Here is a 144,179-nt window from a genome sequence, read left to right as displayed (position 1 = left end):
CCTCCTCAGCCTATACCCATGTGCCAGTGTCACTACTGTGTCATTATATAGCGCTGGGTGTTATTATACTGATGCAGATACCACTGATCCTATAACCAGCCCTCCTCTGGCTATACACATGTGCCAGTGTCACTACTGTGTCATTATATAGTGCTGGGTGTTATTATACTGATGCAGATACCACTGATCCTATAACCAGCCCTCCTCTGGCTATACCCATGTGCCAGTGTCACTACTGTGTCATTATATAGTGCTGGGTGTTATTATACTAATGCAGTTACCACTGATCCTATAACCAGCCCTCCTCTGGCTATACCCATGTACCAGTGTCACTACTGTGTCATTATATAGTGCTGGGTGTTATTATACTGATGCAGATACCACTGATCCTATAACCAGCCCTTGTCTGGCTATACCCATGTGCCAGTGTCAGTACTGTGTCATTATATAGTGCTGGGTGTTATTATACTGATGCAGATACCACTGATCCTATAACCAGCCCTTGTCTGGCTATACCCATGTGCCAGTGTCACTACTGTGTTATTATATAGAGCTGGGTGTTATTATACTGATGCAGATACCACTGATCCTATAACCAGCCCTCCTCTGGCTATACCCATGTGCCAGTGTCACTACTGTGTCATTATATAGTGCTGGGTGTTATTATACTGATGCAGATACCACTGATCCTATAACCAGCCCTCCTCTGGCTATACCCATGTGCCAGTGTCACTACTGTGTCATTATATAGTGCTGGGTGTTATTATACTGATGCAGATACCACTGATCCTATAACCAGCCCTCCTCTGGCTATACCCATGTGCCAGTGTCACTACTGTGTCATTATATAGTGCTGGGTGTTATTATACTGATGCAGATACCACTGATCCTATAACCAGCCCTCCTCTGGCTATACCCATGTGCCAGTGTCACTACTGTGTCATTATATAGCGCTGGGTGTTATTATACTGATGCAGATACCACTGATCCTATAACCAGCCCTCCTCTGGCTATACCCATGTGCCAGTGTCACTACTGTGTCATTATATAGTGCTGGGTGTTATTATACTGATGCAGATACCACTGATCCTATAACCAGCCCTCCTCTGGCTATACCCATGTGCCAGTGTCACTACTGTGTCATTATATAGCGCTGGGTGTTATTATACTGATGCAGATACCACTGACCCTATAACCAACCCTCCTCTGGCTATACCCATGTGCCAGTGTCACTACTGTGTCATTATATAGTGCTGGGTGTTATTATACTGATGCAGATACCACTGATCCTATAACCAGCCCTCCTCTGGCTATACCCATGTGCCAGTGTCACTACTGTGTCATTATATAGCGCTGGGTGTTATTATACTGATGCAGATACCACTGATACTATAACCAACCCTCCTCTGGCTATACCCATGTGCCAGTGTCACTACTGTGTCATTATATATTGCTGGGTGTTATTATACTGATGCAGATACCACTAATCCTATAACCAGCCCTCCTCTGGCTATACCCATGTGCCAGTGTCACTACTGTGTCATTATATAGTGCTGGGTGTTATTATACTGATGCAGATACCACTGATACTATAACCAACCCTCCTCTAGCTATACCCATGAGCCAGTGTCACTGCTGTGTCATTATATAGTGCTGGGTGTTATTATACTGATGCAGATACCACTGATACTATAACCAACCCTCCTCTAGCTATACCCATGAGCCAGTGTCACTACTGTGTCATTATATAGTGCTGGGTGTTATTATACTGATGCAGATTCCACTGATCCTATAACCAGCCCTCCTCTGGCTATACCCATGTGCCAGTGTCACTACTGTGTTATTATATAGAGCTGGGTGTTATTATACTGATGCAGATACCACTGACCCTATAACCAGCCCTCCTCTGGCTATAACCATGTGCCAGTGTCACTACTGTGTCATTATATAGCGCTGGGTGTTATTATACTGATGCAGATACCACTGATCCTATAACCAGCCCTCCTCTGGCTATACCCATGTGCCACTGTCACTACTGTGTCATTATATAGTGCTGGGTGTTATTATACTGATGCAGATACCACTGATCCTATAACCAGCCCTCCTCTGGCTATACCTATGTGCCAGTGTCACTACTGTGTCATTATATAATGCTGGGTGTTATTATACTGATGCAGATACCACTGATCCTATAACCAGCCCTCCTCTGGCTATACCCATGTGCCAGTGTCACTACTGTGTCATTATATAGTGCTGGGTGTTATTATACTGATGCAGATACCACTGATTCTATAACCAGCCCTCCTCTGGCTATACCCATGTGCCAGTGTCACTACTGTGTCATTATATAGCGCTGGGTGTTATTATACTGATGCAGATACCACTGATCCTATAACCAGCCCTCCTCTGGCTATACCCATGTGCCAGTGTCACTACTGTGTCATTATATAGTGCTTGGTGTTATTATACTGATGCAGATACCACTGACCCTATAACCAGCCCTCCTCTGGCTATACCCATGAGCCAGTGTCACTACTGTGTCATTATATAGTGCTGGGTGTTATTATGCTGATGCAGATACCACTGATCCTATAACCAGCCCTCCTCTGGCTATACCCATGTGCTAGTGTCACTACTGTGTCATTATATAGAGCTGGATGTTATTATACTGATGCAAATACCACTGTCCCTATAACCAGCCCTCCTCTGGCTATACCCATGTGCCAGTGTCACTACTGTCTTTATATAGTGCTGAATGTTATTATACTGATGCAGATACCACTGATCCTATAACCAGCCCTCCTCTGGCTATACCCATGTGCCAGTGTCACTACTGTGTCATTATATAGCGCTGGGTGTTATAATACAGATGCAGATACCACTGATCCTATAACCAGCCCTTCTCTGGCTATACCCATGTGCCAGTGTCACTACTGTGTCATTATATAGTGCTGGGTGTTATTATACTGATGCAGATACCACTGACCCTATAACCAGCCCTCCTCTGGCTATACCCATGAGCCAGTGTCACTACTGTGTCATTATATAGTGCTGGGTGTTATTATACTGATGCAGATACCACTGATCCTATAACCAGCCCTCCTCTGGCTATACCCATGTGCCAGTGTCACTACTGTGTCATTATATAGAGCTGGGTGTTATTATACTGATGCAGATACCACTGATCCTATAACCAGCCCTCCTCTGGCTATACCCACGAGCCAGTGTCATTACTGTGTCATTATATAGTGCTGGGTGTTATTATACTGATGCAGATACCACTGATCCTATAACCAGCCCTCCTCTGGCTATACCCATGTGCCAGTGTCACTACTGTATCACTATATAGCGCTGGGTGTTATTATACTGATGCAGATACCACTGATCCTATAACCAGCCCTCCTCTGGCTATACCCATGTGCCAGTGTCACTACTGTGTCATTACATAGTGCTGGGTGTTATTATACTGATGCAGATACCACTGATCCTATAACCAGCCCTCCTCTGGCTATACACATGTGCCAGTGTCACTACTGTGTTATTATATAGCGCTGGGTGTTATTATACTGATGCAGATACCACTGATCCTATAACCAGCCCTCCTCTGGCTATACCCATGTGCCAGTGTCACTACTGTGTCATTACATAGTGCTGGGTGTTATTATACTGATGCAGATACCACTGATCCTATAACCGGCCCTCCTCTGGCTATACCCATGTGCTAGTGTCACTACTGTGTCATTATATAGAGCTGGATGTTATTATACTGATGCAAATACCACTGTCCCTATAACCAGCCCTCCTCTGGCTATACCCATGTGCCAGTGTCACTACTGTCTTTATATAGTGCTGAATGTTATTATACTGATGCAGATACCACTGATTCTATAACCAGCCCTCCTCTGGCTATACCCATGTGCCAGTGTCACTACTGTGTCATTATATAGCGCTGGGTGTTATAATACAGATGCAGATACCACTGATCCTATAACCAGCCCTTCTCTGGCTATACCCATGTGCCAGTGTCACTACTGTGTCATTATATAGTGCTGGGTGTTATTATACTGATGCAGATACCACTGACCTTATAACCAGCCCTCCTCTGGCTATACCCATGAGCCAGTGTCACTACTGTGTCATTATATAGTGCTGGGTGTTATTATACTGATGCAGATACCACTGATCCTATAACCAGCCCTCCTCTGGCTATACCCATGTGCCAGTGTCACTACTGTGTCATTATATAGAGCTGGGTGTTATTATACTGATGCAGATACCACTGATCCTATAACCAGCCCTCCTCTGGCTATACCCACGAGCCAGTGTCATTACTGTGTCATTATATAGTGCTGGGTGTTATTATACTGATGCAGATACCACTGATCCTATAACCAGCCCTCCTCTGGCTATACCCATGTGCCAGTGTCACTACTGTGTCATTATATAGTGCTGGGTGTTATTATACTGATGCAGATACCACTGACCCTATAACCAGCCCTCCTCTGGCTATACCCATGTGCCAGTGTCACTACTGTGTCATTATATAGTGCTGGGTGTTATTATAATGATGCAGATACCACTGATCCTATAACCAGCCCTCCTCTGGCTATACCCATGTGCCACTGTAACTACTGTGTCATTATATAGCGCTGGGTTTTATTATACTGATGCAGATACCACTGATCCTATAACCAGCCCTTGTCTGGCTATACGCATGTGCCAGTGTCACTACTGTGTCATTACATAGTGCTGGGTGTTATTATACTGATGCAGATACCACTGATTCTATAACCAGCCCTCCTCTGGCTATACCCATGTGCCAGTGTCACTACTGTGTCATTACATAGTGCTGGGTGTTATTATACTGATGCAGATACCACTGATCCTATAACCAGCCCTCCTCTGGCTATACACATGTGCCAGTGTCACTACTGTGTTATTATATAGCGCTGGGTGTTATTATACTGATGCAGATACCACTGATCCTATAACCAGCCCTCCTCTGGCTATACCCATGTGCCAGTGTCACTACTGTGTCATTACATAGTGCTGGGTGTTATTATACTGATGCAGATACCACTGATCCTATAACCGGCCCTCCTCTGGCTATACCCATGTGCTAGTGTCACTACTGTGTCATTATATAGTGCTGGGTGTTATTATACTGATGCAGATACCACTGTCCCTATAACCAGCCCTCCTCTGGCTATACCCATGTGCCAGTGTCACTACTGTCTTTATATAGTGCTGAATGTTATTATACTGATGCAGATACCACTGATTCTATAACCAGCCCTCCTCTGGCTATACCCATGTGCCAGTGTCACTACTGTGTCATTATATAGCGCTGGGTGTTATAATACAGATGCAGATACCACTGATCCTATAACCAGCCCTTCTCTGGCTATACCCATGTGCCAGTGTCACTACTGTGTCATTATATAGTGCTGGGTGTTATTATACTGATGCAGATACCACTGACCCTATAACCAGCCCTCCTCTGGCTATACCCATGAGCCAGTGTCACTACTGTGTCATTATATAGTGCTGGGTGTTATTATACTGATGCAGATACCACTGATCCTATAACCAGCCCTCCTCTGGCTATACCCATGTGCCAGTGTCACTACTGTGTCATTATATAGAGCTGGGTGTTATTATACTGATGCAGATACCACTGATCCTATAACCAGCCCTCCTCTGGCTATACCCACGAGCCAGTGTCATTACTGTGTCATTATATAGTGCTGGGTGTTATTATACTGATGCAGATACCACTGATCCTATAACCAGCCCTCCTCTGGCTATACCCATGTGCCAGTGTCACTACTGTGTCATTATATAGTGCTGGGTGTTATTATACTGATGCAGATACCACTGACCCTATAACCAGCCCTCCTCTGGCTATACCCATGTGCCAGTGTCACTACTGTGTCATTATATAGTGCTGGGTGTTATTATACTGATGCAGATACCACTGATCCTATAACCAGCCCTCCTCTGGCTATACCCATGTGCCACTGTAACTACTGTGTCATTATATAGCGCTGGGTTTTATTATACTGATGCAGATACCACTGATCCTATAACCAGCCCTTGTCTGGCTATACGCATGTGCCAGTGTCACTACTGTGTCATTACATAGTGCTGGGTGTTATTATACTGATGCAGATACCACTGATTCTATAACCAGCCCTCCTCTGGCTATACCCATGTGCCAGTGTCACTACTGTGTCATTACATAGTGCTGGGTGTTATTATACTGATGCAGATACCACTGATCCTATAACCAGCCCTCCTCTGGCTATACACATGTGCCAGTGTCACTACTGTGTTATTATATAGCGCTGGGTGTTATTATACTGATGCAGATACCACTGATCCTATAACCAGCCCTCCTCTGGCTATACCCATGTGCCAGTGTCACTACTGTGTCATTACATAGTGCTGGGTGTTATTATACTGATGCAGATACCACTGATCCTATAACCGGCCCTCCTCTGGCTATACCCATGTGCTAGTGTCACTACTGTGTCATTATATAGTGCTGGGTGTTATTATACTGATGCAGATACCACTGTCCCTATAACCAGCCCTCCTCTGGCTATACCCATGTGCCAGTGTCACTACTGTCTTTATATAGTGCTGAATGTTATTATACTGATGCAGATACCACTGATTCTATAACCAGCCCTCCTCTGGCTATACCCATGTGCCAGTGTCACTACTGTGTCATTATATAGCGCTGGGTGTTATAATACAGATGCAGATACCACTGATCCTATAACCAGCCCTTCTCTGGCTATACCCATGTGCCAGTGTCACTACTGTGTCATTATATAGTGCTGGGTGTTATTATACTGATGCAGATACCACTGACCCTATAACCAGCCCTCCTCTGGCTATACCCATGAGCCAGTGTCACTACTGTGTCATTATATAGTGCTGGGTGTTATTATACTGATGCAGATACCACTGATCCTATAACCAGCCCTCCTCTGGCTATACCCATGTGCCAGTGTCACTACTGTGTCATTATATAGAGCTGGGTGTTATTATACTGATGCAGATACCACTGATTCTATAACCAGCCCTCCTCTGGCTATACCCACGAGCCAGTGTCATTACTGTGTCATTATATAGTGCTGGGTGTTATTATACTAATGCAGTTACCACTGATTCTATAACCAGTCCTCCCCTGGTTATACCCATGTGCCAGTGTCACTACTGTGTCATTATATAGTGCTGTGTGTTATTATACTGATGCCGATACCACTGATCCTATATCCAGCCCTCCTCTGGCTATACCCACGATCCAGTGTAATTACTGTGTCATTATATAGTGCTGGGTGTTATTATACTGATACAGATACCACTGATCCTATATCCAGCCCTCCTCTGGCTATACCCATGAGCCAGTGTCATTACTGTGTCATTATATAGTGCTGGGTGTTATTTTACTGATACAGATACCACTGATCCTATAACCAGCCCTGCTCTGGCTATACCCATGTGCCAGTGTCACTACTGTGTTATTATATAGCGCTGGGTGTTATTATACTGATGCAGATACCACTAATCCTATAACCAGCCCTCCTCTGGCTATACCCATGTGCCAGTGTCACTACTGTGTCATTATATAATGCTGGGTGTTATTATACTGATGCAGATACCACTGATCCTATAACCAGCCCTCCTCTTTACCCATGAGCCAGTGTCACTACTGTGTCATTATATAGTGCTGCGTGTTATTATACTGATGCAGATACCACTAATCCTATAACCAGCCCACCTCTGGCTATACCCATGTGCCAGTGTCACTACTGTGTCATTATATAGTACTGGGTGTTATTATACTGATGCAGATACCACTGACCCTATAACCAGCCCTCCTCTGGCTATACCCCTGTGCCAGTGTTACTACTGTGTCATTATATAGCGCTGACTGTTATTATAGTGATGCAGATACCACTGACCCCATAACCAGCCTTCCTCTGGCTATACCCATGTGCCAGTGTCACTACTGTGTCATTATATAGTGCTGGGTGTAGGGTTGCCACCCATTCCTTAAAATACAGAACACTTATAAGTTACACATGCTGCAGGGTATGCAGGGAGGAATATGAATAGTGTTGTCCAGAAACACAATACATGTTCCTCCCTGCACACACTGCAGCATGTGTAACTCATAAGTGTCCAGGGAAACATGGTTGAGGTGGCAACCGTAGCTGGGTGTTACTGATGCAGATACCACTGATCCTATAACCACCCCTCCTCAGGCTATACCCACGTGCCAGCGTCACTACTGTGTCATTATATAGTGCTGGGTGTTATTATACTGAGGCAGATACCACTGATCCTATAACCAGCCCTCTTCTGGCTATACCCATGTGCCAGTGTCACTACTGTGTCATTATATAGCGCTGGGTGTTATTATACTGATGCAGATACCACTGACTCTATAACCAGCCCTCCTCTGGCTATACACATGTGCCAGTGTCACTACTGTGTCATTATATAGTGCTGGGTGTTATTATACTGATGCAGATACCACTGATCCTATAACCAGCCCTCCTCTGGCTATACCCATGTGCCAGTGTCACTACTGTGTCATTATATAGCGCTGGGTGTTATTATACTGATGCAGATACCACTGATCCTATAACCAGCCCTCCTCTGGCTATACGCATGTGCCAGTGTCACTACTGTGTCATTATATAGTGCTGGGTGTTATTATATTGATGCAAATACCACTGACCCTATAACCAGCCCGCCTCTGGCTATACCCATGTGCCAGTGTCACTACTGTGTCATTATATAGTGCTGGGTGTTATTATACTGATACAGATACCACTGATCCTATAACCAGCCCTCCTCTGGCTATACCCATGTGCCAGTGTCACTACTGTGTCATTATATACTGCTGGGTGTAATTATACTGATGCAGATACCACTGACCCTATAACCAGCCCTCCTCTGGCTATACCCATGTGCCAGTGTCACTACTGTGTCATTATATAGTGCTGGGTGTTATTATACTGATGCAGATACCACTGATCCTATAACCAGCCCTCCTCTGGCTATACCCATGTGCCAGTGTCACTACTGTGTCATTATATAGTGCTGGGTGTTATTATACTGATGCAGATACCACTGATCCTATAACCATCCCTCCTCTGGCTATACCCATGTGCCAGTGTCACTACTGTGTCATTAAATAGTGCTGGGTGTTATTATACTGATGCAGATACCACTGACCCGATAACCAGCCCTCCTCTGGCTATACCCATGTGCCAGTGTCACTACTGTGTCATTATATAGTGCTGGGTGTTATTATACTGATGCAGATACCACTGATCCTATAACCAGCCCTCCTCTGGCTATACCCATGTGCCAGTGTCACTACTGTGTTATTATATAGTGCTGGGTGTTACTGATGCAGATACCACTGACCCTATAACCAGCCCTCCTCTGGCTATACCCATGTGCCAGTGTCACTACTGTGTCATTATATAGTGCTGGGTGTTATTATACTGATGCAGATACCACTGATCCTATAACCAGCCCTCCTCTGGCTATACCCATGTGCCAGTGTCACTACTGTGTCATTATATAGTGCTGGGTGTTATTATACTGATGAAGATACCACTGATCCTATAACCAGCCCTCCTCTGGCTATACCCATGAGCCAGTGTCACTACTGTGTTATTATATAGTGCTGGGTGTTATTATACTGATGCAGATACCACTGATCCTATAACCAGCCTTCCTCTGGCTATACCCATGTGCCAGTGTCACTACTGTGCCATTATATAGCGCTGGGTGTTATTATACTGATGCAGATACCACTGACTCTATAACCAGCCCTCCTCTGGCTATACCCATGAGCCAGTGTCACTACTGTGTCATTATATAGTGCTGGGTGTTATTATACTGATGCAGATACCACTGATCCTATAACCAGCCCTTGTCTGGCTATACCTATGTGCCAGTGTCACTACTGTGTCATTATATAGTGCTGGGTGTTATTATACTGATGCAGATACCACTGACCCTATAACCAGCCCTCCTCTGGCTATACCCATGTGCCAGTGTCACTACTGTGTCATTATATAGTGCTGGGTGTTATTATACTGATGCAGATACCACTGATCCTATAACCAGCCCTCCTCTGGCTATACCCATGTGCCAGTGTCACTACTGTGTCATTATATAGTGCTGGGTGTTATTATACTGATGCAGATACCACTGACCCTATAACCAGCCCTTGTCTAGCTATACGCATGTGCCAGTGTCACTACTGTGTTATTATATAGTGCTGGGTGTTATTATACTGATGCAGATACCACTGATCCTATAACCATCCCTCCTCTGGCTATACCCATGTGCCAGTGTCACTACTGTGTCATTACATAGTGCTGGGTGTTATTATACTGATGCAGATACCACTGACCCGATAACCAGCCCTCCTCTGGCTATACCCATGTGCCAGTGTCACTACTGTGTCATTATATAGTGCTGGGTGTTATTATACTGATGCAGATACCACTGATCCTATAACCAGCCCTCCTCTGGCTATACCCATGAGCCAGTGTCACTACTGTGTTATTATATAGTGCTGGGTGTTACTGATGCAGATACCACTGACCCTATAACCAGCCCTCCTCTGGCTATACCCATGTGCCAGTGTCACTACTGTGTCATTATATAGTGCTGGGTGTTATTATACTGATGCAGATACCACTGATCCTATAACCAGCCCTCCTCTGGCTATACCCATGTGCCAGTGTCACTACTGTGTCATTATATAGTGCTGGGTGTTATTATACTGATGCAGATACCACTGATCCTATAACCAGCCCTCCTCTGGCTATACCCATGAGCCAGTGTCACTACTGTGTTATTATATAGTGCTGGGTGTTATTATACTGATGCAGATACCACTGATCCTATATCCAGCCCTCCTCTGGCTATACCCACGAGCCAGTGTCATTAGTGTTTCATTATATAGTGCTGGGTGTTATACTGATGCAGATACCACTGATCCTATAACCAGCCCTCCTCTGGCTATACCCATGTGCCAGTGTCACTACTGTGTCATTATATAGTGCTGGGTGTTATTATACTGATGCAGATACCACTGATCCAATAACCAGCCCTCCTCTGGCTATACGCATGGGCCAGTGTCACTACTGTGTCATTACATAGTGCTGGGTGTTATTATACTGATGCAGATACCACTGCTCCTATAACCAGCCCTTGTCTGGCTATACCCATGTGCCAGTGTCATTACTGTGTCATTATATAGCGCTGGGTGTTATTATACTGATGCAGATACCACTGACCCTATAACCAGCCCTCCTCTGGCTATACCCATGAGCCAGTGTCACTACTGTGTCCTTATATAGTGCTGGGTGTTATTATACTGATGCAGATACCACTGACCCTATAACCAGCCCTCCTCTGGCTATACCCATGTGCCAGTGTCACTACTGTGTCATTATATAGTGCTGGGTGTTATTATACTGATGCAGATACTACTGATCCTATAACCAGCCCTTGTCTGGCTATACCCATGTGCCAGTGTCACTACTGTGTCATTATATAGTGCTGGGTGTTATTATACTGTTGCAGATACCACTGATCCTATAACCAGCCCTCCTCTGGCTATACCCATGAGCCAGTGTCACTACTGTGTCATTATATAGTGCTGGGTGTTATTATACTGATGCAGATACCACTGATCCTATAACCAGCCCTTGTCTGTCTATGCCCATGTGCCAGTGTCACTATTGTGTCATTATATAGCCCTGGGTGTTATTATACTGATGCAGATACCACTGACCCTATAACCAGTCTTCCTCTGGCTATTCCCATGTACAGGGCCGCCATCAGGGGGGGACAGGGGTGACTCCTGTCAGGGGCCCAATGGGCCAGGGGGGCCCCATGAGGCAAGAACTAAAAAAAAAAAAAAATACATTTTGGCAGCCACCAGTGGGAACTACAGCAGAGTGCTAATTGAGCATGGAAAATGTTATTACAAGGAGTAAAGTATTAGCATTTGAGAGGATTTCTGAGTGTGCACTAAACCACTATGCACAGTGTGAGACAGACTTGCCACTTTATTTGTACAGTGTGTGCCTGAGTCAGACTGCAGATAACTTTCATTTGCAGAGGAGGTAGGACTTACTTAGCAAATGTTTTTTTATTTCTTTGTGCAATTTCGGATTGTAACTTCAGTGTGGTAGTAGTTGTATGGTATTATACTGATGAAGATACCACTGATCCTATATCCAGCCCTCCTCTGGCTATACCCACGAGCCAGTGTCATTAGTGTTTCATTATATAGTGCTGGGTGTTATTATACTGATGCAGATACCACTGATCCTATAACCAGCCCTTGTCTGGCTCTACCCATGTGCCAGTGTCACTACTGTGTCATTATATAGTGCTGGGTGTTATTATACTGATGCAGATACCACTGACCCTATAACCAGCCCTCCTATAGCTACACCCATGTACCAGTGTCACTACTGTGTCCTTATATAGTGCTGGGTGTTATTATACTGATGAAGATACCACTGACCCTATAACCAGGCCTCCTCTGGCTATACCCATGTGCCAGTGTCACTACTGTGTCATTATATAGTGCTTGGTGTTATTATACTGATGCAGATACCACTGACCCTATAACCAGCCCTCCTCTGGCTATACCCATGAGCCAGTGTCACTACTGTGTCATTATATAGTGCTGGGTGTTATTATACTGATGCAGATACCACTGATCCTATAACCAGCCCTCCTCTGGCTATACCCATGTGCCAGTGTCACTACTGTGTCATTATATAGTGCTGGGTGTTATTATACAGATGCAGATACCACTGACCCTATAACCAGCCCTCCTCTGGCTATACCCATGTGCCACTGTCACTACTGTGTCATTATATAGTGCTGGGTGTTATTATACTGATGCAGATACCACTGATCCTATAACCAGCCCTCCTCTGGCTATACCCATGTGCCAGTGTCACTACTGTGTCATTATATAGCGCTGGGTGTTATTATACTGATGCAGATACCACTGATCCTATAACCAGCCCTCCTCTGGCTATACCCATGTGCCAGTGTCACTACTGTGTCATTATATAGTGCTTGGTGTTATTATACTGATGCAGATACCACTGACCCTATAACCAGCCCTCCTCTGGCTATACCCATGAGCCAGTGTCACTACTGTGTCATTATATAGTGCTGGGTGTTATTATGCTGATGCAGATACCACTGATCCTATAACCAGCCCTCCTCTGGCTATACCCATGTGCTAGTGTCACTACTGTGTCATTATATAGAGCTGGATGTTATTATACTGATGCAAATACCACTGTCCCTATAACCAGCCCTCCTCTGGCTATACCCATGTGCCAGTGTCACTACTGTCTTTATATAGTGCTGAATGTTATTATACTGATGCAGATACCACTGATCCTATAACCAGCCCTCCTCTGGCTATACCCATGTGCCAGTGTCACTACTGTGTCATTATATAGCGCTGGGTGTTATAATACAGATGCAGATACCACTGATCCTATAACCAGCCCTCCTCTGGCTATACCCATGTGCCAGTGTCACTACTGTGTCATTATATAGTGCTGGGTGTTATTATACTGATGCAGATACCACTGACCCTATAACCAGCCCTCCTCTGGCTATACCCATGAGCCAGTGTCACTACTGTGTCATTATATAGTGCTGGGTGTTATTATACTGATGCAGATACCACTGATCCTATAACCAGCCCTCCTCTGGCTATACCCATGTGCCAGTGTCACTACTGTGTCATTATATAGAGCTGGGTGTTATTATACTGATGCAGATACCACTGATCCTATAACCAGCCCTCCTCTGGCTATACCCACGAGCCAGTGTCATTACTGTGTCATTATATAGTGCTGGGTGTTATTATACTGATGCAGATACCACTGATCCTATAACCAGCCCTCCTCTGGCTATACCCATGTGCCAGTGTCACTACTGTATCACTATATAGCGCTGGGTGTTATTATACTGATGCAGATACCACTGATCCTATAACCAGCCCTCCTCTGGCTATACCCATGTGCCAGTGTCACTACTGTGTCATTACATAGTGCTGGGTGTTATTATACTGATGCAGATACCACTGATCCTATAACCAGCCCTCCTCTGGCTATACACATGTGCCAGTGTCACTACTGTGTTATTATATAGCGCTGGGTGTTATTATACTGATGCAGATACCACTGATCCTATAACCAGCCCTCCTCTGGCTATACCCATGTGCCAGTGTCACTACTGTGTCATTACATAGTGCTGGGTGTTATTATACTGATGCAGATACCACTGATCCTATAACCGGCCCTCCTCTGGCTATACCCATGTGCTAGTGTCACTACTGTGTCATTATATAGAGCTGGATGTTATTATACTGATGCAAATACCACTGTCCCTATAACCAGCCCTCCTCTGGCTATACCCATGTGCCAGTGTCACTACTGTCTTTATATAGTGCTGAATGTTATTATACTGATGCAGATACCACTGATTCTATAACCAGCCCTCCTCTGGCTATACCCATGTGCCAGTGTCACTACTGTGTCATTATATAGCGCTGGGTGTTATAATACAGATGCAGATACCACTGATCCTATAACCAGCCCTTCTCTGGCTATACCCATGTGCCAGTGTCACTACTGTGTCATTATATAGTGCTGGGTGTTATTATACTGATGCAGATACCACTGACCCTATAACCAGCCCTCCTCTGGCTATACCCATGAGCCAGTGTCACTACTGTGTCATTATATAGTGCTGGGTGTTATTATACTGATGCAGATACCACTGATCCTATAACCAGCCCTCCTCTGGCTATACCCATGTGCCAGTGTCACTACTGTGTCATTATATAGAGCTGGGTGTTATTATACTGATGCAGATACCACTGATCCTATAACCAGCCCTCCTCTGGCTATACCCACGAGCCAGTGTCATTACTGTGTCATTATATAGTGCTGGGTGTTATTATACTGATGCAGATACCACTGATCCTATAACCAGCCCTCCTCTGGCTATACCCATGTGCCAGTGTCACTACTGTGTCATTATATAGTGCTGGGTGTTATTATACTGATGCAGATACCACTGACCCTATAACCAGCCCTCCTCTGGCTATACCCATGTGCCAGTGTCACTACTGTGTCATTATATAGTGCTGGGTGTTATTATACTGATGCAGATACCACTGATCCTATAACCAGCCCTCCTCTGGCTATACCCATGTGCCACTGTAACTACTGTGTCATTATATAGCGCTGGGTTTTATTATACTGATGCAGATACCACTGATCCTATAACCAGCCCTTGTCTGGCTATACGCATGTGCCAGTGTCACTACTGTGTCATTACATAGTGCTGGGTGTTATTATACTGATGCAGATACCACTGATTCTATAACCAGCCCTCCTCTGGCTATACCCATGTGCCAGTGTCACTACTGTGTCATTACATAGTGCTGGGTGTTATTATACTGATGCAGATACCACTGATCCTATAACCAGCCCTCCTCTGGCTATACCCATGTGCCAGTGTCACTACTGTGTCATTACATAGTGCTGGGTGTTATTATACTGATGCAGATACCACTGACCATATATCCAGCCCTTGTCTGGCTATACCCATGTGCCAGTGTCACTACTGTGTTATTATATAGCGCTGGGTGTTATTATACTGATGCAGATACCACTGATCCTATAACCAGCCCTCCTCTGGCTATACCCATGTGCCAGTGTCACTACTGTGTCATTACATAGTGCTGGGTGTTATTATACTGATGCAGATACCACTGATCCTATAACCGGCCCTCCTCTGGCTATACCCATGTGCTAGTGTCACTACTGTGTCATTATATAGTGCTGGGTGTTATTATACTGATGCAGATACCACTGTCCCTATAACCAGCCCTCCTCTGGCTATACCCATGTGCCAGTGTCACTACTGTCTTTATATAGTGCTGAATGTTATTATACTGATGCAGATACCACTGATTCTATAACCAGCCCTCCTCTGGCTATACCCATGTGCCAGTGTCACTACTGTGTCATTATATAGCGCTGGGTGTTATAATACAGATGCAGATACCACTGATCCTATAACCAGCCCTTCTCTGGCTATACCCATGTGCCAGTGTCACTACTGTGTCATTATATAGTGCTGGGTGTTATTATACTGATGCAGATACCACTGACCCTATAACCAGCCCTCCTCTGGCTATACCCATGAGCCAGTGTCACTACTGTGTCATTATATAGTGCTGGGTGTTATTATACTGATGCAGATACCACTGATCCTATAACCAGCCCTCCTCTGGCTATACCCATGTGCCAGTGTCACTACTGTGTCATTATATAGAGCTGGGTGTTATTATACTGATGCAGATACCACTGATCCTATAACCAGCCCTCCTCTGGCTATACCCACGAGCCAGTGTCATTACTGTGTCATTATATAGTGCTGGGTGTTATTATACTGATGCAGATACCACTGATCCTATAACCAGCCCTCCTCTGGCTATACCCATGTGCCAGTGTCACTACTGTGTCATTATATAGTGCTGGGTGTTATTATACTGATGCAGATACCACTGACCCTATAACCAGCCCTCCTCTGGCTATACCCATGTGCCAGTGTCACTACTGTGTCATTATATAGTGCTGGGTGTTATTATACTGATGCAGATACCACTGATCCTATAACCAGCCCTCCTCTGGCTATACCCATGTGCCACTGTAACTACTGTGTCATTATATAGCGCTGGGTTTTATTATACTGATGCAGATACCACTGATCCTATAACCAGCCCTTGTCTGGCTATACGCATGTGCCAGTGTCACTACTGTGTCATTACATAGTGCTGGGTGTTATTATACTGATGCAGATACCACTGATTCTATAACCAGCCCTCCTCTGGCTATACCCATGTGCCAGTGTCACTACTGTGTCATTACATAGTGCTGGGTGTTATTATACTGATGCAGATACCACTGATCCTATAACCAGCCCTCCTCTGGCTATACACATGTGCCAGTGTCACTACTGTGTTATTATATAGCGCTGGGTGTTATTATACTGATGCAGATACCACTGATCCTATAACCAGCCCTCCTCTGGCTATACCCATGTGCCAGTGTCACTACTGTGTCATTACATAGTGCTGGGTGTTATTATACTGATGCAGATACCACTGATCCTATAACCGGCCCTCCTCTGGCTATACCCATGTGCCAGTGTCACTACTGTGTCATTATATAGTGCTGGGTGTTATTATACTGATGCAGATACCACTGTCCCTATAACCAGCCCTCCTCTGGCTATACCCATGTGCCAGTGTCACTACTGTCTTTATATAGTGCTGAATGTTATTATACTGATGCAGATACCACTGATACTATAACCAGCCCTCCTCTGGCTATACCCATGTGCCAGTGTCACTACTGTGTCATTATATAGCGCTGGGTGTTATAATACAGATGCAGATACCACTGATCCTATAACCAGCCCTTCTCTGGCTATACCCATGTGCCAGTGTCACTACTGTGTCATTATATAGTGCTGGGTGTTATTATACTGATGCAGATACCACTGACCCTATAACCAGCCCTCCTCTGGCTATACCCATGAGCCAGTGTCACTACTGTGTCATTATATAGTGCTGGGTGTTATTATACTGATGCAGATACCACTGATCCTATAACCAGCCCTCCTCTGGCTATACCCATGTGCCAGTGTCACTACTGTGTCATTATATAGAGCTGGGTGTTATTATACTGATGCAGATACCACTGATCCTATAACCAGCCCTCCTCTGGCTATACCCACGAGCCAGTGTCATTACTGTGTCATTATATAGTGCTGGGTGTTATTATACTAATGCAGTTACCACTGATTCTATAACCAGTCCTCCCCTGGTTATACCCATGTGCCAGTGTCACTACTGTGTCATTATATAGTGCTGTGTGTTATTATACTGATGCCGATACCACTGATCCTATATCCAGCCCTCCTCTGGCTATACCCACGATCCAGTGTAATTACTGTGTCATTATATAGTGCTGGGTGTTATTATACTGATACAGATACCACTGATCCTATATCCAGCCCTCCTCTGGCTATACCCATGAGCCAGTGTCATTACTGTGTCATTATATAGTGCTGGGTGTTATTTTACTGATACAGATACCACTGATCCTATAACCAGCCCTGCTCTGGCTATACCCATGTGCCAGTGTCACTACTGTGTTATTATATAGCGCTGGGTGTTATTATACTGATGCAGATACCACTAATCCTATAACCAGCCCTCCTCTGGCTATACCCATGTGCCAGTGTCACTACTGTGTCATTATATAATGCTGGGTGTTATTATACTGATGCAGATACCACTGATCCTATAACCAGCCCTCCTCTTTACCCATGAGCCAGTGTCACTACTGTGTCATTATATAGTGCTGCGTGTTATTATACTGATGCAGATACCACTAATCCTATAACCAGCCCACCTCTGGCTATACCCATGTGCCAGTGTCACTACTGTGTCATTATATAGTACTGGGTGTTATTATACTGATGCAGATACCACTGACCCTAGAACCAGCCCTCCTCTGGCTATACCCCTGTGCCAGTGTTACTACTGTGTCATTATATAGCGCTGACTGTTATTATAGTGATGCAGATACCACTGACCCCATAACCAGCCTTCCTCTGGCTATACCCATGTGCCAGTGTCACTACTGTGTCATTATATAGTGCTGGGTGTAGGGTTGCCACCCATTCCTTAAAATACAGAACACTTATAAGTTACACATGCTGCAGGGTATGCAGGGAGGAATATGAATAGTGTTGTCCAGAAACACAATACATGTTCCTCCCTGCACACACTGCAGCATGTGTAACTCATAAGTGTCCAGGGAAACATGGTTGAGGTGGCAACCGTAGCTGGGTGTTACTGATGCAGATACCACTGATCCTATAACCACCCCTCCTCAGGCTATACCCACGTGCCAGTGTCACTACTGTGTCATTATATAGTGCTGGGTGTTATTATACTGAGGCAGATACCACTGATCCTATAACCAGCCCTCTTCTGGCTATACCCATGTGCCAGTGTCACTACTGTGTCATTATATAGCGCTGGGTGTTATTATACTGATGCAGATACCACTGACTCTATAACCAGCCCTCCTCTGGCTATACACATGTGCCAGTGTCACTACTGTGTCATTATATAGTGCTGGGTGTTATTATACTGATGCAGATACCACTGATCCTATAACCAGCCCTCCTCTGGCTATACCCATGTGCCAGTGTCACTACTGTGTCATTATATAGCGCTGGGTGTTATTATACTGATGCAGATACCACTGATCCTATAACCAGCCCTCCTCTGGCTATACGCATGTGCCAGTGTCACTACTGTGTCATTATATAGTGCTGGGTGTTATTATATTGATGCAAATACCACTGACCCTATAACCAGCCCGCCTCTGGCTATACCCATGTGCCAGTGTCACTACTGTGTCATTATATAGTGCTGGGTGTTATTATACTGATGCAGATACCACTGATCCTATAACCAGCCCTCCTCTGGCTATACCCATGTGCCAGTGTCACTACTGTGTCATTATATACTGCTGGGTGTAATTATACTGATGCAGATACCACTGACCCTATAACCAGCCCTCCTCTGGCTATACCCATGTGCCAGTGTCACTACTGTGTCATTATATAGTGCTGGGTGTTATTATACTGATGCAGATACCACTGATCCTATAACCAGCCCTCCTCTGGCTATACCCATGTGCCAGTGTCACTACTGTGTCATTATATAGTGCTGGGTGTTATTATACTGATGCAGATACCACTGATCCTATAACCATCCCTCCTCTGGCTATACCCATGTGCCAGTGTCACTACTGTGTCATTACATAGTGCTGGGTGTTATTATACTGATGCAGATACCACTGACCCGATAACCAGCCCTCCTCTGGCTATACCCATGTGCCAGTGTCACTACTGTGTCATTATATAGTGCTGGGTGTTATTATACTGATGCAGATACCACTGATCCTATAACCAGCCCTCCTCTGGCTATACCCATGTGCCAGTGTCACTACTGTGTTATTATATAGTGCTGGGTGTTACTGATGCAGATACCACTGACCCTATAACCAGCCCTCCTCTGGCTATACCCATGTGCCAGTGTCACTACTGTGTCATTATATAGTGCTGGGTGTTATTATACTGATGCAGATACCACTGATCCTATAACCAGCCCTCCTCTGGCTATACCCATGTGCCAGTGTCACTACTGTGTCATTATATAGTGCTGGGTGTTATTATACTGATGAAGATACCACTGATCCTATAACCAGCCCTCCTCTGGCTATACCCATGAGCCAGTGTCACTACTGTGTTATTATATAGTGCTGGGTGTTATTATACTGATGCAGATACCACTGATCCTATAACCAGCCTTCCTCTGGCTATACCCATGTGCCAGTGTCACTACTGTGCCATTATATAGCGCTGGGTGTTATTATACTGATGCAGATACCACTGACTCTATAACCAGCCCTCCTCTGGCTATACCCATGAGCCAGTGTCACTACTGTGTCATTATATAGTGCTGGGTGTTATTATACTGATGCAGATACCACTGATCCTATAACCAGCCCTTGTCTGGCTATACCTATGTGCCAGTGTCACTACTGTGTCATTATATAGTGCTGGGTGTTATTATACTGATGCAGATACCACTGACCCTATAACCAGCCCTCCTCTGGCTATACCCATGTGCCAGTGTCACTACTGTGTCATTATATAGTGCTGGGTGTTATTATACTGATGCAGATACCACTGATCCTATAACCAGCCCTCCTCTGGCTATACCCATGTGCCAGTGTCACTACTGTGTCATTATATAGTGCTGGGTGTTATTATACTGATGCAGATACCACTGACCCTATAACCAGCCCTTGTCTAGCTATACGCATGTGCCAGTGTCACTACTGTGTTATTATATAGTGCTGGGTGTTATTATACTGATGCAGATACCACTGATCCTATAACCATCCCTCCTCTGGCTATACCCATGTGCCAGTGTCACTACTGTGTCATTACATAGTGCTGGGTGTTATTATACTGATGCAGATACCACTGACCCGATAACCAGCCCTCCTCTGGCTATACCCATGTGCCAGTGTCACTACTGTGTCATTATATAGTGCTGGGTGTTATTATACTGATGCAGATACCACTGATCCTATAACCAGCCCTCCTCTGGCTATACCCATGAGCCAGTGTCACTACTGTGTTATTATATAGTGCTGGGTGTTACTGATGCAGATACCACTGACCCTATAACCAGCCCTCCTCTGGCTATACCCATGTGCCAGTGTCACTACTGTGTCATTATATAGTGCTGGGTGTTATTATACTGATGCAGATACCACTGATCCTATAACCAGCCCTCCTCTGGCTATACCCATGTGCCAGTGTCACTACTGTGTCATTATATAGTGCTGGGTGTTATTATACTGATGCAGATACCACTGATCCTATAACCAGCCCTCCTCTGGCTATACCCATGAGCCAGTGTCACTACTGTGTTATTATATAGTGCTGGGTGTTATTATACTGATGCAGATACCACTGATCCTATATCCAGCCCTCCTCTGGCTATACCCACGAGCCAGTGTCATTAGTGTTTCATTATATAGTGCTGGGTGTTATACTGATGCAGATACCACTGATCCTATAACCAGCCCTCCTCTGGCTATACCCATGTGCCAGTGTCACTACTGTGTCATTATATAGTGCTGGGTGTTATTATACTGATGCAGATACCACTGATCCAATAACCAGCCCTCCTCTGGCTATACGCATGGGCCAGTGTCACTACTGTGTCATTACATAGTGCTGGGTGTTATTATACTGATGCAGATACCACTGCTCCTATAACCAGCCCTTGTCTGGCTATACCCATGTGCCAGTGTCATTACTGTGTCATTATATAGCGCTGGGTGTTATTATACTGATGCAGATACCACTGACCCTATAACCAGCCCTCCTCTGGCTATACCCATGAGCCAGTGTCACTACTGTGTCCTTATATAGTGCTGGGTGTTATTATACTGATGCAGATACCACTGACCCTATAACCAGCCCTCCTCTGGCTATACCCATGTGCCAGTGTCACTACTGTGTCATTATATAGTGCTGGGTGTTATTATACTGATGCAGATACTACTGATCCTATAACCAGCCCTTGTCTGGCTATACCCATGTGCCAGTGTCACTACTGTGTCATTATATAGTGCTGGGTGTTATTATACTGTTGCAGATACCACTGATCCTATAACCAGCCCTCCTCTGGCTATACCCATGAGCCAGTGTCACTACTGTGTCATTATATAGTGCTGGGTGTTATTATACTGATGCAGATACCACTGATCCTATAACCAGCCCTTGTCTGTCTATGCCCATGTGCCAGTGTCACTATTGTGTCATTATATAGCCCTGGGTGTTATTATACTGATGCAGATACCACTGACCCTATAACCAGTCTTCCTCTGGCTATTCCCATGTACAGGGCCGCCATCAGGGGGGGACAGGGGTGACTCCTGTCAGGGGCCCAATGGGCCAGGGGGGCCCCATGAGGCAAGAACTAAAAAAAAAAAAAAATACATTTTGGCAGCCACCAGTGGGAACTACAGCAGAGTGCTAATTGAGCATGGAAAATGTTATTACAAGGAGTAAAGTATTAGCATTTGAGAGGATTTCTGAGTGTGCACTAAACCACTATGCACAGTGTGAGACAGACTTGCCACTTTATTTGTACAGTGTGTGCCTGAGTCAGACTGCAGATAACTTTCATTTGCAGAGGAGGTAGGACTTACTTAGCAAATGTTTTTTTATTTCTTTGTGCAATTTCGGATTGTAACTTCAGTGTGGTAGTAGTTGTATGGTATTATACTGATGAAGATACCACTGATCCTATATCCAGCCCTCCTCTGGCTATACCCACGAGCCAGTGTCATTAGTGTTTCATTATATAGTGCTGGGTGTTATTATACTGATGCAGATACCACTGATCCTATAACCAGCCCTTGTCTGGCTCTACCCATGTGCCAGTGTCACTACTGTGTCATTATATAGTGCTGGGTGTTATTATACTGATGCAGATACCACTGACCCTATAACCAGCCCTCCTATAGCTACACCCATGTACCAGTGTCACTACTGTGTCCTTATATAGTGCTGGGTGTTATTATACTGATGCAGATACCACTGACCCTATAACCAGCCCTCCTCTGGCTATACCCATGTGCCAGTGTCACTACTGTGTCATTATATAGTTCTGGGTGTTATTATACTGATGCAGATACCACTGATCCTATAACCAGCCCTCCTCTAGCTACACCCATGTACCAGTGTCACTACTGTGTCATTATATAGCGCTGGGTCTTATGCTGATGCAGATACCACTGACCCTATAACCAGCCCTCCTCTAGCTACACCCATGTGCCAGTGTCACTACTGTGTCATTATATAGCGCTAGGTGTTATTATACTGATGCAGATACCTCTGATCCTATAACCAGCCCTCCTCTGGCTATATCCATGTGCCAGTGTCACTACTGTGTCATTATATAGTGCTGGGTGTTATTATACTGAGGCAGATACCACTGGTGCTATAACCAGCCCTCCTCTGGCTATACCCATGTGCCAGTGTCACTACTGTGTCATTATATAGTGCTGGGTGTTATTATACTGATGCAGATACCACTGACCCTATAACCAGTCCTCCTCTGGCTATGCCTATGTACAGGGCCGCCATCAGGGGGGGACATGGGTGACTCCCGTCAGGGGCCCAATGGGCCAGGGGGGGCCCATGAGGCAAGAACTAAAAAAAAAAATTACATTTTGGCAGCCACCAGTGGGAACTACAGCAGAGTGCTAATTGAGCATGGGAAATGTTATTACAAGGAGTAAAGTATTAGCATTTGAGAGGATTTCTGAGTGTGCACTAAACTACTATGCACAGAGTGAGACAGACTTGGCACTTTGTTTATACAGTGTGTGCCTGAGTCAGACTGCAGATAACTTTCATTTGCAGAGGAGGTAGGACTTACTTAGCAAATGTTTTTTATTTCTTTGTGCAATTTCGGATTATAACTTCAGTGTGGTAGTAGTTGTTTGGTGGGGCTAGGGGTCCATAAAAACCCTTTTTTTTAGCAGCAGTGTATTTATGATTATTTGACAATGCTGTAGAAATTCTATATTTAAAACCATGCAGAAATGTTTCCTCCTCAATACACAAATGGTAGGTGCTAGGGATGAACCGAAATTTCGGCCGCAGAAACATTTCGGCCGAAAATTGCATTTTTGGCTATTTCGGTTTTCTTTTTTTTTTTTTGCCTGTTATTTTCGGTAAAATTATTGTGTAGCATGTTTCAAATTTGATTCTAGCCTAAAGCTGCTGTTTAACCCCTTAACGGCCGAGCACGTACAGGGTACGTCCTCTAAAAAAATACCCTTAATGACCAAAGACGTACCCTGCACGTTCTCGGTCTGGAAAGCAGCTGGAAGTCCTGCTCGCTTCCAGCTGCTTTCCGGTTATTGCAGTGATGCCTCGATATCGAGGCATCCTGCAATAACCTTTAGTAGCCATCCGATGCAGAGAGGGCCACTCTGTGGCCCTCTCTGCACCGGACATCTATGGATTTCAGCGTTGGTGGGTGGGAACCTGTGTGGGAGGTGGGTGGCGGCCATCGATGGCCCAGGTGATGTGGAGGGGGCGGGATCGTGGGCGGGGATGCCCGGGGGCGTGCACGGACGTGCGCACGTGCACGGGGAGGTGGGGGCGGGCATGTGCATGGGAAGGGAGCGGGTGGGAACCGCTACACTACAGAGAATTTTAACTGATTAGTAGGGGGGAAATCTTAATAAAAACAACAAAATAAGTCATCAGGGGGTGCTGGGTTGCTCTGTGGAGGGAGGGAAGCTACACTACAGAAAAAAAAACGGAAAAAAAAAAAATAGAAACCATTTTTTTCTGCAAACTGGGTACTGGCAGACAGCTGCCAGTACCCAAGATGGCCCCCAATAAGGCAGAGTTGGGAGGGTTAGAGAGCTGTTTGGGGTATCAGGGAGGTTGGGGGCTATGGGGGATTCTATAAAGCAGCATATGTAAATATGCCAAAAAACAAACAAACAAAGATACCTTTTAATTTAGTACTAGCAGACTTTCTGCCAGTACTTTAGATGGCGGGGACAATTGTGGGGTGGGGGAGGGAAGGAAGCTGTTTGGGAGGGATCAGGGGGTGGGATGTGTCAGGTGGGAGGCTGATCTCTACTCTAAAGCTAAAATTAACCCTGCAAGCTCCCTACAAACTACCTAATTAACCCCTTCACTGCTAGCCATAATACATGTGTGATGTGCATCGGCATTTAGTGGCCTTCTAATTAACAAAAAGCAACGCCAAAGCCATATATGTCTGCTATTTCTGAACAAAGGGGATCCCAGAGAAGCATTTACAACTATTTGTGCCATAATTGCACAAGCTGTTTGTAAATAATTTCAGTGAGAAACCTAAAATTGTGAAAAAATTAAAGTTTTTTTTAATTTGATCGCATTTGGCTGTGAAATGATGGCATGAAATATACCAAAATGGGCCTAGATCAATACTTTGGGTTGTCTACTACACTACACTAAAGCTAAAATTAACCCTAAAAGTTCCCTACATGCTCCCTAATTAACCCCTCCATTGCTGGGCATAATACACGTGTGGTCCGCATTGGCATTTAGCAGCCTTCTAATTACCATAAAGCAAAGCCATATATCTCTGCTATTTATGAACAAAGGGGATCCAAGAGAAGCATTTACAACCATTTATTCCTTAATTGCATAAATTGTTTGTAAATAATTTCAGTGAGAAACCTAAAGTTTGTAAAAAAAATGTGAAAAAGTGAACAATTTTTTTTATTTGATCGCATTTGGCTGTGAAATGGTGGCATGAAATATACCAAAATGGGCCTAGATCAATACTTTGGGATGTCTTCTAAAAAAAAAATATATACATGTCAAGGGATATTCAGGGATTCCTGAAAGATATTAGTGTTCCAATGTAACTAGCGCTAATTTTGAAAAAAAAGTGGTTTGGAAATAGCAAAGTGCTACTTGTATTTATGGCCCTATAGCTTGCAAAAAAAGCAAAGAACATGTAAACATTGGGTATTTCTAAACTCAGGACATAATTTAGAAACTATTTAGCATGGGTGATTTTTGGTGGTTGTAGATGTGTAACAGATTTTGGGGGTCAAAGTTAGAAAAAGTGTGATTTTTTTAATTTTTTCCTCATATTTTATATTTTTTTTTTATAGTAAATTATAAGATATGATGAATATAATGGTATCTTTTGAAAGTCCATTTAATGGCGAGAAAAATGGTATATAATATGTGTGGGTACAGTAAATGAGTAAGAGGAAAATTACAGCTAAACACAAACACCGCAAAAATGTAAAAATAGCCTTGGTCCCAAACGGACAGAAAATGGAAAAGTGCTGTGGTCATTAAGGGGTTAAGTTAATTACTTGACTTACTGTTTTGCATATAATTAGTTTTCTAGGACTGTACTTTATTTGGATAATTGGTAAAAAAAATAATGTTAAATCTAATTCTGTTACATAGAACTAAATGAAGAATAATACAGTATATTGATATTTAATTTTGTTTTAAGTAGGGATGCACTAAAATTTTGGTCGCAGATACATTTTGGCCGAAAATGGCATTATCATTTTTTGCCTGTTTTTTTTTTCTTGGTAAAATTATTGTATAGAATATTATTGTTTTAAGATATTTTTGTCCAATTTTAGTGTGTTACTTGCAATAAAAGTGTGGGCTTTTTTTTATTGGCTTGAAGGTTTTCATTAATTAGTCTTATTATGCAAAAAAAAAAAAAAATTTCAAAAAAGACATTTTCGATATCGGTTTCGGTTTTCGGCCAAGTGCATCCTGGATTTTTGGGTTTGGTTTCGGTCCAGAATTTCCATTTCGGTGCATCACTAGTAGGTGCCCTTTTGGCAGATATGCATTTTTTTATTTTATTTATATATATATATATATATATATATACTGTATATATATATATATATATATATATATATATATATATATATATATATATATATATATATATAAATTACATTCCAGTTCACTGCCCCTTTATGCAAGGACTTTCCAGATGCAAGGAGGCATTTTATCTAAGATTTTTACATCTGCATAAAATGTTATACTCTCAGACTAAGATTGCTCAGTGTTTGAAATGAGACAGGTTAACTTAAAATTGTTCAGTTTACACTACAGCTGACTTAATTTTGAAATACATACCAATGAGCCTAAATCCTGCATTTAACCAGATCTAATGGTATGAGTACCACAGCTTATGGTTCCACCAAGACTATATAGAGTACAGCATTTTCAAAATCCATAAGTACAGCTGACAGATGGGAACATTTGTACACTATATTTGAAGTGGTGCTCTTGGTTGTGGAAAATGGGGAAAAAAACAAACAAACATATGTCAACCTTTTAAAAGTACTTTTCTTCATCTAGCCATCTACCCAGATCATTAATGTACAATTTTGAATTCACAAAATTATTTTTGTTTGCACATTTACAAATATGATTCTTTAAAAAGTGATCTCTTAATTTCTGCAATTTTTTTATCATGCATGTCACACAATGTTGATTTTGGGGATGCAAGGTGCATAAATGTTTCCTCCTGTGAGTGTTTATGTGGGTGTCTGTGTTTATGTCTTTGTGCTTTGGTTTGTGTCTCTATGAATGTGTATGTATTTTTTTCTGTGGGTCTCTCTGTGAGGGTGGGTGTGTATGTCTTTGTGCATTTTCTGTGGATGTCTGAGGGTGTGTGCATATGCCTTTGAGCTTTTTCTATGGCTGTCTCTGTGAGGGTGTGTGTATGCTTGTCTTTGTATATTTTCTCTGGATGCCTCTGTGAGGGTGGGTGTGTATGTCTGTGTTTTCTGTGGATGTCTCTGTGAGGGTGTGTGTGTGTGTGTATGTATGTATGTATGTCTGTGTTTTCTGTGGATGTCTCTGTGAGGGTGTGTGTTTTCTGTGGGTGTCTCTGTGAGGGTGTGTGTATGTCTTTGTGTGTTTTCTGTGGATGTCTCAGTGAGGGTGTGTGTATGTATGTCTTTCTGTGTTTTATGTGGTTGTCTCTCTGTGTGCTTATGTCTTTGTATGTTTTCTGTGGTTGTCTCTCTGTGTGTGTATGTCTTTGTGTGTTTTCTGAGGCTGTCTCTGTCGGTGTTTCCTTGGGTGTATGTGCTAGTTTGAGTTTGTGTGTGTGTCCATTGTCTGTTCCTTTTTAGGACATTTTGGCCTTACTACTGATTATTCACATCTTTCTACAGACTTTGAGACTAACAAGACCTTTCCGGAAGTCACCAATCCACCATTTAACCTTTAAATTATTGTTTAGGCAGTTCAGGGCCTTTCCTTTCAGCCACTGCATGCTGTTGTCATCATTTAGTTGGCATCTTCCTTTACAAAAAGATAATCAGAACTCCATATTTTGTTTTCTAAATCTCCTTTTTTTTTTTTTTTTTTTTTTTTTACAAAACTGTAGTTTACCTCATTACTTGTCAGGTCAATGTAAACAAGTGCTGAGTGTCTGTTTGGGTGTCTGTGTCTGAGTGTGTTTCTTTGTGTGTCTGCTAGAGTGTCTATATGTGAATCCTTATGTGTGAATGTGTGTGTGTTTCAGTGTATGAGTTTGTCTGTGTGTATGTTACTACATTTACAACATTTACAACATTTCCAAGTTTAAATAGACACTTAAGAATAAAGTGCATATACGTTTTAGTCACTTGGTCAAAAATTGCACATGTCAAAGGGGGGGGGGGGGCTGATCAATGGTTAAGTCAGGGGCCCCAAAATTTCTAGTGGCGACCCTGCCCATGTACCAGTGTCACTACTGTGTCATTATGTAGTGCTTGGTGTTATTATACTGATGCAGATACCACTGATCCTATAACCAGCCCTCCTCTGGCTATACTCGTGTGCCAGTGTCACTACTGTGTCATTATATAGCGCTGGGTGTTATTATACTGATGCAGATACCACTGACCCTATAACCAGCCCTTGTCTGGCTATACCCATGTGCCAGTGTCACTACTGTGTCATTATATAGTGCTGGGTGTTATTATACTGATGCAGATACCACTGACCCTATAACCAGCCCTCCTCTGGCTATACTCGTGTGCCAGTGTCACTACTGTGTCATTATATAGCGCTGGGTGTTATTATACTGATGCAGATACCACTGACCCTATAACCAGCCCTCCTCTGGCTATACTCATGTGCCAGTGTCACTACTGTGTCATTATATAGTGCTGGGTGTTATTATACTGATGCAGATACCACTGACCCTATAACCACCCTTGTCTGGCTATACCCATGAGCCAGTGTCACTACTGTGTCATTATATAGTGCTGAGTGTTATTATACTGATGCAGATACCACTGATCCTATAACCAGCCCTCCTCTGGCTATACGCATGTGCCAGTGTCACTACTGTGTCATTATATAGTGCTGGGTGTTATTATACTGATGCAGATACCACTGATCCTATAACCACCCTTGTCTGGCTATACCCATGAGCCAGTGTCACTACTGTGTCTTTGTATAGAGCTGGGTGTTATTATAATGATGCAGATACCACTGACCCTATAACCAGCCCTCCTCTGGCTATACCCATGTGCCAGTGTCACTACTGTGTCATTATTGTGTCATTATTTTATAGTGATTGGTGTTATTATAATTATGCAGATACCACTGATCCTATAACCAGCCCTCCTCTGGCTATACCCATGTGCCAGTGTCACTACTGTGTCATTATATAGTGCTGAGTGTTATTATACTGATGCAGATACCACTGATCCTATAACCAGCCCTCCTCTGGCTATACTCATGTGCCAGTGTCACTACTGTGTCATTATATAGCGCTGGGTGTTATTATACTGATGCAGATACCACTGACCCTATAACCAGCCCTCCTCTGGCTATACTCATGTGCCAGTGTCACTACTGTGTCATTATATAGCGCTGGGTGTTATTATACTGATGCAGATACCACTGACCCTATAACCAGCCCTCCTCTGGCTATACTCATGTGCCAGTGTCACTACTGTGTCATTATATAGTGCTGGGTGTTATTATACTGATGCAGATACCACTGATCCTATAACCAGCCCTCCTCTGGCTATACGCATGTGCCAGTGTCACTACTGTGTCATTATATAGTGCTGGGTGTTATTATACTGATGCAGATACCACTGATCCTATAACCACCCTTGTCTGGCTATACCCATGAGCCAGTGTCACTACTGTGTCTTTGTATAGAGCTGGGTGTTATTATAATGATGCAGATACCACTGACCCTATAACCAGCCCTCCTCTGGCTATACCCATGTGCCAGTGTCACTACTGTGTCATTATTGTGTCATTATTTTATAGTGATTGGTGTTATTATAATTATGCAGATACCACTGATCCTATAACCAGCCCTCCTCTGGCTATACCCATGTGCCAGTGTCACTACTGTGTCATTATATAGTGCTGGGTGTTATTATACTGATGCAGATACCACTGATCCTATAACCAGCCCTCCTCTGGCTATACCCATGTGCCAGTGTTATTACTGTGTCATTATATAGTGCTGGGTGTTATTATACTGATGCAGATACCACTGATCCTATAACCAGCCCTTGTCTGGCTATACCCATGTGCCAGTGTCACTACTGTGTCATTATATAGTACTGGGTGTTATTATACTGATGCAGATACCACTGACCCTATATCCAGCCCTTGTCTGGCTATACGCATGTGTCAGTGTCACTACTGTGTCATTATATAGTGCTGGGTGTTATTATACTGATGCAGATACCACTGACCCTACAGGGAGTGCAGAATTATTAGGCAAATGAGTATTTTGACCACATCATCCTCTTTATGCATGTTGTCTTACTCCAAGCTGTATAGGCTCGAAAGCCTACTACCAATTAAGCATATTAGGTGATGTGTATCTCTGTAATGAGAAGGGGTGTGGTCTAATGACATCAACACCCTATATCAGGTGTGCATAATTATTAGGCAACTTCCTTTCCTTTGGCAAAATGGGTCAAAAGAAGGACTTGACAGGCTCAGAAAAGTAAAAAATAGTGAGATATCTTGCAGCACTCTTAAAATTGCAAAGCTTCTGAAGCGTGATCATCGAACAATCAAGCGTTTCATTCAAAATAGTCAACAGGGTCGCAAGAAGCGTGTGGAAAAACCAAGGCGCAAAATAACTGCCCATGAACTGAGAAAAGTCAAGCGTGCAGCTGCCAAGATGCCACTTGCCACCAGTTTGGCCATATTTCAGAGCTGCAACATCACTGGAGTGCCCAAAAGCACAAGGTGTACAATACTCAGAGACATGGCCAAGGTAAGAAAGGCTGAAAGATGACCACCACTGAACAAGACACACAAGCTGAAACGTCAAGACTGGGCCAAGAAATATCTCAAGACTGATTTTTCTAAGGTTTTATGGACTGATGAAATGAGAGTGAGTCTTGATGGGCCAGATGGATGGGCCCGTGGCTGGATTGGTAAAGGGCAGAGAGCTCCAGTCCGACTCAGACGCCAGCAAGGTGGAGGTGGAGTACTGGTTTGGGCTGGTATCATCAAAGATGAGCTTGTGGGGCCTTTTCGGGTTGAGGATGGAGTCAAGCTCAACTCCCAGTCCTACTGCCAGTTTCTGGAAGACACCTTCTTCAAGCAGTGGTACAGGAAGAAGTCTGCATCCTTCAAGAAAAACATGATTTTCATGCAGGACAATGCTCCATCACACGCGTCCAAGTACTCCACAGCGTGGCTGGCAAGAAAGGGTATAAAAGAAGAAAATCTAATGACATGGCCTCCTTGTTCACCTGATCTGAACCCCATTGAGAACCTGTGGTCCATCATCAAATGTGAGATTTACATGGAGGGAAAACAGTACACCTCTCTGAACAGTGTCTGGGAGGCTGTGGTTGCTGCTGCACGCAATGTTGATGGTGAACAGATCAAAACACTGACAGAATCCATGGATGGCAGGCTTTTGAGTGTCCTTGCAAAGAAAGGTGGCTATATTGGTCACTGATTTGTTTTTGTTTTGTTTTTGAATGTCAGAAATGTATATTTGTGAATGTTGAGATGTTATATTGGTTTCACTGGTAAAAATAAATAATTGAAATGGGTATATATTTGTTTTTTGTTAAGTTGCCTAATAATTATGCACAATAATAGTCACCTGCACACACAGATATGCCCCTAAAATAGCTATAACTAAAAACAAACTAAAAACTACTTCCAAAACTATTTAGCTTTGATATTAATGAGTTTTTTGGGTTCATTGAGAACATGGTTGTTGTTCAATAATAAAATTAATCCTCAAAAATACAACTTGCCTAATAATTCTGCACTCCCTGTATATCCAGCTCTTGTCTGGCTATACGCATGTGTCAGTGTCACTACTGTGTCTTTGTATAGAGCTGGGTGCTATTATATAGATGCAGATACACATCCAGTATTTCACTCAGGCTTTATTTATTCCATAACTTATCACCCAATATCGCTAGCAATCTCTTGACAAGCCACTAACTTTATTCACACTACATATTTTTTTTTTTTATTCCTATTATTTAATCAGAAAGAAAAGATAAACTAAGGTTGTGGCGGACACTGCAAGGGTTAGTCACGGACACCAGTGACCGTGTATGGACACCTTGCCTATCCGTGCACACCACCAGCAAAACTATTATAACTCGCGCAGCTGAAGGCACAGATGATGGTTAGCATTTATTAGCAATAAAGTTTGTTATGTACATTGTTTTTTATTTTTAGACATAATGCTATTGCACACTTAATAGACTACAGCATAGTGTAAATATAACTTTTATATGCATTAGGAAACAAAAAAAATTGTGTGAATCACTTTATTGCTATATTCGCTTTATTGCGGTGGTCTGGAACCAAGCCCGCAATATCTCTGAGGTACGCCTGTACCTTTTATTATTTATTGTGTCTACCTTTCATGTAATTTTAATAAAAAAAATCCTAAAACTTGAAAGAACACATTTAAGGCTTCACAAGCCTAACCTTGTCACATATCTGTCCCCGATTTGCAGTTTATTGTTTCTTGAAGTAAAATAATTACGATTTTGTTAACACAATGACAGAGGCATGCCTGTTTTCTCAAGGCTGAAGTCTGGATTGGCTCCTGCAAATAAGAAAAGCCAGGGGTGGAGTTTGACTATTGAAAAACAGTTGCAGCAAAGACAGTGTCAATCTGTTCTAATAATGTTCCAACTGTGCCGATACGTTAATCTATTGGAATACTGCGGGAAAATGTTGTAATACAAGAGACTCTACTGTATATGTACTTCATAATTGTTTCTCACATTTCTTCTCTGGTCCTTTTACTAATAAACATTTTTATGCCCCCCTGTGCAAAGCTGATTTTGAGCTATTTTACTGCTTTTATTTAAACACTATTGTGTCATTATCCAGTAAGTGACCCACACAAATGATTTATTGTTTTTTTGCAGCAGCAGGATTTAGAATATACAATTATTAAAGGTACTAGTCCTAAAGCCCGTTAACACGGGCCGTGTTGTGTTATATTTAAAATCTCTCTCTCTCTCTCTCTCTCTCTCTCTCTCTCTCTCTCTCTCTCTCTCTCTCTCTCTCTCTCTCTCTCTCTCTCTCTCTCTCCTCTCTCCTCTCTCCTCTCTCCTCTCTCCTCTCTCCTCTCTCCTCTCTCCTCTCTCCTCTCTCCTCTCTCCTCTCTCCTCTCTCCTCTCTCCTCTCTCCTCTCTCCTCTCTCCTCTCTCCTCTCTCCTCTCTTCTCTCTTCTCTCCTCTCTCTCTTCTGTGTTTCAGCTGAGCTGCCGGGTCCTCGCGCGCCTCTGTGTTTCAGCTGAGCTGCCGGGTCCTCGCGCTGCTGCCGGGTCCTCGCGGCAAGAGTTTGTCTGAACTGCGCATGACGGCTTCAGACAAACTCTTGTCTTTTATTATATAGGATATTTTATTGCATATGAGACAGCTGCAACCACATTTTAACAAATATGTATCCTTTTGTTATTGCTTTAGTAAATAACTGAAAATAGCCAGGTAACCAGTGCTGCTACTGTGTTCAACATATTACAATTATTATCAAGGGCATTTAAAGTTGCATGAGGGGTCCATATTGTGCTAGAGTATAAATTCAAGCTCTTTTTTTGTTGTTGCCTGGTGATAGCTGTAACCATTGTGATCACCTGACAAAAATATACAGACAAAATTAAAAAAATAAAATAAAATGTCCACTATAAAACAAACTTTATTGTGTCTCTAAATACATTTTTTAATTATTATTATAAATGTCTAAAGCTATTATTAGTAGTCAAATATTAAACTTTTTATTTTAAGAGGACTTGGCACTTTTCAAGACCCCTACCGTTTGACAGAGCAGATGGTTCTCTTTCAAATGAGGGGGTATTGATCATCTGTGGGATTTGAATAACCTCTCCCTTGCAGCTCCCCTGCCAGCTATAGTGGCTCCGCCCCTTTGTGACATCACCACACACTTGTGGCAGTGTCACCCACACTCCCATTGATGGCATGGGAGTGCCACCCACAATCTCCGGCCTGTAGTTTGGGGGATTGCTGAAAACAACTTCTGATCTGCGATCCCCCTTCATGATGAGGATGCCTCATCATGTGCGCACAGGCCGTGATGGGCATAACAAGGGATCCTCGTCATGTGCATCGAACCGGCTAGGAGTGCAGTATGGTGACAGGATATTTATAATTTGTACAAAAATAAATCTTCTGTATTTTACCTGTTGTATCAGCATATCTCTGATATATTATAGCTTAGAATCAAATAGATATTTAAAGAAATATATAAATGAAGTAATATAACACTTCTCATTAGCACACACCAGGTTTCCATTCTTTACATCATATAGTGAGGAAGTTTTACTCGAGGAAGTTTTACTCAGCACCACTATTAAGTGATTTTTATTTTAGACTTCCGTCCCTGGTACAACATCTCCCTTGTTTCCTTCCGCCTGTATTACTCAGATCCTAATGTACAAGCTGCTGATGAGATTTATATAAAGTGTGTGAGTTAACGAAGGGGGTAAAAGTAAACAGTACTAAATATAGAATGGAATTATCAGATATACCTGAAACTTTCATGATTCAGCTAGAGCAGCAATTTTAAACAACTTTCTAATTTACTCATATTATCAATTTGTTCTCTTGATATCTTTATTTGAAAAAGCAGGAATGTAAACTTAGGAGCCTTCCCATTTTTGGTTCAACACCCTGGGTAGCATTTACTGATTGGTGGCGTGTTTTTCTAGTGCGTGTTTTTTTTATATCCCTTAATTATAGTCAAATGTAGTACTGAGGAACAGAATAAAGGACTACACGTTTGAAGGGACAGTAAAGTAAAAAACTTTCATGATTTGTTTTGTTCTTTTGGTATCATTTGTTGAACAGCATCATTAGGTATGCTCAGGAGCACCAATGCTATGAAAGAAAAAATGTGGGTTTCATGTTCCTTCATCCTTTGTCCCGACACAAATAACCCTAACAATGTCCTGACTTCAATACCACCCTATCACCCAATGGACCAATGCAACACAACCTCCACATTGCAAACACCCTGTCGTGCTTTATCCCCACAATGCTCAGAGTCTGCTGTTATTGATCCCCCATCAGCAACCTCTTTTACATAATTCCGTACCCATCCCAAATACCTCTACTAAATCTAAACCCCAGATGTCCATCCCATAAGTGCCCCTTTATGTGATGACATCACTATCACAAATACCTCCACTAAATCTAACTCCCACAGATGTTCACCCTATAAGTGCCCCTTTATGTGATGCCATCACCATCACAAATACCTCCACAAAATCTAAACCCCCAGCTGTCCACCCCATAAGTGCCCCTTTATGTGATTCCATCACAAATACCTCCACTAAATCTAAACCCCCAGATGTCCATCCCATAAGTGCCCCTTTATGTGATTCCATCACCATCACAAATACCTCCACAAAATCTAAACCCCCAGCTGTCCACCCCATAAGTGCCCCTTTATGTGATTCCATCACAAATACCTCCACTAAATCTAAACCCCCAGATGTCCACCCCATAAGTGTCCCTTTATGTGATTCTGTCACCATCACAAATACCTCCACTAAATCTAAACCCCCAGATGTCCATCCCATAAGTGCCCCTTTTTGTGATTCCATCACCATCACAAATACCTCCACTAAATCTAAACCCCCAGATGTCCATCCCATAAGTGCCCCTTTTTGTGATTCTATCACTAATACCTCCACTAAATCTAAACCCCTAGATGTCCATCCCATAAGTGCCCCTTTATGTGATACTATCACAAATACCTCCACTAAATCTAAACCCCCAGATGTCCACCCCATAAGTGCCCCTTTATGTGATACTATCACAAATACCTCCACTAAATCTAAACCCCCAGATGTCCACCCCATAAGTGCCCCTTTATGTGATTCCATCACCATCACAAATACCTCCACTAAATCTAAACCCTCAGCCATTTGCCCACTAATAAACCCATTCCTTCACAATCCTATCACTGATTAAAAACATCTCCTCCTTAAATATACTGCACACTACAAATAATTTGAAAAATTCCTTAAATATAGAATTATTATTTTTTTACATGAAGTAAAGTAGAAGATTCTTCAGCATTTGTCATCTGTTGATTGGCAGCAAAATGTCCTCTTTTTCCTGATCACCACTTAGTTCTAGATCTTTTGTGGTGTTCCCTCCTATAGAAGATACAATCCTGAGACTGACACAGCAGCAGATTAACCTTTATTTGCTTGTACAGAGGTCTCTATGAAGGTTAAAGGGTTTATAACCTGGGTACCTTTGCAGACCACTCAACCATCCTATATAGAGGTCTGTCTGCTTTTTTTAGCCCACGTTGTCTCTTGCCAGGCTAAATATCCTATGTTTTAGGGGCTTCCCAACTCTTTAGAGGTGTATGTCCTTACTCCACTCAGTTCTGCAAGACCACACCCACAACACACCCCAACCCTCTTATCCTGGCATCCGGGGTATTTTGAGAGGTATACAACCATGGTTAGAAGCTCAGTGGCTATCTTTCATAGACTCTGGTCACTAGTATTTAGTGTAATACAAATATTGATCTTCCAATGTCCTTTTTTGCATAGAATTACAGATTGCAAGCCAGCCTCTTTATTAAAGGCCCATTTTATGCAAATCAATTTATAGTATGCACATAAAAGAGGAGCAATTAAACATAGTGGTTTTTATGCTAAGGGATGTAAAGTAAAAGGTATTTACCTATAAACTGAAAGTCATACAGTAGTATTAGTAGCATCCTTCCTGCTAATGCTTATTGGCGGAAAACTACCCGCTGCTAATGCTTGGTGGCTGATACTTCATTTCTACACATGCTCATTGGCTAAAAAAATACTCCATAACAATGTTCATTGGTTGAGAAAAACCAATGAGCATTGACAATAAATATTTAGCTACTTTTTAGTCAAATTATGTAGTCAAATTAGTCCTTATAAAAACTCAATCAAAAACTTAGTTTATTTTCTTATCTCCAAATAATAGTGGTGGTGCATAATGATTACAATAAATATTTAAAAAAAAGAGGAGATAAAAGGAAGATATTAATATAACTTTCTTTTGTTGAAGAGCATTTTGCATAAATGTTTTGTAGATGATCCATTTATACAGCATCTGGGAATGTTTTTGTAACAATGTATAGTTTTGCTTATTTTTTTAATAACATTGTGCTGAGTTTCAGTCTCCTAACCATGCCCCACAGTGTCAGATGTATATTCAGGTCTACAGACTCCTGCTGGCTCCTGTTTATGTTAGCTGTCTTTTCATATGCAGGGAAGGGGGGGGGGGTGGCTGCTCTTCTTGTTTTCTCAGCCCTTTGCACTGGGTGTCCCAGCCTAACCTCATCGACAGAGCTAAACTGGGAGCTTCTAAGTAAGTTTTTAAAGGGTTTTATACTGGATATTTAGATCAGTATCTGCGCATATTATTCTTTATAGTAGTGTCTATTACATGCAGTTATATGAAAATTGATGTATACTGTCCCTTTAAAGGGACACTGAACCCAAATTTTTTCTTCCGTGATTCAGATAGGGCATGCACTTTTAAGTAACTTTCTAATTTACTCCTATTATCAATTTGTCTTCATTCTCTTGCTATCTTTATTTGAAAAATAATGCATCTAAGCTTTTTTTTTTTTTTTTTTTTTTTTTTTTTTTTTTTTTTGGTTCAGACCTCTGAACAGCACTTTTTTATTAGTGAATGAATTTATCCACCAATCAGCAAGAACAACCCACGTTGTTCACCAAAAATGGGCCGGCATTTAAACTTACATTCTTGCATTTCAAATAAAGATACAAAGAGAATGAATAAAATGTAATAATAGGAGTAAATTAGAAAGTTGCTTAAAATGTCATACTCTATCTGAATCACGAAAGAAAAAATTTGGGTTCAGTGTCCCTTTAAGTTTAGAGATAAGATTAGATTGTTAGTTTTACTTCAACAGAATGTTTTGTCTTTTTTAACATTATTAGTCCTATAACAACTTGTCGGTATCTTCCTTTGAAATATCATCAATGTGTCTCTAACTCGGTTTGCACCCTGAGGGCGGTGAGTGAGAACGCCATGTTCTCACTTGTCTTTAAATCTGCATAAGTAGGTGAGATCCTTATTCATACTCTGCCAGATTGTACGATTCTAATACAAACAAACGACGTCTTCTAATTCATACATAGGTAAAACACATAGCTAAAGCAGCACTCAGGATCCGGAAGCATTGCAGTTCCTGAATAGAACACAAGTATTGAACCAATGAGAAGCGGGAGCTGCAGGACACCACTAATGCTTGTAGCTCAGGAGCAGGACTTTATCTGTAAAGTCAAAATTAAACTTTTTATGATCCAGACAGAGCGTGCAGTTTTATCCCCTTAAAGGTACAGTCTAGGCCAAAAAAAACTTTCATGATTCAGATAGGGCATATCATTTTAAACAATTTTCCAATTTACTTTTATCACCAATTTTGCTTTGTTCTCTTGGTATTCTTAGTTGAAAGCTTAACCTAGGAGGTTCATATGCTAATTTCTTAGACCTTGAAGGCCACCTCTTTTCAGATTGCATTTTAACAGTTTTTCACCACTAGAGGGTGTTAGTTCATGTATTTCATATAGATAACACTGTGCTCGTGCACGTGAAGTTATCTGGGAGCAGGCACTGATTGGCTAGACTGCAAATCTGTCAAAAGAACTGAAATAAAGGGGCAGTTTGCAAAGGCTTAGATACAAGATAATCACAGAGGTTAAACGTATATTATTATAACTGTGTTGGTTATGCAAAACTGGGGAATGGGTAATAAAGGGATTATCTATCTTTTAAAACAATAAAAATTCTGGTGTAGACTGTCCCTTTAAAGGGACACTGAACCCAATTTTTTCTTTTGTGATTCAGATAGAGCGTGCAACTTGCAACTTTAAGCAACTTTCTAATTTACTCCTATTATCAATTTTTCTTCATTCTCTTGCAATCTTTATTTGAAAAAGAAGGCATCTAAGCTTTTTTTGGTTCAGTACTCTGGATAGTACTTGTTTATTGGTGGATGAATTTATCCACCAATCAACAAGGACAACCCAGGTTGTTCACCAAAAATGGGCAAGCATCTAATCTTACATTCTTTCATTTCAAATAAAGATAGCAAGAGAATGAAGAAAATTTGATAATAGGAGTAAATTAGAAAGTTGCTTAAAATTGCATGCTCTATCTGAATCACCAAAGAAAAAAATTTGTGTTCAGTGTCCCTTTAAGTGCAATTGATGACACAATGTATTTAGCATGGATGACGACCATGTGTTGTCATCTGCAGGGGGTTGCTTTCTGAGCATGCTAAGTATTATTACTACCTACCTGCTACTGTCTGCAGCCTATCAATGTCCTGGTTTTATGAGTCACACCCATGACCTGCCAGACACGCCTACAGTATGTTTGTGACTCCACCCACACATAGCTAGTGATCCTTTTTAACCTTTATCTGGTGAGCTAATAACAAGAGGCTTGTGTGTGTAACCACCAATCAACAGCTAGCTCTCTGTAGTGCATTGCTGTTCCAGGATCTACCATGTTGTTCAACAAAGGATACTGAGAGAATGCAATCAGTTTGATAATACAAGTAAAATGGAAGTATCTGAAAAGTTTATTTTTGACTTTCATGTGTCTTGAATACTAAGTTGTGTTAAAGGAACACGGAAATAAAACTTTCATGGTTCAATCAGAACATGCAAGAACAAATTCTCTAGCAAATCAGTGCAGTTAATTTTTGCTCTTTTATGCCCCTTTAATTACTGCTACCTACTACACACACACTGTCTATCTACCTTAATCCCTTTAAAAAAACATTTAAGTCAAACAAACTTTAATTATTCGGATAGTTACAGTTATAACATTTTTTTTTCCAATTTACTTCTATTGCCAAATCTACATATTTCTATTGGTCTGTTCACTATGAGAGCATACTGAAGTAGGCTCAGGAGCATGGCAGTGTCTTGTGCACTATATGGCAGCAGAGTTTGCAACAATGTTTATTGTAGCAATGTATACATATAAAGCTCAAAACACGTGCACGCTCCTGAGAGTTTTAAAACTGCACATTCCTTCGGAATCATGACAATTTAAAGGGACAGTCTAGTGAAAATTAAACTTTCATGATTCAGATAGGGCATGTCATTCCAATTTACTTTTATCATTACATTTGCTTTGCTCTCAGTATTCTTTGTTGAAAGCTAAACCTAGGTAGGCTCATATGCTAATGTCTAAGCCCTTGAAGGCCACCTCTTATCTGAATGCATTTGACAGTTTTGCACAGCTAGCCAGTACTAGTTTATGTGTGCCATATAGATAACATTGTGCTCACTCGAGGGGGCACTGACTGGCTAAAATGCAAGTCTGTCAAAGGAACTGAGATAAGGGGGGCAATCTGCAGAGGATTAGATACAAGGTAATCACAGAGGTAAAAAGTGTATTAATATAACTGAGATAAGGAGCAGTCTGCAGAGGCTTAGATACAAGGTAATCACAGAGGTAAAAAGTGTATTAATATAACTGAGATAAGGAGCAGTCTGCAGAGGCTTAGATACAAGGTAATCACAGAGGTAAAAAGTGTATTAATATAACTGTGATAAGGAGCAATCTGTAGAGGATTAGATACAAGGTAATCACAGATGTAAAAAGTGTATTAATATAACTGAGATAAGGCGCAGTCTGCAGAGGCTTAGATACAAGGTAATTACAGAGGTAAAAAGTATATTAATATAGCTGAGATAAGGAGCAGTCTGCAGAGGCTTAGATACAAGGTAATTACAGAGGTAAAAAGTGTATTAATATAACTGAGATAAGGAGCAGTCTGCAGAGGCTTAGATACAAGGTAATTACAGAGGTAAAAAGTGTATTAATATAACTGTGTTGATTATGAAAATATGGGGAGCGAGTAACAAAGGGATTATCTATATTTTTAAACAATAACAATTCTGTAGCAGACTGTCCCTTTAAAGGACATGGTACTCAAATATTGTGTCACTTGACAGTGATGCAGCATATCTGCAAAAAGCTGGCTACAAAAAATATCACATGAACATCTCTTTGTAAAAAAGGAAGTTGTTTTACCTCAAAATTTCCTCAGTAGCCACACCCCATTCTAAAACACTTTAAACAGCCAATCAGGATGCTTGTTCTAGGACAGTGCATCTGGCAAAAATCACAGTGAAGCAAAGTGCACTAATGAAGCGGATTGGCAGCTCTTTTTGTACTCTTGTGAGGTGAAGACATTTTGATGTCAAACAACTTCCCTTTTTACATAGAGATGCTCATGTGATATTTTCTTGGCAGCTTTTTAGAGATATGCTGCATCACTTTCAAGTGATTTACCATATAATATGGAAGTCAGAACTAATTAGATTCCACCCCCCATAAAAAAAAACAAAAAAAAACTTATAGGAGTATTTAAAGGGATAGGAACGTCAAAATTAAACTTGCATGATTCAGAAATAGCATACAATATTAAGACACTTTTAAATTCACTTCTATTTTCAAATTTGCTTTGTTCTCTTGGTATCCGTTGTTGAAAAATAATATGCACATATCCTACACTAGTGGGACATAGCTGCTGATTGGTGCCTGCACACATTTGTCTCTTGTGACTGGCTGACCAGAAGTGATCAGCTAGCCCCCAGTAGTCTATTGCTCTAGCCCCCAGTAGTCTATTGCTCTAGCCCCCAGTAGTCTATTGCTCTAGCCCCCAGTAGTCTATTGCTCTAGCCCCAGTAGTCTATTGCTCTAGCCCTCAGTAGTCTATTGCTCTAGCCCTCAGTAGTCTATTGCTCTAGCCCCCAGTAGTCTATTGCTCTAGCCCCCAGTAGTCTATTGCACTAGCCCCCAGTAGTCTATTGCACTAGCCCCCAGTAGTCTATTGCTCTAGCCCCCAGTAGTCTATTGCTCTAGCCCCCAGTAGTCTATTGCACTAGCCCCCAGTAGTCTATTGCACTAGCCCCCAGTAGTCTATTGCACTAGCCCCCAGTAGTCTATTGCTCTAGCCCCCAGTAGTCTATTGCTCTAGCCCCCAGTAGTCTATTGCACTAGCCCCCAGTAGTCTATTGCACTAGCCCCCAGTAGTCTATTGCTCTAGCCCCCAGTAGTCTATTGCACTAGCCCCCAGTAGTCTATTGCTCTAGCCCCCAGTAGTCTATTGCTTTAGCCCCCAGTAGTCTATTGCTCTAGCCCCCAGTAGTCTATTGCTCTAGCCCCCAGTAGTCTATTGCTCTAGCCCCCAGTAGTCTATTGCTCTAGCCCTCAGTAGTCTATTGCTCTAGCCCCCAGTAGTCTATTGCTCTAGCCCCCAGTAGTCTATTGCTCTAGCCCCCAGTAGTCTATTGCTCTAGCCCCCAGTAGTCTATTGCTCTAGCCCCCAGTAGTCTATTGCTCTAGCCCCCAGTAGTCTATTGCTCTAGCCCCCAGTAGTCTATTGCTTTAGCCCCAGTAGTCTATTGCTCTAGCCCCCAGTAGTCTATTGCTCTAGCCCTCAGTAGTCTATTGCTCTAGCCCCCAGTAGTCTATTGCTCTAGCCCCCAGTAGTCTATTGCTCTAGCCCCAGTAGTCTATTGCTCTAGCCCCCAGTAATCTATTGCTCTTGCCCCCAGTAATCTATTGCTCTAGCCACCAGTAGTCTATTGCTCTTGCCCCCAGTAATCTATTGCTCTAGCCCCCAGTAGTCTATTGTTCTAGCCCCCAGTAGTCTATTGATCTAGCCCCCAGTAGTCTATTGCTTTAGCCCCAGTAGTCTATTGCTCTAGCCCCCAGTAGTCTATTGCTCTAGCCCCCAGTAGTCTATTGCTCTAGCCCCCAGTAGTCTATTGCTCTAGCCCCCAGTAGTCTATTGCTCTAGCCCCCAGTAGTCTATTGCTCTAGCCCCCAGTAGTCTATTGCTCTTGCCCCCAGTAATCTATTGCTCTAGCCACCAGTAGTCTATTGCTCTAGCCCCCAATAGTCTATTGATCTAGCCCCCAGTAGTCTATTGCTCTAGCCCCCAGTAGTCTATTGCTCTAGCCCCCAGTAGTCTATTGCTCTAGCCCCCAGTAGTCTATTGCTCTAGCCCCCAGTAGTCTATTGCTCTAGCCCCCAGTAGTCTATTGCTCTAGCCCCCAGTAGTCTATTGATCTAGCCCCCAGTAGTCTATTGCTCTAGCCCCCAGTAGTCTATTGCTCTAGCCCTCAGTAGTCTATTGCTCTAGCCCCCAGTAGTCTATTGCTCTAGCCCCCAGTAGTCTATTGCTCTAGCCCCCAGTAGTCTATTGCTCTAGCCCTCAGTAGTCTATTGCTCTAGCCCCCAGTAGTCTATTGCTCTAGCCCCCAGTAGTCTATTGCTCTAGCCCTCAGTAGTCTATTGCTCTAGCCCCCAGTAGTCTATTGCTCTAGCCCCCAGTAGTCTATTGCTCTAGCCCCCAGTAGTCTATTGCTCTAGCCCTCAGTAGTCTATTGCTCTAGCCCCCAGTAGTCTATTGCTCTAGCCCCCAGTAGTCTATTGATCTAGCCCCCAGTAGTCTATTGATCTAGCCCCCAGTAGTCTATTGCTCTAGCCCCCAGTAGTCTATTGCTCTAGCCCCCAGTAGTCTATTGCTCTAGCCCTCAGTAGTCTATTGCTCTAGCCCTCAGTAGTCTATTGCTCTAGCCCCCAGTAGTCTATTGCTCTAGCCCTCAGTAGTCTATTGCTCTAGCCCCCAGTAGTCTATTGCTCTAGCCCCCAGTAGTCTATTGATCTAGCCCCCAGTAGTCTATTGATCTAGCCCCCAGTAGTCTATTGCTCTAGCCCCCAGTAGTCTATTGCTCTAGCCCCCAGTAGTCTATTGCACTAGCCCCCAGTAGTCTATTGCTCTAGCCCCCAGTAGTCTATTGCTCTAGCCCTCAGTAGTCTATTGCTCTAGCCCCCAGTAGTCTATTGCTCTAGCCCCCAGTAGTCTATTGCTCTAGCCCCCAGTAGTCTATTGCTCTAGCCCCCAGTAGTCTATTGCTCTAGCCCTCAGTAGTCTATTGCTCTAGCCCCCAGTAGTCTATTGCTCTAGCCCCCAGTAGTCTATTGATCTAGCCCCCAGTAGTCTATTGCTCTAGCCCCCAGTAGTCTATTGCTCTAGCCCTCAGTAGTCTATTGCTCTAGCCCCCAGTAGTCTATTGCTCTAGCCCTCAGTAGTCTATTGCTCTAGCCCCCAGTAGTCTATTGCTCTAGCCCCCAGTAGTCTATTGCTCTAGCCCCCAGTAGTCTATTGCTCTAGCCCCCAGTAGTCTATTGCTCTAGCCCCCAGTAGTCTATTGCTCTAGCCCCCAGTAGTCTATTGCTCTAGCCCCCAGTAGTCTATTGCTCTAGCCCCCAGTAGTCTATTGCTCTAGCCCCCAGTAGTCTATTGCTCTAGCCCCAGTAGTCTATTGCTCTAGCCCCCAGTAGTCTATTGCTCTAGCCCCAGTAGTCTATTGCTCTAGCCCCCAGTAGTCTATTGCTCTAGCCCCAGTAGTCTATTGCTCTAGCCCTCAGTAGTCTATTATTCTATAGAAAAGAAAAAAAAAAGCCCTGTAATTACAAAATATGTACTGTCCTTTTACATATACACCCTGCTAATTTCTGATACCTGCTCCCTTTCTGTCAAGTCTTTGCTGCCTCTGATCTGATTTCTCGGTGTATCCTTGTGCTTGAGAACCTCTGCTGTATCTTGTGCCTGCTGCTTTTTCTCTTTCCTACATCCCATACCTCTAACCATATTCTGCATCTTCACCTCTCCCTATGTTATACCAGGCAGCTAATTCAGGCAAACTAACTCAGTTCTACAGTTTCTACTGAATAAACTATATAGAAAATGGTGAAGGTTTCTACTGAATAAACTATACAGAAAATGGTGAAGGTTTCTACTGAATAAACTATAGGAAATGGTGAAGGTTTCTACTGAATAAACTATAGGAAATGGTGAAGGTTTCTACTGAATAAACTATATAGAAAATGGTGAAGGTTTCTACTGAATAAACTATATAGAAAATGGTGAAGGTTTCTACTGAATAAACTATATAGAAAATGGTGAAGGTTTCTACTGAAAAAACTATATAGAAAATGGTGAAGGTTTCTACTGAATAAACTACATAGACAATAGTGAAGGTTTTTAGTGAATTGTGGTCATAGTCTTCTATCAGATACAACTACTGAATCTCCCCTCTTCCTGTTCTCATGCTTTGTGCTGTATCACTCAGTTTCTCCTGCCTATTAACTCTCTGCTGTCTCTTTCCTTACTACTCTCTGCTGTCTCTTTCCTTCCTACTCTCTCTGTTGTCTCTTTCCTTCCAACTCTCTCTGCTGTCTCCTTCCTTCCTACTCTCTCTGCTGTCTCTTTCCTACTCTCTCTGCTGTCTCCTTCCTACTCTCTCTGTTGTCTCTTTCCTTCCTACTCTCTCTGCTGTCTCTTTCCTACTCAATCTGTTGTCTCTTTCCTACTCAATCTGTTGTCTCTTTCCTACTCTCTCTGTTGTCTCTTTCCTTCCTACTCTCTCTGCTGTCTTTTTCCTACTCTCTCTGCTGTCTCTTTCCTACTCTCTCTGCTGTCTCTTTCCTTCCTACTCTCTCTGTTGTCTCATTCTCTCTGCTTTCTCTTTCCTACTCTCTCTGCTGTCTCATTCCTACTCTCTCTGCTGTCTCATTCCTACTCTCTCTGCTGTCTCATTCCTACTCTCTCTGCTGTCTCATAACTTCTCTCTCTGCTGTCTCTTTCCTTCCTACTCTCTCTGCTGTCTCTTTCCTTCCTACTCTCTCTGCTATCTCTTTCATTTCTATCTCTGCTGTCTCTTTGCTACTCTCTCTGCTGTCTCTTTCCTTCCTACTCTCTCTGCTGTCTCTTTCCTTCTTACTCTTTCTGCTGTTTCTTTTCTTCTCTCTGCTGTCTCCTTCCTGCTGTCTCATTCCTACTCTCTTTGCTGTCTCATTCCTTCCTAATCTCTTTGCTGTCTCATTCCTACTCTCTGCGGTCTCTTTCCTTCCTACTATCTCTGCTTTCTCTTTCCTTTGTACTCTCTCTGCTGTCTCATTCCTACTTGCTCTGGTCTCTCTCTGCTACATTCTCTGCTGTCTCTTTACTTCCTATTCTCTCTGCTGTCTAATTCCAACTCTCTCTCTCTTTACTACTCTCTCTGCTGTCTCATTCCACTCTCTCTGCTGTCTCCTTCCTACTCTCTCTGCTGTCTCTTTCCTACTCTCTCTGCTGTCTCTTTCCTACTCTCTCTGCTGTCTCTTTCCTTCCTACTCTTAGCTGTCTCTTTCCTTCCTACTCTCAGCTGTCTCTTGCTGTCACCTGGTTTGGCTGTACAACTGTGTCCCACCTGCCTCTCTCACATCTTTTAAAATCTGCTGTCACTTATTGCTGCCATCTAAATTAAGTCACTTTCTAATGCCACTCTCCTTAGCTTTCTCTCTCTCTCTGCCACTCCCAGCCTCTCAATTTAACCAGATCTAAACTGTCTCTACAGTACAGGCACACCCCTCCAGTCTATCCCTACTCTCCAATCCTAGCTGTCTCTCTCTCTCCCCACCCATCTCTGGGCCGTCTCTTCCTGTCTGTGATTCAGAACCTCCCTCCCATAGTCACTTCCCACCCCACCCTCACTCTCTGAGACAGCAAACCACAGCTTCTCAGTTCAATCTTTTATTTCGAAAAATTCTTAACTTTACTAATTTGGGGACAAAACGAAAAAAAATAAAACTTTTTTTTTGTGGTAGAAAATCACTCATTTTGGGCAAAACATGGCAGATGATCAGACTCAAGTGGAGCTATTTGTAAAGGTAAGATTCAATCAGACAAATATATAGTTATTCATTTGTTTTTGTCAACTTATTGTGTAATTTGTAACATTGTTTTATGTTTGCATTGTGCACCATATAGTTATGTATACATTGTGTGTTTATATATATTTATATAACTGCTTATATATTAAAAAACTATTTTGGATGTGTGACCTCACCTGCAGGTGGAATTGTAAAATAGATCCACTAGTCTCAACTGCTGACATGCTTATAGTTTATATTTCTTATGTTGTATTTAATATGCATTGTTTTATATCATTCTTCAAAAAGTATTCAAATAATGAATTTAGATTATTAATAATAATATTACATTTTTAGCTTGAAAATTTGTTTTGTACTAACAATGAATGATACAGTTCCTTTGGGGGTTTTCTAACATAATGTTATAATGCATGGAAGAAAAAATATTATTGAAAGAGGATTTTCTAGTACAAGCAGAGACTTGTGTGCTTATTTCTGACTACCTTTTATCCCATTAATATACTTGATTACACATAATGGATACTTCTCTGTTAAGGTAGACCATGTTTAATGAAAGGTATAAAAAAAAAAAAAATATATATATATATATATATATATATATATATATTTATTAAAGGGACATTCAACACTAAATAATTGCTACATAGAATGATGCATTCAAAGAAAAGATTAGTCTGAGAAGAACATGTAGATGTGTTTTTATAAAGTTTCATTAGCTGTTTATTGACAAAATAAGTGTAACGTTTTAGTGTCTATAAAACAATGGGAGCTGCCATGTTGTAACTTAGGTTACCTTCTCTGCTGTGGCCAATTAGGGACAGTTATAAATAGGTTACTAGAGTGTGCAGCCAATGGCTGTGTGGAATATGTGTTCTGTACTTTGATTTCCAACAGGGACTGAAAAGTACACAATTGTCAGAATGGAATTACAGGAAAAGGGGACAAAATTAATAATGAAAGTATATTGCAGAAGATGTGTGTGTGTGTGTATATATATATATATATATATATATATATATATATATATATATATATATATGTTATCATTTTATATTACCATCTTAAAGTATATAATGTCCCTTTTAAGGGTAAATGCAAAAGGGTGAAATATTAAATTAAACTTCCATGCATGAACCAGCAATATACGCATGTATCTACCAATAGCCAATCATGTACTGCTGAGGCCCTTTTGAAAATGTTGGTGCAACTTGTGCAGCCCTTGGGAGTAATTCTGTAAAACCCATCAGTTTAACATCTATTTTCATGTTTCAGCAACTCCCTTCCTTCTATTAGGGTTTGACTTCCATCAATTGCCTAAAATTATTTTTGACTTAGCTTGTGCTTTATTCTACATAGATTTATATTCAAACACATTTGTCTAATTTCCATAAGTTGTGTTTTCTGGCTACTGAGTAAAATTTGTGAACACCAGTTATACATTACAAATTATTTTTTAGGGCTTAGTGTGTTTTCAATTTCAAAATGAGTCAGGTTAATTTTATTGAAATGGCTATCATTTTGGAGAAATAAATAATAAAATGTGTGTGTATATGTGTATATATATATATATATTCTGACTGCTTTGAGAATGAATCAAAATGTTTCACCTTGTTAAATTGACTAGTTTGGGGGGGGGGGGTAAGGTTGGGTTTTTTTTTTTTTTTTGTTTGACTGGTGTTTAATCTGCTGATGCATGAAAATGCAAAGTTGTATGCAAAACATTTTTTTGTGTGTGTGGTTTATGTAAGAAAAGGTTTTCTGTAGAGGATGAAAAAGAATGTTCTATGTATAAAATTATTTAATCTGTCAACAGTGCCTGGAGTATTTTAGGTAATGATTACACCAACTTTTCTGGAGTCACCCGGGTCTTTCTTGATGTGGGGGGAGGGAGCAGGGGTGAAAGGGAACAGAGACATTTAATTAAAGGGACAGTCAACCATAGAATTGTTATTGTTTTAAAAGATAGATAATCCCTTTATTACCCATTCCCCAGTTCTGCATAACCAACACAGTTCTATTAATGCACTTTTTACCTCTGTGATTACCATGTATCTAGGAACCTTCTTCCAGCCCCCTGATCACATGACTGTGACTGTTTATTATCTATTGTCTTGCAGTTAGCATTGTTTTGTGCTAAATCTTAAATAACCCCTGTGCCTGAACACAGTGTTATCTATATGGCCCACGTGTACTTTCTGTCTCTTTGTGTTGAAAACAGATTTAAAAAGCATGTGATAAGAGGCAGCCCTCAAAGGCTTAGAAATTAGCATATGAGGCTACCTAGGTTTAGTTTAAACTAAGAATACCAATAAAAAAAAAGCTAATTTGATGATAAAAGTAAATTGGAAAGTCAATTAAAATTAAACGTCCTATCTGAATAATGAAAGTTTAATTTATACTTGACTGTCCCTTTAAATACAGTTAGGAAAGGATGGATCAGACTGGCTCACCATTTAGTAAATAATCCAGCAATATGTTCTTAAACAAGCATCAATGTTATAAAAATATAACAAAAAAATTATAAAATTTTGTGTTCATTGGTCATAGATTATATATGAATAATACATTAAAAAAAATACAGATACCTCCTCTTGCTGACAGCTATGTTTATTTAAACATGCACAAGTAAAATTAGAATATTTTTAGGGGACAATAATATGAAGAATTGATTTTATTTTTTGCAAAGCATAATCATCTCTTTGCAATTTTTTATCAGGTTTTGCTTTTTAATGACCAATTTCTATCATTTGTTTTTCTAAGGGTTGAGTAGAAGATGGGTCAATTGCGTACTTTACATTATTTTAAAGGGGGAATCTGTAGCATTAAATTAGCCATAGGGAAAACTTTCCCCTGCTCCATTTCTCACAAATCATAGGATCTACAGTTCCTAAAATGTTATTTGTGACTATGTATTACATATGTCTATATAACAACACCCCTGTCTGAATTTTAAAGGGGCAGTCTACTACAAAATTGTTATTGTTTAAAAATATAGATAATACCCATTCCCCAGCTTTGCACAACCAACATCGTTATATTAATATACTTTATAACCTTTTAAATATCTAAATGTCTGCCTGTTTCTCAGCCCCTGCAGGCCGCCTCTTATTTATGGGCATTTTGATGTCTTTTAACAGCAAGACACTGCTAGTTCATGTGTGCATTATTAGATAACATTTTGCTGACTCCCATGGAGTTATTTATGAGTCAGAACTGATTAGCTTAAATGCAAGTCTGTCAAAAGAACTGAAACAAGGTAATCACAAAGGTAAAAAGTATATTTATATAGCTGTGTTGGTTATGCAAAACTGGGAAATGGGTAATAAAAGGATTATCTGTCTTTTTAAACAATACACATTTTGGAGTAGACTGTCCCCTATATAGATGCAACTGAAGCAATTTTTATAATGAAGTGTGTGTGTATGTATATAATATGTATAATGTATAATATATATATATATATATATAATATATTTTGTGTTTTTTTTTTGTTGTTTAAAAAGAAAGATAATCCCTTTATTACACATTCCTCAGTTTTGCACAACCAACAGTTATAATAATACACATTTTTACCTCTGTGATTACCTTGTATCTAAGAGCTTCTGCTGACTGCCCCCTTATTTCAGTTCTTTTGACAAGCTTGCATTTTAGCCAATCAGTGCTCACTCCTAGGTCACTTCACGTGCATGAGCTCAATGTTATCTATATAAAACACATGAACTAATGCCCTCTAGTGGTCAATATGCATTCAGCTTAGAGACGGTCTTCAAGGTCTAAGAAATTAGCATATGAACCTCCTAGGTTTAGCTTTCAACTAAGAATAACAAGAGAACAAAGCAAAATTGGTGTTAAAAGTAAATTGGGAAGTTGTTTAAAATGACATGCCCTATTTAAATCATGAGTTTTTTTTTTTTTTTTTTTGTTTTGTTTTTTTGTTTTTTAACTTGACTGTCCCTTTTAAAATAATAATCAAAAGCAAATGATGTGCTGCAACTTACAGTGTAAGTTTACTAAGTATCAATACCTGTTTTTATTTTAAAATAGAGCATAATACTAGCAAAATTACGTGTTCTAATTCCTTAGAGCATATCATTTTAAGCCTATTGACTGTACACTATGTATGTGTGTGTTTGTTTATTTATTTTTTTTAATCCCTGCATAGCGGTTAAACACAGAAGTGCTGCTCTGGACCAGTTGTGCACTGGTGCTCCAGAGCAGAAAACGTAGCTGATTCAGACATCAGCTGTGTTTTTCCCCACTCAGGAGCAGCAGTGCTCAGCGGGTCCTGAGCGGCACTTCTACTATGTGTTTAACCCGGGTTGGGGGGTTAAACGCACAGTAGTGTAGGGTCGACAGTCTCACGATTAGATCCTGCTATGAATTAGAGCATGCAATTTTTTTATATGATATAGGTATTTTATATATAAAATGTATGTTGGATTATAGGAATTAATATTACAAGAATGAGGAAGGGAGGGCTTGGGCTAAGGAAGATAACATAGGCGTAATGGTCAAGGAAGGAAGATGGGGGTTGAAGGGAAGGAGTATGTTTCTAGCAGGATAAAATGATTGTACGTCATACTGAATGACTTGCTTATAGAGTTCCATTTAACAGCTGTTAAATACTGTACTCAAAAGATTAAAGGGACATTAACCTCACAATTTTTATTTCATGATTTAGACAGAACATTCAATTTTACAATTTACTTAATTATTCATTTCGCTTCATTCTCTTGGTATCCTTTGTTGAAGGAGCAGCAATGTACTAGTGTGAGCTAGCTATCGATCGATAACTACACACATGTTTTTTGTCAATTGCTCACCATATGTGGCCTTTTAGGCTCCTGCAGTGCATTACTGCCTGGCTAATTCCTTTGCAGGGGTTAAAGGGATATAAAGTGCACAATAGTTTATTTGTAATACTATTATACAATTAGCTTATTTCTCATGGTATACACTACATGGCATTCTTGCAAATATAACATTGTTATTCTTGCCATATAGTTCTCCTGTGCCTACCTAATTTTCAACAAAGGTATCAAGAGAACAAAGTTCATTTTTAAAAGTGCACGCTCTATATTATACATACACACTATATATAATAAGACATTAAAGTCTGATTTGTATTTTACGGCTGCAAGGCCTAGAAAGGATCCAGCCGCCCTAAGCTCAATGTTAAATGTGGCTCAATTTTAAATTTGTTAGGAAGAGCATAGATGCATTGAAATGATTGAGGATTCCAATTTAAATATGAAAATCTCTATTAATAGTGATTTCTTTGTGTTTCAGCGTAAACACTTCTAGCATCCTAATCCCACACGTAAAGAGAGAGCAGTGAGAACAAATCCTCATGTGTCTGTATGTTTGTCTTGTTTTCTTTTCTTGTCAGACCTGAGAACTTGCTTGATCGACCCAGAGTCTGTCATTGAGCTACAGATTTATCTGGGGAGGGGTGGGCTGGTCCCATTTGATGCTACGCCCCTGTGTACCACTTTACACCACTTTTGGTCTGGTTGCCCCTCTCCCATAATGACAGGTTAGCACCCTGTGTGGGGAAACAGCACTTAGTGGTATTAGAGGAGTTTGATTTTAACTGGCTATGTGGCTGACAAAGGGGCTATAGGGCGAGGGGCCTCATCTGATGTGGGTATGTGGCTCATATAGACTGCAAGGCCAGGGGTCTGATCTGATGTGAGCATGTGGATGACAGGGGCAGCAGTGCTAGATGTCTGATGTAGGTGACAGAGGGGCTGCAGGGCTATGGGTATGTGAGTGATGGGCTGCAGAGCTAAGGATCTGATTTGTTGTGAGTATGTGGGTGACAGAGGGGCTGCAGAGCTAAGGATCTGATGTGATCTGAATATTTGACTGACTGCAGGGCTGGGGTCTGATGGGACATGAGTATGTGGCTGACAGAGGGGCTGCATGGCAGGGAGGGGTCCAATGTGACATTTGTGGCTGACAGAGAGGCTGCAGGGCCAGGGGTCTGATGTGAGTATGTAGCTTATAGAGGGGCAGTAGGACCAGGGTTTTGATGTGATCTGAGTATGTGGTTGACGAGGGGCTGCAGGACCATGGGTCTGATATGACATGTGGCTGACCAAGGGGCTGCAGGGCTAGGGGTCTCATCTTATGTCAGTATAAGGGTTGAATGGCCTTGGTGTTCCAGTTTAAGGTTTGTACGGAGTTAATAGAAGACTATAGAGTGAGGGGTGTTATTTGATGTCATGTCTGACAGAGGGGTTGCAGGACCTGGGGGGTCTAATCTTGAGATCTTATTTGGGTAGCTGACAGAGGGGCTGCAGAGGTAGGGGTCTAATATTCGTCTGTCACAAAGGGGCTGCTCTGCCAGGAGTCTTATTTGAGTTCTCATGTGGGTGTCTGACAAAGGGCAGCAGGGTTGAACTGGACTGTCTGATGCTGTGATCTGAGCAATTGACTGAGCGGAGCTGCAGGTTCTTGATTTACACTTCATGATTTTATCATTTACTGCACAACAGACCTTTTAGTACTAGGTGGACATAGACATTTCATGTAACCGGCAGTAAGACGTTTAACACATTTGCTGCTGACCTTAAATTTCATTGAAGGCATATTGCTTGCAGACTGGTTAATTATAAACTTCCTATGTTGTCCCCCCCCAGTTTCAAATAAAAGACTCACACTACCAACTACTAATTTATATACTATCAGCACAGCTTACATTACATTAGTTAATTACATTTTGTATTCCAGGCTGACAAATACGCATGGTTATCACATGATTTACATATTGTGGGCTTAATTAATTTGCAGCTTTTTGGGCTATGTGGAGCAGGTGCATAAGTGATCTGGCTGCCACATATATAAGAAGCAGGAACCGCTTCTTTTTCCTCTTCACGACTTAAGAAGTGGCGAGAAAAATCACCCAGACACTCGCTAGTCCGGATTGATTGACATGCCCTGCTCTAGCGCAATTTGTTGCGCCGGAGTAGTATTGTACAAGAATCTTCTTGTGCAATGTAAAATTTTGCAGTGCAATGCGACATTGCAAGTGACGATTGCAGGAGGACAGGTTAACTACTTGTGACCCACTTCACCTGCCTGCCTGATAAATTTTGCCCTATGTTGTTTTCCTGCACCCACGTGGTTATTTGGAGATATATATATATATATATATATATATATATATATATATAGACAAGCGCACAAGAAGGCACTCCTAGTGAAGATCGTCTATGACGGTATAATTCAATGCATGAGATATACAAATGAATACGCACGTGCTCAACCTCATCAGATCAATGCTGCCTGCCTGCAACTGTCACAGTTGCAGGCAGCATTGATCTGATTCAGTGGGGAGGGACTGGAATCCGGATCTACCGAGGGCCACTAACACAAGCCCCTATCTCCATCTGGGAGACTAGTCCTGGTTCCAACAGGCCAAAGAGGAACAGGTTTAAAGCAGGAAGAAAATAAGAGGAGACCACAAACAGACACCAGCTCTAAATGAGTGTCTGATCTATACCTCATATTGGATGAGGTTATACCACGTGAGTGTGCATGTGTATATCTCTTGCATTGAATTATACTGTCGTAGACGATCTTCACTAGGAGTGCCTTCTTGTGCGCTTGTCCACTCTATTCTTTCAGCACACTTTGGGGAGAATCTTCTTTTCGGAGAGGAAATCCCACATTTGACGAAGCAGCCGAGAGTGCAGGCATTTGGGGAACGCTGTTAATATTGGACAATACTGCGGACAGCCCTTCTACACTCCATATATGCTGAACTAGTTTGGATACCTAAGTATATGAGTAATATATGTACACCTACATAAGTGTGTGTATATGTGTGTATATATATATATATATATATATATATATATATATATATATATATATTTTTTTTTTTTTACCTGTAGTAGCATAATTTTGATATTTACACTGTGATCGGGTTCCACTCTAAGTATCAGCAACATACCCCTAAGCGCAGATTTACTCCTCTTCTTTTTTTTTTTTTTTTTTTTTATATATATATATACATATACACACACACTTATATTTTGTGACGTTTCGGGGACAGAACTCCCCTTCCTCAGACCAAGTGACAAATAAATTGTTGCACATATTCACGTCACTTGTTCTAAATAAGGGGAGTTTCTGTCCCTGAAATGTCTTCTAACAAAAGGACCAGAGAGTATGTGCCTGTTATGCTTATATGTGTTTATGCTTTGCCTGCAACTGGCAGTTGATGTTTAGTAAGTGAGAGTGCACTTCTGCAAAACCTTTTGAGATAGATATATATTTTATTATATTATATATATCTCCGAGTCCTATATTATAAAAGGTCATGTATGTTTGTCCGATGTAGTCATGCGCAGTAGAGAAAGTCATGTAGTGCTGTAAGGAAGGATCAGACAGCAGGGAGGGGGGCAGTTCCAGGCGGTAGTGGGCATGGCGGGGCCGGACGGGATCGCTGCACTGCAGAAAATGGCCCGTGTGCACGTGCTTTAGGATTAGTGTATGTATAAATCAATAATGTGTATATGTGTGTGTGCCTGCACAGCACATACAAATAACCACGTGGGTGCAGGAAAAATAATGATTTTCCTTGGCATTTTGTATAACCACTGCAACTAGGTATTCTGGGCATAGCTATGCAAGTGAAGCCTACAATGGCATATCTCCAAGATTCTTAAAGGAACTGAAAATATATTTTCCATTAAAATGTTTTCACTATGCGTAGTAAGAGAAAGGGGGGGGGGGGGGAGGTTGCAGAATACTTTTTTGCTGATTTTGGCACTGACCACAGATTTGAGAGAGTTTTGAGCAGGATTTAGGCCATCACCCTGCAACATGCTACACTGCACAGTGATTGCGTGGTCAGTGCAGTGGCTTGTTTCTAATAGGCCACGGGAAAGACTATAGCATAAACAAACTTTCAAGTCTGTAGAGTGCACACTTTGTGAACCAATTAAACCGTTTAAATGCTGTTTAATTCATTGCAGCTCAGTATTAGATTTCTGATTATATTCTGCACTTGTATAAAATGTTGTTGTCCCTTGTAAGTAACATAAAAGCTGTAAGAGAAATGCTCAGTAGTGGATTCCGTCATAAACAGTCAAACGTTTTTACATATACTGTTATTTGCATAAATGCTTTATTTAAAGGTGCAGTAAACTTTGCTATTGTAATATAATATACTTAAAGGGGAAGTGTACTGTAAAATTGGTTTCCACGCGATGTGTTTCCAATGACGTGTTACACCATTAGGATGTTTCTGCACAATTTTCATGAAAAGTAGCAAAAATATTTTGTAAAAATATATCGCAAAGTTGTTTAAAGTGAAGGTAAATTTCCATGAATTAGTGCCCGTTTTTTAATAATCCTTTTAACGCCGTTACGGCGTTGTATTCCATCCAAATATTTCTGAGCTTTAATGCCGATGGACGGAATACAACGTCCTTACCGGGTTTCCTGAAGCCACTGGCACTTCCCTGATGGGATCGCGGTCTGGAGGGCGTGCCTAGCATCATAGGGATGCCCCCCTGACGCGATCCCATCATTGAAATCTCGTGATCACTTGCACGATCGCAAGATTTCAAATTGTTTACATCGGAACAGTTGTTCCGATGCAGACACTTTAACCCCAGCAGGAAAGGGTTAAAATCAAGGGAACTTTAATCAAAATTGACATTTCACTTGTTTTCTTCAAAAACTTACCTTTTCATCCTGACAGCCGCTGCAGCGCTTCCTCTGCCCGTCACAAGCCCTCTTCGCGGGTCCAAAATGACTAATCCAGCTTCCTCCAATCACAGCGTTGCCTCAGGCCATGATCCCCCCCCCCCCCCGGGGGGAAGCCGTGATTAGAGGAAGCCGGATTCATCATTTCTGACGTATGAAGAGGCTTCTGACGCCCGTGGAAATCGCTGGAGCGGCTGTCAGGATTAAAAAGTAAGTTTTTGAAGAAAACGAGTGAAATGTCAATTTTGATGAATTAAAGTGCCCTTGTTTTTAATAGGATTATTAAAAACCGGGCACTAATTCATCAAAATTGACCTTTACTTTAATTATTAATAACTACAAATTTTTATGTAAAAGGATAAATACTTTCCCTTTAAATATTTTGTGTATAACTGTTTTCACCTTGTTGGAGGTTAAACACATTGTTAAACTCCCCTTTAGAGCAACAATTCACTACTGGGAGCTAGCTGCACACAATGACAAGAGATATGTATGTGCCGCTAGCTCCCATTAGAGTATTGCTGCTCCTGAGCCTACCCAGCTATGCTTTTCAATACAGGATATTAAGAGAATAAAGTAAATTTAATAGAAGTAAACATGCCGTAAAATGACCTGCTCCTTCTGTACCATGGAAGTTCACTTTGGATACTCGTGTACTGCTGTGCAGTTCACATACAGCTTTATTCGTCTTTAAACCACTTTATACATAAATTCCTTTATGCATATGTAGTGCTGTCTAAGACTGGTACAGAGATTAGTTCTGCTGGTACTGGCTGGTAGATGATTTCTAATGGTGAAGAATTTAATACTTTAGGCTGGGCGTATGGGGAGAGAATCTGGTGATAAGAGCCGTTTCCTATAAGAACAGCTGCATGAATGAAACAGGAAATGGGACTTATTTCTGAACATCCCCTCCCCACGTACAAGACTCACAACCACTACTTACACACAAACACAAGTGCACTTTATTAGCTTTATTTCAGCTATATATGAGGGAAGGTGGTGCCAGCTATTGTGCTGGGTGAAAATAGAAGGGTTACCTGCTATCCATTAGTAATCCTTTATGATCAGCAGGTACTGGGGGGGGGGGGGGGTCTTTATAAGACTTCATATCAGACCTCATGGACTGCAGCCCCTGTTGGTTTTATGTGTATGTATGGTATATTATCTATCTCTATCTCAGGCCACTCCCCCTTGTTATTTGCCCTTATTAGACCTCAAATCATACCCCATGGTCTTTCTGCCTTGTTAGCAATATACCTACAGCAGTCATCAGATACGCTCCTATTGTCTGTAGCTTCTGTTAGTTACATACACAAAGCAGACACCAGATATGCTCTCATTGCAAGTATAGTGTATTAGGAAGTTCTCTGGGGTGGGGGAGTTTAATTTCAGAATGAATGGCCATGAGTGGGGTTTAACGTTTGATTGAGAGACTCTGGCATTAATGTATGTGTATATATTTATTTATTTATTTTTATTGTGTGTGTGCAGGGCTGTCATCCAGTCTTCTAGGCTATAGCATAATATAGATCAATATCTGAGACTACAGTTCACATGATCCTCTGTTTCCAAATGCTGCTACTAAGCATGTCTTTAGCCAAAATTAAAGGGACACTCAGGTCAAATTAAACGATTCAGATAGAGCAGGGCCGGACTGGGAAATTAGACCGGGCCTGGAAATTTTTGTATAGACCAGCCCCGCCCCCTCCAGCCCAGCCACGCCCCCTCCAAGCCAGCCAACTATGCTCTAGCTGGTTTTCCCTTCAACTATTATAGAAAATAAAAAAATTGTGAGTTGCAACCACACATTTTTTTTTTTTCATTGCTACATACAAATGTTGTTACATACATATATGTGTCTGTCACTATCTAATACCGAGCAGCTATTTCTCCCCGCCCGGTGACTCACTGAAGTAGAGCCGGTACTGCTGGCTGTGGGTCTGGTCCCAGAACAGGTCTCGCTGATTTACGCCATTGTAACCTAGAACTCTGTAGGGTGTGCGGTCTAAACGCACTGAGATGGGGAGGGACTAAACTGACAAAAAGTTACATACATCAATAGCAGGACGGAACAGGTATTTACTGTCCTTTAAATTCTGTTACTAAGGACCACTCAATGTAATTAACAAGTGCATAATAAAGACAAATATTTACACTTACTCTGATTTTCAAATAAACATCTTTTTTTTTTTTTTTTTTCCTGACATTTATTTTTTTCTTCCATTTTCCGGCCCCCTGTATCATGTGACAGACATCAGCCAATCAGACTAGTATACGTATACCCTGTGAGCTTGTGCACATGCTCAGTAGGATCTTGTTCCCTAGAAAGTGTGAATATAAAAACACTGGGCAAAATTTGATAATAGAAGTAAATTGGAAAGGGTTTTAAAGCTGCTGCTCTAACTGAATCATAAAAGTTTATTTTGATTCGAGTGTCCCTTTAAGGGAAAATTTAAACTTTCATGATTCAGAGCATGTGATCATAAGACACTTTTTTTAGATGTACTTCTATTATCTAAATTAATTTGTACCTCTTGGTATTCTTTGTTGAAAAGCAAGTGTGCATATCCTCAGCAATACACGGCTGGAAACTAGCTGGTGATTGGTGAATACACATTTGTACGTGAACTCTACAGCAGAACATAAAAGTCCAACTTTAAAGTTTCATGATTTAGACAGAATTACATTTTTAAAGTGAATGTAAATTATACGGTTGTTAATGTACACTAACAATTCTCAATAAACCTATACTTGAAACCGCAATGTTTTTTTTCTTCAAAATTCATGTTATCCTATTATAATTTATATTACAACTTATCTCCGTTCTGATGGATAACACCTCCCATCCTGTTAGCCCATGCGTTTTAAAACTATGGCTAATATGCGCATGCGTGCCCTGATCCATTGCGAATCGTAGTAAATGCTTAGCGCATGCGCTAGACGTGGACGAGCATTGCTTGTCAATCACGAATAGGAAGGGAACGCATGCGCAGTTATATCGCATGACGATGAAAAAAAGGGGCTGGACGCCACGGGGTGTAATTGATTATTTGTTAAAGGAACTGTCTATCAACTTGGAACTGAGGGACAAGATGGCGGGCGGAGGAATAAAGTAAGAAATATAGCGATAAAAACGTTTATATTCGCATTTCTTATTCAATTAAAAAAAAAATCATGACTTAAACTAACGTTTATTTTTGAAGATTCACAACATGAGGATGAGAGGTGACCGTGAGTTTACATTCACTTTAAGGCACTTCTATTATCAGATGTATGTTGTTCTCTTGGTAACCTTTGTTGAAAAGCATAGCTAGGTAGGCTCATGAGCAGCAGTGCACTACTGGTAGCTAGCTGATGATTGGTGGTTGTACATATGTCTCGTCATTGGCTCATGAGATGTGTTCAGCTAGCTCCCAGTAATGTGTTGCTGTTCTGGAGGTGACCTTAACAATGCACGGGTTAAACACGGTTATATACAATCAATTTAAATTGTGTTTAAAGAGACATTCTAGTAAAAATTTAAACTTTCATAATTCAGATAGGACTTTTAATTTTAAACAACTTTCCAGTTTTACTTTTATCATCAAATTTGCTTTGTTCTCTTGGTATTCTTTGTTGAAAGCTAAACTTAAGTAGGCTTATATGCTAATTTCTAAGCCCTTGAAGGCTGCCTCTTATCTCAGTGCATTTGACAGTTTTTCACAGCTAGACAGCGCTAGTTCATGTGCCATATAGATAGCATTGTGCTCACGCCGTGGAGTTATTTGAGTCAGCACTGATTTGCTAAAATGCAAGTCTATCAAAATAACTGAGATAAGTGCAGTCTGCAGAGGCTTAGATACAAGGTAATCACAGAGGTAAAACGTATATTAATGTAACTGAGATAAGGAGCAGTCTGCAGAGGCTTAGATACAAGGTAATCACAGAGGGTAAAAAGTATATTAATATAACTGAGATGAGTGCAGTCTGCAGAGGCTTAGATACAGGGTAATCACAGAGGTAAAAAGTATATTAATATAACTGAGATAAGGGGCAGTCTGCAGAGGCTTAGATACAAGGTAATCACAGAGGTAAAAAGTATATTAATATAACTGAGATAAGGGGCAGTCTGCAGAGGGTTAGATACAAGGTAATCACAGAGGTAAAAAGTATATTAATATAACTGAGATAAGGGGTAGTCTGTAGAGGGTTAGATACAAGGTAATCACAGAGATAAAAAGTATATTAATATAACTGAGATAAGGGGTAGTCTGTAGAGGGTTAGATACAAGGTAATCACAGAGATAAAAAGTATATTAATATAACTCAGATAAGGAGCAGTCTGCAGAGGCTTAGATACACTTTTTACCTCTGATTACCTTGTAATAATATAACTATGTTGGTTGTGCAAAACTGGGGAATGGGTAATAAAGGGATTATCTATCTTTTTAAACAATAACATTCTGGAGTAGACTGTCCCTTTAACATATTGGAGTATTTTCTTTTTTGCCCCTTTAAGAAACTAGAACTGAACAAAAAAAATTTACCTGTTTTTTATCTTTGGATAATCATAATAATAATTGTTAATGTTCCTTTTTAAATAATATCTACAAATGTATTTAAAAATAAAATAGTGACAGTCAGACTTCCTGTGTGGATCCCCATTTCATAAAAAAATATTTCCCATATGAGAATATTTCTTCACAACCATGATGTCCCTTGTGGGAATTCCCATTAAAGGATCTCCTTTTCGCCTTATTGTGAAAACTCTTAAAGGGATACTGAACCCAAGTTTTTTTTTTTTCTTTTATGATTCAGACAGAGCCGCTGTTCTATCAAAACTTGAAGTTTACGTCCCTTCCGGTGACTCCACCTGGGGGGGGGGGGTTCAAGGGGGCAGAAAGGTGAAATAGTGTGGTCACGAGTTTGGCTATGGAAAACTTATTGCAGCAAACATTTTGTTTTTAAAATGTTTAGACTTGGCTGAGAAGTTATTCTATAGCAAGATAACAAATGTCTTTTACAAGGTGTTTTAATAAAATGTAGCAACATTAATTCAGCTTTTAAAGGTTACTACAAAGTAACAAGCGTAGCACATGTAAGCATAAGGGCAAAAGGAAAAAATCATATGACTTACTGACATATGAATGCAATACCATAGTAAATTTGCAATACCTAATTAATTAAAACTCATAACACCCAGCCTTAATCAGACCCAACCAGAACACAGGTGGGTAATGTCTGAATGGCCCAGTTTATGTTGATGGGGTAGGGCGGCAACTGAATTTTGAGTGCCTAGGGCAGCACAAAACCTAAGTATGCCACTGTGGTAATATCTTCTAGATAGAAAAAAATGCCCAAAGTAATATTACAGAAACCTCTGCGAGAGCATGACTTAGTGAATCAATTTACCAAAATAATTAATCGTTGCAGCCATGAATATACAGCATCTTGCTACATCATTAAAAACTAATCCTTATATCAGGATGAATAACCTTTGGGTTATAATGTATATTAAATAGAAAATTGTCTTTAAATGGACAGTAAAGTCAAAATTACACTTAAATTGATTGGATAGAGCATGACATTTTTAAACATCTTTCCAATTTACTTAAATGATCAATTTTGCTTTGTTCGCTTGGTAACCTTTGTTAAAGAGTAATCTTAGGTGAGCTCAGGTGTCTTAAAGGGACACTGAACCCACATTTTTTTTTTCTTTCTTGATTCAGATTAAGCAACCTTCTAATTTACTCCTATTATTTTTTTTCTTCGTTCTCTTGCTATCTTTATTTAAAAAAGAATGCATCTAAGCTTTTTTTTTTTGGTTCAGCCTCTGGACAACACTTTATTTTTATTGGTGGATGAATGTATCCACCAATCAGCAAGAACAACCCAGGTTGTTCACCATAAAATGGGCCGGCATCTAAACTCTTGCTTTTCAAATAAAGATACCAAGAGAATGAAGAAAAATTGATAATAGGAGTAAATTAGAAAGTTGCTTAAAATTTCATGGTCTATCTAATCTCTAAAGAAAAAAATTGGGTTCAGTGTCCTTTTAAGCCATCTGGCAGCATTGCTTATAGCAGTGTTATGCAAAGTTACAAACACTGCTGTTGTAGACCCATGCGCCCTCCTAAGATCCTATCAACCTACCTAGATTTAGTATTTAACAAAGAATGTCAAGTGAAAAAAGTAAATTGGAAAGTTGTTTAAAATGGCATGCTCTGTGATTTTATGAAAGTTTCATTTTTTACTGCCCCATTAAATTGTGCCTTAAAATGCATTTTATTTAAAAACAAATCTGATTTAAATTTTTTTTTTCTTTTTTTTTTTTTTTTTTTTTTTCTCTTGTAAAGGTGTTTCCAGTCCACGGGTTCATCCATTACTTGTAGGATATTCTCCTTCCCAACATGAAGCTGCAAGAGGACGCCCACAGCAGAGCTGTCAATATAGCTCCTCCCCTAACTGCCACCCCAGTCATTCTCTTGCAGCTCTCAACAAGAAAGGAAGTATCAAGAGAGATGTGGTGACTTAGTGTAGTTTTTACCTTCAATCAAAAGTTTATTTTTAAACGGTACCGGCGTTGTACTGTTTTATTCTCAGGCAGAAATTGGAAGAAGAATTCTGCCTGGAGGTTTGATGATCTTAGCGGTTTGTAACTAAGGTCCACTGCTGTTCTCACACATAACTGAAGAGTATGGAAAGAAAACTTCAGTTGGGGGGACGGTCTGCAGATTGCCTGCTTTGAGGTATGTTCAGTATATTTATTTCTAGAGAGAAAATGCTGACAGTGCCTGGTATATTTGAGGTAAGCCTGATACAGTGATTTAACAGCAACTGGGATCATGCTTGCAAAAAAGGGTAATATTCATGTTAATACTCATATTACTTAGTGTAAAAACGTTTGCATGTTTTATAGTAAAAAATGTTTTTTCTCTGAGGGTGATAAATCTTTATTTGGGGCCTAGTTTTCCACATGGCTAGTCAGATACTCCTAGGAGTACTTTTTTTTTTTTTTAAGGCCCTCTGACATTCAGTGCATGGTGGGAGGGGCCTCTTTTCGCGCACTTTATGCGCAGTTGATATTCAGACTGAGACATCCAGCTTCCCTAAAGGAGTCCTCTGGCATCTAGGGCCATTATAGAGGGTGTTTTTCCTGCAAAAATCGTGTTTAAGGGCAGGTAGGGCCACAGCAGAGCTGTGGCAGTGTGTTTGACTGTTTTTTTAATGTTTTTTCCGTTTTTCTAATCCGTTTTGGGGCCTAAGGGGTTAATCATCCATTTGCAAGTGGGTGCAATGCTGCTTTAGTCTCTTATACACACTGTAAAAATTTCGTAGAGTTTACTACTTTTTATCACTATTTTGCAGTTTGAGGTAGTTTTTTTCTCTTAAAGGCACAGTACCGTTTTTATTTAATTGCTTTTTCACATTTATTAAAGTGTTTTCCAAGCTTGCTGGTCTCATTACTAGTCTGTTAAACATGTCTGACATAGAGGAAACTCCTTGTTCATTATGTTTAGAAGCCATTGTGGAACCCCCTCTTAGAATGTGTGCCAAATGCACTGACCTTTCTATAAGTTATAAGGACCATATTATGGGTTTTAAGGATTTATCACCAGAGGTTTCTCAGACTGACAAAAGGGAGGTTAAACCACCTAGCTCTCCCAATGTGTCAGAACCTATATCTCCCGCGCAAGTGACGCCAAGTACATCTGGCACGTCCAATGCGTTTACCTTACAAGACATGGCGGCAGTTATGAATCATACCCTCACAGAGGTATTGTCCAAACTGCCAGGGTTACAAGGAAAGCGAGACAGCTCTGGGGCTAGAACAAATACAGAGCTTTCTGATGCTTTAGTAGCTATGTCTGATATACCCTCACAATGTACAGAAGCCGGAGAACTTCTATTCGTGGGTGACAGTTCTGTTCAGGGAAGGCGTTACTCCAGTCTGACTCTGAAATGACAGCATTTAAATTTAAGCTTGAACACCTCCGCTTGTTGCTCAGGGAGGTTTTAGCAACTCTGGATGACTGTGACACCATTGTAGTCCCAGAGAAATTGTGTAAAATGGACAAATGCTTTGCAGTGCCTGTTTACACTGATGTTTTTCCAATCCCTAAGAGGTTTTCAGAAATTATTACGAAGGAATGGGATATACCAGGTGTACCGTTCTCTTCCCCCTCCTGCGTTTAAAAAGATTTTCCCCATAGATGCCGCTACACGGGACTCGTGGCAGACAGTCCCTAAGGTGGAGGGAGCAGTATCTACCCTAGCTAAGCGTACAACTATCCCCGTCGAGGACAGTTGTGCTTTCCTAGATCCAATGGATAAAAAATTAGAGGGTTTAATTAAGAAAATCTTTATACAACAAGGTTTTATTCTCCAGCCTCTTGCATGCATTGCCCCAGTCACTGCTGCAGCGGCTTTCTGGTTCGAGTCTCTTGAAGAGGCTCTACAGGTGGAGACCCCGTTGGATGATATCCTAGACAGGCTTAAAGCTCTTAAGTTAGCCAATTCATTTATTTCTGACGCCGTTTTTCATTTAACTAAGCTAACAGCTAAGAATTCAGGTTTTGCCATTCAGGCGCGTAGGGCGCTATGGCTTAAATCCTGGTCAGCTGACGTTACTTCAAAGTCTAAGCTTCTCAACATCCCCTTCAAAGGGCAGACTCTATTCGGGCCTGGACTGAAGGAGATCATTTCTGATATTACTGGAGGGAAAGGCCACGCCCTTCCCCAGGATAGGTCCAACAAATTAAGGACCAAACAGACTAATTTTCGTTCCTTTCGGAACTTCAAGAGTGGCGCAGCTTCAACTTCCTCTACTGCAAAACAAGAAGGAAATTTTGTCCAGTCCAAGCCAGTCTGGAGACCTAACCAGGCTTGGAGCAAGGGAAAGCAGGCCAAAAAACCTGCTGCTGCATCTAAGACATCATGAAGGAGTAGCCCCCGATCCGGGACCGGATCTAGTTGGGGGCAGACTTTCTCTCTTCACCCAGGCTTGGGCAAGAGACGTCCAGGATCCCTGGGCTCTGGAGATTGTTTCCCAGGGATATCTTCTGGATTTCAAAGCCTCATCTCCAAAAGGAAGATTTCATCACTCACAATTATCTGCAAACCAGATAAAGAGAGAGGCATTCTTACGTTGTGTTCAAGACCTTCTGGTCATGGGAGTGATCCACCCAGTTCCAAGGGAGGAACAGGGGCAAGGATTCTATTCAAATCTGTTTATAGTTCCCAAAAAAGAGGGAACTTTCAGACCAATCTTGGATCTCAAGATCCTAAACAAATTTCTCAGGGTCCCATCCTTCAAGATGGAGACTATTCAAACCATCCTACCTTTGATCCAGGAGGGTCAATATATGACTACCGTGGACTTAAAGGATGCTTATCTCCACATTCCGATACACAGAGATCATCATCGGTTTCTCAGGTTTGCCTTCCTAGACAGGCATTACCAGTTTGTGGCTCTTCCCTTCGGGTTAGCCACGGCACCAAGAATCTTTACGAAGGTTCTAGGGTCCCTTACTGGCGGTTCTAAGGTCATGGGGCATAGCGGTGGCCCCTTACCTAGACGACATTCTGATACAGGCGTCGACTTTTCAAATCGCCAAGTCCCATACGGACATTGTTCTGGCCTTTCTCAGGTCTCACGGGTGGAAGGTGAACGAAGAAAAGAGTTTTCTCTCCCCTCTCACAAGAGTCTCCTTCCTAGGAACTCTGGTAGATTCAGTAGAAATGAAGATTTTTTCTGTCAGAGGTCAGGTTGTCAAAGCTTCTAACTTCCTGCCGTGCTCTTTATTCCACTTCTCAGCCGTCAGTGGCTCAGTGTAATGGAAGTAACCGGCTTAATGGTAGCGGAAATGGACATAGTTCCGTTTGCCCGCCTACATCTCAGACCACTGCAACTTTGCATGCTCAATCAGTGGAATGGGGATTACACAGATTTGTCCCCTCTGCTAAATCTGGATCAAGAGACCAGAGATTCTCTTCTCTGGTGGCTATCTCGGGTCCATCTGTCCAGGGGAATGAGCTTCCGCAGGCCAGAATGTACTATAGTGATGACAGATGCCAGCCTTCTGGGCTGGGGCGCAGTCTGGAACTCCCTGAAGGCTCAGGGTTCATGGACTCAGGAGGAAGCCCTCCTTCCGATAAACATTCTGGAACTAAGAGCGATATTCAATGTTCTTCAGGCTTGGCCTCAGCTAGCTGCGGTCAGGTTCATCAGATTTCAGTCAGACAACATCACGACTGTAGCCTATATCAACCATGAGGGGGGTACAAAGAGCCCCCTGGCGATTGTTGGAGGTTTCAAAGATAATTCTATGGGCAAAGGTTCACTCTTGCCATCTCTCAGCTATCCATATCCCAGGAGTAGAGAACTGGGAGGTGGATTTTTTTTAAGTCGGCAGACTTTTCAAGTCGGCAGACTTTTCATCAGGGGGAGTGGGAACTCCATCCGGAGGTATTTGCCCAGTTGATTCAACTATGGGGCAAACCAGAACTGGATCTCATGGCGTCTCGTCAGAGCGCCAAGCTTCCTTGTTACGGGTCCAGGTCCAGGGATCCCAAGGCAGCGCTGATAGATGCTCTAGCAGCGCCCTGGTCCTTCAGCCTGGCTTATGTGTTTCCACCGTTTCCTCTGCTCCCTCGGCTGATTGCCAAGATCAAGCAGGAGAGAGCTTCTGTGATTTTGATAGCTCCTGCGTGGCCACGCAGGACTTGGTATGCAGATCTGGTGGACATGTCATCCTTTCCACCATGGACTCTGCCGCTGAGACAGGACCTTCTACTTCAAGGTCCTTTCAAACATCCAAATCTTATTTCTCTGCGTCTGACTGCTTGGAGATTGAACGCTTGATTCTATCAAAGCGTGGTTTTTCCGAGTCAGTTATTGATACCTTAATTCAGGCTTGAAAGCCTGTCACCAGGAAAATCTATCATAAGATATGGTGTAAATATCTTCATTGGTGTGAATCCAAGGGTTACTTATGGAGTAATGTCAGGATTCCTAGAATCTTATCCTTTCTCCAGGAGGGATTGGAGAAAGGATTGTCTGCTAGTTCCTTAAAGGGACAGATTTTTGCTCTGTCTATTCTTTTGCACAAACGTCTGGCTGAGGTTCCAGACGTTCAGGCGTTTTTGTCAGGCTTTAGTCAGAATTAAGCCTGTGTTTAAACCTGTTGCTCCACCATGGAGTTTCAATTTAGTTCTTAAGGTTCTTCAAGGGGTTCCGTTTGAACCTCTGCATTCCATAGATATTAAACTTTTATCTTGGAAAGTTCTGTTTCTAGTAGCTATCTCCTCGGCTCGAAGAGTTTCAGAGTTATCTGCTTTACAGTGTGATTCCCCTTATCTGATTTTCCATGCAGATAAGGTAGTTTTGCGTACCAAACCTGGGTTTCTTCCTAAGGTAGTATCTAATAAGAACATCAATCAGGAGATTGTTGTTCCTTCATTATGTCCTAATCCTTCCTCAAAAAGGAATGTCTTTTACACAATCTTGATGTGGTTCGTGCTTTAAAGTTTTATTTACAAGCTACGAAGGATTTTCGTCAAACATCTGCTTTGTTTGTTGTCTACTCTGGACAGAGGAGAGGCCAAAAGGCTTCGGCAACTTCTCTATCTTTTTGGCTAAGAAGTATAATACGCTTAGCTTATGAGACTGCTGGCCAGCAGCCTCCTGAAAGAATTAAAGCTCATTCCACTAGAGCGGTAGCTTCCACATGGGCTTTTAAAAATGAGGCCTCTGTTGAACAGATTTGTAAGGCGGCGACTTGGTCTTCGCTTCATACTTTTTCTAAATTCTACAAATTTGATACTTTTGCTTCTTCGGAGGCTATTTTTGGGAGAAAGGTCTTACAGGCAGTGGTGCCTTCCGTTTAAGGGCCTGCCTTGTCTCTCCCTTCATCCGTGTCCTAAAGCTTTGGTATTGGTATCCCACAAGTAATGGATGAACCCGTGGACTGGATACACCTTTACAAGAGAAAACAAAATTTATGCTTACCTGATAAATTTATTTCTCTTGTGGTGTATCCAGTCCACGGCCCGCCCTGTCATTTTTAGGCAGGTGTTTTTTATTTTTAAACTACAGTCACCACTGCACCCTATAGTTTCTCCTTTTTTCTTGCTTGTCTTCGGTCGAATGACTGGGGGTGGCAGTTAGGTTAGGAGCTATATAGACAGCTCTGCTGTGGGTGTCCTTTTGCAGCTTCCTGTTGGGAAGGAGAATATCCCACAAGTAATGGATGAACCCGTGGACTGGATACACCACAAGAGAAATAAATTTATCAGGTAAGCATAAATTTATTTTTTTTTATATATCATTGATTTTTATTGTCCCTGTTGAGGTCTAATATCTCTAACTCTCTTTTTTTTTTTTTTTTTTCTTTTTTTTTTCCCCCCATTAATCACAACTGCCCATCTCCCTTTTTCCTGGGTGTATGGTTGCTGGGTATTTCTATCTGTCTTTGATAAATGGCACAATCACAGCATGGATAGACGCTAAAAGCGGAGTGAAACAAATCAATGAAATAGAAAATTACACTTAAATAAATGCACAGTTTAATATTAATAGTCATATGACAATTCTAAAAAATTCCCTGTAGCGCTTAATTTATAAAATCATCAGCAGAAAATATACACAAAATTATATATTAAGATTCAGTAGTGTAACTCTTGCAAGGTTACCCAAACAAGTGAGGGAATCAATACAGTCCTGGGACGTCTCCCAATTAAACAAAACGTAGATATCGAATGGTGTGATGATATGTAGGTACTAGACCTTATGCTCCAAAGGATAAGGTTTGTTCTCCTACTACTTGAAAATCAGCCTAATGCGGCTGTTGGATGATATATTGGTGTAGTGAATAGTCAATATTTGACCGTATTCTCCGGTGTATGTAGTATATTACCCTCCTGCTAGAGATTCAGCCTACTGCGGCTGGTAAGTAAAAACACCTTACGATACCTCTGATATCCGTAGTTCGATGCAGGTCATCTCTCTTACAAAGTCAGGAGCCGCCGTTAGAAGCAGCCTTCTTGCTCCGGTGATTACTTCTCAATGGCGGTTGCCACGAATGACGTCACGCCAAATACCACCTGATGCGAGTCCGCTCGCGAAAAGGACTTTCAAACTTGATTCGTAGTGCTCAATCCTGCTCTTAGTACATAGTATGCAGGATAGGATAATACCAATCTCAAATGCAAAGGTGCAAAGGATGTCTCTTTCGTGTATCCTTTCCGTGTTACGTTTCACCCACTCATGGGGCTTTATCAAGATAATTACTGGCTGTAACTTTAGACCTTAAAGGGACATTAAACACTTTGAGATGGTAATATAAAATGATACATTTTATATAATAAAACAACTCTGCAATATACTTTCATTATTTATTTTGTCCTCTTTGCCTGTAATTCCATTCTGAAATTGTGAGCTTTTCAGTTCCTGTTAGAAATGGAAGTGCAGAACACTGTTAAATCCAGCACAACCATTGGCTGCACACTCTAGTGAGCTATTTAGAACTGTACCTAATTGGCCACAGCAGAGAAGGTAACACAAGTTACAACATGGCAGCTCCCAGTGTTTTATAGACACTAAAACTTTACACTTATTTTGTCACTTTTTAAACAACTAATGAAACTTTAAAAAATACATCTACATGTTACTCATGGACTAATCTTTTCTTTGAATGCATAATTTTATCTAGCATGTATTTAGTGTTTAATGTCCCTTTAAATACACCTAACATCATCCTGATTGGTTGTTATTCAGCTTGTTAAGGTGGTATTGTGACGTATACTGGTTTAAAGGTGTAAAAAAAACTAATACTTCAGATCTTTATTTTCTAAGACCTTCTCATTTATATTAAGGATAGAGGTCCATTATCGTAGTAGTATAATGTAGATGGTATTTAAAATGTTTTTCTTTTTTCAATCATGCTTCAGAGGAATGATGCAAATGTTTGTCTTAAAGTCAGATCTTTGTACCTTAAAGGGACACTGAACCCAATTTTTTTCTTTTGTGATTCAGATAGAGCATGTAATTTTAAGCAACTTTCTAATTTACTCCTATTATCAATTTTTCTTCGTTCTCTTGCTATATTTATTTGAAAAAAAAAGCCATCTAAGCTTTTTTGGGTTAAGAACTCAAGACAGGACTTTTTGATTGGTGGATGATTTTTTTCAACCAATCAGCAAGGACAACCCAGGTTTTTCACCAAAAATGGGTCAGGACGTACTTTAAATATGCCTTATTGTTTCAAATGTTGTATTGTATTAGCATGTATCTCTTGAAAGTGCTTAGAGATGTGTGTCTAAATTACCTTTCTCAATGCAACACAAGTGTTCCCTGATCCTATCCCTCAAGCTCCTAGTGGTTTCCCCCAAGTATATAAGATTACATGTACATTGAATCACATATATCGCCCCTTTCTGTGTACATCTAATGGTATCCTTTATTATGAATTCTTTGCCTGTGGTTGGTACTATGAAAGACTTCTTTTTTGTACTATATCTACAAGCACGGCAAGTGAAACAAGGGTAGAAGTCTCTTGCTTCTTGTCCCTTTAGATCTACATCTCTCAAAATAGTACCTTTCCTTTTAAATTCACTTAGTGCCAGGCTTGTTTTCATATTTTTAGCTTTCTCATATACTATCTTAGGGAAAGGGGAGATATTATCCCCTATAATAGGGTTTGATTTGATTAAGTGCCAATGTTTCCGTACAATTGTCCTTATTAAATGGTGATCACTACTATAGTTAGTGATGAACGGTACATCTATAGTGTTTTCATCTCCTTTTCATTTTCACTGGTTTGTAACTGATTAAGGTACTTCTGTTTGTGTTATTGGTCCTATCTTTAGCATGGTCTATAGTTGCTTTTTCATAGCCTCTTTCAATAAATCTCTTTTCTCCAACATTGGTGTGTCCGGTCCACGGCGTCATCCTTACTTGTGGGATATTCTCTTCCCCAACAGGAAATGGCAAAGAGTCCCAGCAAAGCTGGTCACATGATCCCTCCTAGGCTCCGCCCACCCCAGTCATTCTCTTTGCCGTTGCACAGGCAACATCTCCACGGAGATGGTTAAGAGTTTTTTGGTGTTTAAATGTAGTTTTTATTCTTCTATCAAGTGTTTGTTATTTTAAAATAGTGCTGGTATGTACTATTTACTCTGAAACAGAAAAGGATGAAGATTTCTGTTTGTAAGAGGAAGATGATTTTAGCAGACAGTAACTAAAATCGGTTGCTGTTTCCACATAGGACTGTTGAGATGAAGTAACTTCAGTTGGGGGAAACAGTTAGCAGACTTTTCTGCTTAAGGTATGACTAGCCATATTTCTAACAAGACTGTGTAATGCTGGAAGGCTGTCATTTCCCCTCATGGGGACCGGTAAGCCATTTTCTTAGTCAAAAACAAACAGAATAAAGGGCTTATTATGGGCTAAAAAACTGGTAGACATTTTTATGGGCTAAATCGATTGCTTTATTTGTGCATATTATTCAAATTTAGGCTAACAATTGACATTTATAATCTTGGGGAACGTTTATAAAACGGCAGGCACTGTATTTCAGTCAGGGGGCCTTTCTAGTCATAGACTGAGCCTCATTTTCGCGCCATTAATGCGCAGTTGTTTTTTGAGAACAGGGCATGCAGATGCATGTGTGTGGATCTAAGAATCTCTGAAAAAGCTTTTAGAAGGCGTCATTTGGTATCGTATTCCCCTCAGGGCTTGGTTGGGTCTTAGCAAAGACTGTATCTGGGACTGTATAGGGGTTAAATTGAAAAACGGCTCCGGTTCCGTTATTTTAAGGGTTAAAGCTCTGAAATTTGGTGTGCAATACTTTTAAGGCTTTAAGACACTGTGGTGAAAATTTGGTAATTTTTGAACAATTCCTTCATACTTTTTCACATATTCAGTAATAAAGTGTTTTCTGTTTGAAATTTAAAGTGACAGTAACGGTTTTATTTTAAAACGTTTTTTGTGCATTGTTGACAAGTTTAAGCCTGTTTAACATGTCTATACCTTCAGAGTGGGTCATTGTCACGACCGACGCCAGTCTAGTGGGCTGGGGTGCGGTCTGGGAATCCCTGAAAGCTCAGGGTCTATGGTCTCGGGAAGAGTCTCTTCTCCCGATAAACATTCTGGAACTGAGAGCGATATTCAATGCTCTCAGAGCTTGGCCTCACCTAGCAAAGGCCAAATTCATAAGGTTCCAATCAGACAACATGACGACTGTTGCTTATTTCAATCATCAAGGGGGAACAAAGAGTTCCCTGGCGATGAAAGAAGTGACCAAAATAATTCAATGGGCGGAGGATCACTCCTGCCACTTGTCTGCGATCCACATCCCAGGAGTGGAAAATTGGGAAGCGGATTTTCTGAGTCGTCAGACATTTCATCCGGGGGAGTGGGAACTCCATCCGGAAAACTTTGCCCAAATAACTCAATTATGGGGCATTCCAGACATGGATCTGATGGCGTCTCGTCAGAACTTCAAGGTTCCTTGCTACGGGTCCAGATCCAGGGATCCCAAGGCGACTCTAGTAGATGCACTAGTAGCACCTTGGACTTTCAACCTAGCTTACGTATTCCCACCGTTTCCTCTCATTCCCAGGCTGGTAGCCAGGATCAATCAGGAGAGGGCCTCTGTGATCTTGATAGCTCCTGCGTGGCCACGCAGGACTTGGTATGCAGACCTGGTGAATATGTCATCGGCTCCACCATGGAAGCTACCTTTGAGACAGGACCTTCTTGTTCAAGGTCCATTCGAACACCCAAATCTGGTCTCCCTCCAACTGACGGCTTGGAGATTGAACGCTTGATTCTATCAAAGCGTGGGTTTTCAGATTCGGTGATAGATACTCTGGTTCAGGCCAGAAAACCTGTAACTAGAAAAATTTACCATAAAATATGGAAAAAATATATCTGTTGGTGTGAATCCAAAGGATTCCCATGGAATAAGATAAAAATTCCTAAGATTCTCTCCTTTCTTCAAGAAGGTTTGGAGAAAGGATTATCTGCAAGTTCCCTAAAGGGACAGATCTCTGCTTTATCTGTCTTACTACACAAAAGACTGGCAGCTGTGCCAGATGTTCAAGCATTTGTTCAGGCTCTGTTTAGGATCAAGCCTGTTTACAGACCTTTGACTCCTCCCTGGAGTCTAAATCTAGTTCTTTCAGTTCTTCAAGGGGTTCCGTTTGAACCCTTACATTCCATAGATATTAAGTTACTATCTTGGAAAGTTTTGTTTTTGGTTGCAATTCCTTCTGCTAGAAGAGTTTCAGAGTTATCTGCTCTGCAGTGTTCTCCTCCTTATCTGGTGTTCCATGCAGATAAGGTGGTTTTGCGTACTAAGCCTGGTTTTCTTCCTAAAGTTGTTTCTAACAAAAATATTAACCAGGAGATAGTTGTACTTTCTTTGTGTCCGAATCCAGTTTCAAAGAAGGAACGTTTGTTACACAATTTGGACGTTGTCCGTGCTCTAAAGTTCTATTTAGAGGCTACTAAAGATTTCAGACAAACATCTTCCTTGTTTGTTGTTTATTCTGGTAAAAGGAGAGGTCTAAAAGCGACTTCTACCTCTTTCCTTTTGGCTTAAAAGCATCATCCGATTGGCTTATGAGACTGCCGGACGGCAGCCTCCTGAAAGAATCACAGCTCACTCCACTAGGGCTGTGGCTTCCACATGGGCCTTCAAGAACGAGGCTTCTGTTGACCAGATATGTAAGGCAGCGACTTGGTCTTCACTGCACACTTTTGCCAAATTTTACAAATTTGATACTTTTGCTTCTTCGGAGGCTATTTTTGGGAGAAAGGTTTTGCAAGCTGTGGTTCCTTCCGTTTAGGTGACCTGATTTGCTCCCTCCCTTCATCCGTGTCCTAAAGCTTTGGTATTGGTTCCCACAAGTAAGGATGACGCCGTGGACCGGACACACCAATGTTGGAGAAAACAGAATTTATGCTTACCTGATAAATTACTTTCTCCAACGGTGTGTCCGGTCCACGGCCCGCCCTGGTTTTTTTAATCAGGTCTGATGAATTATTTTCTCTAACTACAGTCACCACGGTATCATATGGTTTCTCCTATATATATTTCCTCCTGTCCGTCGGTCGAATGACTGGGGTGGGCGGAGCCTAGGAGGGATCATGTGACCAGCTTTGCTGGGACTCTTTGCCATTTCCTGTTGGGGAAGAGAATATCCCACAAGTAAGGATGACGCCGTGGACCGGACACACCGTTGGAGAAAGTAATTTATCAGGTAAGCATAAATTCTGTTTTCTAATATAGCAATTTGTTGTTCATAATCTGTGATCCTTGAGCACTTTTTCTTAACCCTTTCCTGCCGGGGTTAAAGTGTCTACATCGGAACAACTGTTCCGATGTAGACAAATTAAAATCACAATCGCAAGATTTCAATTATTGGATCAGGTCTGGGGGCTGTCCCTATAACCCTAGGAACGCCCTCCAGACCGTGATCAAATCTGAGAAGCACAGTAGGCTTTAGGACAGCCATTGGCTATGACGTTCTATTCCGTCATAACGGCTTTAAAGCCCAGTGTAATTACGACGGAATATAACGGCGTTAAAAGGTTAATTCTTAGAAGCTGCCCCACAGGTATATTATCTACCCATTTCTTGTAGTGACAGCTTCTCCCATGGATATAATTATTAGAATCAACAGGTTTAAAAAATGTCTTGGTTTCAAATTTTCCCCCTTCCAACATGATCTCTAGATCTAAGAAGGTAATCCTTGTTATGACTGAATTCATAGGTAAATTTTAGTCCCTGGTCGTTATTATTCATATCTTCAAATAATTTTATAAGCCCTATTTCACTTCCTTTCCAGACAATAAGTTTATCATCGATATATCTCTTAAAGAGCACAAGATCCGCGGCAAGCCCCACCGAGGACAGAAACCTCCTTCTCCCAATGTTCCATAAAAAGATTGGCGTAGCTTGGCATGAATCTTGTGCCCATTGCCCATTGAATGAAAAATAGTTGTGCTCTAATATGAACTTAATACATTCCAGTATAATTTCTTTTTGTTCTACGGGGTATATCGCTATCTAAATAGCCCCTTACTGCTGCTATACCCAATTTATGATCTATTACTGTAAATAGAGACGAGACATCACATTAGGCTAATATGATCTCATCTTTTATTAGTGTGTTTTCCAAAAGCTGTAACACATTCGTTGAATCCTTTAATATGAGTCCAATTTTTGAACATATTTTTGTAAAAATCTATCGATATATTGTGAAAGATTAGATGTGATGGATTTTATGCCTGATATAATCGACCTACCAGGTTTTTTTTTTTTTTAATATCCTTATGGATTTTGGGGAGGAAATAAAATATGGGTATTTTTGGGAAAGATGGTGTTAGAAATTTAGATTCTCCATTATTCAGTATTCCTTTGTCTTTACCTGTGCTAACTATCTTCATCAATTGTTTGAGGTAGGAGTTTGTGGGGTCCATATCTAGTTGTTGTTTTTTTTTTATACATCTTTACATCCTCTAACAGGCAATTGGCTTCTAATATATATTGTCCCCTATCCATCACATCAATTCCGCCCCCCTTATCCGCCGGTTTGATAATGATGTCATCCCTCCTTTTTTTTTTTAAGTCATCCAAAGTCTTTTTTCACAACTTTAGTGAGATTATAAATTACCTTCTTAGATTTATCGTTTTTTTTTTTTTTTTTTCTAAGGTTATTTAGTACTGCCTTTTCAAAAGTATCTAAGTGACTCCCTTTCTCATAGGTTGGATTAAAGGTCAATTTGGGTTTCAAATTAGTATGTACATATTTTTTTAAATTGTTTACTGGGTTTATTATTGGGTTCATACCAAGCTCTAATGGATGCTTCATGAAGAAACGTTTTATTGTCAATTTTCACGCAAATTGTTTTACATTTATGTGGGTTTCGAACGTATTCATTCATCCTAGTGGCGGGGGGAAATGATAGGCCTAGACTTAATACTCACTTTTTTTTTTTTTTCTTCATTATTTAATTCAATTTTACTAATGTTGAATACCCCTATTTTATCCACTTCTATTTCTGTTTTTTTTGCTTCTTTTTCTAGATTTTCCTCCTCTTTCCTTGAAGGCCCTTTTTCTTCAGTTTCCTCTTGGCCCTTCTAGTCTCTCCACCTCCATTAAGTTCATTAATGTGCCCTCCCTCAGAGGGCTGTTCTCTAAAAAAAAAGAAGAAAAAGTCTCCTCTCTTGTAGTATTCTCATTCACCAGTGGAGTGAATCTATTATGTGTCGCTATTTGCCACTCATTATCTGATCTATATCTGTGTCTATCATTTCCTCTATTACCATGTGTTACAGAAGCATTAGTTATTTTGTTGTGAAGAGCTTATTTCCCAGCAGCAATGCCTGAACCAGCAAGCCAGCGCCTAAGAAGGGCTCCAAGAAAACCGTAACAAGTTTCATTTCATAAAGAGTTAACTCTTTTTTTTCAGCTTTTAGAAACTATTGTCTAATCACCTCTGGAGCCAGACTGCTAATTGATAAGATGAACTTGTAAACTTGTTATCTTAAGTACTGTAATCCTATTGTGGCCTGTCAAAGGACAGTGCTCTCTATCTAAATGTGTGATGGGGGATTTTGTGCTTCCCCCCCTCTCCCCCTGGGAGTGCCCTGTGTGCATGTAACCTTAATAAAAAGCAGGCTGGCATCCCAGTTCTGAGTTCTTGTTTTGACGCTCAATCGCAGCGTTGACTCGTTTTTGTGGGCAGAAGGGTATCCTAGCTGTACTGCAGCTAAGGGAGATTATTCTATATTTGCGAGACTCATATAGAATACTATGGAAAGCAGCTTCTCCCCTCTTTAGCAATAGGGATCCAGGCTACTAAGCGGTCCATCTCTCAGCGAGACTAAGGGTAACCGTAACATTTGGCGGCAGCGGCGGGATTTTCCTGGATTTCCTAGGAGAGGTACAGAACGGATGGAGAGCGCTTACGAAAAATTGAAGCGTACAACCCTAAAGGATTTACTTGAAAGCAGAGGGGGGTACGCCAGCAACCGGCCGAGGAGAGAGCTGATCGCAGAATTGACCGAACTGGATCAGAGCTTCACAATGGCGGAAACACCGACCACGATTAGTGACGAAAAAACCAGGATTGTTCGGGAAAGGCTCTCATTATACGGGCCGAACCCCTCCATGGAATTGGTACAGCAGTTGATGGCGGAGGCGGACGAGGATATACGAGAGACTCCAGCCCACGAACTCAACCTAGCGAACGCACACCGCAATGCTGAAGCCCCGCAGGTAATCATCCCTGTCGAAAATGCTGGGAGGCCCAAGATACCCTATGCGGCATTTCGACCCTTCCTAGAGAGCGAGACAGGGATTGATGAATATTTGGCGGACTTCGAAAGGCAATGTGCCCTGCACCAGATTCCCAACAGAGAGTGGCCCACGATATTGTCTGGGAAACTATCCGGGCGAGCCCTGGAAGCCTTTCGTACTCTGGGTGCTGAGGAAGTGACACAGTATGAGCTAGTTAAGGAGACACTGTTGCGACGGTACGCTGTAACTCCGGACACGTATCGCCGACAGTTTCGGGGCACGGAAAAGAAGCCTAACGATACCCATATGGAATGGGCGCACCGAATGCGGAGAGCGGCAAATCACTGGCTGAGCGGAAGTAAAGCGGTGACTGGGGAGGAAATTTTACAATTGTTTCTCTTAGAACATTTTTATAATGGCATGGAACAGCAAGGGAAGGAATGGCTGCGAGACAGGCGGCCTTCTACCTTAGAAGAAGCAGCCAAATTGGCCGATGAACATTATGACTCCCGTCTTCACGAACCCATGAACTACCGAGCTCCAGCACGGGTCGAACCCAGAGAGGTTTACCGTGCACCCCCTCGTGCTGAATTCCGAGCCCCGGTGCCCACAGGGCCCATCCGACACTCAGGACCACCCAATAACAGCTCTGAGCATCCCAGACCGACTTGTCACCGATGCAAGCAACCAGGGCATTTCATGGCTAGCTGCCCCCTTAATACGCACCAGACACCCAGGAATTACAATTACCCCTCTGGGTCCTATCGTCCGGCCCGGGCCCTCTGTGTTAACCAAGAGGCCCCTATGGAGGGATATGTGGGGCCGCTTCACGAGGCAGACCCTGTATATGCTGCCTCAGATAACCGCCAGCACCATCGGCAGAGGGTATGGCTCGAGGGGCGATCTACCGAGGGATTGCGAGACACAGGGGCTACTATCACGCTAGTACAGAGTCATTTGGTGCCAGAGCACAAGCGATCCGGACAGACTGTGGCCGTTAGAGTGGCGGGGGGGGATGTGTACAAAATTCCAACAGCTAAAGTGCATCTTGATTGGGGAGCGGGAAAGGGGGCTGTGAACGTGGGCCTAATGGATAATTTACCTGCCGAAGTACTACTGGGCAACGATTTGGGCCCCATGACTTCTGCCTATGCTCCAGTATGCAACAACGAGGCGGACCCAGTGACTACACGGGCCCAAGCCCGGACGGAGCGAGAGCTTTCACCAGTGCGGGAGACACAGGTAAGACCTACCCCGACCTTGCCTGACAGGTTAGGCCCCATACCCTGGGACACCCCAGATGCTTTCGAGGCAGAGTCTAAGACTGACCCGACCTTACAAAAGTACCGGGAACGAGCAGAGACCGGAGGGGGCGGGGCAGATAACGAAACATTCTTATGGGAAAAAGGGAAACTATACCGCTGGACAGAGAAAAGGGGACAGCGTAGGCGACAGCTGGTAGTGCCCCACAAATACCGTCAAGAAATCCTCAAAATAGGCCACGACATCCCCTTAGCAGGCCACCTAGCCGTTACCCGTACCCTACACCGCATTACTCACACGTTCTTTTGGCCAGGGGTGCACGCTGACGTTAGAACTTACTGTAACACCTGCGATGTGTGTCAACGAGTAGGAAGGCGAGGCGATCACCCTAAAGCCCAGCTAGTAAATATGCCCATTGTAGAGGAACCCTTCAGCCGGGTTGCTATTGACCTAGTGGGACCACTGGCTACCCCTAGTCCCTCCGGTAAGCGATACATTCTTACCGTAGTGGACTACGCTACCAGGTATCCAGAGGCTGTCGCCCTATCCAACATACAAGCGGATACGGTAGCGAATGCACTAGTACAGGTGTTCTCCCGGGTAGGATTTCCAAAAGAAATCCTATCCGACCGAGGCACCCAATTTACGGCTGAATTGACCCAACAACTCTGGCAGGTTTGCAAAATTAAGTCCCTCCTAAGCTCCCCATACCACCCCCAGACGAACGGGCTGTGTGAGAGGTTCAATGGGACCCTCAAGCAAATGCTCAAGACGTTCACTCAGGAATACCGAGACTGGGAACGCTTCCTGCCGCACCTCCTATTTGCTTATCGGGAGGTGCCCCAGGAAACGACAGGGTTCTCTCCCTTCGAGTTGCTCTACGGAAGAAAGGTACGGGGACCCCTAAACCTGATCCGGGAGCACTGGGAGGGAGAGATGGAGGCTGACGGTGTCCCAGTTGTGCCATACGTGCTGGAACTCAGGGACCGAATGGAGCAATTAGCCAAATCCGTGCGGGCTAATCTCCAGTTGGCCCAGAGAAGACAGAAAGTATGGTACGATCGGGGGGCCCGAAAGAGAATCTTCACCATAGGACAAAAGGTGTTAGTACTTAAGCCGGTGAAGACAGACAAATTGCAGGCGTCCTGGCAGGGTCCCTACCAGATCGTAGAGAAAAGGGGAGACACCACTTATGTGATAGCTAGCTGCCACGACAACAATCTTAGAAAGACATTCCATGTAAACATGCTCAAGGAATATTTTGAGCGACCAGAGAACGTGACGGCCGTATGTTGTTCCCCTCAGGAAGACCCCGACAGTTTACCCATTCCAGACCTATTAGAAAAGAGCCTCCCCACAGGTATAGTGGCGCAGGTTCAGATAGGGGACCGACTTAGCCCCACTGAAAGGGAGCAGCTCAACCAACTCCTCCAGTCCAAACACCTCACCTTCTCCCCGAAGCCAGGGTACACTACTTTAACCACCCACCAGGTAGATACTCCGGGACAAGCTCCCTTGCGCCAGGCTCCGTACCGAATCCCCGAAGCAGTTAGGACAGGAATGAAGAAGGAGATCGATGAGATGCTCCAGCTCAGGGTAATTGAGCCCTCCGATAGTCCCTGGGCCTCCCCAGTTGTCTTGGTGCCCAAGAAAGATGGGACCACCCGGTTCTGCGTAGACTATCGGAGGCTCAATGAAAATACCGTGACGGACGCTTACCCTATGCCCAGGGTAGACGAGCTACTCGATCGTATAGCCAGGGGAAATTACCTGACCACTATTGACCTCTGCAAAGGTTACTGGCAGATTCCTCTGGCCCCGGAGGCTATCCCCAAGTCGGCATTCGTCACCCCATTCGGCTTATATCAGTTTAGGGTAATGCCGTTTGGGATGAAGAATGCCCCAGCTACATTCCAGCGCTTGGTGGATAGGCTCCTGGATGGCTTCCAGAGTTTTGCTTGCGCCTACCTGGACGACATAGCGATCCACAGTGAGTCCTGGGAGGACCACTTAGCTCATGTGGGAATGGTTCTGGATCAGATCCGGGCTGCTGGCCTGACTCTGAAGCCAGAAAAATGCCACTTTGGGATGGCCGAGGTACAGTACCTGGGTCACCGGGTGGGGTGTGGAAAGCAGCGACCAGAGCCGGCCAAAATAGAAGCTGTCGCCAATTGGCCCACCCCCATCACTAAGACTCAGGTCCTAGCCTTCCTGGGCACGGCAGGGTACTATAGACGGTTCGTACCAGACTACAGCACACTTGCCAAACCCCTGACTGACTTGACCAAGAAGAACTTACCTCGACAGGTCCTGTGGTCTCCCCACTGTGAAACGGCTTTCCAGGCTCTCAAAAATGCTCTAATTAACGCTCCTGTCTTGGCGGCCCCAGCCCTTAACAAACGTTTTATCGTCCATACAGATGCTTCCATGTTCGGGCTGGGAGCCGTCCTCAGCCAAGTAGGCGAAGATGGAGGGGAGCATCCAGTTGCCTACATCAGCCGGAAGCTCCTGCCCCGCGAAGTCAGCTATGCAGCGGTCGAAAAGGAGTGTTTGGCTTTGGTGTGGGCATTAAAGAAATTGACTCCCTATTTATATGGTCAGGAGTTCACTCTGGTCACCGACCATAACCCGTTGGTGTGGCTGAACCGGGTCTCTGGAGATAACGGCAGGCTATTACGTTGGAGCTTATCGTTGCAAACCTTCAATTTCACCATTACTTACAGACCTGGGAAACAGAATGGCAACGCCGACGGGTTGTCCAGACAAACCGACCTCAGCCCCGCATAACCAGCGGTCTGGACAGCCTTAGTCTGCCCCGAAAAGGGGACAGACCATGTCTGCCAGAGTGTTCCACAGAAAGGGAGCAATGTTACAGAAGCATTAGTTATTTTGTTGTGAAGAGCTTATTTCCCAGCAGCAATGCCTGAACCAGCAAGCCAGCGCCTAAGAAGGGCTCCAAGAAAACCGTAACAAGTTTCATTTCATAAAGAGTTAACTCTTTTTTTTCAGCTTTTAGAAACTATTGTCTAATCACCTCTGGAGCCAGACTGCTAATTGATAAGATGAACTTGTAAACTTGTTATCTTAAGTACTGTAATCCTATTGTGGCCTGTCAAAGGACAGTGCTCTCTATCTAAATGTGTGATGGGGGATTTTGTGCTTCCCCCCCTCTCCCCCTGGGAGTGCCCTGTGTGCATGTAACCTTAATAAAAAGCAGGCTGGCATCCCAGTTCTGAGTTCTTGTTTTGACGCTCAATCGCAGCGTTGACTCGTTTTTGTGGGCAGAAGGGTATCCTAGCTGTACTGCAGCTAAGGGAGATTATTCTATATTTGCGAGACTCATATAGAATACTATGGAAAGCAGCTTCTCCCCTCTTTAGCAATAGGGATCCAGGCTACTAAGCGGTCCATCTCTCAGCGAGACTAAGGGTAACCGTAACACCATGACTATAATTATATCCTGCATTATAAGTTGTATTGTGAGTGTATCTATTATAAGCCCTGTTCTCATGGCCTCTATAGTGATAATTGTTTATGGTATCTATCTCTTCTCCAATTGTGATTCCCTGACCAACTATTAAAACCTGTTTGATACCAGTTATCCCGATTTAGTGCCAGCTTAAATCACTGTGTTGCTGGTAACCTAGGGGATAGCAGCTTTGCACGTTACAAACTAGCACTTTTTGGTTGGCAACCAAGGGGCTAAATCACTATTACTGATAACAGGTTTTATAAAAGAGTAGGTTATTGAGCATTGATGTTTTTCTGGAAACCAGGAGCTTAAAGTAATAGTCTAGTCAAAATTAAACTTTCATGATTCAGAGCAGCAACTTTCTAATTTACTCATCTTATCAATTTTTCTTCGTTCTCTTGCTAACTCTATTTGAAAAAGCAAGAATGTAAGCTTATGAGCCAGCCCATTTTTGTTCCAGCACCTAGGTAGCACTGTCTGATTGGTGTCTAAATGTAGCCACCATTCAGCAAGCGCTACCCAGATGCTGAACCAAAAATGGGCCAGCTATTAAGTATAAATTCAAATAAAGATAGCAAGAGAATGAAGAAAAATGGAAAATAGGAGTAAATTAGAAAGTTGCTTAAAATTGCTGCTCTATCTGAATCTCAAAAGTTTTATTTTGACTAGACTGTATTCCTTTAAAGGTAGAAAAAGCTGCAATTAAAAAAAAAAAAAAAATCTCTAATGTATTAGAGTGCTTTTGCTTGCCTATGTGTTTAACCCTGCACAATTAGTCAGTCCTTGTGAGGCAGTGCCTACTTAATAACCATTTTCTGGAGATACCACTGCAAGTAACCTGTATGGAGCTGAGTGGGTTAAACACAGTTATATGCAGCCATTGGTTTAATAGCATTAGAGCGTTTTATGATTTAGATATGTCCCTTTAAATCACATATATAATTTGCCTGTTGGAGCAAAATATATCAGTGCCATAGTAGAGAAACGCCACAGCCTTTTTACAGAGAGATCGGACTATAATATACTCCTTAAAGGGACATGAAACCCACATTTTTCTTTCATGATTTAGAAAGAGAATGCAATTTTAAACATCTTTCTAATTTACTTCTATTATCTAATGTGTTTTATTCTCTTGATATTCTCTGCTGAAAAGCATATCTAGATATGCTCAGTAGCTGCTGATTGGTTGCTGCACATAGAAGCCTCATGTGATTGGCTCACCCATGTGCATTGCTTTTTCTTCAAATAAGGATATCTAAAAAAAGAAGCAAAATAAATAATAGAAGTAAATTGTAATGTTGTTTAAATTTGTATTCTCTATCTGAATCATGAAAGAAAGATTTTGGGTTTAGTGGCCCTTTAATATAGGAGCCTTTTCTTTAAGAATACATGATACAATCTCCCAATCCCATAAGATTTTTATATAAAATGTTTAGTTATGTGCACTTAAACAACTTTGCAATTTGGGTTTCATATCCCTTTTTTTTAATTTTTGTTTCTTTTTTTTTGTTTTTAATTTTTATTCTTGTTTAAAAAATATTTAGACTTGGTTGATATTGTGCTACAGAAATCTTTTGTAATAAGAAACTGTTTACTATACTTTTAAGTCCCTCTATATCAGAGTTCTTCAAACCACGGGTCAGGACCGTTTTTCTGGGTCGCAACACAAGTGTGGTGTGTGCGTGCTATAAGAGTGTGGTGTGTGTGCGTGCTATTAGAGTGTGATGTGTGTGCGTGCTATGAGAGTGTGATGTGTGTGCGTGCTATGAGAGTGTGATGTGTGTGCGTGCTATGAGAGTGTGATGTGTGTGCGTGCTATGAGAGTGTGATGTGTGTGCGTGCTATGAGAGTGTGATGTGTGTGCGTGCTATGAGAGTGTGATGTGTGTGCGTGCTATGAGAGTGTGATGTGTGTGCGTGCTATGAGAGTGTGATGTGTGTGCGTGCTATGAGAGTGTGATGTGTGTGCGTGCTATGAGAGTGTGGTGTGTGTGCGTGCTATGAGAGTGTGGTGTGTGTGCGTGCTATGAGAGTGTGGTGTGTGTGCGTGCTATGAGAGTGTGGTGTGTGTGCGTGCTATGAGAGTGTGGTGTGTGTGTGTGCTATGAGAGTGTGGTGTGTGTGTGTGTGCTATGAGAGTGTGGTGTGTGTGTGTGTGTGCTATGAGAGTCTGGTGTGTGTGTGTGTGTGCTATGAGAGTGTGGTGTGTGTATGCTATGAGAGTGTGGTTTGTGTGTGTGTGTGCTGAGTGTGGTGTGTGTGTGTGTGCTGAGTGTGGTGTGTGTGTGTGTGCTGAGTGTGGTGTGTGTGTGTGTGCTGAGTGTGGTGTGTGTGTGTGCGCTGAGTGTGGTGTGTGTGTGTGTGCTGAGTGTGGTGTGTGTGTGTGTGGTGTGTGTGTGTGTGGTGTGTGTGTGTGTGCTATGAGAGTGTGGTGTGTGTGTGTGCTATGAGAGTGTGGTGTGTGTGTGTGCTATGAGAGTGTGGTGTGTGTGTGTGCTATGAGAGTGTGGTGTGTGTGTGTGCTATGAGAGTGTGGTGTGTGTGTGTGCTATGAGAGTGTGGTGTGTGTGTGTGCTATGAGAGTGTGGTGTGTGTGTGTGCTATGAGAGTGTGGTGTGTGTGTGTGCTATGAGAGTGTGGTGTGTGTGTGTGCTATGAGAGTGTGGTGTGTGTGTGTGCTATGAGAGTGTGGTGTGTGTGTGTGCTATGAGAGTGTGGTGTGTGTGTGTGCTATGAGAGTGTGGTGTGTGTGTGTGCTATGAGAGTGTGGTGTGTGTGTGTGCTATGAGAGTGTGGTGTGTGTGTGTGCTATGAGAGTGTGGTGTGTGTGTGCTATGAGAGTGTGGTGTGTGTGTGTGCTATGAGAGTGTGGTGTGTGTGTGTGCTATGAGAGTGTGGTGTGTGTGTGCGCTATGAGAGTGTGGTGTGTGTGTGTGTGTGTGTGTGCTATGAGAGTGTGGTGTGTGTGTGTGTGTGTGTGTGTGCTATGAGAGTGTGGTGTGTGTGTGTGTGTGTGTGCTATGAGAGTGTGGTGTGTGCTATGAGAGTGTGGTGTGTGTGTGTGTGCTATGAGAGTGTGGTGTGTGCTATGAGAGTGTGGTGTGTGCTATGAGAGTGTGGTGTGTGCTATGAGAGTGTGGTGTGTGCTATGAGAGTGTGGTGTGTGCTATGAGAGTGTGGTGTGTGCTATGAGAGTGTGGTGTGTGCTATGAGAGTGTGGTGTGTGCTATGAGAGTGTGGTGTGTGCTATGAGAGTGTGGTGTGTGCTATGAGAGTGTGGTGTGTGTGTGTGTGCTATGAGAGTGTGGTGTGTGTGTGTGTGCTATGAGAGTGTGGTGTGTGTGTGTGTGCTATGAGAGTGTGGTGTGTGCTATGAGAGTGTGGTGTGTGCTATGAGAGTGTGGTGTGTGCTATGAGAGTGTGGTGTGTGCTATGAGAGTGTGGTGTGTGCTATGAGAGTGTGGTGTGTGTGTGTGTGTGTGCTATGAGAGTGTGCTATGAGAGTGTGGTGTGTGTGTGTGTGCTATGAGAGTGTGGTGTGTGTGTGTGTGCTATGAGTGTGGTGTGTGTGTGCGCTATTGTTGTATATTACTAATTAATTCATTTTCAGACCAATCGTAAAAATAGGGTCACAAAGGTATGTGATATCATGGCACTGGGTCTTGGGAAATAAAGGTTGAAGATTAGAACCCTGCTCTATATAACAATATTCTGTAGCTGTTTCACTTCCTATTGAGTAGTCTAATTCCTAATAAAACGTCTCACATCGGTGACCTATCACTTCCTTGGGTTGGGATCTCTTTATACAAGCATCCTCTTTACACATAACAGCTTTGCTGTGACTCTTCCTATGGGAGGATCTGTATTTTCGGCTCCCTACCCTATTTAGCATTTACTTAATGATCTCAGCTCATTGTGCGGCCGGGTGTGGTTTGTGTACTCTCTCTCTCGCTCATGGCTATTTCTGTATATTAACTGCTTCTGTTAACATTTTAATCACACATTAATCCAAATTGTGTATCCTAAAGATATGATACGCACAAGGATCCAGCACGCCCGTCCTCTACACTTTCTAAAGCACATTAGCACTGTAATAAATCTTAAAATATATAGAATTATGTTAAAGAAAATGAAACCCATTTTTTTTTCTTTCATGATTCCTATAAAATATGCAATTTTAAACAACTTTCTACTTTACTTTTATTATCAGAGTTTCTTTATTCTCTTGGTATCCTTTTGTTGAAAAGCAGGGCGGTAAGCTCAGGGGGGTGCATGTGTCTGGAACACTATATGGAAGCAGTTTTCCAAGGATGTTATCCATTAGCAAGAGCACTAGAGGGCAGCACTATTTCCTGTCATGTAGTGTTAATGTTATACATTAACAAGAGCACTAGATGGCAGCACTATTTCCTGTCATGTAGTACTAATGTTATACATTAGCAAGAGCACTAGAGGGCAGCACTATTTCCTGTCATGTAGTGCTTATGTTATACATTAGCAAGAGCACTAGATGGCAGCACTATTTCCTGTCATGTAGTACTAATGTTATACATTAGCAAGAGCACTAGATAACAGCACTATTTCCTGTCATGTAGTACTAATGTTATACATTAGCAAGAGCACTAGATAACAGCACTATTTCCTGTCATGTAGTACTAATGTTATACATTAGCAAGAGCACTAGATGGCAGCACTATTTCCTGTCATGTAGTACTAATGTTATACATTAGCAAGAGCACTAGATGGCAGCACTATTTCCTGTCATGTAGTACTAATGTTATACATTTTTAAGAGCACTAGAGGGCAGCACTATTTCCTGTCATGTAGTACTAATGTTATACATTAGCAAGATCACTAGAGGGTAGCACTATTTCCTGTCATGTAGTGTTAATGTTATACATTAACAAGAGCACTAGATGGCAGCACTATTTCCTGTCATGTAGTACTAATGTTATACATTAGCAAGAGCACTAGATGGCAGCACTATTTCCTGTCATGTAGTACTAATGTTATACATTAGCAAGAGCACTAGATGGCAGCACTATTTCCTGTCATGTAGTACTAATGTTATACATTAGAGCACTAGATGGCAGCACTATTTCCTGTCATGTAGTACTAATGTTATACATTAGCAAGAGCACTAGATGGCAGCACTATTTCCTGTCATGTAGTACTAATTGTTACGGTTGCCTCCAGGCTGGCTGGAAGTTGGACCGTAGAAAAGGATGCTCCTAGCGCTCACCAAAGGAGCAGCAGCACCGTGGACACTATAACTGCTGCGTAGCCACCATCAGTAATGCAGACTATATGAACCACCGCTGCTGGGCTGGTATCTCGCCGTCTGCTCTGCGCCCTGGACCTACGACCAGGCTCCAGTAGGCGAACCTCTTGCTTCTGTAGCAATCCCTGTAGCTAAGGGAGTATGAAAAACATAGCAATCCCTGTAGTGATTATAAGCTGTCCCCTACAAACATGAGTCAAAGCTGCAAGTTAGAGGGTCAAAAATAGGTCTGATGTGCTGGAGCACACAGCCTCCTTTTTATTGAGGTTACATGCAAACAGGACACTCTCAGGGGGAGGCATAAAATCCCCCATCACACATTTGATATTAGATAGAGAGACACTCCCTTTGACAGGCCACAACATTTACTTCAGCAGATAACATTACACACAATAAAACAATGCAGTCCACCTTATCAATACTAGTCTGATTAGACAATGGGAAAGTTGATCACTAAACCTAATTAGAGCTAATCCCAGCAGACTTGTATGTAGAATAGGTTTCTTGAAGCTGAACAAAATTTAACTCTTAATGGCACACAATGAAACTGAACCAAGTGGGAGAAAGCCAGGGACAAGTCATTTCACAGGTCTGGGGACATAGTCTTAAAGGGGGCATTGTTCACCAGAGTCACAATATGTCCCCAGACGTTTCCCAAAGGGCCACACACACCCAACAAAAGTCAATATACTCTCAGGGGCACAATCTTCCAGGGGCCATAGTCATGAGGAAGGAGGCTGGCAAATAGGCTTCTCCAAAATCCAGGGAAGCAGGGCAACCTTCCATTTAAAGGGCCAGTCACAAATAGCAGTTTGTAACACTAATGTTATACATTAGCAAGAGTACTAGATGGCAGCACTATTTCCTGTCATGTAGTACTAATGTTATACATTAGCAAGAGCACTAGAGGGCAGCACTATTTCCTGTCATGTAGTGCTAATGTTATACATTAGCAGTAGCATTAGAGGGCAGCACTATTTCCTGTCATGTAGTACTAATGTTATACGTTTTTAAGAGCACTAGATGGCAGCACTATTTCCTGTCATGTAGTACTAATGTTATACATTTTTAAGAGCACTAGAGGGCAGCACTATTTCCTGTCATGTAGTACTAATGTTATACATTAGCAAGATCACTAGAGGGCAGCACTATTTCCTGTCATGTAGTGTTAATGTTATACATTAACAAGAGCACTATTTCCTGTCATGTAGTACTAATGTTATACATTAGCAAGAGCACTAGATGGCAGCACTATTTCCTGTCATGTAGTACTAATGTTATACATTAGAGCACTAGATGGCAGCACTATTTCCTGTCATGTAGAACTAATGTTATACATTAGCAAGAGCACTAGATGGCAGCACTATTTCCTGTCATGTAGTACTAATGTTATACATTATGCAAGAGCACTAGAGGGCAGCACTATTTCCTGTCATGTAGTGCTAATGTTATACATTAGCAAGAGCACTAGATGGCAGCACTAGTTCCTGTCATGTAGTACTAATGTTATACATTAGCAAGAGCACTAGATGGCAGCACTATTTCCTGTCATGTAGTGCTAATGTTATACATTAACAAGAGCACTAGATGGCAGCACTATTTCCTGTCATGTAGTACTAATGTTATACATTAGCAAGAGCACTAGATGGCAGCACTATTTCCTGTCATGTAGTGCACCAAACACCTATCTAGATATCTCTTCAACAAAGAATATCATGGGAACAAAGCAAATTTAATAATAGAAGTAAATTGGAAGCTTTTTGTAAAATTGTATCTGTCTGAATCACAAAAGGAAAATGTAAGGGTTTCATAGCCCTTTAACCAATTACATGTGAGTTTATTATGTTACACTTCACCTAAATCCTGCATGTTTGTTGTTAAGAGACATATATGCGCACCATTCAGCAACTAGCTCCCATAAGTGGATTGTTGCTCCGGAGCTTACCTAGATATGCTTAGCATCAAAGGACACCAAGATATCGTGGAAGTTTTTTTTTAAATTTTGGCTTGACTGTCCCTTTATTTCTATAATCAATATTTCCTCTTTTTGTTGGTATCCTTTGTTGAAAGTCAACTCCTAAATAGAGCATACTGAGGTATGCTCAGAAGCGTGCACTTTTTCAGCGCAATATGGCAATAGTGTTTGTAACAGTTATACATAGAGCGCTCAATGCATGCATGCTTCTGAGCCTACCTCAGTATGCTCCCATAGCAAAGAGTCAAGCTTCAATAAAGGATACGAAGAGAGAGAGGTACATTTTGTTTAATCAAAAATATTTTAGACAACTTTGCAATGTGCTTTTATCATCGGATTTGCTTTGTACTCTTGTTACTCTTTGTTGAAAGCTAAACCTTGGTAAGATCATAAAATGATTTCTAAGCCTTTGAAAGCTGCCTCTTATCTCAGTGCATTTTGACAGTTTTTCACAGCTAGGCGGTGCTAGTTCATGTGGGCGGTGCTAGTTCATGTGTGCCATATAGATAACATTGTGCTCACTCCCGTTGCAGGCAAATAAAGGAACTTTCAGCATGATATATAATGCAGCACTGGTAAATGCTAGGATTTACCATCACTTTTTAAAGGGACAGTCAACACCAGAATTTTTGTTGTTTAAAAGGATATAGATATTCCCCTTATTAGCCATTCCCCAGTTTTGCATAACCAACAGTTATATTAATACACTTTGTACCTCTGTGATTACCTTGTATCTAAGCCTCTGCAGACTGCCCCTTATCTCAGTTATATTAATACACTTTTTACCTCTGTGATTACCTTGTATCTAAACCTCTGCAGACAGCCCTTTATCTCAGTTATATTAATACACTTTTTACCTCTGTGATTACCTTGTATCTAAGCCTCTGCAGACTGCTTCTTATCTCAGTTATATTAAACACTTTTTACCTCTGTGATTACCTTGTATCTAACCCTCTGCAGACTGCCCCTTATCTCAGTTATATTAATATACTTTTTACCTCTGTGATTACCTTGTATCTAAACCTCTGCAGACTGCCCCCTTATCTGTTATATTAATACACTTTTTACCTCTGTGATTACCTTGTATCTAAGCCTCTGCAGACTGCTCCTTATCTCAGTTATATTAATATACTTTTTACCTCTGTGATTACCTTGTATCTAAACCTCTGCAGACTGCTCCTTATCTCAGTTATATTAATATACTTTTTACCTCTGTGATTACCTTGTATCTAAGCCTCTGCAGACTGCCTCTGTGATTACCTTGTATCTAAGCCTCTGCAGACTGCTCCTTATCTCAGTTATATTAAACACTTTTTACCTCTGTGATTACCTTGTATCTAACCCTCTGCAGACTGCCCCTTATCTCAGTTATATTAATATACTTTTTACCTCTGTGATTACTTTGTATCTAAGCCTTGGCAAACTGCCCCCTTATTTGAGTTCTTTTGACCAGGGCTCGACAAACCCAGGAGCTTGGGAGCCCCTGGCTCCTAGAATTTTAACCCTGGCTCCTAACTTTTTTGGTTATTCTCCATATATCTATATACAAATCCCACTGTCTGGCTCCTAAATATTCCTTCTGGCTCCTAGTTTTTAAACAGATTTGTCAAGCACTGCAGTTTTAACAGACTTGCATTTTAGCCAATCAGTGATGACTCCTAGGTAACTTCAGGTGTGTGAGGTCAATGTTATCTTTATGACACACATGAACTAATGTCCTCTAATGGGGAAAAACTGTCAAAATGCACTGAGATTAGAGGCAGCCTTCAAGGTTTAAGAAATTGGCATATGAGCCTACCTAGGTTTAGCTTCCAACTAAGAATACTAAGAGAACAAAGCAAAATTGGTGATAAAAGTAAATTGTAAAGTTGTTTAAAATAACATGCCCTATCTGAATCATGAAAGTTTATTTTGGACTTGACTCACTTTAAGTATAGGTAGGGATACCAGCTGGCAGCTATTTTAAAATGTAGATAGAAAGGTAAAGAAGCGATTTGTAAACAATTGAATACACACCAACAGGTAAAATGCATAATTGGGAACAAATTAAAGGGGAGATAAAAATTAAGGTAAATTTTCCCTTTTAACACCGTTATGCCGTACTATTCCGTCATAATTACACTGGGCTTTAGAGCCGTTATGACAGAATAGAACGTCATAGCCAACGGCTGTCCTGAAGCCTTCTGCGCTTCCTGGATATGGTCGCGGTCTGGAGGGCGTTCCTAGGGTTATAGGGACGCCCCCCAGACCCAATCCAATAAGTGAAATCTCGCAATCGTGTGATTTCAATTTGTCTACATCGGAACAGTTGTTCCGATGTAGACACTTTAACCCTGGCAGGAAAGGGTTAATATCTTAAATCTCCACACACAACTGTATCACTATATCTATTCTACTCTTCCTGTAACAAACTCGCATAGCTGCTCATTCTGCACATTATACCTCAGTACTGACTGTGACTATTATTTATGCACATAAACTAATCTGTCATTAAAGGGACTTGAAATACAAAAAATGTATTTCATGATTCAGTATACAATTTTAAATAACTGTTCAATGTACTTCTGTTATCTAATTTACTTCCCTTGGAATCCTTTGTTGAAAAGCATATCTAGGTAAGTTCAGGAGCTGGGAGCTAGCTGTTGATTTGTGGGTACACATATGTCTATTGTAATTGGCTTACCGATGTATTCAGCTAACTGCCAGTAGTGCACTGCTGCTCCTTCAAAAAAGGATATCAAGAGAATGAAGCTTAATTGGAAAGTTGTTTAAAATTGTATGTTCTCTTTGAATCATGAAAGAAAAAATGAGGGGGGTCATGTCCCTTTTTACATGGGTTCCCTCCACTGGAAACCTTTGTATTCCTGTAATAAACCTACACACAAGCCTGTGTTACCGCACAGTAAGTTCTGCGTCTCCTGGCAGTTTACAGCAGAGGGTGTGTCAGTCTTGTACGGAATGTGTAAGGATCAGGGTGCCAACAGTGTGAGAGACAATACAATCTCACCTCTGCTGCTTTATTCCTCGTTTACCAAACTCTTCCAATCTCACAACCCCCCTGCATTCCTTACACACCTGACTCGTCTGCTTCTCAGTAATGTTTGCTGTATCTTAATGCTTTTATTCTTGCTCTCCCTTCTCTGTCCGAGCCTCCTCTGCCCCTCGCATTCCCACCACTCATCATCAAGTCTCCACTCTGACCTCCCATCTCTTTGCTCAGTTGCCTATGCTCTCATCCTTGTTCAGTTGCCCTTTTGTCATCCTAGTCTGGTACCCTTGGTCCTTCCTTTCTCATCTGGTTGACCTTGCTCTGGCCTCCTTGTTTGTTCACCCTCGCTCCATGCTTCTTGTCTGCTTGCTCTATCTATATCTATTTATCCTAATCTATTTATCCTCTATCGAGAGAGAAGTTTTGTAAAGTAAAATAACATTTCAGTAATTGACAGAACCATATTAGGTTACAAATATGTAAAATTGTTGAATTATTGTTTGTGGATTTGGATTTTTCACTTTATTGTGTGATTTTTTTTTTTTACAAATTTACAGTGAAATCTAGAGACAGAAACAGATCTCTTCTCACTCACATGATCTCACTCTCTGTGTTTCACTCTCGCCCTCTTTCTCTTCCTTTCATTCTTTTGTGGTTTTTCTTCCTCTCCCTTTTGTAAATGAGTCACTTTCGTTCAGTTCTCCCTCCATCTCACTTGTTCCAGTGGCTTGCACAACACCTTCATTGTTAATGTGTAACTTAAACACCCTGACTGATACATTTGGAAACAAAACTTTTTTTTTTTTTTTTTATCTGAAATTTTGTCTCTTACTCTCTTCTCTCTGGTCCAAATGATCACAAACGAACCAGCAGAGAGAGAGAAATCCCACACGCCGCTAACCAGCAGAGAGAGAGAAATCCCACACACCGCTAACCAGCAGAGAGAGAAATCCCACACGCCGCTAACCAGCAGAGAGAGAAATCCCACACGCCGCTAACCAGCAGAGAGAGAGAAATCCCACGCGCCGCTAACCAGCAGAGAGAGAGAAATCCCACACGCCGCTAACCAGCAGAGAGAGAGAAATCCCACACGCCGCTAACCAGCAGAGAGAGAGAAATCCAGCACGCTAACCAGCAGAGAGAAATCTTGCACGCTAACCAGCAGAGAGAGAGAGAAATCTTGCACGCTAACCAGCAGAGAGAGAGAAATCTTGCACGCTAACCAGCAGAGAGAGAGAGATCTTGCACGCTAACCAGCAGAGAGAGAGATCTTGCACGCTAACCAGTAGAGAGAGAGAAATCTTGCATGCTAACCAGCAGAGAGAGAGAGAGAGAGAGATCTTGCACAATAACCAGCAGAGAGAGAGAGAGATCTTGCACGCTAACCAGTAGAGAGAGAGAGAGATCCAGCACGCTAACCAGCAGAGAGAGAGAGATCCAGCACGCTAACCAGCAGAGAGAGAGAGATCCAGCACGCTAACCAGCAGAGAGAGAGAGATCTTGCACGCTAACCAGCAGAGAGAGAGAGATCTTGCACGCTAACCAGTACAGAGAGAGAAATCCAGCACGCTAACCAGCAGAGAGAGAAATCCAGCACGCTAACCAGCAGAGAGAGAGAGATCTTGCACGCTAACCAGCAGAGAGAGAGAGAGAGAGAAATCCAGCACGCTAACCAGCAGAGAGAGATAAATCCCGCGCGGTAACCGGTATCACACACTAATCTTTGGGATTTTTTATTTTTTTAAAACCTTATATTGTAATATAGCTGTCAATCGGGCGCGTGCACGGGGAGGGAGCGGGTGGGAACCGCTACACTACAGAAATATTTTATTTAGAAGTGGGGATAAAGAGGGTTATTATGTTCAATTTAGCAAGATCGGTGGCTGGTGGGTTGTTAGTCTGTGGGGGGGAAGCTACACTACAGAAAAAAATAAAATAAAAATAATAAAACCATTTTTTTTTTTTTTTTTTGCAAACTGGGTACTGGCAGACAGCTGCTAGTACCCAAGATGGCCCCCAATAAGGCAGAAGTGGGGGGGGGGGGGCGCTTTGAGAGCTGTTTTGGGGGGGGATCAGGGAGGTTTGGGGATAAGGGGGGATCCTACATAGCAGCATATGTAAATATGCTTTTTTTTTAAATTTATTTAAATATTCAAAGATACCTTTTATTTTAGTACTGGCAGACTTTCTGCCAGTACTTAAGATGGCGGGGACAATTGTGGGGTGGGGTAGGGAAGGGTGCTGTTTGGGAGGGATCAGGGGGTCTGATGTGTCAGGTGGGAGGCTGATCTCTACACTAAAGCTATAATTAACCCTGCAAGCTCCCTACAAACTACCTAATTAACCCCTTCACTGCTAGCCATAATACACGTGTGATGCGCAGCAGCATTTAGCGGCCTTCTAATTACCAAAAAGCAACGCCAAAGCCATGTATGTCTGCTATTTCTGAACAAAGGGGATCCCAGAGAAGCATTTACAAACATTTGTGCCATAATTGCACAAGCTGTTTGTAAATCATTTTAGTGAGAAACCTAAAGTTTGTGAAAAAGTGAACAATTTTTTTTATTTGATCGCTTTTGGCGGTGAAATGGTGGCATGAAATATACCAAAATGTGCCTAGATCAATACTTTGGGTTGTCTTCTACACTACATTAAAGCTAAAATTAACCCTACAAACTCCCTACAAGCTCCCTAATTAACCCATTCACTGCTGGGCATAATACACATGTGGTGCGCAGTGGCATTTAGCAGCCTTCTAATTACCAAAAAGCAACACCAAAGCCATACATGTCTGCTATTTCTAAAGAAAGGGGATCCCAGAGAAGCATTTACAACCATTTATGCCATAATTGCATACGTTGTTTGTAAATAATTTCAGTGAGAAACCTAAAGTTTGTGAAAAAGTGAACAAATTTTTTTTTATTTGATCGCATTTGGCGGTGAAATGGTGGCATGAAATATGCCAAATTGGGTCTAGATCAATACTTTGGGATGTCTTCTAAAAAAATATATATACATGTCAATGGATATTCAGGGATTCCTGAAAGATATCAGTGTTCCAATGTAACTAGCGCTAATTTTTAAAAAAAAGTGGTGTGGAAATAGCAAAGTGCTACTTGTGTTTATTGCCCTATAACTTGCAAAGAACATGTAAACATTGGGTATTTCTTAACTCAGGACAAAATTTAGAAACTATTTAGCATGGATGTTTTTTTGTGATTGTAGATGTGTAACAGATTTTGGGGGTTAAATTTAGAAAAAGTGTGTGTTTTTCAATTTTTTCATCATATTTTGTATTTTTTTTATAGCAAATTATAAGATATGATGAAAATAATGGTAGATTTTGAAAGTCCATTTAATGGCGAGAAAAACGGTATATAATATGTGTGGGTACAGTAAATGAGTAAGAGGAAAATTACAGCTAAACACAAACACTGCAGAAATGTAAAAATAGCCTTGGTCCCAAACGGACAGAAAATGGAAAAGTGCTGTGGTCATTAAGGGGTTAATAACTGATTGTAAAAGCAAAATGAAATAAATAAAGAAAATAAGATGCTGTTACCTGACAAAGCGCTGGTGTTAATATTTCACAGATCTCTATTCTTTTCAGTACATTTATATTTTATTCACTCTTCTATATCTCTCTCCCAGGCTGGCAGCGATGGGCAGAGCATTGGGAATTGTCCGTTCTCTCAGCGACTCTTTATGGTTCTATGGTTAAAAGGCGTCACATTTAATGTCACAACAGTCGATATGAAGAGGTGAGTGATACAGAGGAGATGCTAGCACATTTGTGCTGTTATTGTCTGTGTTCAATGTTACATGTTAAACACAGAACTGACTTTTTTTTTTTTTGTGCTTTTTCAATTTGTCATGGATGTTTTGTAGCAATTTTATACGTATTTGCACTGCTGCCAGAGTGCTAAAGAAATGTGCACGCTCCTGAGCTCCTATAAGTCGTTTAATATTGAACAAAGGAGTTGTTTACAATTGCATGCTCTATCTGAATCATTTAATTTTGACTTTAAATGACCGCTAAATACAGTAGAATTGTACTGTAAATACACAATAAAAAGACAATGCAATAGCACTTGCTTTTAAATTTGAAATGAGCAATAGATTACTTCTGGCAAATTTCATAGTTAATCCAAATTTTTCCACCCCCTGTATCATGTGACCGTCATCAGCCAATCACAAAATGCATATACGTATATAGTGTGCACTTTTGCACGTGCTCAGTAAGAACAGGGGCCTCAGAAAGTGTGCACATAAAAAGAGAGTGCATGTTTTGATAATGAAAGTATATTGGATTTTTTTTTTAATTGAATGGTCTATCTGAATCATGAAACTTAAGTTTGGCTTGAATGTCCCTTTTTAAATAAGAATAAATTAACATCTCAGAAAATAATTCTCATTTAAAATGTTTTTAATTTAAATTTAAAGTGTGTGTGTGTGTGTGTGTATATATGTATGTGTGTGTGTGTGTATATATATATATATATATATATATATATATATATATATATATATATATATATATATAATTTTTTTTTTACATTTAACACAGAAAAAAAATGTGAATCAGATTACATGTCTACAAAAGGAGGTACCCGGTGCCCACAGTCTGTTAGATGGTCTGACCCACCCATTACTGTATATGTTGACACTGTCTTAACCCACCATTACTGTATATAGTGAGTTAGTGACACAGTCTGTAATCTGCCGGTGAGATGGCTGGCCTGACCCTACCCGCCCCAGTACTTTATAAAGTGACCACAGTAGTCTGTGACATGGTCCAGCCCCCCCGTACTGTATATAATGGTACTGTATAGACTGACACTGTTTACCCCCCCCTCTATGCTGTAGTAACAAGGTCTGTAATTTGCTGGTCACACACACACACACACACACACACACACACACACACACACACACCCCAATGGGTAAAACAGAAACACTAACCCCTGTAGTCAGAGACACTAGTGAAGCATCATGTCACACTTGCATGATATCAGTGCAGGCATTGGCAGGTCAACGTTTTTTATTGTAAAAAAAAATAAAAAAAAATAAAAATTGCGACCTCTGCACCCCCTGTAGTTATATATATGTATGTATGTATATATATATATATTCAGCTGTTATTTGTGATGGTGATTATTATTTAATATTTATATTATTTTCTGCTTTATAATCATTATTCTGTTACCTCTTCTGCAGGAAGCCAGAGATAATGAAGGAGTTGGCGCCTGGAGCTCAGGCCCCTTTCCTGGTGTATGGGGGGGAAGTAAGGACGGATACGAATAAAATAGAAGAATTTCTGGAGGAGACTCTGTGCCCCCCTAAGTACGTATACAGATAAGGGACAACAATGTGTGGTTTGTGCAAGAATAGCAGAGGTGCAGTGTTTGTAGCCAGATAAACGAACGAAGATGTTTACGGTTAATAAAAATGTCACATAAAAATACAACAAAATAATCAGCAAAATATCAACATCAAAATGGTCCCACTGTGCAGGGCTCTTCAAATTTGTTCATAATGTAGGAGCCATGAAATTTTGGCCAATCATATGATTGAGATATTTATTGATATCATGATGTTCTTATATTACATGTAAGCATAAGAAGTTCCTCTTGCCTTTGGTTGCATGGCTTCTAGCAGCTGCTGGTGGACTGGTTGTGTCTCTTAGGGACATGTTTGTTTTCAGTTAATAAAATAAGCGCCACTGTTTTTAATAAATTGTGAGTAGATTATATATATATATATATATATATATATATATATATACGGTGTGCTTTGTTATTAAAGGGCCAGTATAATAAAAAATGTTTTTATATCAGAGCATGTAACTTTAACTATCAATCCCAAATTATTAATACCATTGGTTGTTGGAAACAGACAATATTTTGTGGATATACTTGTATGAGAAGCTGAGAGGCAGTTGGGTTTCTTCAAATGTATACTTTTAAAGATTTAGTCTGTTCACAGTCCTTATGGATGGACATTTGACGTCCCTGCCTGGGATTAGTTGTGTCTCCGTTATATGTTCAGATTAATCAGTCCTGGTGCTTGAACAGCACGGCCATTTTGAATTATATTATTTGATGAACTACAGGAGAGTTCCTTTTGTGTATCACATGGGTGAACTAAAAGACAATGCATCTATTACATACCTCATAACATTTACTGTATCCAATCCAACTGGAGGCTTCGATTGGTTTAGACCACTGGTTTTCAAACTTGTCCTCAGACCTCTCCAACACGCCAGATTTTCAGGATTACCTTGGATGAGAGCAGGTAAAATAACGAAGTTTACTAATCAGATGATTATTTCACCTGTTCTCTAGTTCAGATATCCTCACAATGGGGCCTGTTGGCAAGGCCTGAGGACAGGTTTGAAAAACTGTGGTTTAGAGAGACCTGTGGATGGAATCATGACGGGAAGGGATGAGGTCATACTGAGAAGGGGCGAAGTCACAGGTGGTCAGTGGATGTGGGGGAGGGGTATAGGTTGGGTTAGGCAGGTTGAGCGAGTTGCCGTAGAGGTCAGAAACTGGGACTTTTATAAGGGAGATATTTGAGAGAGACAGGGAGGCAGAGATCCCAAACTGATAATCCCACAAGATGCAAAACTGTTGCAACCTCTGCTTTCATGAAGCCATTTATATGAGCCCAGTAGGGGTTCTATGGGAGAGATAAAGCACCTCTAGTCTTTTATGCTTCAAGCCCAAATGTGCTCATTGTGTTGAGGAGGATGGTGGACTTTCTCCTCCCATCTTGAATGGAAAGAAGGATACAAATGGGTGACATTTGATGCTGTATCCCACATAAGGGATGTGTAGCAGTAGTTATTTTTACAAGAGAAACTTCATACCCCAATGAAGTAAGGGAGTTTATATTGGATGTGCTATTGTTACTACTAACCCACAACTACTTCTTATTTGATCATCAACATTATTTGCAATGTAAAGGCACAGCAATGGGTTGCAAAATTTGCTCGCTCTTATGCAAATTGGTTTGTGGGTTGGTGGGAACTGCAGCACATTTATAACTTGGAATGTTAATTTAACCATGACATCATTTTTTTATGAGGTTCATTGATGACCCGATCCTCATAGTAAATGAGTTCTTGGAGTATATTAATGATAATACCATTAACCTCAGATTCACAGGAGAAATGAGTAAAGAGAGTGTACATTTTCTGGATTTACATCTAGCCCGTCTATAGAGTCTAGTACATTTCGTAAAACCACGGCTGGGAACATCATTCTCCATGCAGTCATGTCACTTTAGACACTTGTTAAGAGCCATACCGAAGGGCCAGTTCAAATGGCTCAAGCGTAATGCTGGTACCCTCCAAGCCTATATACAAGAAGGAAGGGATTTAATACAGTGGCTAAATGTCAGAGGTTATGATTATCAATCTTTGGTTAAGGTGTTTAAAGAGGAAAAAAGTGGGAGCCAACTAAGGGATCAAATTTCATCAAAATGTAATCAGAAAAAAATATTGAAACAGTAAGACAAAAGCCTTTGACAATGACACTATAATTTTCACCACAGAATGCTCATTACACTTTGAAAAAAAATCTGTAAAATATTTAAAAAGAACCTACACATTCTGCATTCTGAAAGGTGATACAGTGCTTGCTCCATTAATCCCTTAACGACACACTTCGTACAGGGTACGTCAGGCACAAACTGGTCTTTAAAGGGACACTGAACCCAAATTTTTTCTTTTGTGATTCAGATAGAGCATGAAATTTTAAGCAACTTTCTAATTTACTCCTATTATCAAATGTTCTTTATTCTCTTGCTATCTTTATTTGAAATGCAAGAATGTAAGTTTAGATGCCGGCCCACTTTTGGTGAAGAACCTAGGTTGTCCTTGCTGATTGGTGGATAAATTCATCCACCAATCAAAAACTGCTGTCCAGAGTTCTGAACCAAGAAAAAAAGCTTAGATGACTTCTTTTTCATATAAAGATAGCAGGAGAACGAAGAAAAATTGATAATAGGAGTAAATTAGAAAGTTGCTTAAAATTGCATGCTCTATCTGAATCACGAAATAAAAATTTTGGGTTCAGTGTCCCTTTAAAGACCAACGACGTACCCTGTACGTCGTTAGGGGTTTAAAGTGGCTGGAAGCGATCTTGAACGTTTCCAGCTGCTTTCAAGGTATTTCCGTGATGCCTCGATATTGAGGCATCACTGCAATACTTTTTTTCAAACATTAATGCAGAGCGAGCCACTCTGTGGCCCTCTCTGCATCGGCCAGCGATGGTGCGATCATTGGTGGGTGGGAGCTGCTGCAGGGAGGCGGGTGGGCGGCCTTTGCTGGGGGGGAATGACGACAGAGGGGGTCTGGGCACACGCACGGTGGCGGAGACAGGAGCATGCACGGGGCGGGAGCCCTACACTATGGAACAGTGTAAAGGGAAGGAGGGAGAGAAGAGGGGGGACATTTTATATCTAAGAGATCTGGGAGGGGGTGGGGGTTGGTTATTGAGGGGGGGAAAACTACACTACAGAAAAATAAATAATAAAAAAAAAATTGTATGCAAACTGGGTACTGGCAGACAGCTGCCAGTACCCAAGATGGCAGACAATAAGGTTGAGGGGACGGGTTAGAGAGCTGTTGGGGGCTAAGGGGGGAATCCTACACAGTAGAAAAAGATTAAAAAAACAAACAAACTCCTTTTATTTTAGTACTGGCAGACTTTCTGCCACTACTTAAGATGGCGGGACAATTGTGGGGTGGGGGAGGGAAGAGAGCTGTTTTAGAGGGGTCAGAGAGGGACCAGGGGGTGGGATGTGTCAGGTGGGAGGCTGATCTCTACACTACAGCTAAAATTAACCCTACAAGCTACCTAATTATCCCCTTCACTGCTGGGCAAAATACAAGTGTGGTGCACAGCGGCATTTAGCAGCCTTCTAATTACCAAAAAGCAATGCCAAAGCCATATATGTCTATTTATGAACAAAGGGGATCACAGAGAAGCATTTGCAACCATCTGTGCCATATTTGCACAAGCTGTTTGTAAATAATTTCAGTGAGAAACCTAAAGTTTGTGAAAAAGTGAGCGTTTTTTTTTTTTTATTTGATCGCATTTGGCGGTGAAATGGTGACATGAAATATACCAAAATGGGCCTAGATCAATACTTTGGGCTGTCTACTAAAAAAAAAATATACATGTCAAGGGATATTCAGGGATTCCTGACAGATATCAGTGTCCCAATGTAACTAGCGCTAATTTTGGGGAAAAAATGGTTTGTAAATAGCAAAGTGCTACTTGTATTTATGGCCCTATAACTTGCAAAAAAAGCAAAGAACATGTTAACATTGGGTATTTCTAAACTCAGGACAAAATTTAGAAACTATTTAGCATGGGTGTTTTTTGGTGGTTGTAGATGTGTTCAAAGTTAGAAAAAGTGTGCTTTCTTCAATTTTTTTTATCATATTTTATAAAAAAAAAAATTATAGTAAATTATAAGATATGATGAAAATAATGGTATCTTTAGAAAGTCCATTTAATGGCGAGAAAAACGTTATATAATATGTGTGGGTACAGTAATGAGTAAGAGGAAAATTACAGCTAAACACAAACACTGCAGAAATGTAAAAATAGCCTTGGTACTTAAAGGTAAGACAATTGAAAAATGGTCTTGTCCTTAAGGGCTTAATAGAAAAGTGCAAATGTGTTGCAAAAAAGACACATTGGCATCTAAACTGTCACCTAGCCAAATTTGATTCAAGCAGTGTGGATAGATCCCGTTGGATCAAATGGGTTGGCAATTTTAAATCCCATTTATCTAACTGTGTAACGTGATATCATCCACTGCACAGATAGGTTTTTCAAAGCCGTGTCACAAATTTAATCTTTTAAAATAGATTTTCATGCCACTTGTCTAACGGATTGTGTGTACCTTTTTAAAATGTGATATATGTGGGGTCCAATACGTTGGACAATCATCCAGATACTTACCACAGAACATCTTAGAGATGTCAAAAACTTAAATAAAAATTTGACTGTTGCCGAACACTTTAATTTGATACATTTTACCAATATACTTAAATTTAAGGTGAAAGTGATAGATCTAGCTAGAACACCGACTAGAGGTGGTGATAGATTTAGAATCCTAAATAAAAAGGAGTATTTTTTTATTTATAAGCTGAAGATCAACACCCCTTATGGGTGATAATTCATAGTATAATTTAATTTATTTTCTAGCCTCCAGTATTTGGATACATATGTTTTTAATCTCACCATCCATTGAATAACAATGTAACGTTTGCCCTAACAAATGGGTTAACTAAGTGAAGCAATACACGCGGCTTTCATTATTTTTTGTTATGTTATCTCTGAGTTACAATGTCTCATCTATATTCTGTTCAGAAAGCATTAGCAACTTTTTTAATATATGTGAGAAAAGGATACTTTGTGTACTGCATATCGTGGATATTGAGAAATATAAATATTATGCTGTATCCTTTGTCACATATATTTTTTAAATATCAAATTTCTTGTATCTTTTGAAAGGACATCTGACCTTAGGACCATGAATTTCTCAAAGTGTGCACGAAAATGTAAATTGCATATGATGTCACAATAATGTGTCAAATTGCCAGTGGTCTGATGTACCTTTTTTAAATTGTGTATGAACTTGTTTTAATATCTCCAATAAAGTCTTTGGTTTTACTTTTAGCACATAGCCTTGTTGCTGCCTTTTTTTGGTGATTTTTTTTTTTCTATTTGCGGCTTATCAGTCGCTTATGGCCGGCACAACGCAATCACAGTGCGCTTACAGGTATACCCCTTTCTTGATCACGTGATCACACTTTTGCTGGAGCACTGAGCGGCGTTCCTCTGATTGCTGGAGAGGTCCATTGTTTAATTTACAGCAAAAACTGGGAATATATATATATATATATATATATATATATATATATATATATATATATATATATATATATATATATATATATATATATATATATATATATATATATATATATATATATATGCAAAACAGTTGCAACCTCTGTTTTCATGAAGCCATTGATGAGCCCAATAGGGGTTCTATGGGAGAGCTAAAGCACCTCTAGTCTTTTAGGCTTCAAGCCCAATTGTGTTCATTGGGTTGAGGAGGATGGTGGACTTTCTCCTCCCCTCTTCTTTCTCTTGCTGACAAGTCACACCCCAGAATGGTCAAACCCCATGCACGACACCCCCAACACCACATATAGAATGTGATGCTGCCTAACCTGACTCCGCCCACATGACTCATTCACTGATTTAGCACAGCAGGGTCTTAGCCTTCCCCTAAAGTTTACTCTCTAGAACCACCCCTGGTTGAGCCTCTGTTTCCAGTACAAGAATACAAAGCAGGGTGTTGGTCTAGTGACTTTCTAGTAGGGAGATGTCAGGAATAACAATGTAAAGTCTCTAACTTCTAATATCTGTCTACTAATATTTATTATTGTTACTATCTCAGATACCCAAAGCTGGCAGCCAAAAATCCAGAATCTAACACAGCTGGACTTGACGTTTTTGCCAAATTCTCTGCATACATCAAGAATTCCAACCCAGGAGCGAACCAGAGTAAGTCCTGTGGAGGATTCCTCCATATAACCATGCAATTGTCATGTTGGTGTCCCTTTAAGAACCCCCAAAGACTTAGTAACTGAATGAAAAAGGAGACATATTGCCCCTTATTATTGACCGTGTACAGCTCTAGACCAGCAATGCACTACTAATCTAGGGATATGACATCACTTTCAAGTGATTCGACACAAGCAACAGTGCAATGAATAATGTTCTGGAGCTTAAAAACGTTTTAGTGTTGCTCTTTTATCGCCCTCTAAAATGGAATGTTACATGGTAAATACATTCTAGATAAATGATGTATTTAAAGCAATAATTTTAAAGGGGCAGTAAACCTACACAATAATGTTATATAGTTCTACACATAGTGTAGCATTATATACCATTATTTTAGTGCCAACTTTATACTTCAAAGTATTTCGAAGATTTTTTTTTTTATCTCAACGTAGAATTTTGTAGAACGCTGCTCCTGGCTCTACTGAGCGGGTCTGTTTTTTTTTTTCCAGAAGCGCATTGCGGCACGCTGTCTAGTCACAGCCAACCTGATCGCGCCATTAAACTCAATGTAGCTTGCTCCTGCTACCAGAAAAGAGCGGGAATGAGCTACATTTAGTTTAATGGCATGAAAACCGTGAACTGTACAATCAATGTATGGAATATGACTATGATAAAGTAACTGGGTTTGACCTGTTTGCACAGTTCAGTGTGTGTGTGTGGGGGGTTTTAACCTTTTTCCCGATACAATGAAAGAGAAGAGTTCATCTAGGAAAGAACGGCGGCTCAGTAGCTTGTTTCTTTGACAGGTCACCTGTGATAAGACTCTTTAGCCCAATTGTGCATTCACTTTCCTAAAGTATATGTCTGATCCCAACAGAAAAAGTTGACCCAGCCCTTAAATACCATGAAATCTTCCTCTGAACGAGGAACATGCCAACCTCACATGATCGTTTCTGCCTTCTATGGGCTTCATAAGTGAGGTACAGCCGTATTCCTCCTAGGCACATTGCTCAGGGAGTCCCCATAGGGTTTATCCTATCACCCTTAGGGAGACTTTCCCCAGGATCATAATACACTTATTCAAAGAAAGAGACGTACACCCATCAAGGCTCAGTAGCGTGTTCTTTGATGGGAGCAGCCTCTTTTAGCCCAATTTAGCTTGTTTGTCCCTGGTTAAGCTCTTCATTTTCAGTGTATATTTGTATTATACTTTCCCATTATACCTAAAAGGGATATGGCTGTAGCTCACGGACGAGGCCCACGGAATCCTGAAACAATCACTTGGGATTGCCTGGTATTTAGGGGCTGGACTGTTTTTAGAAGTGGGATCAGACTGAGATACTTCAGGAAAATCATTTGATGTATAAAAACATATTGGGTTAAAAGAAGTTGCTCCTAGGTGACTCGCATAAGAACAAGCTACTGAGCAGTTTGCTTCTGGTTGAGCGTTTCCCTTTCAATCTGTCCCTTAATGATCTCTTGCTCTGTTCCTGTCAATCACTGTGTAACATGTATCAATGTAAGTCAAACTGCAGCATACTTGGGTATGCTGTACACACTCTAGTTTTAAGAGGTAATTTATATGAGATGCAGTTACACAACTCGCGTATCAGCTATTTTCATTTTATTTATTTTTTTACTGTGATGAATTAAATATTTCATGGTCGAATTTCATTTAAAATCTCATTTCCCTTTTTTAAAAGAATATTTTGATTTCACAGCTTCAGTAGCTGTTATTAACCATAGTCTAGAACAGCCGACTTCCTTCTACATTTGGAATAATATTTGTCTCCTTCAGTAATTTTTTCTTCTTCTGTTTAAAAATGTCTCTCGTTATCCTTTGTAACCTCTTTCCATGAAAGCATAGAAAGAGGATTTTTAAAATGTATTACATTTTTTAAAAATAAGTTTGTGTTCATTTGCTGAACAGGTGCAAGAATCATTTAATTCCTCCTAAATCTTTGTCTTTTTAAATAGGTTTAAAGGGACATTTTAGTGTAGCAAAATAATAAAATGGTCTGTTTTGTTAGTGCCTTTTTTTAGTAAACAAATTCCCTTATACTATGTGCTTAAAGGGTCATGAAACCCAAATTCTTTATTTCATGATTTAGATAGAGAATGCAATTTTAAACAACTTTCTAATTTACTTCTATTATCTAATTTGCTTCATTATTTTGATATCCTTTGTTGAAAAGCATATATAGATAGGCTCAGTAGCTGCTGATTGGTGGCAGCTCATAGATGCCTCCTTTGATTGGCTCGCCCATATGCAGTGCTATTTCTTTAACAAAGGATATCTAACTAATGAAGCAAATTAGATAATAGAAGTAAATTAGAAAGTTGTTTAAAATTGTATTCTCTATCTGAATCATGAAAGAAAGAAATTGGGGTTTAATGTCCCTTTTAACTCGCTTAAAAGGGTTAAACGCAGTTAAAGTTAGACTCTTGGATCACTCCCATTCCACCTCAGACGAGGAAATATGGCAATACGATTGGAGAATATGTATTCATACTTGCTTCTGATTGGGTCCTCAACTAGAGTGGTGATTTGTCTACAAATGTTTTTTTTAATTTCATCTTTTCATGCAATTTTTTTTTTTTTTTGCTGTGTTAAAGGGACAGTCTACACCCATTTTAACATTAGCCTATACCTTAGATTGTGTTCAGATTTTCTTAGCTCACCCCCTCTACCCTAATGAGTCTGCTTTACAAACGGAGCTCTTCGAAATCCAAACTTTTTGATTCAAGTCGTTAAAAATGGTCGACAAACTCCACTCAATACCTTCTCCTCCTACCTTGAACTCCCCTTCTCTTTGGATCTCATACTTGTGCACGTTCAATCACCTACATTAACGTGTAAACACGCATGCTCCTATATACGGAAGTGATGTAGAGGAAGTCCGTCTGTAAGAGAAAGGGACGCTTTTCTATATACTTACACTATGCATTGACTGTACACTAAATAAATGGATCCGTGTGCAAATTTCAAATAGATTTTGGTTCTGTTTTTTTTTTCTGTTCAGAAGGTGCGCATGCGCGAAACAAAGCACAATCCTCTTTTTTTTTAATCAGTGATCTAATTTTGATTGGAGCTTTTCAAGGGAGAGAATCTATGATGTAGTTAATAGGCGGAGCTGGTCGGCCATTTATAACTATTATTATCAGAGTTTGGATTAGGAATAACTCCGTTTGTGAAGCAGACTGGTTACGGTAGAGGGGGTGAGTTAGAACAATCAGAACTTTATCTAACGTATAGGCAAATGTTAATATGGGTATAGACTGTCCCTTTAAATAGCACTCTTTTGTTTGTATTATAGTAATTTTTTATTTAAAGGGATAGTAAAGTTAAAATGTAACTTTTGATTCAGACAAGTGTCCAATTTAACAACTTATTTAATTTACTTCTATCTTATTTGCTTTGCTCTCTTGGCTATCCTTTTGTTGAAAAGCATACTTGGGTATGTTTTTGGGAGCTAGATGGTGATTAGTAGCTGCACATATATCCCACTTGTCATTGGCTCTCCTGATGTGTTCAGCTAGCTCCCAGTAGTGCAGTGCTACCCCTTCAACAAAGGATTCCAAGAAATTTGTTTAAAATGACCAAAGAATTGCTTAACAAGACAATTCAAAAGCACTTGGTATAAATTTCAAATGCATAGTAGATTTTCTTTTTCTGACAAATTTCAAAGTTTAGTCTTATTTTCCTTCTCCTGCATCATGTGACAGCTATCAGCCAATTACAACATACATATGTCTATGTACAGTGTATTCTTGCACATGCTCAGTAGGAGCGGTACCTAAGAAAGTGTGCATATAAAAAGATTGTGTACAGTTTGATGATGGAAATGAATTGGAAAGTTGTTTAAAACTGAATGCTCTATCTGAATCATAAAAGAAAATATTTTGTTTATGTCCCTTTAGTACTTTTTTTTTTTTTTTTTTCTTCCTACCCCCTCACTTATTTTTTTTTTCTCTTTTCCTCAGCTCTTGAGAAGGGCCTCCTTAAGGCCTTACGGATTCTTGATAATTACCTGAACTCTCCACTCCCGGATGAAATTGACGAGAACAGCGCCGAGGATGAGACAGTTTCACACCGCAAGTTCCTAGATGGGGATGAGCTGACACTGGCTGATTGCAACTTGTTGCCCAAACTACACATAGTGCAGGTGAGGAGCAGGACGGGATATGATTAGAGGAACCACGGCTTCATGTAAACCAGTTAGAAGTCTTTAATTTAAAGGGACATTGTACTCCTGTAAGCTCCCCCCCCCCCCCTGTTAATTTGTTCCCAGTGATCTGTTTCAAATGATGAAGTTTATTTTTTTTTACAAAGACCTACTTCTTTCATACAGGCAGTGAATCTGCGATCTATTACTCATGAGAATTACCCTTCTCTACCACTAGGAGGCAAAGAGTCCCAAACCCCAAGAGCTCTATAAAACCCCTCCCACCTCACACATACCTCCAGTGTCTTTACTTTGCTTCCGGTGGTTGAATGAAGATGTGCATATGATTCTTCAGAGAAAGGGTTTTTAGTCTATGTTGAGACCCAGTGCTTGTCATTGGGATGTATATGGGGTATGGTTTATGATCTGATGGTTACACCTCATGGGTAATCCTTCACAAACCCTCAGGGAGCCTTTATGGATCTGCAATATAACATAATTTATGTAAGAACTTACCTGATAAATTCATTTCTTTCATATTAGCAAGAGTCCATGAGCTAGTGACGTATGGGATATACATTCCTACCAGGAGGGGCAAAGTTTCCCAAACCTCAAAATGCCTATAAATACACCCCTCACCACACCCACAATTCAGTTTAACGAATAGCCAAGAAGTGGGGTGATAAAAAAGTGCGAAAGCATATAAAATAAGGAATTGGAATAATTGTGCTTTATACAAAATCATAACCACCACAAAAAAAGGGCGGGCCTCATGGACTCTTGCTAATATGAAAGAAATGAATTTATCAGGTAAGTTCTTACATAAATTATGTTTTCTTTCATGTAATTAGCAAGAGTCCATGAGCTAGTGACGTATGGGATAATGACTACCCAAGATGTGGATCTTTCCACACAAGAGTCACTAGAGAGGGAGGGATAAAATAAAGACAGCCAATTCCTGCTGAAAATAATCCACACCCAAAATAAAGTTTAACGAAAAACATAAGCAGAAGATTCAAACTGAAACCGCTGCCTGAAGTACTTTTCTACCAAAAACTGCTTCAGAAGAAGAAAATACATCAACATGGTAGAAATTAGTAAAAGTATGCAAAGAGGACCAAGTTGCTGCTTTGCAGATCTGGTCAACCGAAGCTTCATTCCTAAACGCCCAGGAAGTAGAAACTGACCTAGTAGAATGAGCTGTAATTCTCTGAGGCGGAGTTTTACCCGACTCAACATAGGCAAGATGAATTAAAGATTTCAACCAAGATGCCAAAGAAATGGCAGAAGCTTTCTGGCCTTTTCTAGAACCGGAAAAGATAACAAATAGACTAGAAGTCTTACGAAAAGATTTCGTAGCTTCAACATAATATTTCAAAGCTCTAACGACATCCAAAGAATGCAACGATTTCTCCTTAGAATTCTTAGGATTAGGACATAATGAAGGAACCACAATTTCTCTACTAATGTTTTTGGAATTCACAACTTTAGGTAAAAATTCAAAAGAAGTTCGCAACACCGCCTTATCCTGATGAAAAATCAGAAAAGGAGACTCACAAGAAAGAGCAGATAATTCAGAAACTCTTCTGGCAGAAGAGATGGCCAAAAGGAACAAAACTTTCCAAGAAAGTAATTTAATGTCCAATGAATGCATAGGTTCAAACGGAGGAGCTTGAAGAGCTCCCAGAACCAAATTCAAACTCCAAGGAGGAGAAATTGACTTAATGACAGGTTTTATACGAACCAAAGCTTGTACAAAACAATGAATATCAGGAAGAATAGCAATCTTTCTGTGAAAAAGAACAGAAAGAGCAGAGATTTGTCCTTTCAAAGAACTTGCGGACAAACCCTTATCTAAACCATCCTGAAGAAACTGTAAAATTCTCGGTATTCTAAAAGAATGCCAGGAAAAATGATGAGAAAGACACCAAGAAATATAAGTCTTCCAGACTCTATAATATATCTCTCGAGATACAGATTTACGAGCCTGTAACATAGTATTAATCACAGAGTCAGAGAAACCTCTTTGACCAAGAATCAAGCGTTCAATCTCCATACCTTTAAATTTAAGGATTTCAGATCCTGATGGAAAAAAGGACCTTGTGACAGAAGGTCTGGTCTTAACGGAAGAGTCCACGGTTGGCAAGAGGCCATCCGGACAAGATCCGCATACCAAAACCTGTGAGGCCATGCCGGAGCTACCAGCAGAACAAACGAGCATTCCTTCAGAATCATGGAGATTACTCTTGGAAGAAGAACTAGAGGCGGAAAGATATAGGCAGGATGATACTTCCAAGGAAGTGATAATGCATCCACTGCCTCCGCCTGAGGATCCCGGGATCTGGACAGATACCTGGGAAGTTTCTTGTTTAGATGGGACGCCATCAGATCTATTTCTGGAAATTCCCACATTTGAACAATCTGAAGAAATACCTCTGGGTGAAGAGACCATTCGCCCGGATGCAACGTTTGGCGACTGAGATAATCCGCTTCCCAATTGTCTACACCTGGGATATGAACCGCAGAGATTAGACAGGAGCTGGATTCCGCCCAAACCAAAATTCGAGATACTTCTTTCATAGCCAGAGGACTGTGAGTCCCTCCTTGATGATTGATGTATGCCACAGTTGTGACATTGTCTGTCTGAAAACAAATGAACGATTCTCTCTTCAGAAGAGGCCAAAACTGAAGAGCTCTGAAAATTGCACGGAGTTCCAAAATATTGATCGGTAATCTCACCTCCTGAGATTCCCAAACTCCTTGTGCCGTCAGAGATCCCCACACAGCTCCCCAACCTGTGAGACTTGCATCTGTTGAAATTACAGTCCAGGTCGGAAGCACAAAAGAAGCCCCCTGAATTAAACGATGGTGATCTGTCCACCATGTTAGAGAGTGTCGAACAATCGGTTTTAAAGATATTAATTGAGATATCTTCGTGTAATCCTTGCACCATTGCTTCAGCATACAGAGCTGAAGAGGTCGCATGTGAAAACGAGCAAAGGGGATCGCGTCCGATGCAGCAGTCATAAGACCTAGAATTTCCATGCATAAGGCTACCGAAGGGAATGATTGTGACTGAAGGTTTCGACAAGCTGCAATCAACTTTAGACGTCTCTTGTCTGTTAAAGACAGAGTCATGGACACTGAATCCATCTGGAAACCCAGAAAGGTTACCCTTGTCTGAGGAATCAAAGAACTTTTTGGTAAATTGATCCTCCAACCATGATCTTGAAGAAACAACACAAGTCGATTCGTATGAGATTCTGCTAAATGTAAAGACTGAGCAAGTACCAAGATATCGTCCAAATAAGGAAATACCACAATACCCTGTTCTCTGATTACAGACAGCAGGGCACCGAGAACCTTTGTAAAAATTCTTGGAGCTGTAGCTAGGCCAAACGGCAGAGCCACAAATTGGTAATGCTTGTCCAGAAACGAGAATCTCAGGAACTGATAATGATCTGGATGAATCGGAATATGCAGATATGCATCCTGTAAATCTATTGTGGACATATAATTCCCTTGCTGAACAAAAGGTAAGATAGTCCTTACAGTTACCATCTTGAACGTTGGTATCCTTACATAACGATTCAATATTTTTAGATCCAGAACTGGTCTGAAAGAATTCTCCTTCTTTGGTACAATGAAGAGATTTGAATAAAACCCCATCCCCTGTTCCGGAACTGGAACTGGCATAATTACTCCAGTCAACTCTAGATCTGAAACACATTTCAGAAATGCTTGAGCCTTTACTGGATTTACTGGGACACGGGAAAGAAAAAATCTCTTTGCAGGAGGTCTCAACTTGAAACCAATTCTGTACCCTTCTGAAACAATGCTCTGAATCCAAAGATTGTGAACAGAATTGATCCAAATTTCCTTGAAAAAACGTAACCTGCCCCCTACCAGCTGAGCTGGAATGAGGGCCGCACCTTCATGTGGACTTATAAGCAGGCTTTGCCTTTCTAGCTGGCTTGGATTTATTCCAGACTGGAGATGGTCTCCAAACTGAAACTGCTCCTGAGGATGAAGGATCAGGCTTTTGTTCTTTGTTGAAACGAAAGGAACGAAAACGATTATTAGCCCTGTTTTTACCTTTAGATTTTTTATCCTGTGGTAAAAAAGTTCCTTTCCCACCAGTAACAGTTGAAATAATGGAATCCAACTGAGAACCAAATAATTTGTTACCCTGGAAAGAAATGGAAAGTAAAGTTGATTTAGAAGCCATATCAGCATTCCAAGTTTTAAGCCATAAAGCTCTTCTAGCTAAAATAGCTAGAGACATAAACCTGACATCAACTCTGATAATATCAAAAATGGCATCACAGATAAAATTATTAGCATGCTGAAGAAGAATAATAATATCATGAGAATCACGATGTGTTACTTGTTGCGCTAAAGTTTCCAACCAAAAAGTTGAAGCTGCAGCAACATCAGCCAAAGATATAGCAGGTCTAAGAAGATTACCTGAACACAAATAAGCTTTTCTTAGAAAGGATTCAATTTTCCTATCTAGAGGATCCTTAAACGAAGTACCATCTGACGTAGGAATAGTAGTACGTTTAGCAAGGGTAGAAATAGCCCCATCAACTTTAGGGATCTTGTCCCAAAATTCTAATCTGTCAGACGGCACAGGATATAATTGCTCAAAACGTTTAGAAGGAGTAAATGAATTACCCAAATTATCCCATTCTTTGGAAATTACTGCAGAAATAGCATTAGGAACAGGAAAAACTTCTGGAATAACCACAGGAGCTTTAAATACCTTATCTAAACGTTTAGAATTAGTATCAAGAGGACCAGAATCCTCTATTTCTAAAGCAATTAGTACTTCTTTAAGTAAAGAACGAATAAATTCCATTTTAAATAAATATGAAGATTTATCAGCATCAACCTCTGAGACAGAATCCTCTGAACCAGAGGAATCATCAGAATCAGAATGATGATGTTCATTTAAAAATTCATCTGTAGGGAGAGAAGTTTTAAAAGATTTTTTACGTTTACTAGAAGGAGAAATAACAGACATAGCCTTCTTTATGGATTCAGAAACAAAATCTCTTATATTATCAGGAACATTCTGCACCTTAGATGTTGAAGGAACTGCAACAGGCAATGGTACTTTACTAAAGGAAATATTATCTGCTTTAACAAGTTTGTCATGACAATCAATACAAACAACAGCTGGAGGAATAGCTACCAAAAGTTTACAGCAGATACACTTAGCTTTGGTAGATTCAGCACTTGACAGCGATTTTCCTGTAGTATCTTCTGACTCAGATGCAACGTGAGACATCTTGCAATATGTAAGAGAAAAAACAACATATATATAAAGCAAAATTGATCAAATTCCTTAAATGACAGTTTCAGGAATGGGAAAAAATGCCAAAGAACAAGCTTCTAGCAACCAGAAGCAATAAAAAATGAGACTTAAATAATGTGGAGACAAAAGTGACGCCCATATTTTTTCGCGCCAAATAAGACGCCCACATTATTTGGCGCCTAAATGCTTTCTGGCGCCAAAAATGACGCCACGTCCGGAACGCCGACATTTTTGGCGCAAAATAACGTTAAAAAATTACGCAACTTCCGGCGACACGTATGACGCCGGAAACGGAAATAGAATTTTTGCGCCAAAAAAGTCCGCGCCAAGAATGAAGCAATAAAATGAAGCATTTTCAGCCCCCGCGAGCCTAACAGCCCACAGGGAAAGTCAAATTTTAAGGTAAGAAAAATGTTAAATTAAAATGCATTATCCCAAATATGAAACTGACTGTCTGGAAATAAGGAAAGTTGAACATTCTGAGTCAAGGCAAATAAATGTTTGAATACATATATTTAGAACTTTATAAACAAAGCGCCCAACCATAGCTTAGAGTGTCACAGAAAATAAGACTTACTTACCCCAGGACACTCATCTACATATAGCAGATAGCCAAACCAGTACTGAAACAAGAATCAGTAGAGGTAATGGTAAATATAAGAGTATATCGTCGATCTGAAAAGGGAGGTAAGAGATGAATCTCTACGACCGATAACAGAGAACCTATGAAATAGACCCCGTAGAAGGAGATCACTGCATTCAAATAGGCAATACTCTCCTCACATCCCTCTGACATTCACTGCACGCTGAGAGGAAAACCGGGCTCCAACTTGCTGCGGAGCGCATATCAACGTAGAATCTAGCACAAACTTACTTCACCACCTCCATCGGAGGCAAAGTTTGTAAAACTGAATTGTGGGTGTGGTGAGGGGTGTATTTATAGGCATTTTGAGGTTTGGGAAACTTTGCCCCTCCTGGTAGGAATGTATATCCCATACGTCACTAGCTCATGGACTCTTGCTAATTACATGAAAGAAATTCCTATTTCCATAGCCTCTGCTGATATGTTTCAGTACTGGTTTGGCTGTTTGTTTCAATAGTGCTGTTATTTCTTCTTGCCATGATATTGTTTTCTATCATTTCAATAGCTGATTTATGTTGTTGAAACCACCACCTGTACTGGAGATATGAATACTGCTGTATTCTCTGTAGAAGAGCTATTTACAGAGGAGACCATATAACCTTGGGGGTGGGGCAATTTTTTATTTATTTTTAAATATATATTGAAAATGGCTGTTTTACTCAATGAAACCCCCCAGCCATAATTAGCATTTCAATACCTATTAGGTTTTGTGTACAGAATGAGATAACATTAGCAGATCTGCGGTTACTACGGGATCAGCCCATTTAAAAGGGCACACCCCTGAGAAAAATAGGTGATTTTGTTTTTTATGAGCAAAACCAGCTATTTCAAATACAAAAAATAAAATGAAGAAACAATTTTGCATACAATTATCCCATTAAAGGGAAACTTACAGTACAGTGTCCCTTTGACTATTTAAAGTTACATAATGGCCAATACTTTGTATTAGCAACATTTTTTGTTTCTTTTTTTAAATTATTACTGCTTCAGCAGCATATGCAGATATACTGTGCATCCCTGTGCACCAGCATTCACCAGGAAAGCAAATGAAGGCATGTATAGCATATGACTCTATATTCCCATGGCTTGTGAGCCTCATTTTGTACGTTCTTACCCAGAAATCTCTGCTACAGTGGAACCACTGTTTGCTGAGGAATTCTATGGAATAATCCACCTAATTAGTTTAGAAGCCCTGAAATGCTGCACGTTTATCCATATTGTAACTTATAGTTTGTGATGTACTTTTGCTCAGTTTCATGTTGGACATGCCTTGATCCAAAATTCTGATAGCTCAGAACTAGCATCTGTTGCTTGACCGACTGGCTATTCTTCTGTTGTGAACACATGGTGAGGAAACAGTGCCCAAATATATTCCTCTAGATTTGCCAACAGTCTTGGTTTTAAAGGGGCTTACAAATGTAACCATAATAATAACACAAGTTTAACAAATTTTAAAAGACCAGTAAATACAGCAGATTTGCATGATAAATAATTACATGATAAAAAGACCAATGCAATAGCACTTAATCTGAACTTCAAGTGAGTAGTAGATTTACAAGTTGTCTATTTCCACTCCCCTTGTATTATGTGACAGCCATCAGCCAATCACAAATGCATATACGTACCATGTGACAGCCATCAGCCAATCACAAATGCATATACGTATCATGTGACAGCCATCAGCCAATCACAAATGCATATACGTATCATGTGACAGCCATCAGCCAATCACAAATGCATATACATATAAAAAATATTGTGCACATTTTATTAATGGAAATACATTGGAAAGTTGTTTTAAAATTGAAAGTTTAATTTTGACTTGAGTGTCCCTTTAAATTAATATTGATTAAAGCCAAGAAAAAGCATTTATGTACAAGTATCTAGAATCATTCAAAAATATGTCTGGAAAGTAAAATATTAAAAATCACAATAAACTGGACATATCAAATACATTAAAATATTTCAATGAAATTTAGTATTTGCTTCCAAATTTCATATGGTGCATTCATTTTTTAACTGTATCCATCATTGTGATTTGTGTTGTATCATTGAGTAGGAGAAGGGAAAAACTCTGGCGTTTTTCTATGGCATTGTTTTACTTAAAGGGACAGTCTACTTGATGTTTATTTTTTATTGTTTTTAAAGATAGATAACCTCTTTACTACCCATTCCCCAGCTTTGCACAACCAATATTGTTATATTAATATCTGTTGGCGCTCTACAAATACCTGATAATAATAATAATAATAATACTTTATAACCTCTAAGGTTGCCTGTTTCTAAGCCCCTTCCATGGCCGCCTCTTATCTCATTGCTTTTTATTAGATTTTTACAGCCAGATAGTGCTAGTTCATGTGTGCCACATAAATAAAATTGCGCTCGCTCCCGTGGAGAATGATAATGGTTTCCCAAGAGCCAGCAACAATTAGCTAAAATGCAAGTCCGTCAAAAAAACTGAAATAAGGGGGCAGTCTGTAGAAGCTTAGATACAAGGTAATCACAGAGGTAAAAAGTGTATTAATATAACTGTGTTGGTTGTGCAAAACTGGGGAATGGGTAATAAAGGGATTATCTATCTTTTAAAACAATAACATTTTTCAAGTAGACTGTCCATTTATACTGGGGTGCAAGTGCTTAGATCAGAACAAAGTTCCGATGTAAAAACTTAATGGAAAAAGTAAATCATGTGATAGTCTATGCGATTATCTGAATTTAAGGCTGGGATCGGATAATTTTTTATTGCGCAAAAAAGGGGAGGCTACAGGCCGCCATATAAGGTAGGACATTCCATGCCTTCCTAACGGTGTTAAAGCCCAGCACTGTTAGAACGACATGGAACGTCCTAGCAGCATATTGAGGTTAAAGAGACATTGTACACTTAAATTTTCTAAACCTAAATGTTTTGCAAATCTTCCATTAGTCAATCTGGGTGTGATTAACCCATAAAGTATAGATTTGCAAATAAAAAATATAATCAATGCCCAAAATTGCACAAGCATAGGTTCGTTATTCCAATATCTACAGTATCCTGTTCTGAATTACAGGAAAAGGGGACAAAAAAATAATTTAAGTATATCAGCAATTTTTTTATTTTGTGTCTAATATTACAATCTCATACTATTTAATATCCCTTTTAATAGATTTGTTGATATTCAACATTATTTATTGGATGAAATTTCATAATCTAAGAACAATGCCCCTTTAAGACAGAGCAGCCATTTTATTGTCATTTTAGCCTAATAAAAAAAGCTAACTGCTCTTAAGCTAAAATTGACCTTTCTAAAATTCTGAGGGACCTCATTACTGATGATACTTTTGGGATAATCTCACTAGAGCAGAGAGCCTTAGATCATCAGGACGCCGGTGTACTGTTACACAGAACTATGCAATGTGCTATAAAAAGAGGCATTATTATTATTTATTATTATTATTATTATTATTATTATTATTATTATTATTATTATTTTTATTATATTATAGTGTGTGTGTATGTATGTATGTATATGTATAATAGAAGACAGCACTCTCTGGTCTTAAATGCAAATGAAGATTTATTGCGGTGACGTTTCGGGGAATACTCCCCTTCCTCAGATATAATTTATTTACTTGTTTTATTTCCCTGGTTCATAGACATTAGTTAGTAGGTAGGTAGGAGATCAGCACCACTTGCATGTATACATAGGTGTGTGCAGCAGATTTCAATAGGGTGTGCACCCAAAGATTTTTTTTTAGGTGATAAAATTACCTGATTAATTTTAACCCATTACAATAAATGAATCCGGCTTCCTCCAATTGTTGTGTGCCCTACGAGCTGGATGCCAAAGGGGGCACACAAAGATTGGAGGAAGCCAGATTCTTCATTGATCTGCTAAAGAAAGCAGGAGCTGCAGGCAGAGGATCGGCTTTGTTTACCATAACGCAAAGGTATTTTAAAAAATAAGCGTCTACTTGAATTAAAGTGCTTCTGTTTCTCTTGTAAGGTGTATCCAGTCCACGGATTCATCCATTACTTGTGGGATATTCTCCTTCCCAACAGGAAGCTGCAAGAGGATCACCCACAGCAGAGCTGTCTATATAGCTCCTCCCCTAACTGCCACCTCCAGTCATTCTCTTGCAGCTCTCGACAAGGGAAGTATCAAGAGAAATGTGGTGAATTAGTGTAGTTTATCTTCAATCAAAAGTTTATTTTTAAACGGTACTGGCGTTGTACTGTTTTTACCTCAGGCAAAAATTAGAAGAAGAGTTTTGCCTGAGGTTTTGGATGATCTTAGCAGGTTGTAACTAAGGTCCATTGCTGTTCTCACACATAACTGAAGAGTATGGGAAAACTTCAGCTGGGGGAACGGTCTGCAGAATTAACTGCTCTGAGGTATGTTCAGTATATTTTTTTCTAGAGAGATGATAAAGCCTAGAAAATGCTGACAGTGCCTGATATATTTAAGATAAGCCTGATTGCAGTGATTTAACAAACGACTGGCATCATGCTTGCAGTAAAGGGTAATATTCATATTACTTGCTCTTATGGCTTAGTATGTAAAACGCATGATATATAAAGAACGTTTTTTACTGAGGGTGATAAATCTTTATTTGGGGCCTAGTTTTCCACATGGCTGACTAGATTTCTCCTAGCAGTAGTTATTTATGGCCCTTTCACTTTGAGTGCATGGTGGGAGGGGCCTATTTTTGCGCTCTAATTGCGCAGTAGTTTTTACATTCTGAGACATCCAGCCTCCCTGAAGGAGTCCCCTGACATATTGGACCTCTGTAAGGGGTTTTTGTCCCTACAAAAGTCGTTTTATGGGAAGGTAGGAGCCACATTAGAGCTGTGGCAGTTTGCTTGTGACTGTTATAACGGTTTTACCGTTTTTTTGCTTCGTTTTTTAACCTGAGGGGTTAATCATCCATTTGCAAGTGGGTGCAATGCTATTTTAGTCTGTTATACACACTAAAAATTTCGTAAAGTTAACTGCTTTTTTTCACTGTTTTGCAGTTTTTGTGTTTGTTTTTTTTCCCTTAAAGGCACAGTACCGTTTTTTTATATTCTGCTTTTTCACATTAATTAAAGTGTTTTCCAAGCTTGCTGGTCTCATTACTAGTCTGTTAAACATGTCTGTCATAGAGGAAACTCCTTGTTCATTATGTTTAGAAGCCATTGTGGAACCCCCTCTTAGAATGTGTACCAAATGCACTGATCTTACTATGTTATAAAGACCATATTCTGGCTTTAAAAGATTTATCACCAGAGGAAATTGACAAGGGGGAAGTTATGCCGACTAACTCTCCCCACGTGTCAGAGCCTATAACTCACGCTCAAGGGACGCCAAGTACATCTAGCGCGCCCATTGCGTATACTTTACAAGATATGGCTGCAGTTATGAATCATACTCTTACAGAAGTATTGTCCAAACTGCCAGGGTTACAAGGAAAGCGAGACAGCTCTGGGGCTAGAACAAATACAGAGCTCTCTGACGCTTTAGTAGCTATGTCTGATATACCCTCACAATGTGCAGAAGCCGAAGCAGGAGAGCTTCTATCTGTGGGTGATTTTTCTGACTCGGGGAAGACACTTCAACCTGATTCTGATATGTCTACAGTTAAATTTAAGCTTGAACACCACCGCATGCTGCTCAGGGAGGTTTTAGCAACTCTGGATGACTGTGACGCCATTGTAGTCCCAGAGAAATTGTGTAAATTGGATAAATACTACGTAGTGCCTGTTTATACTGATCTTTTTCCAATACCTAAGAGGTTTTCAGTAATAATTACTAAGGAATGGGATAGACCAGGTGTACCATTCTCTCCCCCTCCTGTTTTTAAAAAGATGTTTCCTATAGATGCCGCTACACGGGACTTGTGGCAAACGGTCCCTAAGATGGAGGGAGCAGTCTCTACCCTAGCGAAGCGTAAAACTATCCCAGTCGAGGACAGTTGTGCTTTTCTAGATCCAATGGACAAAAAATTAGAGGGTTACCTTAAGAAAATTTTTACTCAACAAGGTTTTATTCTCCAGCCCCTTGCATGCATTGCCCCTGTCACTGCTGCTGCAGCCTTCTGGTTTGAGTCTCTAGAAGAGGCTCTACAGGTAGAAACCCCATTGGATGATATCCTTGACAAGCTTAAAGCTTAAGCTAGCCAATTCATTTGTTTTTGACGCCGTTGTTCATTTAACCAAGCTAACGGCTATAAACTCAGGTTTTGCTATTCAGGCGCGTAGGGCGCTATGGCTTAAATCCTGGTCAGCTGACGTTACTTCAAAGTCTAAGCTTCTCAACATTCCCTTCAAGGGGCAGACCCTATTCGGGCCTGGACTGAAGGAGATTATTTCTGATATTACTGGAGGAAAAGGTCACGCCCTTCCTCAGGATAGGTCCAACAAATTAAGGACCAAACAGACTAATTTTCGTTCCTTTCGAAACTTCAAGAGTGCCGCAGCTTCAATTTCCTCTAATACAAAACAAGAGGGAAATTTTGCCCAGTCCAAGCCGGTCTGGAGACCTAACCAGGCTTGGAACAAAGGAAAGCAGGCCAAAAAACCTGCTGCTGCCTCTAAGACAGCATGAAAGATCAGCCCCCGATCCGGAAACGGATCTGGTAGGGGGCAGACTTTCTCTCTTCGCCCAGGCTTGGGCAAGAGATATCCAGGATCCCTGGGCGTTGGAAATTGTGTCCCAGGGATATCTTCTGGACTTCAAAGCTTCTTCCACAAAAGGGAGATTTCATCTCTCACAATTATCTGCAAACCAGATAAAGAGAGAGGCATTCTTACATTGTGTTTAAGACCTACTAGTTATGGGAGTGATCCAACCAGTTCCAAAGGAGGAACAGGGGCAAGGCTTCTATTCAAATCTGTTTGTAGTTCCCAAGAAAGAGGGAACTTTCAGACCAATCTTAGATCTCAAGATCCTAAACAAATTTCTCAGGGTCCCATCCTTCAAGATGGAGACTATTCGAACCATCCTACCTATAATCCAGGAGGGTCAATATATGACTACCGTGGACTTAAAGGATGCTTATCTTCACATACCGATACACAGAGATCATCATCGGTTTCTCAGGTTCGCCTTCCTAGACAGGCATTACCAGTTTGTGGCTCTTCCCTTTTGGTTAGCTACGGCACCACAAATCTTTATGAAGGTTCTAGGGTCACTCCTAGCGGTCCTAAGGCCGCGGGGTATAGCAGTAGCCCCTTACCTAGACGACATTCTGATACAGGCGTCGAATTTTCAAATCACCAGGTCCCATATGGACATTTTGCTGGCATTCCTGAGGTCTCATGGGTGGAAAGTGAACGAAGAAAAGAGTTCTCTATCCCCTCTCACAAGAGTTTCCTTCCTAGGAACTCTGATAGATTCTGTAGAAATGAAGATTTACCTGACAGAGGCCAGGTTGTCAAAACTTCTAAATTCCTGCCGTGTTCTTTATTCTACTTCTCGCCCTTCAGTGGCTCAGTGTATGGAAGTAATCGGCTTAATGGTAGCGGCAATGGACATAGTGCTGTTTGCCCGCCTACATCTCAGACCGCTGCAACTCTGCATGCTCAGTCAGTGGAATGGGGATTACACAGATTTGTCCCCTCTACTAAATCTGGATCAAGAGACCAGAGATTCTCTTCTCAGGAGGCTATCTCGGGTCCATCTGTCCAAGGGTATGACCTTTCGCAGGCCAGATTGGACAATAGTAACGACAGATGCCAGCCTTCAGGGCTGGGGTGCAGTCTGGTACTCCCTGAAGGCTCAGGGCTTGTGGACTCAGGAGGAGACACTCCTTCCGATAAACATTCTGGAACTAAGAGCGATATTCAATGCTCTTCAGGCTTGCCCTCAGCTTGCTGCGGTCAGGTTCATCAGATTTCAGTCGGACAATATCACGACTGTAGCCTACATCAACCATCAAGGGGGAACAAGGAGTTCCCTAGCAATGTTGGAGGTTTCAAAAATAATTCTACGGGCAGAGGTTCACTCTTGCCATCTATCAGCTATCCATATCCCAGGAGTAGAGAACTGGGAGGCGGATTTTCTAAGTCGGCAGACTTTTCATCCGGGGGAGTGGGAACTCCATCCGGAGGTGTTTGCACAGTTAATTCAACTTTGGGGCAAACCAGAACTGGATCTCATGGCGTCTCGTCAGAACGCCAAGCTTCCTTGTTACGGGTCCAGGGATCCCAAGGCAGCGCTGATAGATGCTCTAGCAGCGCCTTGGTCCTTCAACCTGGCTTATGTGTTTCCACCGTTTCCTCTGCTCCCTCGTCTGATTGCCAAGATCAAGCAGGAGAGAGCTTCAGTGATTTTGATAGCACCTGCGTGGCCACGCAGGACTTGGTATGCAGATCTGGTGGACATGTCATCCCTTCCACCATGGACTCTTCCGCTGAGGCAGGACCTTCTACTTCAGGGTCCTTTCAACCATCCAAATCTAATTTCTCTGCGTCTGACTGCTTGGAGATTGAACGCTTGATTTTATCAAAACGTGGTTTCTCCGAGTCGGTCATTGATACCTTAATTCAGGCTCGAAAGCCTGTCACCAGGAAAATCTATCATAAGATATGGTGTAAATATCTTCATTGGTGTGAATCCAAGGGTTACTCATGGAGTAAAGTCAGGATTCCCAGGATATTATCTTTTCTCCAAGAAGGATTGGAGCAGGGATTGTCAGCTAGTTCCTTAAAGGGACAGATTTCTGCTCTGTCTATTCTTTTTCACAAGCGTCTGGCGGATGTTCCAGACGTTCAGGCGTTTTGTCAGGCTTTAGTTAGAATCGAGCCTGTGTTTAAACCTGTTGCTCCGCCATGGAGTTTAAATTTAGTTCTTAAAGTTCTTCAAGAGGTTCCGTTTGAACCTCTGCATTCCATAGATATCAAGCTTTTATCTTGAAAAGTTCTGTTTTTGGTAGCTATCTCTTCGGCTCGAAGAGTTTCAGAGTTATCTGCCTTACAGTGTGATTCCCCTTATCTGATCTTCCATGCAGATAAGTAGTTTTGCGTACCAAACCTGGGTTTCTTCCTAAGGTGGTATCTAATAAGAATATCAATCAGGAGATTGTTGTTCCGTCACTGTGTCCTAATCCTTCTTCAAAGAAGGAACATCTATTACATAATCTTGACGTGGTTCGTGCTTTAAAGTTTTATTTACAAGCTACTAAGGATTTTCGTCAAACATCAGCATTGTTTGTTGTTTACTCTGGACAGAGAAGAGGCCAAAAGGCTTCAGCAACTTCTCTTTCTTTTTGGTTAAGAAGTATAATCCGCTTAGCTTATGAGACTGCTGGCCAGCAGCCTCCTGAAAGAATTACAGCTCATTCCACTAGAGCGGTGGCTTCCACATGGGCTTTTAAAAATGAGGCTTCTGTTGAACAGATTTGTAAGGCGGCGACTTGGTCTTCGCTTAATACTTTTTCTAAATTCTACAAATTTGATACTTTTGCTTCTTCGGAGGCTATTTTTGGGAGAAAGGTTTTACAGGCAGTGGTGCCTTCCATTTAAGCGCCTACCTTGTCCCTCCCTTCATCCATATCCTATACCTTTGGTATTGGTATCCCACAAGTAATGGATGAATCCGTGGACTGGATACACCTTACAAGAGAAAACAAAATTTATGCTTACCTGATAAATTTCTTTCTCTTGTGGTGTATCCAGTCCACGGCCCGCCCTGTCATTTTAAGGCAGGTGTTTTTTATTTTTAAACTACAGTCACCACTGCACCCTATAGTTTCTCCTTTCTCTTGCTTGTCTTCGGTCGAATGACTGGAGGTGGCAGTTAGGGGAGGAGCTATATAGAGAGCTCTGCTGTGGGTGATCCTCTTGCAGCTTCCTGTTGGGAAGGAGAATATCCCACAAGTAATGGATGAATCCGTGGACTGGATACACCACAAGAGAAATAAATTTATCAGGTAAGCATAAATTTTGTTTTTTAAGATTACTTTTTGATTTTGGGCTTAAATTCATTAAAATTTACATTCACTTTAAATAGATATACTCAAGTTAATTGAGCCCTAGTCTAGCAGATGGGCGGGGCCTGCCCCTGGTGCCAGGTACCCCTGTCTGTACTCTCCCTCTTGCTTCCTGGAGATCGAATGGAGAGGGGCTTGCGAGTAATACAAGTTCTGAGTTGCCCTAGGGGACGATTGTGCATTGGGAAAATCACACGGTTGTGTCATTCAGCTTAGTCTAGTGTTGGCTGTATTAGGGTACACTGGCACATCCTGTGCATGGATGTGGTGACAATCTTGGGATATATACTGTATCTATGCGTGTGTGTGTGTATATATGTGTATGTATGTGTGTGTGTGTATATGTGTATATATATATATATATATTATTATTATTATTATTATTATTATTATTATTATTATTATTATTATTATTATTATTACACGATTAATCGCTGTGATTTTAAAACAGCGAGAGTATGCAATTTTTAGCCCCGCCCCTTATGACGTACAGGAGGGGACTCGTATAGGCTAGCTCTCCGCTGCCGAGTAATCTGGGTCTGTGCAAGCACCTTCTCTCCCCTCTCACTATGGCTGTCTGGACTCCTGGACCACCACCTGCATGATCACGGGGTACGTGTACAGGCTGCGCTAACAGGGGAAAGTGTAACCCTGACATCGGAACCAGAACCTTGTGGAGCACTCTATAATCTCAGTAATTATAGATCAGATTTAACCCCATCCTTGCACAGCATTTGCTTCCTTTAGTGTTGTCCCCTGTTCCCAGCTCACATACAAAGCAGGAGGATTTGCTGAGTCTGCACTCTGCATGCATTTATAATCGGTTTTACCTCGGTATTAATAAGAAATATCTCACACTTATGTACACTCCTGTCAGAGTATCCTGGGGATAGGCTATGTCATTTGCCTTTCTTCAGTTAAAGTGGAATCTTGGGAATTTTAAAAATGTCAGTTTGTTTTGTTCTAAATTATTTCTGACAAACAGACCCTAACACAGGTATTTAAAGCATCTGCTATACAATTAATTAATATTTAATACATTTTTTTTAGTGAGAAATGTATGTTTGTTATTTTTTTTAAAATATTTTTTCCCATATCGCCCAGCTTGGATAATGAAAGCAAATTAAATCCAATGAAGGGTTGAATCTTTGCCTTTGGACCTGAGAATTCTCCTTTGTCACAGTGTCTCACCCACTTAAGGTGCAATAGTCCTATTTATGCAGAGGAGAGCTAAATAACCCTAGAGCAAACCACACAGAAGTGTAAGAACCATGTGTAATAAAAGATAATAAAGATAATATTCATAACGGGTGATAACACAGCATGACCGCTGACAGTCTTACATTTAGTGTATTGTAAGATTGTAAGAAGTGTTACTGCCCATTACTTAAAGGGACACTCAATCAAAATAAAACTATTATTATTCAGATAGAGCATGCCATTTTTAACAACTTTCCAATTTACTTCTATTAACAAAATGTGCACAGTCTTTTTATATTTAAACTTTTTGAGTCACCAACTCCTACTGAGGATGTGAAAGAATAATTGTGTATGCTTTTGTGAATGGCTGATGGCTGTCACATGGTACGTGTATGCATTTGTGACTGGCTGATGGCTGTCACATGGTACAGGGGGAGTGGAAAAATACATAACTTTTAAAATTGTCAGAAAAAAAAATCTACTACTAATTTGAAGTTCAGACTAAGTGCTATTGCATTGTCTTGTTATCTTGCATTTGTTGATTTTGCAAATCTACTGTGTTGAATGGTCCTTTAAGGATCTCACTATCCCTCTAACCAGACTGTGTCCCAGCTCCTCCCACCAGCAGCAGCAGTGTTTACTGAAGAATTTCTGTTCTCTGTCCAGGGGGGACTTAGTTCCTCTTGCAAAAATAGTGCTGGAACTCCATTCCCATAATATATAAAAATATAAATATATATAAAAATTTCCTTCAGCGTTCATTATAGTCATTGTGATCCCTTATTTCTAAAAGTGGGAATGTTTTAGTGAAATCACTGTGTATTTACTAGCTCAAACTAAGGGCATAATTAATTGTGTAGTATTGTTGTGAAACTTTATCTACTGTTCACATAACTCTGCTGGATAAGAGAGGAATGAATAGGTTTGCCAAATGTCTACCACACAAATACTGGAAGACCTGTAAGTGACTGGGCATAGCTAGAAGATGGGGTCGGAAAATGCCCCCTCCCTAAAGATCTACCTTAAAGGGATATAGCTTGCATGATTCAGATAGAGGATGTAATTTTAAAGATGCTTTTAAATTCACTTCTATTTTGCTTTGTTCTCTTGGTATCCCTTGTTGAAAAGGAATACGCACATATCCTACACTAGTGGGAGCTAGCTGCTGATTAGTACCTGCACACATTTGTCTCTGTGTTCACCTAGCTGCCAATACTGCAATGCTGTTCCTTCAGCAAAGGAGAACATAAGAATAAGCCAAATTTGATAGAAGTAAATTGGAAAGTTTAAAATTGCATGTTCTATCCAAATCATGAAAGAAAATGTTGGGGTACCCTGTCCCTTTAAGTCTCACCCTTGACCTCACATATATATTATAACTGAGTAGTGATTTTATCCCTTGGCTGCCAGTAACGTTTGCAGCATAGATTTGAAATTCCAGTGGTACACACAGAGCAGTGCTTTTACACCCCCAATGGTATCGAGCAAAAAACACAGAACAATGATTTTACCCCTGTAGCTACAGGTAACACAAAGAGAGCAGTGTTTAACCACCTCCTGAGATGGCAGTTAAACATAAGACAGAGATTGTATTTATTTCTAATCATCCTTACATGGCTAGCTTACATGGCTAGCTTTATAATGCATAGAGAGGCGGCATTTTAAATGTAGTTGCCGCTCTGGGGACTTTGAGGTATCCTGTATTTTTCTATAGATTTTACTGGACAGCCTGTAAAAATATTGGAGTTACCAGTTAAATACTTTACCCTAGATAGGAAATAGATCTCACAGAGACCAACAGTCATTTTGTCATGTTAGAAACCTGAATAATGATGCTTCATAACTAAATGCTATTCTATTAAAGGGACAGTAGAGTCAAAATTTAAATTTTCATAATCGGATAGAGCATGACCATTTTAACAACTTTCCAATGTAGTTCTATTATCAAATGTACCTAGTTCTCCTGGTATCCTTTGTTAAAGAGTAAACCCAGATGAGCTCAGAAGCATGCACAGGCCTTTAACCATCAGGCAAGTGTTTACAAAAAATGCTTAAAACAATGTTATACATAGTTGCAAACTCTGCTGTCATAGAGTGTCTGTCTGTAGCATTATACAGCAGCTTTGTTTGCAACTATGTATAACATTGCTATAAACCTTGTTGCAAACACTGCTGCCAGATGGCTAAAGACACTTGCACACTCCTGAGATCACTTATGATTATTCTTTAACAAATTATACAAAGAGAACTAAGCAAAATTGATAATATAAATAAATTGGGGAAAGTTGTTTAAAATGTGCTCTATCCGATTCATATACGTTTTTAATTTTGACTTTACTGTCCTTTTTTAAAGATAACTTTTCCACTAAGTAGATTTTAAATCCATCTGCCTGCATCACTCTTGCTTACTTAATAAATAAATACAGATCTCATACTTGGCCAGCGTTTGAAATTGTTACTTGGGCAACAGGGAAGAATCGCAGAGTATTTCCTCCCCCACATACGGAGACATCTCCTTGTAGGAAGAAGACGTTCTTAAATTAGGAGTCTTTTGTCGGCTGCCTAGGAGGCTGTTTTCCTGAAATTTTATTTGTAACTCTTTGCGTTCATAAAAAAAAAAGTTTTTTTGTGTTTTTTTTTTTTAAAACTCTCACTATATTTCATCCCTTTGCTGGGATTTAATATATTCATACCCACAAGCCTTTGCACTGCCAGTTACAGTATTTTATTAATGTACTAACCCCATCCCTTTTAAATAAGAGGCACCAAAACTGATGCCAGAGGGCAGTATGGTCCTTTAGAATCATTGAGCAGAAAACTGACATCAGTAAGTTATTCTCAAAAAAGCTGTTCTCCACATCTCATTAGGTGTCTAAGCATGTGTGTGTGTTGTGTCAATAATTCAGTCCAAGTTTAACTCCAAATCTGCTTTTTATTATGCTCCTAAGTACTAATAAAACTGGTGCATAACAGCTACAACCGTCTGTTTAGCAAACAGACGAGACCAACTGTAACTGGTGTAAAACTGCATCTCCCAGCATGCACTTGTTCCTTTCAGTTAAACCCAACAAATAATAGTGAATGCATTTTTTATAAACTTGTCGTATTTACATTAAATTTGACTATAATTTTACTTTTAGGCCTTATCTTTTAGCATTTTTTTAATAAACACACACAAAGTAAAAGGACAATTCATGTCTATTAATGGGACAGTAAGGTCAAAAATAAACTGTCATGATTCTGATAGGGCATGTAATTTTAAACAACTTTACAATTTACTTTGATCAAATTTGCTTTGTTCTCTTGGTATTCTTAATTGAAAGCTAAACCTATGTAGGCTCATATGCTAATTTCCAAGTTCTCGAAGGCCGCCTCTTCTCTCAGTTCATTTTGACAGGTTTTTACAGCTAGACCGTGCTAATTCATGTGGGCCATATATATATCATGCTCATGCCGGTGGAATTATTTGAGTCAGCACTGATTGGCTAAAATGCAAGTCTGTCAAAATAACTGAAATCAGGGGGCAGTCTGCAGAGGCTTAGATACAAGGTAATTACGGAGGTAAAAAGTATATTAATATAATTGTGTTGGTTATGCAAAACTTGGGAATGGGTAATAAAGGGATTATCTTTTTAAACAATAACAATTCTGGAGTAGACTGTCCCTTTAAGCCTCCACATAGCAAAATTGAACACAATATATATTTTGCAAGAAAAGAGTTTTTAGTTTGTTTTTGAAACCAGCAGGTAGTGCATCTTTATGAGTAACGCCTCCTTAGGGACAGGTTTCTAACTGGTTGATAGAGTTAACTCCCCCGGTTGGTTGACAGTAACATGCCTCACAAGAATCTACTCAGTCATCACAAGAACTATAAAACAAACTAGAATACATTTAGAAATACCCTCTTTACGATTAAATAAAGACAAATAAATTAGATTATCTTTATAAAACCGTGATTGGCAACCAGGGGGCAACAGATTTTAGGAGTATCCTGTATTCCCTATAGACCCACCATGTTGTTGCAATACAAAGTGTTTAAATTGCCACCTCTAAAGTCTCTCCCAGGTGCCAATGTAAGATCATCCACCCTTGGGAAACCATATATCTTCCTTTGGTTTCCAGTACCACTTGTATGCTGTTTATACCCGAATCTATCTTTCCTCTCCTGATATCTCTTCCTCTTTATCAGATTACCCACTGTCTCTCTCGCCTACATGTTTAACAATGTCCTTTTCAACAACAATATGCAAGAAATATTACTACAAATCTATTATTAGTCAAATATGTTTTTTTTTACAATTACTCATGACTTCTGTTTTTTTTTTTTTTTAATTGTTCTATCCTTGTGGTTTTTTTTCAGGTTGTTTGTGAGAAATACAGGGGATTCAAAATCCCAGCTGAGTTCTCCGGCATCCACCGTTATCTCCGAAATGCTTACGAACGTGAGGAATTTGCAAGCACCTGTCCAGCCACCAATGAAATTGAACTAGCTTACGCCCAGGTGGCCAAATCTCTCCAATAAGCTGCTCCGCTGTCCTAGGGGACACCGTTCCATGTGGCCTTGTATTTAAATTGCACTTGGAAATTACCTCTGTAAGCCTTAAAATGTATCCCTTTAAGAAAGGCAAGACTCTGATAGGCCAGTCCAACTGCCACTCAATCTGCCCTCTATTTAATGAAATACTGATCCGATCTGGACACATTCCAGTTACTTTTTTACATGAGCAAACTCCGATAGGGACCACTGCCCGTCACAGGACAAATGCTTGGGATATTCCATTTACTTTATGGAGTAGGGGGGGGACGACGACGTTAAATTACAAATAATTTAATCTATTTGCATAACTTTTATATATAAATACATATTTTTATTAGTCCCACCTTCTTGAGAAACTCGCTGAATCCATTTCCTGTAAATCTCTTCATGACTGAAATCCGAAGACAATCTCTACTAATCCTTACCACATCATCCAGCCCACTCTCACTCACCCCTCCACCGTCCCTCAATTTAGGCTGAAGAATTAACCCTTTCTTAACACAAGGGCTTACAATCACAGACACGAAGTATCTCTATACACCCAACATAGATATTGTATATTTAAAATGCTGAGAAAATTGTGCTGAATTTTCACATTTATATTAAAAGGAATCCTTTCTTCTTAGTGCTTGTGTTTTATTCACTTTGATTCGTATTACTGTCCATTGTTTTTAGTATTGACAAGATTGAGTTTTAAATAGGAAATTTAAAGGGATATGAAAACCGAAGACTTTATTTTGTGACTCAGACAGAGCAAACAATATTTAAAAAATATTGCAATTTAAGTCTATGAAATGTAGTTTGTTCCCATGATATTCTGTGTTGAAGAGATACCTAGGTAGCATCTGGTGCACTACATGTCAGGAAATAGTTCAGCCTTCTAGTGCTCTTGCAAAACTGCTGCCATATAGTGATCCAGACACGTGCACGCTCCTGAGCTTATGTCCCGGCGTTTGAACAAGATATACCAAGATAATTTAACAATTTGAAGTAAATAAAAAAAAAAAAAAATAATAATTACATGCGCTATCTGAATCATGAAAGAACATTTTTGGGTGTCATATACAAATGTCTAATTTATTATACTCTAAATATTATTTATAGGCATGAAAAACCATGCAATTTGGACAACTTTCCAATTTAATTTTATCATCAAATTTGCTTTGTTCTCTTGGTATTCTTTTTTTGAAAGCTAAACCTGGGTATAATTTTTAAACCTTTGGAGGCCGCCTCTTATCTCAGTGTATTTTGACAGTTTTTCACAGCTAGACACTGCTAGTTCGCGTGTGCCATATAGATAACATTGTGTTCACTACCGTGGAGTTATTTAAGAGTCAGCTCTGATTGGCTAAAAAGCAACTCTGTAAAAAGCACTGAGATAAGGGGGCAGTAGATACAAGGTAATCACAGAGGTAAAAAGTATATTAATATAACTGAGATAAGGAGCAGTGTGCTGAGGCTTAGATACAAGGTAATCACAGAGGTAAAAAGTATATTAATATAACTGAGATAAGGAGCAGTCTGCAGAGGCTTGGATACAAGGTAATCACAGAGGTAAAAAGTATATTAATATAACTGAGATAAGGAGCAGTCTGCAGAGGCTTAGAAACAAGGTAATCACAGAGGTAAAAAGTATATTAATATAACTGAGATAAGGAGCAGTCTGCAGGGGCTTAGATACAAGGTAATCACAGAGGTAAAAAGTGTATTAATATAACTGAGATAAGGAGCAGTCTGCAGAGGCTTAGATACAAGGTAATCACAGAGGTAAAAAGTATATTAATATAACTGAGATAAGGAGCAGTCTGCAGAGGCTTAGATACAAGGTAATCACAGAGGTAAAACGTATATTAATATAACTGAGATAAGGAGCAGTCTGCAGAGGGTTAGATACAAGGTAATCACAGAGGTAAAACGTATATTAATATAACTGAGATAAAGAGCAGTCTGCAGAGGCTTAGATACAAGGTAATCACAGAGGTAAAAAGTATATTAATATAACTGAGATAAGGAGCAGTCTGCAGAGGCTTAGATACAAGGTAATCACAGAGGTAAAAAGTGTATTAATATAACTGAGATAAGGGGCAGTCTGCAGAGGCTTAGATAGAAGGTAATCACAGAGGTAAAACGTATATTAATATAACTGAGATAAAGAGCAGTCTGCAGAGGCTTAGATACAAGGTAATCACAGAGGTAAAAAGTGTATTAATATAACTGAGATAAGGAGCAGTCTGCAGAGGCTTAGATACAAGGTAATCACAGAGGTAAAACGTATATTACTATAACTGAGATAAGGAGCAGTCTGCAGAGGCTTAGATACAAGGTAATCACAGAGGTAAAACGTATATTAATATAACTGTGTTGGTTATGTAAAACTATGGAATGGGTAATGTTTTCCAGTCCTGAAAACTGAAAGAGCACATGGCAGCTTCCTAAACCTAATCTTGTCACAGATCTCTCTGAAATTTGCAGTTTGTCTTAACTGCCGAAGACAAACAATATAGATTTTTTTAAAGCTATACTCCGGTCTATATTGACTCTTCAAATAAGGAACTTGTGGGTGGAGTTTGATCCTTAAAAAAATAATTGCAGTAAATGGTGTTAACCCTTTCGCGACAGTTACAACTGTTCCGATGTAGACAAATTAAAACCACGCGATCATGCACACGATCGTGAGATTTCAATTATTGGATCACGTCTGGGGGCGTCCCTACATCCCTAGAAACACCCTACAGACCGCGATCAAATCCTGGAAGCGCAGAAGGCTTCAGGACAGCCGTTGGCTATGATGGTCTATTCCGTCATAACGGCTCTAAAGCCCAGTGTAATTATGACGGAATAGTACGGCATTAAAAGGTTAATCTGTTCTAATAAAATTCAGACTATGTTGATATGTTAAAGTGAAATAAAACGGTGTTTAATCATTGTATTAAAAAAAGCACTAATCAGGTGGTTATACTTAATAGAAATTGCCATATGTATTATTTAACAACTTAAAATGATTTTACCTGTTTTTTTTATTTATTTTTTTAACTTCACTTCTGCAAGGTCAATTGCTTCCTGCCCTCTAAGAAGTGGGTTGTGGTCTCTACAGGAAGACAAAGGAGCAGCATTTTGTTTAAAGTGTTGCTAGGAGACATCTAACGTATCTGCAGTTAGTTTATTGCCCATGCTCAGTATTATTATCGGTTATTTGTAGAGCACCATTGTATTCCCCAGTGCTATAAACCTAGGCGGTATACAAGGTAGCAATTATAGGGAACAAATGGGTAGAGGGCCCTGCCTAGAGTCGCACTGTTGTAGTCAGCTCTTGTGAAGGGGATCTGCAAGCAGTTGGGCTCTTAGGCTTACATGCTAAGGGGGTTCATGGCGGATAGCAATGGAGGAGAGGAACTGTTATTAGGAAAGGTTAGTGTAGGTTGTATGCATCCCTGAATCTTTAATCTTTAGAGAGCGCTTGAAGCTGTTAAAACTAGGGGAGAGTCTTGTGGAGCGAGGCAGAGAGTTCCATAAGATTGGGGCCAGTCTGGAGAAGTCCTGGAAACGGGAGTGTGAGGAGGTAACAAGAGAGGAGGAGAGTAGGCGGTCATGAGCAGAGCGAAGTTGACGGGAGGGAGAGTATCTGGAGACAAGGTCTGAGATATAGAGGAAAGCAGTGCAGTTGAGGGTCTTGTATGTCAGAGTCAGAACTTTGTGTTTAATCCTGGAGGCAAAAAGAAGCCAGTGAAGGGATTGGCGGAGAGGTGCAGCAGATGAAGAGCGACGTGTAAGGAAGATGAGCCTGGCAGAGGCATTCATAATGGATTGTAAAGGAGCTAGGCGGTAGGTGGGGAGACCAGAGAGGACAGAGTTGCAGTAATCAAGGCGGGAAAGGATGAGAGAGTGGATTAAAATCTTAGTTGTGTCTTGTGTAAGGAAGTGTCTAATTTTAGAGATGTTTTTAAGGTGGAAGAGGCAGGATTTAGCCAAGGACTGAATGTGAGGAGTGAAAGAAAGATCTGAGCCAAATGTGACCAAAAGACATCTGGCATGCAGGGTAGGTGTAATGATGGAGTTGTTGACTGTTACAAAGAGATTGGGGGTGGAGATTTTGGAAGAAGAAGGAAAAGTAAGGAGCTCGGTTTTGGAGAGATTTAGCTTAAGGTAGTGAGAAGACATCCAGGAAGAGATGTGAAAGACAGTTAGTGACATGGGTTAGCAAGGAAGGATATAGGTCTGGTGCAGAGAAGTAGATTTGGGTGTCGTCGGCATACAAATGATATTGGAACCCATGGGACTTTATTAGGGAACCTAATGATGATGTGTAGATTGAGAAGAGAAGGGGACAGAGGACAGAGCCTTGCAGTATTCTGACAGAAAGTGGTGACTGGGCAAAAGAGGCCCCACAGAAGGGTACACTAAAGGTACGGTTAGGTAGGAAGAGAAGCACATGAGTAGAGGACTTTTGATGTGTGACAGTAGAACTTAAAGGGACACTAAACCCAAGTTTTTTTTTATTTTGTGATTCAGATAGAGCATGCAATTTTAAGCAACTTTTTAATTTACTCCTGTTATCAAATGTTCTACATTCTCTTGATATCTTTATTTGAAAAGCAAGAATGTAAGTTTCGATGCAGGCCCATTTTTGGTGAACAACCTGGGATGTTCTTGCTTAATTGGTGGATAAATTGGCTGGCTCCTTACCTTAGATGCCTTCTTTATCAAATAAAGATAGCAAGAGAATGAAGAAAAATTGATAATAGGAGTAAATTAGAAAGTTGCTTAAAGTTGCATGCTCTATCTGAATCACTGAATCAGTGTCCCTTTAAGTTCTGTAATGTCGGTTTCCTTCTCTCCCTGAAGGTAGTGGCTAAATTGAGAATGTAAGTGATAAGATAGCAGAAAAACAAGTTGTTTGCTGGGTATTTTTTTTTTTAACGCAATCTGTTTGCTTACTTTGATTTAACATATTGTTTACTAAAGGAACACTGTTTAATATCTCTTTAATCTATTGAAAGATTACAGAAAAATGTTGTAATCACAAGGGATTTACTGTTTCTTTTAAAGGGACATTCCAACCAAAATTTGGAATCCCCATGGATAAATTTCAGGTTTAAATAGAATAATTTTTGTATTATATATGTATTCGCAAAGATGCTTCTAATGAAAGTTATAGCTGTTTTTAGAGTGTACGTAAGTATGCACCGTGCACCAGCATTTTAATCACAGCACTTGCTCAGAGAGCCTAAGGTTATTGCACCATTTGGTAATGACTCAATTTGTTAATTGCTGACAATACAAGCCCCACTGGTGCTCTGAGCAGCTGTAGTACTTAAAATGCTGGTGCACTAAGAATATCTAGTTATGCTTCACGTGCAGAGAAAAATACTAACACTAAAACAGTGATAACTTTTACTAGAAGCATTTTTGCCAATACATGTATATTGTAAATATGTTTCTATTCAAAGATGTAATTCATCTACGTGCATTTCAATTTTGACCGGAATGTCCCTTTAAATAATAAATCTTTGTTTCAACTCACTAAGTGCACTTTTGTAGGGTTAGTCTGAAATGAGTGTTAAACACATTGTTAAACTCCTTAAAAATTTTTTTTTTTTATATATATATATATGACACACATGAACTAACGCCCTCTAGTGGTGAACAACTGTCAAAATGCATTCAGATTAGAGGCGGCCTTCAAGGTCTAAGAAATTAACATATGAACCTCCAAGGTTTAGCTTTCAACAAAGAATACCAAGAGAACAAAGCAAAATTGGTGATAAAAGTAAATTGGAAAGTTGTTTAAAATTACATTACCTATTTGAATCATGAAAGTTTATTTTGGACTTGACTGTCCCTTTAAGTACATGTAATAGACACTAATATAAAGAATAATATGCACAGATACTGATGTAAATTTTTTTGAAAGCTTCCTGTGTTTATTAAGCCATTATCAGTTTATTAAAACTAGATACCTATGTATCAGTTGTGCACAAATCAGCATTTCCTGTTGTATGTATCATTTTCTTTAGTAAATATATATTATATGGACATCTGACCATCACACATCTCTGAGCTTGTTTTATAGCCTATTCTAAAACCATTCATGTGTGTCGTATAGATAACATTGTGTTCACTCCCGTGGAGCTATTTAGGAGTCTGCACTGATTGGCTAAACTGCATGTCTGTCAAAAGCACTGAGTTAAAGAGGCAGTCTGCAGAGGCTTAGATATAAAGGTAATCACATAAGTTAAACATATATTAATATAAATGGGGTGGTTATGCAAAATTGGGGAATGGGTAATAAAGGGATTATCTATCTTTTAAAACAATAAAAATTCTGGTGTAGACTGTCCATTTAAGTTTATTCAAAGCTTCATTAAAACAACATTTTGTAGCAAACGTTAGCAAGATGCTGGAGGGTTGATGCTAAACTTTGCTACAAAAAGCTTTGAATAAAAGAAAGCTATTTTAGCTGTCAGCTTTATTACTGCTGTACCTGATTGCTAATAATTCCATATTAAACCTTCAACAAAGGATACCAAAAGAATAAATCAAATATTGATAATAGATATAAAGTGGAAATCTGTATAAAATGCTATTTTCTATATGAATTAAAATCATTTTTAGCTTTTTTTTTAGGTCATAAGATTCTAAAATGCAGATGACTTGCACAGGATTCTGGGATCCTTGTATGTATTTACAACAACCAAAAGCAATGACGCTGATTCCACGTTGAACATTTGTAAAAGCAAGAAGTGTGCCAAGGGCAAGAGCAATACAGCGTGAAAAAAAATCATAATGTAGAGCAGTTCTGTTCAGCAGAGTTAGTGTTTAATTACTCATCTCTAACATAAATACGACTGGGCAAACAAAGGATATAGTTGGTTAAACATCACAGGCTGTTTGCACAGAACTCTCAGTGCATTTACAATAAGTGGTAAAAATGTGTATATAGTGCAGATCTCCTAATTGTCTTGAAAAATTCAACACTTTCCTGATTTTAGAGCTCCTTTTCTTTCAATACCTGCTGGCAGTGCCAATACTATGCCCTGGAATGGTACAACACTGTATTGGCTAAACCCACCATTTACTAGACATATTCTGCCCCTCTGCATAAAACTCAAGTTCCAGGTGAGATTCCCCTAAAATGCTGAAACTGGTATGAATATTCACCCCTGCCCTGCAGCTCTTCCTGGTGTGCCATGTGGAAAAATGAGTTTTTAGCTGACACCTAGTGGCCATTTCACCATAATATATAATGAGATGGACTGTGTTTCATCAAAGCTAATGATGGTGGAAGATTCTGCACAAAGAGTCTTTTGTCCTAAATACTCCAAGCAAAACTGATTTTGTATTTTCTGCAGGAGTTTGGGGGGAGGCAAGTTTTGTTTAAATCCTTCTAAGCACAGCAATAAGTTAATGTGTGTGGCTGTATTGCATGTGTTATGTGTGTGTGTGTGTCTGCATTGTATGTATGTGTGTATGTCTATATTGTATGTTTTGTGTGTGTATGTCTGTATTGTATGTGTTATGTGCATGTATGTCTGTATTGTATGTGTTATGTGTGTGTGTGTCTGTATTGTATGTGTGTGTGTCTATATTGTATGTGTTATGTGTGTGTGTATGTCTATATTGTATGTATGTGTGTATGTGTCTGTATTGTATGTATGTGTGTGTATGTCTATATTTTATGTGTTATGTGTGTCTGCATTGTATGTATGTGTGTATGTCTATATTGTATGTTTGTGTGTGTATGTCTGTATTGTATGTGTTATGTGTGTGTGTGTATTGTATGTATGTGTGTGTATGTCTGTATTGTATGTGTTATGTGTTATGTGTGTGTGTGTCTGTATTGTATGTATGTGTGTGTATGTCTGTATTGTATGTGTTATGTGTGTGTGTATGTCTGTATTGTATGTGTTATGTGTGTGTGTATGTCTATATTGTATGTGTTATGTGTGTATGTGTCTGTATTGTATGTATGTGTGTATGTCTATATTGTATGTGTAATGTGTCTGTATTGTATGTATGTGTGTGTATGTTTGTATTGTATGTGTTATGTGTGTGTGTGTCTGTATTGTATGTATGTGTGTGTATGTCTATATTGTATGTGTTATGTGTGTGTGTGTCTGCATTGTATGTATGTGTGTATGTCTATATTGTATGTTTCGTGTGTGTATATCTGTATTGTATGTGTTATGTGTGTGTGTGTGTCTGTATTGTATGTATGTGTGTGTATGTCTGTATTGTATGTGTTATGTGTGTGTCTGTATTGTATGTGTTATGTGTGTGTGTGTATGTCTATATTGTATGTGTTATGTGTGTATGTGTCTGTATTGTATGTATGTGTGTGTATGTCTATATTGTATGTGTTATATGTGTGTGTGTCTGTATTGTATGTATGTGTGTGTATGTCTGTATTGTATGTGTTATGTGTGTGTGTGTCTGTATTGTATGTATGTGTGTGTATGTCTGTATTGTATGTGTTATGTGTGTGTGTGTCTGTATTGTATGTATGTGTGTATGTCTATATTGTATGTGTTATGTGTGTGTGTATGTCTATATTGTATGTGTTATGTGTGTATGTGTCTGTATTGTATGTATGTGTGTGTATGTCTATATTGTATGTTTTATGTGTGTGTCTGTATTGTATGTATGTGTGTGTATGTCTGTATTGTATGTGTTATGTGTGTGTGTGTCTGTATTGTATGTATGTGTGTGTGTGTCTGTATTGTATGTATGTGTGTGTATGTCTGTATTGTATGTGTTGTGTGTGTATGTCTGTATTGTATGTATGTGTGTGTATGTCTGTATTGTATGTATGTGTGTGTATGTCTATATTGTATGTTTTATGTGTGTGTATGTCTGTATTGTATGTGTTATGTGTGTGTATGTCTGTCTATATTGTATGTTTTATGTGTGTGTATGTCTGTATTGTATGTATGTGTTTGTATGTCTGTATTGTATGTATGTGTGTGTATGTCTGTATTGTATGTATGTGTGTGTGTGTATGTCTATATTGTATGTGTTATGTGTGTGTATGTCTGTATTTTATGTGTTATGTGTGTGTATGTCTATATTGTATGTTTTATGTGTGTGTGTGTGTCTGTATTGTATGTGTTATGTGTGTGTATGTCTATATTGTATGTGTTGTGTGTGTATGTCTGTATTGTATGTGTTATGTGTGTGTATGTCTGTATTGTATGTGTTATGTGTGTGTATGTCTATATTGTATGTGTTATGTGTGTGTATGTCTGTATTGTATGTGTTATGTGTGTGTATTTCTGTATTGTATGTGTTATGTGTGTGTATGTCTGTATTGTATGTGTTATGTGTGTGTATGTCTATATTGTATGTTATATGTGTGTATGTCTGTATTGTATGTGTTATGTGTGTGTATGTCTGTATTGTATGTGTTATGTGTGTGTATGTCTATATTGTATGTTTTATGTGTGTGTATGTCTGTATTGTATGTTTTATGTGTGTGTATGTTTGTATTGTATGTGTTATGTGTGTGTATGTTTGTATTGTATGTGTTATGTGTGTGTATGTCTGTATTGTATGTGTTATGTGTGTGTATGTCTGTATTGTATGTGTTATGTGTGTGTATGTCTATATTGTATGTGTTATGTGTGTGTATGTCTGTATTGTATGTGTTATGTGTGTGTATTTCTGTATTGTATGTGTTATGTGTGTGTATGTCTATATTGTATGTGTTATGTGTGTATGTCTGTATTGTATGTGTTATGTGTGTGTGTCTGTATTGTATGTGTGTGTGTGTATGTCTATATTGTATGTGTTGTGTGTGTATGTCTGTATTGTATGTATGTGTGTGTATGTCTGTATTGTATGTGTTATGTGTGTGTGTGTCTGTATTGTATGTATGTGTGTGTATGTCTATATTGTATGTGTTGTGTGTGTATGTCTGTATTGTATGTATGTGTGTGTATGTCTATATTATATGTGTTATGTGTGTGTATGTCTGTATTGTATGTATGTGTGTGCATGTCTATATTGTATGTGTTGTGTGTGTATGTCTGTATTGTATGTATGTGTGTGTATGTCTATATTATATGTGTTATGTGTGTGTGTGTCTGTATTATATGTGTTGTGTGTGTATGTCTATATTGTATGTTTTATGTGTGTGTATGTCTGTATTGTATGTGTTATGTGTGTGTATGTCTGTATTGTATGTTTTATGTGTGTGTATGTCTATATTGTATGTTTTATGTGTGTGTATGTCTGTATTGTATGTGTTATGTGTGTGTGTGTCTGTCTATATTGTATGTTTTATGTGTGTGTATGTCTGTATTGTATGTATGTGTTTGAATGTCTGTATTGTATGTATGTGTGTGTATGTCTGTATTGTATGTATGTGTGTGTGTATGTCTATATTGTATGTGTTATGTGTGTGTATGTCTGTATTTTATGTGTTATGTGTGTGTATGTCTGTATTGTATGTATGTGTGTGTATGTCTATATTGTATGTTTTATGTGTGTGTATGTCTATATTGTATGTTTTATGTGTGTGTATGTCTGTATTGTATGTGTTATGTGTGTGTATGTCTGTATTGTATGTGTTATGTGTGTGTATGTCTATATTGTATGTGTTATGTGTGTGTATGTCTGTATTGTATGTGTTATGTGTGTGTATGTCTGTATTGTATGTGTTATGTGTGTGTATGTCTGTATTGTATGTGTTATGTGTGTGTATGTCTATATTGTATGTGTTATGTGTGTGTATGTCTGTATTGTATGTGTTATGTGTGTGTGTGTCTGTATTGTATGTGTGTGTATGTCTATATTGTATGTTTTATGTGTGTGTGTCTGTATTATATGTGTTATGTGTGTGTATGTCTGTATTGTATGTTTTATGTGTGTGTGTGTGTCTGTATTATATGTGTTGTGTGTGTATGTCTATATTGTATGTTTTATGTGTGTGTATGTCTGTATTGTATGTGTTATGTGTGTGTATGTCTGTATTGTATGTTTTATGTGTGTGTATGTCTGTATTATATGTGTTATGTGTGTGTATGTCTGTATTGTATGTATGTGTGTATGTCTATATTGTATGTTTTATGTGTGTGTGTATGTCTGTATTGTATGTGTTATGTGTGTATGTCTTTATTGTATGTTTTATGTGTGTGTATGTCTGTATTGTATGTATGTGTGTGTATGTCTATATTGTATGTTTTATGTGTGTGTGTGTGTGTCTGTATTATATGTTTTATGTGTGTGTATGTCTGTATTGTATGTGTTATGTGTGTGTGTGTGTGTCTGTATTGTATGTATGTGTGTGTATGTCTATATTGTATGTGTTATGTGTGTGTCTGTATTGTATGTATGTGTGTGTATGTCTGTATTGTATGTGTTATGTGTGTGTGTGTCTGTATTGTATGTATGTGTGTGTATGTCTGTATTGTATGTGTTGTGTGTGTATGTCTGTATTGTATGTATGTGTGTGTATGTCTGTATTGTATGTATGTGTGTGTATGTCTGTATTGTATGTATGTGTGTGTATGTCTGTATTGTATGTATGTGTGTGTATGTCTATATTGTATGTTTTATGTGTGTGTATGTCTGTATTGTATGTGTTATGTGTGTGTATGTCTGTCTATATTGTATGTTTTATGTGTGTGTATGTCTGTATTGTATGTATGTGTTTGTATGTCTGTATTGTATGTATGTGTGTGTATGTCTGTATTGTATGTATGTGTGTGTGTGTATGTCTATATTGTATGTTTTATGTGTGTGTATGTCTGTATTATATGTGTTATGTGTCTCTATGTCTATATTGTATGTATGTGTGTGTATGTCTATATTGTATGTTTTATGTGTGTGTATGTCTGTATTGTATGTGTTATGTGTGTGTATGTCTGTATTGTATGTTTTATGTGGGTGTATGTCTGTATTGTATGTTTTATGTGGGTGTATGTCTGTGTTATATGTGTTATGTGTGTGTATGTCTGTATTTTATGTATGTGTGTGTATGTCTATATTGTATGTTTTATGTGTGTTTGTATTATATGTGTTATATGTGTGTATGTCTGTATTGTATGTATGTGTGTGTATGTCTGTATTGTATGTATGTGTGTGTATGTCTGTATTATATGTGTTATGTGTGTGTATGTCTGTATTGTATGTATGTGTGTGTATGTCTATATTGTATGTTTTGTGTGTGTGTATGTCTGTATTGTGTGTGTATGTCTGTATTGTATGTGTTATGTGTGTGTATGTCTGTATTGTATGTTTTATGTGTATGTTTGTATTGTATGTGTTATATGTATGTGTGTGTGTGTGTGTATGTCTGTATTGTATGTATTGTGTGTGTATGTCTGTATTGTATGTTTTGTGTTTGTGTGTGTATGTCTGTATTGTATGTATTGTGTGTGTATGTCTGAATTGTATGTTTTATGTGTGTATGTCTGTATTGTATGTATTATGTGTGTGTATGTCTGTATTGTATGTTTTATGTGTGTGTATGTCTGTATTATATGTGTTATGTGTGTGTATGTCTGTATTGTATGTATGTGTGTGTATGTCTATATTGTATGTTTTATGTGTGTGTATGTCTGTATTGTATGTGTTATGTGTGTGTATGTCTTTATTGTATGTTTTATGTGTGTGTATGTCTGTATTGTATGTATGTGTGTGTATGTCTATATTGTATGTTTTATGTGTGTGTATGTCTGTATTGTATGTGTTATGTGTGTGTATGTCTGTATTGTATGTTTTATGTGTGTGTATGTCTGTATTATATGTGTTATGTGTGTGTATGTCTGTATTGTATGTATGTGTGTGTATGTCTATATTGTATGTTTTATGTGTGTGTATGTCTGTATTGTATGTGTTATGTGTGTGTATATCTTTATTGTATGTTTTATGTGTGTGTATGTCTGTATTGTATGTATGTGTGTGTATGTCTATATTGTATGTTTTATGTGTGTGTGTGTGTCTGTATTATATGTTTTATGTGTGTGTATGTCTGTATTGTATGTGTTATGTGTGTGTGTGTCTGTATTGTATGTATGTGTGTGTGTATGTCTATATTGTATGTGTTATGTGTGTGTATGTCTGTATTGTATGTGTTATGTGTGTGTGTGTCTGTATTGTATGTGTTATGTGTGTGTGTATGTCTATATTGTATGTTTTATGTGTGTGTCTGT

General features: G+C 40.4%; 1 protein-coding gene across 1 annotated transcript; it reads left to right on the top strand.

The window, feature by feature from the left end:
* Nucleotides 1-47,400: 47,400 nt before the first annotated feature.
* Nucleotides 47,401-131,653, top strand: CLIC1 (chloride intracellular channel 1). The gene is made up of 6 exons (XM_053722083.1): nucleotides 47,401-47,618; nucleotides 97,269-97,378; nucleotides 98,835-98,960; nucleotides 105,108-105,214; nucleotides 109,199-109,380; nucleotides 130,852-131,653. The coding sequence occupies exons 1-6, from the start codon at nucleotides 47,580-47,582 to the stop codon at nucleotides 131,011-131,013; spliced, it is 726 nt and encodes a 241-aa protein (XP_053578058.1). The 5' UTR covers nucleotides 47,401-47,579; the 3' UTR covers nucleotides 131,014-131,653.
* The last annotated feature ends 12,526 nt before the right edge of the window (nucleotides 131,654-144,179 follow it).

Source organism: Bombina bombina, chromosome 7, assembly GCF_027579735.1.
Source record: "Bombina bombina isolate aBomBom1 chromosome 7, aBomBom1.pri, whole genome shotgun sequence".
Taxonomy (NCBI): Eukaryota; Metazoa; Chordata; class Amphibia; order Anura; family Bombinatoridae; genus Bombina; species Bombina bombina.
This window is presented reverse-complemented; position numbering and strand designations above follow the sequence as displayed.

Bases quoted from the DNA above. Each gene is read 5' to 3' on its own strand.
- CLIC1 (XM_053722083.1), top strand. From the start codon at position 47,580: ATGGCAGATGATCAGACTCAAGTGGAGCTATTTGTAAAG. The intron at 47,619-97,268 runs GTAAGATTCAAT...TCTCTCTCCCAG, and splicing joins AAGTGGAGCTATTTGTAAAG to GCTGGCAGCGATGGGCAGAG. The intron at 105,215-109,198 runs GTAAGTCCTGTG...TCTTTTCCTCAG, and splicing joins CAACCCAGGAGCGAACCAGA to CTCTTGAGAAGGGCCTCCTT.